Source organism: Heterocephalus glaber, unplaced genomic scaffold (genome assembly GCF_053883595.1).
Source record: "Heterocephalus glaber isolate CG9 unplaced genomic scaffold, H.glaber_assembly_v1.0 deba00001606, whole genome shotgun sequence".
In the NCBI taxonomy this organism is placed as follows: domain Eukaryota; kingdom Metazoa; phylum Chordata; class Mammalia; order Rodentia; family Bathyergidae; genus Heterocephalus; species Heterocephalus glaber.
The window spans coordinates 6,111,950-6,233,845 of NW_028258377.1; the positions used below are offsets into that span (position 1 = coordinate 6,111,950).

The 121,896-nt window shown below is 38.8% G+C and overlaps 3 protein-coding genes and 2 pseudogenes across 6 annotated transcripts; 3 read left to right on the plus strand and 2 right to left on the minus strand.

The window, feature by feature from the left end:
• Nucleotides 1-10,353: 10,353 nt before the first annotated feature.
• On the plus strand, nucleotides 10,354-20,310 carry Tmed7 (transmembrane p24 trafficking protein 7). Of its 2 annotated transcripts, XM_087194692.1 has the most exons (4): nucleotides 10,354-10,824; nucleotides 14,741-14,986; nucleotides 18,781-18,908; nucleotides 19,077-20,310. In XM_087194692.1, the coding sequence occupies exons 1-4, from the start codon at nucleotides 10,642-10,644 to the stop codon at nucleotides 19,081-19,083; spliced, it is 564 nt and encodes a 187-aa protein (XP_087050818.1). In that variant the 5' UTR covers nucleotides 10,354-10,641; the 3' UTR covers nucleotides 19,084-20,310. The 2 variants fall into 2 exon arrangements, with proteins under 2 accessions (XP_087050818.1, XP_004836233.2); XM_004836176.4 differs by having other exon boundaries at nucleotides 10,355-10,824; nucleotides 18,781-20,310.
• A 5,180-nt stretch (nucleotides 20,311-25,490) lies between these two features.
• On the plus strand, nucleotides 25,491-50,675 carry Ticam2 (TIR domain containing adaptor molecule 2). The gene is made up of 2 exons (XM_087194691.1): nucleotides 25,491-26,323; nucleotides 45,419-50,675. Exon 2 carries the CDS (start codon nucleotides 45,472-45,474, stop codon nucleotides 46,216-46,218), a length of 747 nt encoding a protein of 248 aa, XP_087050817.1. The 5' UTR covers nucleotides 25,491-26,323; nucleotides 45,419-45,471; the 3' UTR covers nucleotides 46,219-50,675.
• Nucleotides 50,676-59,457: 8,782 nt separating this feature from the next.
• LOC147822904 (tRNA-splicing endonuclease subunit Sen2-like) lies at nucleotides 59,458-86,454 on the minus strand (annotated as a pseudogene).
• On the plus strand, nucleotides 85,172-117,499 carry Fem1c (fem-1 homolog C). 3 transcript variants are annotated; one of them, XM_087194693.1, is made up of 3 exons: nucleotides 85,172-85,541; nucleotides 86,296-87,000; nucleotides 112,997-117,499. In XM_087194693.1, the coding sequence occupies exons 2-3, from the start codon at nucleotides 86,457-86,459 to the stop codon at nucleotides 114,304-114,306; spliced, it is 1,854 nt and encodes a 617-aa protein (XP_087050819.1). In that variant the 5' UTR covers nucleotides 85,172-85,541; nucleotides 86,296-86,456; the 3' UTR covers nucleotides 114,307-117,499. The 3 variants fall into 3 exon arrangements, with proteins under 3 accessions (XP_087050819.1, XP_087050821.1, XP_087050820.1); XM_087194695.1 differs by having other exon boundaries at nucleotides 85,378-85,424; XM_087194694.1 differs by having other exon boundaries at nucleotides 85,415-85,537.
• On the minus strand, nucleotides 102,896-103,029 carry LOC147822905 (U2 spliceosomal RNA; annotated as a pseudogene).
• Nucleotides 117,500-121,896: the final 4,397 nt, after the last annotated feature.

Sequence of the window (121,896 nt, forward strand, 5' to 3'; positions counted from 1 at the left end):
TAGATAATAATTACTACCAATTTCCCACTTAAACCATAGTTCAGTCTATGGTCAGATTTTACCTTCCTCATGTAAAACTAAGAAGCAGTAATTATGGGAGGTAAGATGGCCTCCTTACCACAGAACCTTTGGACATGATGTTCCTTCAGCAGGGAGTACCTTTGTTTCCATAGAACAACCCATCATCCTCAGCTTAGTTTCCATTTCCTCTGGGACCTTTCTAATGACCCTGATGAGGTCAATACCCACCACCACATTAGGTGCTTTCATAGCACTCTGTACCCCTCATCCTTAGAGCTCATCACAGCTATCATTTTATCTGAGTCTCCTTACCTACTAGAAAGTAAGTTCCTTAGGAACACAGACCTTGACTAAATTTACTCACCATTATACCCCAGAGCCTACCAAAAGCCCTCATTTGTGGTAATATACTAAATATATGATATGTAAATAAATAAGGAAAGTAAATTCTTCCTTTTATAGACAGCTTTTTATAGCAAAATAAGATGTCTACTATAATATCAGTGAAAGCCTGAGGGAATTCATTAAAATAAATACTTTTTTAGTTTTTCCCAGCTAAGACATTCTCATCTACAATTGGACACTCCCTCTTTCTTTATAGCTTCCTGTCTGCCAGTTCATTTTAGTTATGGTCATCAGTCAAGATGAAGAGAATTAGCACGGAAGTAGAAAACCTAAGCTGTAGACCTGAAGGATTGTGTGAAGAAAAAGAGAAGGGCAGGAAGCCTCAGCTTTTCTCTGTAGGTGTTAGCTGAAGGTGTGGTTGACAAATTAAGGTAGGATGCTCATCAATTCATGTCTGGAACACTCAAGGGACAATTATCTACCAGTCTGTCCCACACCAATAGAGACATTTGCCAATCTATTACACAGCTTCATTAGAGAGAGGGAGGGCAGAATTACCTTTCCCCATTTTCTATCAGTTAAACACTGGCAGGACCCTAAGACTGCTACACAACATGGAGGGTATTGGGAAGAAGGCTATGTTGAGAGCCTTCTAACAGACTTCTAACAAACTCACTACCAAATTTAATGAGTACTGCATGTGAGAGGAGATGCTACCGTACTTCAAAAGGTGTGCAGTCAGCTTGTTAGAGTCATATGGCAGAGCCTCAGAGTCCACAGTGCTGGCAACAATGCAGGTGAGGCTGTCTCAGAAAGGGCACCCCAAGCCGTAATCAAACTGGAAGACCTGAAGTGTGTGGAACACAAACTGAGCATTCCAAGCTCCAGGCATCAGCCCCTTATACCTTCAGGATAGGAAGTGATTGGCACTCAGGACATCAATGAAGACAGCCAGGGACACTCCAGAGGACACTGTCTATTCAAGGATTTGTTTCTCCCCCTGAAATACCTTCTTCTATACCCAACATCACTTTAGAGAAGATCGGAGGAAAAGGACAAAGTGCTCAGGAAAGCTGAGCATAACTAAAGAGAATAACAGTTGCATACACACACACACACACACACACACACACACAGCTGTGTGGTCTATTAAGGCAATTTAGACAAAAAGGAGCAGGAATGTCTTTTAATTGGCCTATCTTAGGTACCCTCATGCCTCACAAAAGGTATTTGGAGGAGAGTGGGAACTCAGATGTTAATAGGAAGATCCAAGCAAAACAGTTTCAGAAAATACAGCAATTCTGTACATTTAAGTCCTGCTATATATTCAGTCAATCAAGAATATTCACTGAATACCTTTTGTGTGTCAGACACTGAGTAAGTCCTGGAGATACAATAAATGTACCAGTTAATTTGTTCGTAAATGTAGAAACATTCAGGCTGTTGTGGGTTTACTATCAGGAAGATGTTAGACTGTCATAAGACCAATAAACTGAGAATAATTGATACCATAATTTCGCCTAAGGGCATGTGTTCAAGGCAAAATATCGGGTCATGTGGGGAATGCACAGGGTGCATTCATTCAGTCTCTACTCAGAAGCCTTCTCGCCTTATTGCTGCTAGCTGAAATTCTGAGTAGGTCCCAATCTGAGCACACCTTGCTCCCACCCATCCAGATTCCTGGTTCACTTTTCATCTCTAAAGATTTTCCAAAAGAAAAACTAACAATCTCGTGTCACTTCAGTCAAACCAGATTTATTGCTGCTAAGAAGTCCCTTATGACTACAATGTCATTTGCATCATGCAAAGGTGGGGCTCAACTTTAGAGGCCATTTGAGATTGTCAGGGCCTGTTTGTCTCAGTGGTTACATGGGTGTGGGGGATATAATAGAGTCAGTGGCCCTTTCCTTCTTGAAGCTGCTGGGCAGATCAACTGTCAATCTAGCTGGAGACTCAGGAGGAAGGTCTAAGCAAGGGAACTCAGGCACCAGATATCAGGATCCAGCACATCATATTGTCACAGTCCTTGAGCCAGGGCTTCCCTGTTTCAGTCCCCTTGTTTAAGTCAGGGCTATTTTTGACAGTATTGGAAGGCTGCTGTTAAACATGCCTCTGGCCCAAGTTCATTGGTCTGCTACAGTATGTTATATTAAGCAGGCAAGATGCGTGAGGAGCTGTGGTTATTAGCTAAATTTCTTGCAGCCAGGTAAGAGAGATTGGCTGCCCTTTTGCACCATGTGTAAGGGATTGTGGGAAATAACAGGGAATCAGATTACCAAAGAACTGAAGCGTAGGGCAACAATATCTTTTATCTTGTAAGATAAGTGCCCAGAATTGCTTTGGATTGAACACATGAGAGAAAGAACATGATGGGTGCTCTAATCTGAGCATTTAAAATGGGAAATTAAAGGTTATTACTGTGATTGTGTACATGTGGATTTTGCATACACATGTATGTGGTACATTATAAAGGCTCCAGGAAGCCAAGAACTTACAGGAAATCTTTGGCCTGTGATTCTGTAGTATGTCAATTATAAAACATTCCCTTCCTCACTTTCACAGAGGTGGATGCTTCCAAATTAGCCCTGTTTTATGCTCTGGAGAATTTGAATCCTGAATGGAGATATAGGAATTAAATACCTTTGACTCTGAGACATCCAATGGAGGCATTAGAGAAACATCTGCAAGGATCTCTGGAGCTTCACTCCCTTTGGTTCTTTCTAAGGTCCTACTGTACTGTGATCCATTATCCTTTTAGCATCTACTTATTCAGCTTAAATGAGACAAGGCTGGTCTCTGTTACTTGCAACTAAAGAACTCTGCTTGATTAGGATATCAGTGTCAAAGAGTAAGTATGATGCAATAGTGCCTCAGGAAAGATGGTGTATTTAAAAAGACTGAATTAAAGGGTACTTTTAAAAAGCTACATACTGTATTCCTTTGTATGAAGTTGAGAAAGAAATCCAAAGACTTTCGAGGGTAGCCATGTTGGATAGGATATATTAAACACATCCCTCTCACTCATCCTCTCACTGCTATAGAAACAGCATTAAGTGCTTCTCCCTTCACTCTTTCCAGGATAATTAGATTGATGACAGGATCTCTGGAATCAGGAAAATGTGTTATACTGAATGATCTCAGTACATCAGAAAGGCTAGTGGGAGAATCTGAAGTGAGATAAAGGGCTTGAAAATTTCTGTTCAGATTCTAGGATGTAAAGCCCACAGCCCATGGCTTGGGATGATTAGACAGTTAACCTCCCTTCTCTGCTCATCTCGGAACAATATACAGCGTACTAGGGCAGGAAAATTATTTTTGAAGCTGTTTGCGTTAACTTTCCATCACAATAACAATATACCTCAGACAATCAATTTATAAAGATGAAAAGTTTATTTTGGCTCAGTTGTGCAGGTTCCAGGTTGCACTGATCTGGGCCTGTGGCAAGGAATCATATGATGGCAGAAGCATGTGAATTTGCTTCAAAGGAGCAAATTCATTCACTTCATGGCCAAGAAGCAACATTTAAAAAAAGAAAGAAAAGAAAAGAAAGAAAGAAAAAGAAAGAAAGAAAGAAGGAAAGAAAGAACAAAAGAAAGAAAGAAAAAAGGACTTAAGTCCCACAGCCCCCTTCAAGAAAATATTCCTGATGACCTAAAGACCTCCCACTATGCCACACTTCTTCAAGGTTGTACTGCTTCCCAATGATTTTTCTTTGGGGACCAAGATTTTAATACATAGATCTTTGAGGGACATTCAAACTCCAAAAATATAGCCTTACCAGATGATAAAGTGAAAGAAAGACACAAATTTAAAAATTCTTTCTTCAAAGCCAGTATGAAACTACTAGATATGTCCAGCCTACATCCTGCATTTGGTTTGATCCAAGTCAGCTTGACCCAAAGCCCACTAGATACACAAGATACATTGTTACTTTCTCAGTTTCTGACAATAGTATTGAAATAGCACTAACAATTGATGACAGTTTCAGGTTGGCTTCTTGCCTATGAAGTAAGGAAAATTATGGTAAGAAGTATTAGGTTAAAGTCATTAGAGTTTCTTCTCTCTATCAAAACATTCAATCAAAGAAATACTGAGGAAAACAGGGAAATCAAGGATGATTCCTTGGATTTGGATGAATGAAACAGAATAATATAATGAGGCTACAACACAGAAGGTAACACTCTTCTTGCCATTTAGTATGATTTATATAGCAGTGTAATCTAGAATATTTTGTAGTTGACGTGATGAAACAGGGTGGCCTTTTCAAAGGATACTGTAACAAGGCTGTTTTTAATTTTAATACATTGTCTCTCTCAGTCATCAAGATTATGACTGTTATTTTTCCAGTGCATCTATAAAGCTATAAAAACATTGTTTTATTATTAATCCTTTCCATACAAGTTATGTAAATTGACAATAGAACTTTGCATGTTTTAAGGCCTGTTAGTTAAGCTCAGTACACATTAACTAAGATCCTCTCCAATTGCTTTTTGCCTTGGCCACATTCCTAGAACTATTCTTTTGGAATTGTCAGTGTACTTTTATTTCTAACTAAAATATTCCTATAAATAAAAAATACAATCATATATTCTCTAGGTTACTTTTCTTGTTTTTGAGGCAAAATACCCAACACCCACAAGTGAAGGGAGGAAAGATTTACTTAGTTCACAGTTTGTAGAGGTTTCAGTCCATAATAGGCTGGCTCCAAGGCAGGGAGGCATGGCAGACAGGTATTTCAGAGGAGAAACAGTTTATGGTGGGCACGAGGTAGCAAAACAAGGGATGGCCACAGCTCTTTCTGTCCCTTGTATCTTATCCAGGCTACTTAGGGCAGGTAGCATTCACACCCTTAATCCTAGTGCCCTTGAGCCTAGCATTGCACCATGAATTCATCCCAGTGTCACCCATTCTAGATCCAGCCACTTCTGGAAAAAGCCCCACCTATGACTGCATGAGGCTTTGGGGGGACATCTAGATAGAAGGATAACATATATGATTAAGGACAGTCTAGTAAATATAGTTCTTTGAAAAATGCCATACTGCATTCTAGTATGTGCAAATGTTTAGAATAAGATTAACATATATTTCAATATGAAGGGAAAGCAGGATTCCGAATGGTGCTGTACTTTCATATAATTATTATTTTTATTTTCCATCCTTCCGTCCTTTCAACTAATGTTTGCAGATTACCTATTATGTGCCAAACACAAGATCAAGAAGACAGTTCTGACTTGCAGGGTGATAGGAAACAGATGGAGTTACTGTAAAAATAAGAATGATTGAGTTCTTCCTTCTATTTCAAACACGTAGCACACTGCCTAGAAAGAGGTTCTCATTTATAGAATGGTATTTCAGTTTTCCAAGAAACAGCTGCTCAAGTTCTTCACTGCAAGGATACTCCACTTTCTTTTATGTTAATGGGATTTTTCTGAATTCCTGAGTACCCAGGCCTCATTTATGAAAACCTTTCCTCTACCTCAGGGTCTCTGTCTCCATTGTTCTCCCACAACATTTTTCACAATCACTGCTGGGCAGCATCCCCCAGTACAGGAGGGTCATTATGACACTCCCTGTCTCCAAACCCAGTCCTATCCCAGTAAGTTTCAGCCATCACCAGACAGCTATATTATTTCTGGTCACCACCATGTTTTATTTGGGTTATTGTTAGTCTTTCAATTAGTCTCCTTGTTTCCGTATTTGCACTTCTCTAATCCAGTCATTTTATGGCAGCCAAAATACTCTTTTTTACAATAGAATTCTAATTAGGTTCTATCATGGTTAAAATTCTTCAGTGGTTCTGCGCTGCCATAGGGAAAAGTCCAAATCCTTTAACATGTCTTTCCAAACACAGTTGTTAGTGTGGCTTATATGATCTGTTCACTCACTAACCATTTTTTATTTTCATCTCCCTTTTGCTCTTCTGGTGCCCTTTAGCAAAGTTTTGCTCAAATATTTTAGTTGTACTATGAATCTCAGAGGAAAACAGAACAATGCAGTTGTTTGGCGCTGAGCAGAAAATTTAAACAGTGAGCAGCACCACCTGGTGGCCAGCATGGTGTGGGGCGGGCATGATGGAGAATTGAAAGAAAACCAGGTGGAATGGTTTGGGGGCTATTTGCCCACCTAAAGCTTTTCCCTCCATTGCTCCCTGCATTTTTGGACAGTGCCAAATTGGTTTTCTGGAGGATGATAGTGTGGTTGTTACTGTCTTAAACTTCCATTTTCTAAAACACAAAGGGATTTTTCAAATATGAATTTAAAATATTTTCTAGTAACCTACTCTAAAATGTGGGGAAAATTCTGCAGGGAGGTGACAAGCTGATCTGACTACCACACTTTCTGATGAGCTAAGGTACAAAAGACTGGGTTCCTGGCTTCCAAAGATTCCTTCCATGTTTTCTATGTCACTGGTAAGTGGTTTCTGAAGACTAGTGTCCTTTTGACCTTCTGTTCCTTTCTTGAGACATACATGTGATTTGCATGACTGGCCAACATCAGAGTTTCCTTGTGATTTTATTCTGTATTCAATATCAAGTAGGTTGTCACACTCAGTAAGGTTCTGAAGTGGTCACATCAATTTTAAATTTAAAATTTATTGCCTATTTTGGAAAAATTATATGCAGAACTACTCACTGATTTAGGAATCACAAAATCTCCAAATATGTGCTCTTTGTGTATATCTTTGTATCTAACTCTTTAAAATTAAGGAACTGTGAAGAATTATTAATTAATTGATATATTTTACTTTCTCTTAAATATCAGATATATCAGACAAATTTTTACTAAGGAAAAAAATCATGTAAGAGCTGAGTATCCGCCACTATCTGAATTCTCATCATCTGAAGATTGTAAACAATTTTTTTCTCCAAATCTGTCCTGAATCAAGCCTGTTACAATGAATCCATGAGCATCTGCCAGCTAAAATATGTGTGTTAGCTTAAATACCTAAAAATAAGGATGCAGAGTACACTGCAAATCTATCTCCAATCTTTTCCAGATGAATCTTTGCTCCTACTGTTTAAATCAGTTTTACAATTATATATAAAAATCCTCTACAAAAGGGGGGGACAGGAATGTAGCCAGTGGGCCAGTACCTGCCTGGCAAGCAAGAGGCCTTGAGTTTCACTCTTGATGCTGAAAAAAATCCTCTGCATTATTAAATAAAAATGTCTTCTAGGAAGTTGATCCTAGGTTCTGACTACCAGTGTTTTGCATAAGTGACAAAAGGAAAAAATCACAGATGATGGCATATAGGGAACATATTGAAATGTTCAGTTTAGTGCTCATTGTCAGAAGGGGAAGCAGAGTAAACGTGAAAACTCAATGCCAAATGTGTAAAAAAATTGTGGAATGTGTTCAAAAAATGACTGATGTCATAAAAGGGTGTGACCATAACAGGAGCAGAAGGAACAGTGTAATGGTTAAACTTAGATGTGAAATAGACTTAAGAGCTCCTGAAAAGCTGACTAGACCATGGTGGTGCTGTACTTTTCAGTGGATTAATACACTGACTAATGATGTTCATAAATGAATGTGGTGTTAGGAGGTGTGGTCCAGATGGAGGTGGAATACTGGGGGTCCCTTTGGGGGGCATATTTCTTGCTGGTGCTGTTCCCTTGCTCTGCTTCCTTTAGCCACAAAGTGAGCAACATTCCTCCACCAAGCCCTTCTGCCATAATGTTTTTGTTTTGGAGCCAGCCAGCCATGGATCCTGATTGAAGCCTGTTACATATATCAAGCCTGTTGTATATGTTGGTAATTGGTCCCAGTGACAGGAAAGATGACTAATACAATCACATTCAAAAATGCCTTTATATGCACAATCTTATTAGGAACTATAAAACTGCAAAAAAAGAGAACTTGTATTTTGAAGGATTGCTTTATTTGCAGTTTTGGGTTTTGTTCTGCAGCTTCAGGCAATATTTGTCTGTCACTGACTGAGTGCTGAGTGCCGGGAAGACTATTCCTTGAATTTAGACATGGACAAACTTTGGTTGTCCCCACCCAAGGAACAGCTTTGCACCTCTCTCCTTTTGTACTCCCCACTCCCACCTTCACAAGTCCCTGCCTGACTCTTATCTGCCTCCATTTCCTTCTCATAAACTTCTTTCCTAGCTCTTGGGGGCCATGGACTCACCCCTTGTTGCCTAGAGCCCACCATGGTCATTTATTAGGGAAAAAAAGCTGGGTGCTATGGGGTTTGTCTGTAATTCCAGCTACTCAGGAGGTTGACACAGGTTCAAGGCCACCCATGGCAACTTAGAGAAAGCCAGTCTCAAAATTTTAAAAAGAGCTGGAGATGTAGTTCGGTGGTACAGCACTCCTGTGTGCTGTGGGCTCCTTCTAGAGATTCTTTCCAGGTTCTTGTCTTAAACAAAGAATTGGACAAAACATGTGCAAAGGGTAGCAAGGTTTTACATTTTTTAAAGGTAGGAAAAGAAGTACACTATGCTGAGAGCCAACTGCTAAGAAAGAGAAAGCACAGTGGCCATGAGGTTAATGGCTGACGACTTTTGTCCTCTCCCTCAACCCATTCTCTGGGTCTACCCGGACATTAGATCTAGACTGTCATATCACACACCGGCTTGATTTCGCACCAGAACTGAAGATAGCGCTTTCTTGTTAGTCACAGGTGCAGGGCGTGGGAACTGCTTCTCTGCGCCTGTGTCCTGGATCTCCTTGATTAGCAGGTCACTCCCACTTGCCCAATGGCCTGGCTTGCTCTAATCTCCTGCTCCACGACCACTGACCTACCCAGCTCAGGAAGCACCATTTATGCTGAGACTTGAAGGACAGGGTTCAAGTAGCCAGCAACTGAGTTCTGAAAACAGAGTAAGGAGAGTAGCACAACAGAAACACAGGATCATGAGCAAGGTGCTGTGGGAGGGGCAGCCTGCTGAGTCTGAGGGTGACCGGCACCCAATCAGGAGGGACGTGATAGTCCTGCCTGACCTAGTCCTCCAAATTATCTTGTTTGCATACCTTCATTCTCTAGGCTGAGGTCTGAGCTAAGCTGTCTTATCAAAATCCTTCTTGATTTCCGTCAGAAGAATTGAAGATATCACTTTCTGGATTGGCCCAGGTTCGGGGCGTGGGAACTGCTCTTCTTCGCAAGTGTCCTGGATCTGCCTGATTGACAGGCCACGCCCTACTTGCCTGTCTAGGGGTTAAAAGCGAAAACCTAACGCCCTTTAGAAAACACCACCACTTGCTACTATTATCCACTATTATTTTTAAGCAATCCAACACAAACTAGTGGTGTGATCTTACGCAAGTTACTCAATTTTTTTTGGTCCTTCCGCATCAGTAAGACAAGCGTAGTAAATACTTAATAGTATTTTTTGAAGGGTGGAATGAACTTGATGATAAAGAATGCTCAATAGATATTTATATTTAATAAAAAGCTTATCTAGTGCTTACCATGTGCCAACCACTCTTCTAGGTGCTTTTTTCAAATAATAAAACCTTGTGAAATTCCGTATGATAGGTACTTTCTACAGATGCAAAGGATGAGACAAAGGGTTAGCACCTGGCTCAGTCAGGTGGTCAAGAGGCAGCAGGTCAGGGATCAGAACTCCGGCAGTCTTTTCTCAGAATTTGCACTCTTTGCCAAGCTGCCTCCTCCAAATAGTTATTACGTATTTATTAGAATACCGTCTGAAAACCGCACAGAGTTCTACCACAATTGCATAATTCCCCTGCTGCAAAATGAGGCCATCTTTACTGCCTCGGAGCTTCCCCCAGCACTTAGCTCTTTTGCGGACAAAGGCCATTAAAAATCAGCACTCCCGGAAGCCCGCTAGTCCTCCGCCACGTGCCCCTCCCAGCCAAAGGCAGGCCACACCCCCTCCTGGTCCTGCTCTTCTCCGCCTCATCCCGCCCCTCGTGCCGAATGCGAAGGACGCCTCGCCCGCTTCCACGTACGCACTCCAAAGTCTCCCCAGGAGAATACATCCGGGTCGCTGTGCAGGTGTCTTAGGCCCCGCCCCTTCCTGCCAGCACCACCGCCACTTCCGGCCATCTCTGGCCTTTTCCGTCGCTCCTCTGCCAGCAGTCTCTGTTCCTCAGGTCGTTGCCTATCCGTGGCCGGCCTCTTAGCGCTTCTTCCCGGAATCCTGCGGTTCCTTGTCACCCTGCAGCCCCCTGAGGCTCAGGGCGGCTCTGCCGTTTGCGTCTTCGCGGGCCGCCCCGGGTGAGGCCTGCCGCGCGTGGTGAGTCGGCGCGGACCTGACCCGCGTCCCCGCGAAGCTCTGCTGAGGCCGCCGCGGTCCCGGGATGCCGCGGCCGGAGTCGGCCGCTGCGGGCCGTTGGGGCAGCAGGATGCTCGCGCTCCTGCTGCTGTTGCTGTTGCCCGCGCCTGGCGGCGCCTCCGAGATTACCTTCGAGCTGCCGGACAACGCCAAGCAGTGCTTCTACGAGGACATAACTCAGGGCACCAAGTGCACCCTCGAGTTCCAGGTACCACGGGCCTGGCGGGCCCCAGGGTTGGGGCTGTGATCTTGGGGTGACTCCCTCTGTCGTGTTTCTTCATTCTTTAGCTAATTAAAGAATCACCTCTATGTGATCAGTGCAGGGCATTTGGCTTCCTTTTCTCAGAGGTCAGAGCAAGAGACATGAAAGGTCAGTTAAGATGTATGAATTCTAGAAACGCTTTCACTAGTCATAACATTTCTTTCCATGCTTTGATGGCTTTTATTGTAAGCCGTACTGAGCTTTCTTCCTTGAAAGATTCCTTTTTTAAAAAGGTTACTCCTATTCTAGAACGCCCAGTCCAAGTACTCCCATCCTCCCATAAAATCTCCATTTTAGTTGGATTTGCAATGCTGCCAATATCTGACTCCATTGCTTTTCAGTTTTTCCGGCGGTAGCAAGACTCTTGGTAGTCCCTGTCTTTGGAAATGCTCCGTTAGAGGATGAGCCGCCATCTCCCAAAAGAATTGTGATAAATGCGAGCTCCCTTCCTGTCTTTGGGGTTGTATTTTAAAAGGAGCTTTATTAAACAGGATGTCCTTTATTTAGTTGGTGAGAACGTTATTTACTCTGTCTTTGTTGACAGGCTCATTTAGCAATTGAGCAGCCACTGTGTGCTAGGTGCTGGTGATACAGAAGTGATCAAAACAGATAAAGTCACTGCCGGAGCTGTATTACCCATTCGAATTAGTACATTGGTACTTAGTAATTAGAACCTTAGTACATTCATCAAAACTGTATTTTAATAGCAATAAGTAGGGAATATGTAGTCTGATCTTTCAGAAACTCATTTTAACCTGAACTTTAAAGGGTGAGTTGTAAATACTTTGGTAAAGGAGATGGAGAATATCCTATGGGTAGAGTGAACACTTAAGAATTTGAGCACCATAATGAGATTCAGTAGGTTGAAAATAGGAGTCAGAGGAATGGAGGTAAGTAGGGGCCAGTCTGTCAGAGCCTTGCTGGACATGTTAAGGATTTTAGATCTTCCTTTGAGTATAGGACACCATCAGGAGATTTTAAGTAGTTCAGTGACATGACCAGAATCTTAGTGGCTGCATGGAATTTAACATGAAAGTAGAAAAGGTGGTTAAGATGTTTCAGAATACATGTGGAAGACTGTAGGAGACTCTTGTCAGTTCCAGGCAAGAAATGATAATGGTTTAGACTCTGGCTGTAAAAATGAGGAAGGAGAAAAATCAAAAGGTTTGGAGAGAATGAAGTAAGTTAAAGTCAACAGGAGTTGGTCGTAATTGGCTATGGTGGGTGAGGAAGGGGAGATTAAGGATGACCCTTATGCTTGTTAAATTCATGGATTAGGACTAGGGACCAAAAAGAACATATGTAGCAGGAATATTAATATAAAGTGTAAGCCAGAATTTCCTTTGTTTTTATTTAATAAATATTTCTTGAATTCTTAAATATGTGGATGCTGTGCTGGGTGTCAAGGATACTACACCAGCTTAAAAAAAAATAGCCTGGTTAAGTGTGTATAGTATGCCAGGTGGTTCAGGTATGTTAGGTAAATGTAGCAATAAAAATGTAAACAAGGTAGAATGTTGGGAGAGGACAGAGGAATCTTCAGGAGAAATTTAGCTGAAAGACTGATGTTTAACAGTCTGGCAGGATAAATAGGAATTGCTCTATCGAATAACCAAGGAGGGAGGAATGGCAGCCTAGGCAGGTATGTTTGGAACTTTCCAACAGGCCTCAAAAAAGTCTAAGCCCTTCTGCTATAGTTTGTGCATGGTGCTAAAATATACTGCGTAATAATAGTTTCACTTTTTTTGTGACTATGGATCAGAGGACTTTGGGGGAGGTTTGTACCAGTTTGTCAACCTATTTCTTTTTTCTCGTAACAGTAAGATTGATGATTTGTACCTGGTTTGGGTGTGTGCTCCCCACTTCTACAACACCCCACTGCCACCAAGGACTCTGCTGTTGAAACTGGGTACATAGAAGGAATATGTCTGTATGACCAACAAAATATTTAAAAACCTAGCCAGCATACTTTTTTGAGTGTTCCTTGCACACTTGTGTGAGAGCATGTGTTTGGCCATCGACCTCACAGAGGGAGGACAAAGGAGCCCACATGTGACATCTCTAGACCCTTGTGAAATAGTCTTTGGCAGTGATGATTTAAATTATATTCTTGTTAATGATTTATTTTTCTTTTTTGGGGGGGGTTACCGGGGATTGAACTCAGGACCTTGTGCTTGCCAGGCTGGCGGTGGAACCACTGAGCTAAATCCCCAGCCCTAAATTATATCCTTTTCCTGTAATAAACTAGATTTGTAAGCATTGTCTTTTGGGGTCCTGTGATTCTCCTATAGGAAACAAACGCTATTGAACTGCCATGGTCAGTTCAGATGTAAAGTGAAAACTTGTCCAGAAAACTTGGGACATAGAATAAGCAAAGATATGAATATGAGAGATCCTGAGCCCATTTAATAGGTGGTACAATGAAATGGTATATCACTGTTAATAGGTTTGGATTTTCTGGTAGTCCACAATGAAGTGTCATTGTCAAAAAATTTTAAATGAGTGCTCAGTGAAAGTGGTGAAGAAAGACAGAATGCCCCCTCCACTCACACTCAGTTGGCATGTTGTGGGATTGCTGCTAATAGCAGGTAGTGTGTAGAGACCAGGGTGTTGCACATGGTGCAGTGCACAGTACAACCTACCCCGTGCTACAATTAATTATCCAGCTCAAAATGAGAGTGGTACCAAGGGTGGGAAACCCTGGGTTAGAGGGAGAACAAGTTAAACTGTGCAAAACTTTGTAAGAAATTGTGACAGTAAATTATTGTGGATTAGGAGTGGAAGGACTGGGATGAATTTGAGAGAGATAGTAAGATAAGTTTTTGTGATCATTTGGATAGGTAGGGACATTAAGTTTGGGATGATCCCCAGTTTCAGTCTTAGGTGACCAGACAATTTAAAAGGGTATTGACTCAAATAAGTGAACTTGTTTTAAATAGTTTGATGAGGGTGAGGCAGAGGATTGCAAGTTTAAGCCCAGCCTAGGCAGCTTAGAAACTTAATAAGAAGACCTTTCTCCAAGCAAAAAGGCTGAGGATGTAGCTCAGTGCAAAGGCCCTGGGTTCAATCCCAGTATCATCAAAAAATAAAAATTGATGGAACAAGGATGATGAGTCTACATCCTATCAGTTTATATGTATGTATTTGATAATTCAAAATACAGTGATCAAGTATGAATAACTGGGTATATCAAAACAAAGTCATTATTTTTCTACTGGAAAAACGATGTTTTTTGGGGGATGGGTAAATACCCACTTGAAAAGACCTCTTTTTTTTACATCAAAACATTTTTTGTGTATTAGTATATAAATATTATTTTTACAGTTTCTTAAGTATGTAGTTATATTTCGTTTACCAAAATGATCTTGTAACATAGTTCATTTAGTCATCATCTTTTTGAAGTAATGAAAGCTCACATGAGTAACATCTTTCTTTGAAGTCCAAAGTTTGACTTCTGTTTTATTGATAGAGAATGTCAGTATGTGAACCAAGGGAGTTGAAACTTGAAAATAACAAAACTGCATCATTTAGTCTCATGGTGGTTAGGAACTCTCAAACCTAATGTCTCTTCCTCATCACTTGCTTCTAAATTAAGTGATAGAATATTCCTGTATTAACTAGCACAGTTGCCTGAAATGAATAAAAATTCCTTCTCCATGAGGAAACTTGTCTAGTTTCTGTAAAACTTTGGATGAACTGAAATCTGCCTCCCATTTCAACCATTGGTGAAAATTTTTTTCAATGTAAAATTGCATGTGATAGTGAAAGTTATTGGCCCATAACCTTCTTGCCATTTTAACAAGTAATTGGTTAATTTCTCATCATTGCAGTGATCTCTCTTTTTTTTCTTAATCTCTTTTAGGTGATTACTGGTGGTCACTATGATGTAGACTGTCGATTAGAAGATCCTGATGGTAAAGTGTTATACAAAGAGATGAAGAAACAGTATGATAGTTTTACCTTCACAGCTTCCAGAAATGGGACATACAAATTTTGTTTCAGCAATGAATTTTCTACTTTTACACATAAAACTGTATATTTTGATTTTCAAGTTGGAGAAGACCCACCTTTGTTTCCTAGTGAGAACCGAGTCAGTGCACTTACCCAGGTAAATAAAAAGTTGATAAAATAGTACTAATATAATTATAGCTAAGAAATAAACATAATTTAATATTATGCATTAACTCATCGATGAACATAGGTTTTGAAGATTGAATTAAAGCCTCAGAATTGTCTTAATTTTTCAGTAGATTAAGCATTTCACGGAGAACTTAAGACTTTTGTAGTAAAAAACAATGTTAAAAGATTTAATGTAAAATATTAAGTGTGAAGAAAGCATTCAAATGAAAGGAAGATCACTATTACTTGGTTTTTTATTGCTGTGACAAAATACCTGTAATAATCAGCTTAAAAGCAGCTTGTGGCTTTATGGTTCCAGTCCATGGTTAACTGGTTTCATTGTTTTTGGACCTGTGGCAAGGCAGCAGCAACATCATAGCAAGGAGTGGGAAAGCACCTTACCTCATGCCAGGTAGGAAGCAGGGAGAGAGGCTATGCCCCTATGTCCCCTTCAAGGGCATGCCTCCAGTGACCAAGCCTTATACACTGGCCTTTGAGGGACATTTAAGATTCAATTGGTAACAGTCACTAAGATAGGAATATCAATAGTAAGGGAAATTTAGGAAGGCTAAGCACTACTTCAGTGCTTTTCTGTAACCTGTGAAGGAATGTTGCTACCGTGCCTTAGTAGGTTAGTGTAATTCGGATGAAATGATGCCTAAATTAACATATAAATACACTACACAGTGGTCTTTATACCATAATTAGTGTTATTCAACTGTTGTTACATTAATTTTCTGTAACTTAGGTAAAATACTGAAGATTAATGATGTCATCTAACAAAAATAGTTAATGTAAGCTAAATTGGGGTTTAAATTGAAGAAAGGTTAATAAAAAGCAAAAGAAATTTAAAGTCAGTAAACAGATACTGCTAAGAGAGGCTGTTTGATTTCCTGGTCAAATGCAATATGAGCTTAGGTTGTATCTTAAAGATTGTTTACAAAGCATGAAAAGAAATTATTGTACTGGTACACACCTATAATCCAAGCTAGTCAAAACGCTGAAGCAAGAGAATTGCAATTCTTGAGGTCAGCCTGCACAATTTAGAATACCCTGTCTCAAAATTTACGAAATAAAAGAGCTTATGGTAGAGTGCTTAGCACAAGACTGGGTTCAATCAACAGTACCAATACTACCACACACACACAAAAAAAGGAATTATTTACTATCTACTTGTTAAAACCTTAAACTGATGTTTTCAGTGTTTCCAGGTTCCATTTAGTTTCTCTGCTAACCATCCAGATGATAAGGACAGTTGTAAGAGTATATAACTGCCTTAATTCAAGCTTAGTTTTAGAAATGTTTTCTGTAGGATCCTGTATGAAAGGTACATCCCTTTGTAAAATGATTTTTCTTTGAGACTTTTGTTTATAACTTAATCCGTCCCTCTACTGTAATGGGTTTTAATTTGTGTAAGAAGGCAGCTTACTCTGAAAATGTAAGTGGGCAAATAGAACATGATTGGTAGTAAAGCAGTTAGTACTACTTAGCCTCCTTTCCATATGGCATTTTAAATCTTTTCTTAATGTCAATACTTTCAAAAAGCTAGTAAGTTTCTCATGTAGGAGAAATACTTACAAAGTAGTTATTCATATTTTAAAATGGAAAAAATTACCAGCTAATAAATGGAGAATAAATGAATGAGTTTTACTATCACTGGTTTTTACCCATTACTAAAATAGTGGATCTAGAATAGGAATGATAACTGTTTGGTGAAAAACTGATAAAAAGCTGATGGAAAACTTTATAATGGATGGATCAAACCAGTGTCATCTAAATCTAATGATCATTCACAAATGGACATTATGTGCTTTGTCATAATATGTCATAAGAAGTATACAGCCCTGCTCTGAGGCTTCCCACCCAGAACATCACACCCAAATCCCCTCAAATCTCTAGTTCCAGCCGACAGTTTACAGTGAATACCTAGAACAGAGAACAACATGGGAAAGAGGCAACAAAATCCAGAAAAGCGGGAGACTTCACAAGGTAGAGAACTTGGTTTTTTAAATAAATAGATGGCAAGGAAAAGAGAGAAAAAGAAAGAGAACCTAAAGACTAAAGACTTAAAGCCATACCAGCTGAATGGCTGTGTTGACCTTATTTGGATTCTGATTTGAAAACAACTTGGAGACATCAGGGAAAACCACCATCCTTTTAAAGTGTTATCTTTTAGGAATAAAGTGTAGAAAGTATTTGCAGCTAACCTGAAAATATCTGGAATTTGCTTTAAATACCTAATTGGGAAAAATAGATGAGGATTATAGATGAAACAAGATTAACCATGTGTTAATTATTGACATGGACTTCATTGTCATAGTCTCTGTTCTTTTGAATATATATGAAAATCGCCATTTTAAAAAAGAATACCACACACATCTCAAAATTTGTATGAATCTGTATAATTAAGTTGATTTTTCTCTAACCCACAAGTTCTTAACCCACATTCCTGGACAGGCTCCAAATGGTACTTATTCTGAATTTCTGTCAAATCCTTGCTCTTCTTATGTGTACTTTACAGGCAAAGAACCCGTGGGTCACATGTTATTTTGAAAATACATGGGAAGCAAAGAAATTACAGAAGCAGCTCTTAAACTCCTTAAAAATCATTCATTTTAGCACAATTTTGTCAATGTTTTATTCTTAGAGGCCTCAAAAAAACAAAATCATTTGTGTATTCTAATAGATAAGTTTTGTTAACCTCAATTTCTCAAATTTTAAAAAACACTTTTAACTGAGTATTTTTATAATTATTCCTTTTATACTTTGCTAGAGCCTTATTAAATATTTAAATTATTTCCTAATGCCTGTATACCTTAAAGTTAAAACTTATTTTTTAAAATTATTAATACATGTGTGGTTTGTGAAATAAAATAGTAATACGTCAGTCGAAAAATATTAAACCCTTGTATAAAAAATATTTAGATACAGCTGGGCATGGTGGCACACTCCTGTAATCCCAGCACTCCGGAGAGTGAGGCAGGAGAATCACTGCAAGTTGGAGGCCAGCCTGAACTGCACAGCAAGGCCCTGACTCAATACCCAAAACATTAATTAGTTAATTAATTAGATACAACCTTTCTTAAAGTAAATGGTGTAATGCAGAAGAATAAGGTATTAACAGATAAAGGTTCACAGACTGAATAGTGAAACTGAAACTTGTATCCCGTTGGAAACATGCATTGGTTTATTTACTGGTATAAGGGAGATTTATTTAGCAAATAGATAAATGTAAATAGAGATTCATACTCTGGTCATTTATTTTCAGATTCAAAAATTAGCTAAGGATTTTGATAGTATTATGTCCATATTTAAGATACTCGAAATAACTTTGACTAACTCCATCTGTTTTTATGCCATATTTGGTTGATTTGGGCTTTGACTTGTACTCATTATTGATGAACTTACCTGTCCTCTTTCTCCTAATTTTTCTTTAAAGACCCTGTGCATAAAATTCTGTAGCTGCCAGTGTTACCTGATAAGTATTTCTGTTGGGTTAGCTTAAGTGTCCTATCTTCCACCTTACTAATGCCATGCAGGTGACATCGCAGTTTGGGGAAAACAGCTTCTTTGTGGCCTCTCTAGCTTTACCACTGGTCCTAGGCAAAAGAGCAGAAGAGTTGCATTCCCAGGACAACTGGCATAAATGAATTAATGAATGCGTCCCCATTTACTAAATGTTAGTCCAAGGAGGAATTGAGATCAGACTGAAAGGATAAATATGCTAAATACAGGTTGTATAGAAAGTATTAAACATACTAACTGAAAATCTTTTCTCTTCAGATGGAATCTGCCTGTGTTTCCATTCATGAAGCTCTGAAGTCTGTCATTGACTATCAGACTCATTTCCGATTGAGAGAAGCACAAGGCCGCAGCCGAGCAGAGGATCTAAATACAAGAGTGGCCTATTGGTCAGTAGGAGAAGCCCTCATTCTTCTGGTGGTTAGCATAGGGCAGGTATTTCTTCTGAAAAGCTTTTTCTCAGATAAAAGAACCACCACAACTCGTGTTGGATCATAACTGCGTTATGAGAAGTGATACACCATTGCCACTATAATTTTGTTGTCTTCTAATTTTAGGTACTGAAGAACTTAATATTGGCAACATTTTAAAACCTTGCTCATGTACTTGCTGGGAGAGATGTACAATGCATATCCCCAAACTATGGAAAGGACACCTTTATTTATTTGTAAAGGTGGAAAAACTTTGGGACTTATTTTGGGCTCTTTATGTTAAATATTCAACACCAATGATCTGCTTTTTTCTTGGTTGTTTATATTACTCTTCGCACAATAAACTTTGGTATTTTGATTCATTTTAATCATTTAAAATACTTTTCTTGTAGTTGATATTTTTAAAAACAGATTTAATGTCTACATATGTTATGGAGGAAGAAAATTACTTTTTATTTATGTATAGTGAATAAAGTTATGTTTTTTAGGAAACCAAATGTGATTAACTATAGCCCAAGCCCTATTCTGCACTGCTTAATTATATTGGGGTCTTCCATAGAAATGGTAATTAACATTGATACAATTTTTAGTTGATTGTGATATAATTTATTTCTTGCTGGCTTGGACAATGTTAGATTTTTGTTTTTGAGGGGTTTATTCTATGATTTATAACTTGTTTTTCTACAAAGGCTACCACATAGAAAATGGTATGTATCCATAACATAATAGCGTTTATACAGACTTTAAAAGCCAGACTGTTACAAGAGGTAGAATAATAATTTGGAGGAGGGGTGAATTAAATGGGTAAAATTTTTAGTGAGTTATCTGCACTCTTTACATTTCTAGTGCTTTTACAAAAAAAAGTGATCTGTGTCATTTTAACATTTTAACTGGCTAGATCTTGCTCTTAATACAGCTTCAGTGTCTTCAAGTCCCTCCCAGTTGAAGTTGGCATTTGAAATATTGTATCACATAAATGCCATACATTTCATCCTCTTCATCCTCATGGGTGTGATGTACTGAGTTTTGGGGGGTTTTTTTCTGTTTTTATTTTTGTCTTGTGCTTTTTTTCCTGCAGTATCTGTTTAGCAATTCTAAAATGATTTAAAGGTTTAGAATGCTATGTGTGTTTCCTATTTGCAAATTTTCATTGATTGTACTTCATTTAATGAGTATTAGTACATATTCTGTACATTATAGGGTTTAGATTGTGTTTGTATCTTATAAGTTGTATAGATTGAGCTGACTGAAATAAGATTTTGTTCAAGCATTTCAGACTGAAATACAAGATGATGCAAAATTATATGGACATTTAAATTTAAGACTCTTCTGCTGTTTAAAAAACAAAAATCCAACTACTCTTCTGCCGTGCCTCCCTTTTTTACCCAAAGGTGATGAGTACTGAATAAGACTGTCATATGCCATGGACCTTGATTGAATAGCAATTCAGGCCTCTTAACCACTACTGACTAGAAGTAGCTCAATTCTAAGCTGTTTCAAAATCCACATGCATACACGTACACACACACACACACACACACACACAACTGGATATAAGAACAAAATGAATTCAGATTGCCCTGCTGGCTTTCTTCGATGTCACAGTGTAGTAAGAGATGAAATGTTTTCAGCCCTTTAAGATTCTTAAAGACCAAATAGCTATTCTTTCAACATTTATGAATGGATTAAAAAGTTCAAGACTTTGCAGATTTATCTGAGTTCTTGTGTTGAAGTTGTCCTGCAGCTTTAGAAACATCCCTTCATACTTAGATTTGAAGGTTTCAGGGACTAATATTAATATATTGATAAGAATGGGCATATGTAAAATATCTTTATCTGGTTGCTCATGGACTGTTGTGTTCAGATACGCCACAATTAAAGTCAGGTATAGATTTTGCCACATTTGGCTTAGGTTGTCCAGTCACTTAACCTGTGCCTCTCAAAATTTCATGATACTGCAGGTAGACTATTACCACAAATGGTTTTTCATGAAAACATTAAGATACAGTTTTTTTTAATCACCACTGTTAACCTGTTATTGAAAAGAGTGGCCAGGTATGGTGGTGCATGCCTGTAATCCCAGTGCTTAAGAGGCTGAGGCAGGAGGATCACTGAGTCCGAGGCCAGCATGGGCTACATAGTGAGTTCAAGGCCAGCCTGAACTACATAACAAGACCCTGTCTTACAAAAAAAGAGAGAGAGAGAGTGAGTGGGGGTTTACTTTAGAGTCTGTAGCTCCAAATTTTGATGGCTGTCTACTCAATGGGGGGGGGTGCATATATATATATATATATATATAATTTAGAAAATATGTATCTCCAGACATAAATGCTGAGTAACCTTTTTTCTTCCTCTTACTACATAATTTGTAGCTCATTTTTTTTTTTTTTTTTAGTGTCTTCATAATCTGTTGCAGCAGTTCGAATTTCCCTAATATTTATGTTTGGACAGATAACTCATTACATATTTGGATATCATAGTTGTATATATTTTTAAAGTAGAATAAATAAGGGAAAGTGACTTGATACACAAGTTTATACTGTACTAAAATTTCAACTGGGTGAAGATACATTTTAAGATGTTGCTTTGCTAATCTAATATTTTTTCTATAAAGAAACACGGATTTTTGGTTTACAACTTTCATTTGGGCTTGATGATAACTTTGAAAATACAGTAGATCAAGAAGCAGTTTTATTCTTTGAAGGATTTCATTTAAATCTATATAGCGTCCATTTCTTTGATTTCAGTTTGTAAATGTATAGCATTTATAGTTAAATAGGACAAAGCAGACCGTGTGACTTTTGTTTTCAAAAATTAAATTAATATATAAATAATTTAAAGGGGTTTTTCCATTTACTTTTGCAAAGAAAATTTCTGTAACAAACATTGGTTCCACAGGATTGCACTGATCAATTTCTTTTAAAATAAAAAATCTTTCAGTAAACAGACTTGTTTCTGTTAGGATTTTAGTCTTTCTAATAGCGCCTCATAAATACACAGCATAAAGTACATTTTATTACAAAAGTGTTTGTATGGTGTTTCATTAAGACACATGAGAATATGACGAAGAAGAAGCACCACTGCCTCACTTTTTACCCTCTGTTTGCACCTTTATGAAAGACTGTCTGGGTGCTGATGGGCGTGGAGGTGCACACCATAACCTCAGCACCTGGGAGGCTGAGGAGGGATCCCCATGAGCTCAAGGCCAGCCTGAACTACATCGTAAGACCCTATCTCAAAAAAAGCCCTCTAGAATTTTGGTTGAGATTGCATTGACTATAGATCTTTTGGTGAGTACTTGACATCTTAGCAGTATCAAGTCTTCAATTCCATGAACAAATTATATCTCCATTTTTTTAGGCCTTTATTTTCATTCAACAATAGTTTTGCAGTGTGTAGGTCTTTCACGTAATTCCTCAGTATTTAATATTTTTGATGTTATGAATGATACTTTTTAAATTTCAATTTTAAAAATATTTAATTGACTAAGACTGAATGCATTCGAGGTGTACAACATGAGTTTCTATGCATATACATTACATGATTACCACTGTCGGGTTAAAACATCCATCACCACCCATCCTGTAAACTGGGTCTCCAGAAACTTGCTCATTGACCAACATCTTACCATCTCTCCTCACATCAGCCCTTAGCAACCACCTTTTGAATTCTGATTCTGAGGTTATTAGATTAAATATGTAAGTGAGTTCGTGCAGTATCTGTCTTTTTATGCCTGATTTATTTCATTCAGCATAATGTACTCCAAGTTCACCCATGTTGTCACAAATGGTAGGATTTTATTCTCTTTATGGCTGAATAATATTCTATTGTTACAATGTACCACAATTTCTTTATCTCTTCATTTGCTGATAGACACTTGAGGAAGCTTCCTTCTATTGTTTGCTAGGAGTTTTTTTTTTTAATCAGAAATAGATGTTGGATTTTGTCAAATGCATTTCCATACCTATTAAGTCAATCATACAGTTTTTCTGTTTTAGTTATGTGATAAATTACATTTATAGGCTTGGCATACCATATCTTTTAGTATATTGTTGGAATTCAATTGTTGAAATTTTGTTGGGAATTCTGCATCAGGGATGCACACATAAGGGATGTCTATAGTCTTGTTTTTATTGTAATGTCCTTCTGATTTTGGTATGGTACCAATGGTGGCCTCACAGATTGACTTCAGAATATTCTTCTTCAGCTTGTCTGTTAAGGAATATTCTACTTACACATAAACAGCGTCATCAGCACATTTCCATTGGTTTGTCTTGCCTATGTCTCACCACGGTGATGTGAAGGGGCCCAGGTACACACTGTGCATGTAGTGGTTTTGTGTCACAGCTGAGCAGTAGTGAGGCTGAAGAATCGACTGCTTTTATAGTAGGCAATAAGCTAGTCTAGTTTTCTTGTCCTGGAGGGAATTGCTTACTATAAGCATGAGCCTGAGAAATGGGTGATGTGCAGTAGTCAGGATCTTGCCCAGCAAGACATGCAGGAATACTTGAGACCCACGGAAGACAGCCCATTTCATCTGAATTTATTAGAATTAAGTGGTTTAATGTCCTACATCTTATACATGTAGTGCTGTTTTATTCCTGGTTTATTCTCTCTCAAGTAGTTTAATCAGTAGTGCATTTTACTAGTCTTCAAAGAATCATCTTTTGTTCTTGAGCCTATTTTTTCTGCTTTAATTGCTGGTCTTATTTTTGCTCCATTTTGGATTCATTCCTTTTTTTTTTTTTCCTAATCCCCCTTCCTAATTTCCTGGTGTACATAGGTTATTAGGTTGGCTGAATCTCAGGCTTTGTTTTCTCTCTAGGATTTTAGTTATGTTCCACAAGTTTTGATGTGAAATATTTAAATCAAAATATCCTATGATTTCTATTATGATATATTTTATTTCCAGACTTTTTAGACTTTTTTATTTTTAGACTTTTTTATTTAGACTTTTTAATTTTTATTTCCAGAACTTTTTAGAGCTTTCAGTACAAACAGCCCACTGTGGCATACATACCATAGGTTCGCCACCACTGACTTAGGTGGTCAGAGAACACAGTAAGTTGGGCTTGAAGGCTAATACCCAGGCCTCGGAGGAATAGTACAGATAAAGTTTTTCTCTACTTTGTTATTTTCAAATTTTGTTGTTCAGACTTGCTCTATGGCCAAAATATGGCCTAATTTTGTTAACATTCCACATATACTTGAATATGCATTCTGAAATTGTATTGGGGCCATAATTAATGTATGTCAGATCAAGCTCATCATGTGTAAATAATGTTTGTGTGTATATGTGTGTGTGTGTGTGTGCATGTGTGTGTTTGTTGGATCTAGGTGAAATACCTGGGGAAATTACGGAATAAACTGAAGAGGACAGAGGATTAAGAACTTAGAAAAAAACCAGAATTTAATGGAATAATCTCCAAGGATGTGAAGCCGTAAGAGAAATACTTTACATGTCATGGAAGCTATCTCTTCTCTGTTTCAATTAACATAACTCCCCACTTACTCTACTTTTATTCATTCTTTCATTATGGACACATGGCACCTGAAATTGTCTTGCTTGTTTACATGTCTTTCTGGCTCCCAGGTTAGACTGTAAAATTTCATAAGGACTAGGGCTACCCAGATGCTTAGAGAAGGCATTCTAAATGTTTGTGGCATGATTGGTACTTTTTCTTGAAAACTTGGAGAGAAAATGTTAAGCAGTTAAACTTGGAACCAACTTATAACACAGGAAGAACAGTGCCAATTTTGGAACCATTTTAAAAGGACACTTCATGCAAATTTACCCCATCTTCATGGCTTCCAGCTTATTTATGCACTTAATAAAAATGGTCAGTGGGGAAGTACATGTTTAGTAAATTTGTTATTAGTGCTATTTCAGTGAAAAAGTTAAAAGCACTGATTTGAAGGGTTAGCAGAGGAAGAATAGGCAGAGGAAACTGAAAGAGAAGAACTTTAACAAGCAAGATGACCATAAACAAAAAGTGGCATTGGCAGTATTGAGATGTGTGTCTGAAAGACACATTCGTCAGTTTTGTCAGTTTCCAAAGACTAGCAAGGTAAATGCCAGCAACGAAAGTATCCATTAGATTTAGTAAAAACTAGGGAGACCTGTTTACCTGAAGAATGTACTGGGAGACTTGTTGGGAGATGGTGTAAGGAGAAACAACTGCCAGAGCATAATGAATTGTGTCAACCTCGTGCTTTCTGACTACACAAGAGCATTTCACCAAGTAATTGCTGTCTGGCAGTGCACACCTTTAGTGGTCCATCCACAGTGTTGGCTTAATCTGTAGTATGCCTCTGAAGCCTGGTATGGGCCTTCAAGCCAAATTTACTATCCGAGGGCTCCACTTGGTAACAGCTTCTCCTTTGGGGCTTGGTAACAGCCTCTCTTCTTTGGCAGAGAGTAGGGGTTGCTTGCATATTAAAAAGAGAGGAGAAAATGTTTATGAACTGGGCTCCTAGAGTATGACAAGGATTGAAAGATTTGGCTTTCTAAGGCCTTTTTTTTTTTTTTTTTTTTTTTAACTTCATTGGCTTTTTGTTCTCAATATTCACTGGGCTTCCAACCCATTTCGGTTGTGGAAAAAACTCAGTATGTACTGGCTTGGATAATAGCACTGGTTTCAGGCATCTACTGGAGGTCTTGGAACATAATCCCCACAGGTAAAGGAGTACTGCTGTGCTACAGATGGAGTAGTATTCTGTGTGTAACAGCAGCCCACCCAAGCTTGTGGAAAAGGAGCCTGAGAAGATCTTTCTTGGGGCGGCTTCTGGAATGTAGGGGTTGAGGCCCGGCCAGGGGTGTGGTAAGGCTGGAGTGGTAAGAGAACCCCAAAGCGACAGGAAAAATTAAGGGACTATCTTGAGGGATGACAGTCACACTACCTCTGGAGAATGTAGGGTTTATTTGATGCAGAAGTAAAGACAGGAATTCCTTTCCAGATTTCTCTGGGCCTCGAAGTTGGGACTTTTGGGGGGGATTTTTTTAAAAATAAAAGGAAGCACTGGGAGAGTCCACAGATGCCTTTTCGGTGACAGTTCCCCTAGCGACTTCCCCTCCTCTGCCCTGGCCAGCTTCTTACTCTGAGGTCCCCACCCAGAGCAGAGTCCAGGAGCAGACGCGCCCAGCCAAGGCCTCCCAGGCGGTGGATTCGGTCCGGGGGCGGGGACTGCAGGGCCGGTGCTTCCCTGGCTGAGCTCCTACGAGGAACAGGCGGATCGGTGTTACCGGGAGACTTGGAGCCGTCACTCCAGACGGCCCTCTCAGCAGACACCCGGGGCAGGTCAAACCCCGACTAGGCTTGGCCTTAGGAGAAGAAGCGGTGGAGCCTCGAGCTGCAGCGTGAAGACCCCTCCAGGCAAGTGGGGAGCAAGAGATAGGCGTAGGACGGGCGGCAGGCGAGCTCCTCTTTCCCGGCTTGCCTTACCCTGAAGGGAAGATCTGAGGCCCTGCTTACTTTTCTCCTGTTTCATTTTGACTACAGAACTAATTTTGTAGAACCTCAGAACCATATGAAAACGTCCCAGTCTTAAATGACTTAAAGGCTCTTAGCCTCAGCGAGGCATATGGAGCCAGTGCAGGTTTTGGTTTTGGTTTTATTTGGCTTCTTGTCCAAAGGTAATTTGGATAGAGATACTGTGGTCTGGTAGCTGTGAGCTACTTTTTAGTATTTTGTTAGGACAGTTTTCGAGAGAAGTAAATTTTTAAAAAAGTCTTTAAAAATATGATTCTTAAATTTTAACACTTTAAGTAGTGTGTTGGACATAAATGGAGTTAAGCAGCTCCATTTTATAGCTATTTAAATAAAAAAATAGATGAGCACGTATAATGATTTCCGTTTGAAGCAAGGTAAATGTTACTGATGTGTTCAGTCATTTGTTCCTCACAGGTTTTTTTATTCAGTCATTTAACAAATTTCTGCTGTAAAATCTTGCCTTTAAATAATCCCATTTCTTTTATAAGGAAAGCTCTTTGAAAGACTTGCCTCTAAGTCTCCGTTTCCACTTCTGCTATTTCTATCTACTCCCCTCACTCACTTTCTGGCTCCCTGATCCCCTACTTGCTCTGGGTGTCATCAGTGACCATCTTGTGAAATCCTTTATCACACAAGTCTCATCTACTGTCATCCCTCAGGAGCGTCTGACACAATGAATTACTTCCTCCTCTAAATTTAATATTCTTTCTTTTTCACTAATACTCTTTTTTTTTCCACAGGGCTTTCAAGTCACCACATTCTGCCTTTCCTTATACCTCTTGCTTTTCTGGGCTTCTCAAGCAATAAATGTCAGTGTCTCAGGGCTCAGTTCTTAGACATATTCTCTCTCTAGACGTACTTTCTCCCAAGGTGATTTCTATCCCAAACCATATCCGATGGTTATAAATGACATCTATAACTTGCGACTTCCAAATTTTTGTCTCTAGCTTTACGTCTGAGTTCCAGATGCATACATCCGGCTTCTTACTTGACATCTGCACTTGGAGGTCTGATGGGCATCTAAATTTAGTGTATACAACAGAATTTAGATTCCACATCCACCTAGACTACTTTTTCACTTCCCTCTCACTTATCTTCCTTATTTCAGTATGCATTACTGCCATTCAAGTAGCCTGAAATTCTAGGCAACATTCTTGACTCTTCTTTTTAGCTCAGGTCCTACATTTAAGTAGGGCAGAGTCAGGGGCTGCTCCGAACTGTACCTTGAAAATTGATCTCAAATCTAACCATATCTCCCTTTCTCCCTAAGCTATGGCACAGGAGATTAGGAAGTTCCTGCCTCTGCCCTTGCTCTTCTACATCTTTCTCCAAAAAGCAGTGATTTGTTTTTCAGATATATTAGAACTTTCAATTCTCTTTTCAAAACCTACTACTGGTTTCTCATCAGAATCATAAAAAACAAATTTTAAAATGGCTTTGAAGCCCTGTGTGATCTAGTCTGACTAGTCCTCTGATGTCATCTCCTAACTTCCGTCCGCACAATCCACTGTGGTGACACTGATCTTGCAGTTGTCCCTTTACCTACAGAGGCTCTGTGCTGGACCAATGGGAGACTGTACTTCCTCTCTTTCCTCATTTCCTTGTTCACCGGCTCTCTCAGGAGGTACTGTCCTGTTGTGTGTGACAAGATCCTTTCTGCTACTGGCCCTGTGGGTGGGCTGCTGTTACACACAGAATACTACTCCATCTGTAGCACAGCAGCCCTCCTTTACCTGTGGGGAGTATGTTCCAAGACCTCCATTAGATGCCTGAAGCCAGTGCTATTACCCAACCCAGTACATACTGAATTTTTCCCTATACATCTATACCTAATTTATAAATTAGGGACAGAAAGAGATTAACAATAGTTTTTTTTAAAAGATGTTGACAGTATACAATAATAAAATTGTCGGCCTTATCGACCTTATGCTCTGGGCCCACTTTTATGTAAAATAAGAGTTACTTGAACACAAGTACTGCAAAACCATAACAGTGGATCTGGTATATAGTCAGCTGTGTGAGTAACGGGCAGGTAACATATAAAAAGTAGATATATCGGGCAGAAGATGATTCACGCTCCAAGTGGGGTGGAGTGGGACAGAATGAGATTTAATCACACTTCTCAAGACAGTAAGCAATTTAAAACTCGTGAATTACTCCTGGAATTTTCTATTTAATTTTTTTTCAGTACCAGGACTCAAACTCAGGGCCTTGTGCTTGCCAGGCAGGCGTGGCACCACTGAGCTACATCCCCAACCCTATTTAATATTTTTTGACTGTGGTTGACCACATGTAACTGAAACCATGGAAAGTGAAACATGGATAAGGGGGATTGCTGTATTACATGAAGCTCTGACATTGTTAAAGCATATGTTTGGTGCTGGTGCTCTCTAATATTAAAAATGTATCTTTCTCCTGAGTGTCATTTTGATCACATAAACAATTTTGGATTTACATTCTGTATTTTCATAAACTATCTTCCTGGTTTGGAGAAGATTTTTCCTCTGTACCAGTTCTCAATTTTAAATAAGGAAAATGAAAGAAAGCTATCTTTTTGTTCACTCAGATTACCAAATAGAATATGCAGTACTTGGCAGGGGTGGAGGGCTCTGTAGCTTCCCAGCGGCTGATGGGGTCCTTGAGATGCAAAACCAGGGCGTGGATAAAGATTGGTTTTATAGTTTTGTTTTCTCAATCTGACAGAAGCAGATTTTAAAAAGTAATTAAATATTTACTTGCTTGAGGGCCTGTTTTAGGTGCTATGGAAATGAATGTTTTGCTCTGTAGTTATTTTTTTCAATGTTGTATTTTTACTGGTACAAATTTGCTGTACCTAATGATTACATTTCTCATGAGGAGTTGGTACATGCGCATAACACATCTTCATTCTTTTGCTCAGCCCCTTGCTTTCCCCACTCCTCCCCCTCCCTCCATCTCTTGGTCCCCTTCCCTGTTGCAAAAGGGCTATCTCCTTGTTTCCTCTTATCTATCTTTTATTTTACTCTTTAATAATTTATGCTCTGGATTTCTCATATAAGAGAAACCATGTGCTATTTAAGCTTGTCTGATTTATTTCACTTAACATTATGGTTTCAAGGAGCATACGTTGTCCTGCAAATTACACAAGTTTATCCTTTATTATGGCAGAATAGTACTCCATTGTATATAAATGCCACCATTTTCTTTACCCATTTATTTGTTGGTGGACATATAAGCTGTTTCCAATATTTAGCTGTTATGAGTTGTGCTGCTATAAACATGGGTGTGTAGAATACTGGATAAGATCTGCTTGGTTTAGAGTTAGCAAACTTATGCTCTTGGAAAATTGGTATATATAACAAACAAATGAAATACAGTTAAATCTGCTGGGCATGGAGGCACACGCTTGTAAACTCAACACTCGGGAGGCTGAGGCAGCAGGAGTGTTGCAAGTTCAAGGCCAGCCTGGCCTACATACTGAGTTCAAGACCACCTGAGCTACATAGTGACACCCTGTCTCAGAAAACAACAACAACAAAAGAAAATAGTTAAATCTGAAAATTGGCTAAAGCCTTTGAAATGTGGAGATATGGGTATCTTGACATTAAATTAATATGAACTATATTTAAAAGTACAAGCCTAGAAAACAATTTTTTATTTATTAAAAATCTATTTTTCAGTTTTCATAATCATTGTAGAAAAAGATGTGTTTAGATGTGTATATTTGTGTGTGAATATAGTACATATATATTCTTCATGGATGGGACAGAAAGGCCAGATCATTCAGGGCATTATTTGTCATATTAGTAAATTTTGCTTTATTCTGAATGGTTTGGTCTAGTCTGTTTTCCAGTTCTTGAGACTTCTTATGAGTTCTTTCCTCTGTGAATCTAATCTGATATTAAACCCAACCCATCCATAAAGTTCTTAATTTTGATTATTATATTTTTCAATTCTAGATTTCTTCACCTACCATGCTCTTTGTAAAAAAGTTTCCAGGTATCTATCAAAATTTTCAGTCTTATCTTTCATCCCCTTGAAAATAGCAACCATGGTTATTAACAAAGGTCTTGAGTCTCCCTCCATAGGTTTGTTCCTATTTCACTTGCTTTTGCTAGTTCTCTTTTCTTCTCCCAGAGGGGATTCATCTTTGCTCCTGTCAAGTTACTGGCAGCAATAACAATTGGTTACTGGCAGCAATAACAGTCTGATTTCAGAGATTGAGATTATTTAAAACTATGCTTCTAGCCAGGTGTGGTGGTGCATGCCTGTAATCCTAGCCCTCTTGGAAGCCGAGGCTGGAGAACTGCAAAGTTGAGCCCAGCCCGGGCAATTTAGTGACTTAACAAGAACCTGTCTCAAAATAAAATTTGGCAAATTTTATGTAGCTCCATGAGAAGGCCCTGGGTTCAGTCCCCAGCACTGAGGGAAAATAATAATTTTAAAAGGCTTCAATTTCTGGCAGGATCCATCTATTTCTAGGTCAACCTGTTATCAAGTGTGTAGCCTTCAGGGCCCCAACCATGGCCACCTCTCACTTTGGTTGGCATAGGGTCTCAGTTTAGGCACATTAAACATGAGTAGCCATTTAAAGCATAGCACAACCTTTTCTGGAACTCAAAGTATCCTAGCAGGATAGTAGTCTCTGAGTTACTTACTTTCTTATTTGGGCTCTATAGTTCTCTATGTTAATAGTTCTCTGAAACCTCAAACCTATGTTGTCTATATTTTATCCAACTTTCTACTTGCTCTCAGCAGCAGTATTGGTCCAAATCACCTAGTCATCATTACCAGAAGTGGAAACTACAAATGGACACATTTTGACAGTTGAGGAACATGCCATGAAAGACATTTAGTCAAGAAAACCAAATAGGAAGAGAGAACAAGAGAAAAAGAATGATACAGTTAAATGGATCCTGGAAAGTGGCTTTATGACTTTAAAGCTACAACAGACAGTTATTTCCTTTTTTGATTGAAACCTATATCTTTGAAAGAGAAAACAATGGCTCTAACAGATAGGATGTTAAAAAAAACACAACATACAAGTAAAAGCAGAAGAATAAACATAAAAGAACCTGATAAAAATTAAAGGAAGCTGATTGTAAATAGTTTAGAAATCTACATACAAATTGATATGGAATTGGCAGTAAAATGAACTGGAATTTTTGAGCCAGGTGTGGTGGTGTATGCCTATAATCCCAGCACTTGGGAGGCTGAGCCAGGAGGATCGCCATGAGTTCAGGGTCAACCTGGGCTCTACAGTGACTTCAAAGCCAGCCTGAACTTGAATTTTTTTTTTTTATGATACCAAGGATCGAACTAAGAACCTTGTGCTTGTGAGGCAGGTGGCGAAACCACTGAGCTAAATACCCAGCCCCTGAACTTCAATTTTTGATACAATAATTCCCCCATTAAAAAAAAATACAACCAAAGCAGTATAGAAGTTGTGCAGTAATACTGCTTTTTATCCACAAGGCACCCAACCTTTGTAGAAGTCTCTGAATCCAGGTGTGGGAAGCGCCGCGGAAAGGTTTCTTGTTTCATTTCTTGACATTTGAATGATGGTCCTTTTCTCTATTTGGAATCCTATTTTGTAAATTATCTATAATGAATATACCATATTCTAGTCACAAGATGTTTTAAAAAACATAACAAAATTGCTCATAAAAATCCAGCAAAATATATTTGGACTGGCTAATTATATTAGACTTGTATTTGGAAGTGTCTAATTCATTTATTCAAAAAATACTTGTTTATTGAATGTTGCTGAGCTTCTGGGACTACAATGGTGAACAAGACAGGTTTGGACCTTTTTTGATAGAGTTTACTGTGAAATATAAGAAGCTAATTAGATAATCATACCTGGAATTGTAATATAGTTGTGAATGGTGCCATGAATGGAAAAAACATGATAAGCTTCAATAGCTTCTGTGACTAAGCTTTGTAATCCAAGTGCTGATATCTAAGAATGAGAAATGCAAGCATTAGTTTGCTTTGACTATAAATAAGTACAAACACTTGATAATTAATCTTTATTTAGGCTAGATCTTTGTCATACTTATGGATTCTCTGCAACCACCCCAAAAAAGAAAATGAATGAATAGCAATTATTGATTATTTCAATCTAAGATTGAGATGAGTTCAAATTCTACCCATTCTTTTCCTGAAAGTATTTATACTCTCATTGGGATTTAAAAACATTTCCAATGTGAAAGAGTCTAAGTGTTCTGCATCTGGCTGGCACAGATCTGTCCTGGCATCCTGGAAGAGCTTAGCACTCCCACTCTGGGATTGGCCGTGTTTTCTGTAAAGAGCTAGATAGCAAATACTGTAGACTTCATGGACCACACAGTTTCTGTTGTAACTACTCCATTCTGACTCTACATTAGCTACAGACAATTCACAAATGAGTGAGCACGACTGTCTTCCAAGAAAACTTTACTTACAGTAATAGGTGATGGGCCATGTTTTGCAGCTCATCCTTTCTGTAGTCCCCCGTCCTGTATTTGAATGTTGTGTCCATCACAGTTTAGTCCTGGACAAACAGAATCTACTCTAGTTAGTTTAAGCTGAAAGATACATATTGTAGTGTGTTATGAGATATACAGAAGCATTAGGAAGGTGGAAGAAGGATGCTTAAGTTAGGTTCCTAGACACACCTCTCAAAGCCATATGGCAGAATTGTGTTGTTGGATCTGGGCTTTTGCTACACTCAGGAAGCCTCATGCCACATTACAAATCTGCCTGCTCCTCAATCACATCTACTCTACCAGAATCCTAACCTATAAAATAGGTGCCTCATATTGAGTTTGCACATGTCAGTACACCTCCATACATCTCCAACTGGATTAATTAGTCACCCCCACCCCAGCTCACCCTGCTTCTATTGCACCATCACCCACCGAGTAACACAAGGCACAGGCTTGGGAGGCGTCCCTGACCCTTCCCTCTCTGTCAGCTTCCATATCTCCTAGATATCTTTGACTCCACTGTCACTTCATTAGTTCAGGGGTCTTCTTTCTCACTTACATTATTCCACAACCTCTCAACAGATTATTATCCCCTTCTAGAGCCTTACAGTCTTCTAGTCTACTCTCTTTACTATGAGTATGACAATTTTAATCTGTCTCAAACAAGATCATATCACCCTCCTCCTTACCCACTAGGGGGTCTCTGTCTGCCAGTGTGATTAAGTCCAAAGTCCTGATCATAATATTTTAAGTTCCTTCTTTTTAGTCATCCCATCCTCATCTTTCACCATTACTCTCACACACGTTCTACCCCCATATGCATGAATTTGGACCATGTAAATATCTAGTGAAAAATGATCCTAACATACTTTTCCCACTGGTACCTGAGTGTCTTCAAAAATTCTGCTCCCATTGCCTGAAAAATGTCCCCCCATCTTGCTAATGTGAAGTGCTCCTTGCTGTAGGTGACCCTCCTAGGTGCTTTTATAAAACCTGATATTCCAAATAAAGCTCTAGTGCAGAGAGTCCTAATTGCTATTTAGTAATCCTGGAGGCTATTCCTAAAGCTTATCAGGTCTTGTTGCAGAATAAGTGTCCAACAAAACTTGTGAACAACAAACATTTTTTATAACAAAAAAATTGAACGTGAAGAAAGCATTGATTTTACATGTATCTGCCACAAGATGGTGCTGTTTGGTTAGGAAAAAATTCAGGCTCTCCAGGTTGAAGGAGACAAACGCTAGATTCCATAATTTTAAATGTGTTAAATTTCAAAGGCAGAGATTTAAATAGTAAGCTTTTCCTGTGACAAACACATGAACAATCGAAAAGTTTTATGTAGATATGTAGTTCATTATCAAATTATTAGTGATCATTATTTTACTTATCCTAACCTGAGAATTTCTCTTCTCAAGTGGTCAAAAAGTTTAAAAATATGAATATTAAACTCTTAATTCTGGGACAGCAAACATTCAAGGAATAAGCTCATAGGGTTGTGGATGCTGGCAGGTCTGAAATATGTAGGGCAGAGTGCCAGCCTGGAAATTCAAGCAAGAGGTGATGGATTCTTGAGTCCACATGCCAGGAACTTGGGCAGAATTTCTATGTTGTCCTCTGCAGGAACAATTCTTCTCTTTTGGGAACCTTAGCATTACTCTAGAGGCCTTCAGAGGATTGGATATGGCCCACCTATGTTATAGCTGTTAATCTGCTTTACTCAAAGTCTACTGACTGAAACGCTAAGCACATCTGAAAAAATGCCTTCTCAGTAACATCTAGATTGGTACAGTATTTGGCCAAACAACTATTTGGCTATGGCCTAACCAACTCATCCAAAGGGCTAGGTGAGAAAACTCAACTGAGTATAAAAAAGAAAAAATTCATGTTGATATTTCTGGATTTCATTGTGGGTAGGGTGAGAGGGTTGGCAGCTGGAAGTGGCCCAGAGCCTCCTGGGAGATTTCTGCAGGAAGCGAGGTCCTGTTCCCCGCGCGCTAGCACAGAGGTCTGGGGAGGGGCACATATGAGCTGGAAAGAAGAAAAATCGTGCAGACATGATGACTTCACCCCAACAGGCTCTCTCCTGTTTTATTCATATTTCAAAGTGAGATTGAGGCTTGAGGCCACCCTTAAAAGGGTCTTATTTCCTGTTTTACTGAGAAAAGTGGAACAGTTAGAGAACTTCCACCGAAATCACATCCACTGCCACCCCGCACCCACCTGTCTGCTCGACTCCTCTGATTTGCCTGACTCTTTACCACAGCTGCTCTCTAGGCAGCACTTTCCCTTCAGCTATTACTCCGTTTTCTTCTTTCCTTTGTGACAAAATTTATCAAAATATTTTTCTATCTTTATTTTTTAATTTCCTTTCTTCCTTTTGAGCCCTGTCCAATCACACATCACTTTCCTTCCCCCCAACACTCTGCAAGTCTCCTCTTCTTGCAGTCAGTACTGTCCTCCGCACTGCTGCATCCACTGGCCATTTCTCAGTGTGCATCTTGCTTGAGGGCCAGGCATAAGCACGTGAAGACAAATGCACTCTGAGACTTTCTTCTCTCAACAGCTGGTCATTTTTCTCCTACTTCGCTGATTCTTTCTGTTCTTTTTTTTTTGTTAAATTCTTTTATTGGTACATTTTAGGTATACCACACAGTTACATTTCTCATTGGGAATTTTACCTTTACATAATGCATCTTAGTTCTTATTTTTTCCCCATTCCTAGCCCTCCCTTCACTCCCTCCACCTTTCCCTATTTACAAAAACTTTATTTCCACTTTTTCCATTTCTCATCATTTTTCCTTTCCCTTCTTTCCTTTCCCCTGCCCCTCCCACTACCCTGACCCCTTTGGATCTTTTCTTCCTATTTTGCATTACCGATTATTCATTCTAATCATTGGTACATTTTAGGTATACAATATAATAACATTCATCATTGGAAATTTGCACCTTTACATGATCTCTCTTGGTTCTTATTTTTCACCCTTGCCCAGCCCTCCCTTCAACCCCTCCATTTCTCCCTATTTACAAAGATTTTGTTCCTATTTTTCCATTTTCTCATATTAATCCCATTCCCTTCTGTCCTTTCCCCTGTCCCTCCCACTTCCTTCCCCTGTGCCCCTTTTCTTCCTATTTCACATTACCTATTAGACATTTTAGTCCTTATTTACTCTTTCTCACACCAGAGAAACTATTTGGTATTCATACATGTGTGTCCTATTTATTTCACTTAAGAGTATCGCCTCAATGTGCATCCACTTAGCTATAAATGTCTCTAATTTCTCATTTGTTATGGCTGAGTAGTACTCCATTTTATTTTAAAAAACCACATTTCCTTGATCCAGTCTCCATTTGATGGGCATTTGGGCTGCTTCCAAGTTTTAGCTATCACAAACTGTGCTGCTATGAACATGGGTGCACATATATCACTGTGGTATGATTCTTTTAATTCTTTGGGGAAGATCGCCAGCAGTGGAATAGCAGGGTCAAATGGGACTTCCAGTCCTAGTTCTTTGAGGTATCTCCATACTGATTTCCACAGTGCTTGCACCAGTCTACACTCCCACCAACAGTGGAGCAGGGTTCCTCTTTCCACACAGCCCCACCAGCATTGGTTATTGGTTGATTTCATGATAGCAGCCATTCTTTCTGGAGTGAGGTGGAATCTCAGCGTTGTTTTCATTTGCATCTCTGGAAAGACCAGTGATGTTGAACATTTTTTCATGTATTTATTTGCTATTTCTACTTCCTTGTCTGAGAAATGTCTGTTCATTTCAGATGCCCATTTTCAGATTGGGTCTTTAAATTTGGGAGGTCTGATCTTTTTAAGTTCTTTATAGATTCGAGATAGTAGACCTTTGTCTGAGGAAAAGCAGGTGAAGATTTTTTCCCACATTGTGGGTTGTCTCTTCACACTGCTGGTGGTTTCTCTTGCTGTGCAGAAGCTTTTTAATAAGAAGAGATCCCACTTGTTGATTGTTTGTTCTAGTTCATGGGCAACTGAGGTTTTGTTCATAAAATCTTTTCCTACACCAATGTCTTCAAGAGTTCTACCTAACCTCTGTTCCAACTGGTTCAGAGTTTCTATTTTAATATTTAGATCTTTAATCCATTTCAATTTTAGTTTAGTGCATGGTGAGAGATATAGGTCTAGTTTTAATCTTTGGTAAGCTGAAACCCAATTTTGCCAGCACTGTTTATTAAAGAGGATATCTTTCCTCCAGTGAAGGTGTTTGGTTCCTTTATCAAAGATAAGATGGCTGAGTGTGTCTGGCGTTGTTTCTGCATCTTCTAATCTGTTCCACTGGTCCTCAGGTCTGTTTCTTTGCCAGTACCATGCTGTTTTTATCATAGTAGTTTTGTAGTATAGTTGCAGGTTGGGGATCATGATATCCCCTGCTATGTCTCTGTTACCTAGAATTGCATTTGCTATGCTGGGTCTCTTCTTGTTCCAAATGAATTTTTGGATTGTTTTCTCAAGGTCCATGAAGTATGCTGCTGGGATCTCAATTGGAATTGCATTAAATCTATATAGCAGTTTTGGAAGTATGGCCATTTTCACTATATTAATCCTTCCTACCCAGGAGCAGGGGATGTCTGTCCATTTTCTGATATCATCTTCAATCTCTCTTTTCAGAGTGCTATAGTTTTCAGAGAAGAGGTATTTGATTTCTTTCGGTAGGTTGATTCCTAGGTATTTCAGTTTTTTGGATGCTATTGTGAAAGGAATTATTTGCCCTATTTCTCTCTCAGCGAGTCTGTCATTCGTGTAGAGGAAAGCTATTGATTTTTGTGTGTTGACCTTGTAAAAAGCTACTTGACTGAATTTTGTTTTTAAGTCTAGAAGACTTTTGGTGGGGTTCTTGGGGTCTTCTATATAGAGTATCATGTCATCTGCAAATAATAACAATTTGACTTCTTCATATTCTATCTTTATTCCTTTTATTTCTTTCTCTTGTCTAATTGCCATGGCTAATGTTTCCAGAACTATATTGAACAAGAGTGGTGATAGTGGACATCCTTGTCTTGTTCCTGATTTTAGAGTGAGGATTTCAGTTTTTGACCATTTAGTATGATATTGGCTGTTGGTTTTTCATAGATGGTTTTTATCAGATTGAGGTAAAGACCATTTATTCCAATTTTTTGTAGGGTTTTTTTTTTATCATAAATGCATGTTGGATTTTGTCAAATGCTTTTTCTGCATCTATGGAGATAATCATATGGTTTTTGTCCTTGGCTCTGTTGATATAATGTATTACATTGATTGATTTGCATATGTTGAACCTTCCCTGCATCACTGGTATGAATCCCACTAGATCAGGGTGTATGATCTTCTGGATGATCTTCTGCATTCTATTTGCCAGTATCTTATTAAGGATTTTTGCATCTATGTTCATTAGTGAGATTGGCTGATAGTTCTCCTTTTCAATTGGGTCTTTCTCTGCTTTGTGGATCAAGGTGATGCTTGCTTCCAGGAATGAATTTGAGAGTATTGCTTCCCTTTTAATTTCATTGAAGAGTTTAAAGAGTACTGGCAGCAGTTCCTCTCTAAATGTCTTGTAGAATTCAGCAGTGAAGCCATCAGGGCCCAGGCTTTTCTTAGCTGTTAAGTTTTTAATTACATTTTCAATTTCATTGGTTGATATTGGATTGTTTAGAATTTTTAGGTCTTCTTCATTCAACTTCGGTAATTCATACATATCTAGGAATCTGTCCATGTCTTCTGTGTTTCCCATCTTATTGGCATATACATTCTCGAAGTAGGTATTGATGATCCACTGGATTTCTGCTGGTTGTGTTGTAATTTCATCCTTTCCATTTCTAATTGTATGGGTTTGTGGCTTTTCTTTCCTTTTTCTGATAAGGTTGGCTAAGGTTTTGTCAATTTTGTTTATTCTTTCGAAGAACCAACTCTTGGCTTCATTGATTTTTTGTACCATTCTCTTAGTCTTCATCGCAATGATTTCTACTCTGATCTTCACAATTTCCTCACTTGTATGAGCTTTGGGTTTGTCCTGCTCTTGTTTTTCTAGAAGCTTGTGGTTCAGTGTCAGATGGTTTAATTGGGCTCACTCTGTTTTCCTAATATGAGTATTCACTGCTATGAATTTCCCTTGTAAGACTGCTTTCATTGTGTCCCATAGATTCTGATATGCTGTATTGTCATTGTCATTTAATTGAAGGAACTGTCTGATTTCTTCTTTAGTTTCCTCTGTGACCCATTGGTTATTCAGAAGTGTGCTGTTCAATTTCCACGTGTTTATGACATTTTTTGAGTTTCTTTTGCTATGGATCTCCAATTTCATTGCACTGTGTTCTGATAATATACAGGGGATCACTTCAATTCCTTTGCACTTACTTAAACATGTTCTATGTGTGAGTATGTGGTCTATTTTGGAGAATGACCCATGTGCAGCTGAGAAGAATGTGTATTCTGATTTTGTGGGGTGGAAGACTCTTTAAATATCTGTGAAGTTCAATTGTTCAAGAGTTCGATTGAGTTCTAGTATTTCATTACTTATTTTTAGTCTAGTTGATCTATCTATTTGTGACAGTGGGGTGTTGAGGTCCCCCACTACAATTGTATTAGTGCATATATGACTTTTCATGTCCATTAGTATTTGTTTTATATAGTTGGTTGCACTAGTGTTTGGTGCATAGATATTTATGATTGTCATCTCTTCCTCTTGGATTCTTCCCTTTACAAGGATGTAGTATCCTTCTTCATCTCTCTTAATCAGTGTTGGTTTGAAATCTACTTGATCTGCCAAGAGGATAGCTACTCCTACTTTTTTGGGGGTTCTCGTCACATGGAGTATTGTTTTCCACCCTTTAACTTTCAGTCTATGAGTTTCCTTTTGAATTAAGTGTGTTTCTTGTATGCAGCATATTTTTGGATTTTGCTTCTTGACCAATTCTGCCAGTCTATTTCTTTTGATTGGTGAATTGAGACCATTAACGTTGATGGTTATAACTGAAACGTATTGACTTGTCATTGCCATGACTTTTTCTTTTTGTTGGGTTCTCCCCCTTTACATTTAATTTCTTGTTGTGCCAGATGGGTTCATTCTGCTTTGCTTCCTGGGGTTGTGATCCTCAATGTCTGTTCCTAGGATATTGTGTCAAATTCTTTGGGGTGCTGGTTTGGTATTCACGAAGTTCCTAAGGTGCTCTTTGTCATGAAAGTATCTTATTTCTCCATCCATTTTGAAAGATAGTTTTGCAGGGTACATCAATCTGGGTTAGAGGCTGTTTTCTTTTAGGGCTTGGAATATGTCACTCCAAGCTCTTCTTGCCTTGATGGTTTGTGTTGAGAAGTCTGCTGTGATTCTGATGGGCTTCCCTTTGTATGTGATTTGTTTCTTTTCTCTCACTGCTTGTAGAACTTTGTTCTTTTGCTGAGTTTCTGGAATCTTAACAATTATATGCCTATGTATAGATTTTTTTGATCAAGACTGTTTAGAGTCCTATATGCCTCACTTATCTGTATGTCAAGTTCTTTTCCCCTGCTTAGGAAGTTTTCTGCCATTATTTCTGTGAAGAGTTTTTTTTATGTCATCTGCACTCTCTCCTGTTTCTTCATTGAGCCCAATCAGTCTTATGTTATTCTTCTTTGCATCATCTAGCAGCTGCTGGATTGATTTCTCATGTTCCCTTATAATTTTGAAGCAATTTTTCTTTTCCTGGTCATTAATTGGAATCTTATCTTCTATATCTGAAATTCTGTCCTCACATTGGCTCATTCTGCTGTGTAGACTTTCAGTGGAGTTTTTCTTGTCCTGGAAATCTATTTGCATCTGTTTTATGGATTCCATTTGTTTCCTATGTTGGGATTCCATCATGTTCCTCAGCTCCTCTCTAGATTTATTAATCATGTCTTGCACTAGGAGCACAATCTCTGTTGTTATCTGAGAAATTATTTCTGATTTCATTTTTACCAGATCCCCTTTTGTTGCCAGTTCAGGGAGTCCAGGTGGTTGAGTATCAGAGTGTTCCATCTCATTTCCCATTGGGGTTGCTGTAGGTGATTTGGAAGTCTGGTTTTGAGACTTATTTACGTGTTTTCTCATTTCGACTTGGGGGGGGGCAGGAGTTGCCATTGGCGCCCGCGAGTATCACCTCCTCTGAGCTGGGAGAGGTGGAACAGGGGCTGGGAGCAGTGGTAGGGTAGCCCAGAAGTCCCTTCCTCTGGGCCCGGAACAGCAGGACAGAAGGCACCCCAAAAGCCCTTTCCTCTGGACTGGGGGCAGTGGGAGGGATGGTGGCCAGGAAGCCCTTTCCTCTGGACCAGGAGCAGTGGGACGGTGGCTCAGAAGCCCCTACCTCTGGGCTGGGAGTGAGGGGAGGGATGGTGTCCCAGAAGCCCCTTCCTCTGGGCTAGGAGCAGTGGGAGGGATGGTGGCCAGGAAGCCCCTTCCTCTGGACCAGGAGCCCTGGGAGGGCAGCTCAGAAGCCCCTACCTCTGGGCCGGGAGTGGCGGGACCCAGTACAGTGGTCTGGTGGTATGGTGTCCTCTGCGTCTTTGTAGTGTGGAACCAGGTGGCTGTACAGAGGACCAGGGGGTGGGAGTGTCCAGTGGATTGCTGCCGGGAGCGGGGGCTGATTCGCCATGACTCGAGACCTCGGTAGGGCATCTGCAGACCTGCCTGTCTGCGGCTGGCTGATTCGGCATGTTCCACGCGACTCACGACCTCCGATTCTTTCTGTTCTTGACCTCTGCGATGTTGGAGTGCCCTAGGACTCAGTCCTAGGACCACTTTCTTTTTTCTATCCATATTCCTTCCTTTAATGATCTCATGAAGTCTCTCAATTTAAAATATAGTCTATATAAAGATAAATGCCAGCTGTATGTTTCCTGGCTAGACCTCTCCTGCATAGTTCAGACTCCACATTCGAGGCCTGCTCATTATCAGCAAACCCTCCCCATTTTTCTTTTGAAACACATCTCAAATCCAGCTCCTTGTCACTGCTTCCTCTGCTGCTAACCTCTCCCAGGCCACCATTATTTCCACTGGATTTCTGCCACCGTCCCTAGCTAGTGTTCTCACTTCTGCACTAACTTCCCTTCATTCTGTCCTCAGTGCAGCACCAGAGCGAGCCTGTGAGAGCTAGTCAGATGCTGTTACCCCTCTGCTTCTTCTCCTGCCCATCTCCATTTCTGCCCTTTGCCTGCTGGCAGTTTGATTCAAGAGTACATTGCCTTAGTGAGGCTGAAATTTTTAATTTGTTTTTTGGATGGTATGGTTCTTCTGTCGATTGTTGTGCTTCCTGTAATTTTTTTTAATACTTGCCATAATGGTGTTCTTTTCACTCATCATTTATTTATTTATTTATGTATGTGCTTGCTTGCTACTAGGGATCTAGCTCAAGGCCTTGCCCATGCTAGGCGAGTGCTGTACCACTGATCACCCCTAGCCCTACCATTATTTAAGGTGGGGAGTTGTATTAGGGCCACTTTTTGCCTGGATCTAAAATAGATACTTTCTAGACTCTATTTTCTTTTTATTTCAGAGCTATTGATCTTCCTTCCAGAACTTCAGTCTAAGAGTTCCATCCTGACAGATTATGTTTTCCACATTTTTTTTCTTCTTGAGGGGATGTGGTTAGCTTGGTGGAGCTTTGGTCAACAGTAATTGGTATCTTTGGTCTTAGATCTTTCCTGGGACAAGGAGTAGAGGTGAGCATCATCATATCACACTAAAAGCAAAAATGATGGCTCAGGCCTACAGAGGGTAATTTGGCCACCTTTGTTACTATTAAAAATTAATATAAAATCTCACTGGGGAAATTATTCTACAGATGAACTTGCACATATATGAGATGACTTTTGTACCAAAGTTGTTCACTGTAGACTCATTTGTAATAGTAGTAGTAGGAAAATAAGCTACATACCCAACAACAGGGAACAAGTTATGGTACATCCATATGCTGGGAAATAATGTAGCTGCAAAAAAAGAGTGAGAAATTCCTCTGTGCTGACGTAAAAACTCTGAGGATATAATCTACTGTGCTTGGCATATATATGAATGATGACACTCTTTCTAAAAAGTGAAAGAAAAATAAGAATATATATATAGAGAGAGAAGTCATAAGAAACAATGACTGGACATAGGAGAAACCAAAAATGTAGTCACCAGTAGAAAGTCAGGGAGGTGGGGCCGGGATGGATGGGGAGAGGGTGAGAGTGAGACTTTTCAAAATCTTTTCAATGTCATTATGAGTCTCAACCACTTTTTTAAAAAGTAAATTAAAATGTATACACACACTTTTATCCCTGTGAACAGATCTGGGTGCCGCTCCCCAGTGTCACCCCCTCCCTCCCATTTAGCTCCTGCACTGCTGGTAAAACCTCAGTGTTCAAGCCTGGCTCTGACTGTCCCAGGAGGCAGAGCTGCTCAAGGAGGCTTTCCAGGCTTTCCCGGCTTTTTGCCAACCTCTGTTTCCTTCAGCTCTTCAAGCCTTCCTCCTGCTCTAGTGAAGCCTCACTGATTGGCAGTTGCTGGCTCAGAACAAGCACAATGAGGTCCTCTCCCTTCTTCTAGCCCTGAGAAAAAGGTTGCATCCTAACCATCTCACCAGGCTCGAGCCACAGTCACAGTAGCAGAGGTGGATCTTCAGCACGTAGGCTTCCCTGTCTTTTCCTCTTGGCTGTCTTCTTACTCTCCCTGTTTGAATTAGAAGGTTACAGTGATGTTTTTCAGGCATTATCACTAACTGTTCTCTCTGTTTGGATTAGGTGGTTTGGAAATTGGCACAGCATATCACAGATTTCTGCAACCTTCCCTTTCTTGATTACTGGTATAGTATTTAAGAAAATAAGACAAAGTAATTTTTTTCATTTTTATTTCAAAATAATTTGTGATCTGGCTTGAAACACCATTTTATCTTAGAAATGTTTGATAGATTTCATGAACATCCAGTATATTTGTCTGCACCCACTGGTGATTAAGAATGATGAACTGCTATGGCAAACCTATTTCAAGAATAGATGAAGACCCTTTTCATTGAAATACAGAGACAGATGCACCTGAGGGGTGCAGCAGTTGTCTTCTTATGCAGGGAAATCATCATTTGCAGCTTCATTCGCAGAACCTTTCTTATAGCGCAGTAACAAAAGTCAGCAGTGAATTCTAAACAATGAAGGGGATTCTAATTCACTATTTTGTTATCTGGGGTTATGTACATCACATTTTTAGAATTAGCATGTCTTGGAATACCTCTTGTTAATAATTAGGGCAATATAACATGGACAATATAACTAGGACAATGCAACCTAAAGTACAGACATAGTGAATGGCAGGTGGTGCCCAGAGGTTCCTTCACTAGTCAAAGACAGCAGCAATCTGCCCCATTTCCTTACTTTTCTCCTAACATAACACCTCTCACCACTTCTGTTAAACAGTATCTTCTAAATGTGAATTCTTTAGGTGTATGTGTCTGTGTTACTTACTGTAATTCTTAATATAATTGTAATTGCTTTTTGAACTCTTGTCTTTCCTGATAGACAATAAGTAAAAATGCTCTGGAATATAGCCTTGGCTCATATTTGAAAATATGAAGGCCATATTTATCTAGTCTAAATTTTCTGTGTTTTGATATAAGACCCCCCCCATGGCCTATTTGGGTCATTATTAATGACATTACCAACATTTTCTGAAAAGCTATTTAAATTAGATTTGCATGGCATATTATCTTTCACAGCTGATCTAATTCTTTCACTCTAAACTTAAGAGTTTTTGATGAAACAGTCTAGACTATATCATCTGTTGACTTCACTGGAGAAAATTGAAAGTCTTAGTTTCTAGATTTTTTTGCTTCCAAACCAAGTTATAAATTTGTATCACAGGTAAATAAATATATCTTCTTCAGTATTTCTAGGGTTAGATGGAAAAAGATATTCCCTACTTTTTACGCATCCGAATTATAATTTCTTCTCCACCAGTTCTACCACCACAATAATGCCTGAGCCCAGACCAGACAAAAATCTCTGAGCCAGCAAATCCTGGGCATCATTTCGTTATACATTGCAGATCTTCTCTTCATACTGAGTCAATAGAGCTGCTGTCAGTCATCTTTAGGATATTGCATCCTATTTTGTTTGTGTTTGATACAAAAATAAATTCATCCTTCTATTTGAATATTCTATACCTTTAGATTTTCCTCTTTCTAGTTTATACAGTAATTTGATGAGGGATCTTAGATTTAAACACCATATGGATAGAATGGTGTGTGTGCTTTTCACTAAAATATTGAAGTATTTTATTTTAACCTGGAAGCTTGTGGTATAATATGATACCATTCTGAATCTCTGCATGTCTCATACATTACACTGGACCTTCTGTCTAACTCACCAAGGCTGCCTGTGCAAGCCCTTGTGAAGCTCTCAGAAGGCGAGTAGTTTGGCTTCCCAAATGCCTATTTGTCATTTCTTTCTTAGTATCTGTGTGTTACAGTCTTTGTGAGCTTTTCAAATTAGACAAAACTTTTCATTTTTAATGTTCCAATTAAATTTTCAATATTCTTTTTTTTTTAGATTGGAAAGAAATGCTTAGAAATAAATAAAGCTTTCAGTCTTGGACATATATCATGGGTATTGGGAAGTCTAAAACACACAACTTCCCTCTTTGTTTCTCTTGGGGTAAAAGTCACAGTGTGGATACAAGTCAAGGCCATCTCGAGCCTGAGTCCAGGAAGGCTGAAATTGTCTCCTTGTGCGACGTTGTGGAGCAGAGCAATACTACAGAGAAGCAGACAGGAGAGCAAGAGGGAGCGGAGGTTGGAGAAGAGAGTCCTGAAGGGGAAGCAGAAGAAGAGGTGTTCCTCAAATTTGTGATACTGCACACAGAAGATGATACAGATGAAGCCCTGAGAGTCCAGGAACTGCTACAGAATGACTTTGGTATCAAGCCTGGAATAATCTTTGCCGAAATGCCAGGTGGCAGGCAGCATTTGCAGAATTTGGATGACGCCGTGAATGGGTCTGCATGGACAATCTTATTACTTACTGAAAACTTTTTGAGAGACACTTGGTGTAATTTCCAGTTCTACACATCCCTCATGAATTCTGTGAACAGGCAACACAAATACAACTCTGTTATACCCATGCGGCCCCTGAACAACCCCCTTCCCCGAGAAAGGACTCCCTTCGCTCTGCAAACCATCAATGCCTTAGAAGAGGAAAGTCGTGGCTTTTCTACACAGGTAGAAAGAATTTTTCAGGACTCTGTGTATAAGACACAACAAACTATATGGAAAGAAACAAGAAATAAGGTCCAAAGGCAATTTATTGCCCAAGATGAAGCATACAACACATGGGTGGCTTCTGTTTTGTAAGCTATGTAAATCATTAATCTGGTAAAAAGCAATTTCTAAGAAATGTCCGGATAAAAAGGAGCTCACTCTTATAGAAATTGATGGAGCACAGGAAAGATTCATTTCTGCTGGACAATCTGTAGAACTATGATAATGTGCAGTGTTTCAGTAAACTCGAGGTTGTTGGAGGTTCAACTTTCCTCTCACAGTTTTCCTAGTTCATGGCTATGACAAAGGATGCTCTCACTTTGTGTTCCTTGCACTGAACCTTGAACGAGAATAACAGACTTTTTAAAATGTGATCAATTTTGTTCTCAAAGAAACGAAGAAGAAAATGGCCCGAAGAGGTCTAACCACTCTCACTCTTGAGGCCCCTCTTGTTACTGTTGTAGCAAAGTATTCCAGATACTGTCACCCAGAAATATGCATTGCTAGAATAGAGCATTTAGAAAGCTGATGAAGTGAAATCAGAAGTAGATGTGAGAACGGTGGTGCTTTTTCAAAGAATCCACTCAAATATATTTTCTGCTGGAATTTGCATGTTTGGAAGCAGGTCCTGCTGATTAGCAGCCCTTTGATCCTATGGTAGTTATGAATTCATGGACTGGTGGGACTCGTAGCAGGCAACTAGGGAGGCCACGGAGATGTGCCCCAGTCTGACGCTCTCCATGTTAGGCATCGTCTGTAACCAGGGTTTTATTTTCAGAGCTTCTGAGAAGTGTAGGTTGTGGGTGATTACCCATATGTTCTCCTTTAAAATCAGTAACTTCTCTTACAGCCTTTAAAAAGTTTCCCTCGCACACTGTGCTCTACTCAGGAAATATTTCTCTTCTACTGCCCTACGTGTGTGTGCATGTTATGGATTATCTTTGAAGACTTATGGTAGAAGGAAGAGATGTATTTTATCACCTCCTCTTCTAGTGCCCTAGGCTCATAACAATCCAGACAGGCCCCAAACATATCTATTTCTTTCTCTCACAGCCCTTCTGCCCATCTGAGATTGGGGAAGTGCCATGAAGCACAGATCTGGGACAGGGCAGAGAAGGCATGTCATGTAATGAGAAAAGCACCCGCCAGGGGGCAAGAGACCTGATTCTAGTCCAATCTCTGCCGCGGGGAATGAAGGTGATACTGGGTGAGCTTCTTGCTCTCCTTCATCTGTGAAATTAAAGAGTTGGACTAATGGATCTCTGAAGGCTTTTGTCCTTTTCCAGGATGTGAAAAGCTGGGAAGCAGAAAAGGGAACAATCAAAGAGATAGAATTTTATAAGGTGATATATAATAGTTGCACAAGGCTTTATATATGCTTACAGTGAAAGAATGTTTTTGTGTAAGAACTTGATTTTAATCCTGTCTACTATATTTTTACAGTCATGATAAAGTTTGTACACGTTTACTCAATTTTTTAAAAATATGCTTTTTATAGGGACCTCCAAGAAAAGACACTCTTTATAATTGTTTTTTCATCTTATCCCCACCTTTCTGAGTCCCCTTCTACTACTGGGATCTGCTCATATCTTTTTTCAACTCACATCTTCATAACTGCAAACTAGAATGTTTGTGGTTATGTGTGTGACGCAGACCTCCTGTTCTGTAACACTATTGGAAGAGATTATTTTCATCACCTGGAAACATTTTCTTAACCTTAACATCCTTTTTTGTAATAGTAGCATACTACTCAGATTCATTCTCAGTTTTAGTATTCACTTTTTTGCTGTAATGCTTCCTGTATCTCAAATTTCATGTAATAATAAAACATTAACCACCCATCCTTCATACTTGCCAAACTGAAATTGATGCTGTATGATATTTTTAAATAAATGTTTTTATTCTTTACCCTTGACTACCCTTGATTATTTCTAATGAAGTGAAAATTTTGGAAAAGTGTTTTGAAAAGAAGCATCAATCTGTACTCCTCCAGAGAGCATCATCCAATTTGGAATTCAAATTTTGGGGGGGATAAAGAAAAATGTTAAGTGTTGAATAATTGTTGAAATTAACAGCTGTGGGGCCAGGGATTTAGCTCAGTGGTGCCACACCTGCCTGGCAAGTACAAGGTCCTGTGTTAAATTCCCAGTACCAAAAAAAAAAAGAAAGAGAGAAAGGAATTAACAGTTATTAATAGTTGTGAGAAGGGATTATCAAATAGATAAGCTGAAGTTGAAAAGAGGTAAAGATTTGGACTTTGTCATGATCATGTACTTATGTCCACATACCTACATATAGATAGACACACATGGAGAAATTCTGGGTAATTCTGCCACATGCTGAGGAGTTTCCATTTTGAGTAGTCTGGTAGTGCCTGCTTTGAAACCACTTCAGGGAACAATGGTTTATATGGATTTTCTGTAACATCTGAGTTCAGGTGAGAGGGTTTAATCCATTTAATTTAAATTGTTTATGGGCTCAACAACTCCCAGATTATTCTGCCTCACTTGGGAAGAAGCTAAAGTTTGGCCTGTTCTCCTTGGGCTTGGCAAAAAGGGAAAGAAGCAAAATTTGGATCTGCTTTGGTCCTTCTTTTCCATTTCACTTGCTTTCTACCCTGAATCCAACAGACTGTTTGCTGGGGTTATCCTTGCCAAGGCAATTCAGGCCTTTTTTATACCTCACTGCCTATCCTTCACCTTTGCAAGTCCCAAGGCATTAGTTGGGCCTCAGCAGACCCACACAATCTCTTTACTGTCTAGGGTGTGATGCCACTGATTACTAGAAACAACTTCCTTGGGCTTTGTCACCCACTGCAGCTCATTCCTGAACTCCATTGGCTGCTGAGTGTTGGTGGTGTTCCAAAGCCTGAAAAAGCCCAATGTCTTCATCTTCAGGTAGCTATTACACAATGTTCACACAGTGAGGTTTTGCAAGCCCTCTCTCTGCCCAGCAGAGGATTCTGCAAGAAAGAGATTAAAGTGATGTTCACAGCCACATTGCTGGGGAATTTGAGTTGAGGCCCTGGTGTTGCAGGGTGTTGGATGGCTCAGATTCTTTACCTGTGCAAACTATAGGTTAAAAAATTGTAATCTAGATAAATCTCTGGGTGGATAAAGAAATAATGTCACACTCTTGAGTCAGGCTGTTTCCAATTCTGGGTGAAGTTTGCTGGTCTGTGGTGAAATTCAGCTTCCCTGAGGCTTGTGAGAAGCTGTTGCCATGGCCGTGCCTCTGTGAGGCAGGGTTCAATGTGTCTGCCCTGGCAATCAGCGCTGCCTCAGCAGCTTTCTTCCTTTTCAGTCTTAGGTCACAGTGCATGACTGCACCTTTCCTATTTGTGGGTGGTTGGAAGGGTACAGAGAAAATTTTAGAAAGCTGCCAAGTACCTGATGAAATCAAACTGTAGCAGCTGGAAATTGAGGCCCTTACACTAATGACTAAAAGGCAACCTACGACACCAACATTGTCCGTGAACCTGGTGTTTCTTATGAAATCCAAGTGGAAAGATTGAATGAATTTTAAACATTTAGTGGCTGGGTAAGAACAACATTCATATATAATTTTAAGTTATATTTGGCAGTCTTCACTGTCAACACATTAAGTTTGAATTGGGGTAAGTCATATTTGTTAAGTACCATTAAATAATAAGTTAGAGTATGAAAATTATTTGACAAAACCTCAACACGTTAACTTGGAAAAAATTATAAGATGGTTGCCCTCCCTCTCCTTTGCCAGTGTGCTGGCTTCACAGCTATTTACATCTACATCTGTCCTCCTTCAAACCTCCCATTTCTTCTGGCATGATTAAGAATTGTTCTGGGGAAATCTCTCCTTTATCTGGTGTAGAATTCCTTTCATTCTCTTCAGATAGAGTTCTGAGTCATTTTACTGTGTGGTGAATAAATAGGAATAAAGGTTTTATTAGCAAATAACAGGAACCTGCACTTAAGCAGTTTTATAATCTAATTAGGAATGTTCCTTCCAGCTATCTATTCAAACTTCAGACTTAAAACAAAGAAAACTCTATAAACTTGCTCCTCCTAGGGGATTTCCATGGGTATATTGTAGAGAACACATAACCAGCTTTATTGATTTCTGCATATTTATAACTATAAATAACACTGTCATGAAAATATTCTAAGATTAGGTTGTGGGGATGGTTGCCAAACTCTGCAAACATATTACAAGCCATTGAGTTACATAATAAATTTTATGTTAAATAAACTGTATCTTGATGGAGAACCTAAAAAGGCACACCAGCAAAAACACCAGCAAAAACAACAGCAAAATGCCCCAATGTTGGGAACACAATTGGATAATGACTAGCAATGTTGAAGATGGACCTATCTTATGAAACTTGCAATTCTTCCCTGGATTTGTGCCCTGGAGAAACTCTCCCACGGCTACTCCAAGAAGCACATGAAGCACACATGAGAAGGGTGTCTGTTGCAGTAGTTGCCATAATAGTGAAAAACTGAAAACAATCTAAATTTCCATCAGTAGGAGAACGTAGAAATACATTATGGTAAGTTCCTACAATCAAATGGTATAAAATACTTAAAGTAATGTGCAAAGCTACGTATATGAACATGGGTAAATCTCAAAAAGAGAATCTGGGAGAGGTGAGTTATAAAATGATATGGACGATCTGATACTATTTATAATAAAGTTTAAAAATATGTCAAATAGCATTGTATATTTGGGGGACACTGAAGATTGAACTCAGGGCCTTTGCACTGAGCTGCATCTCCAGCCCTTTTTGTATTTTAATTTTTGAGGCAGGGTCTTGCTAGTTTGCCTCAGTGTGACTCAAACTTGCTATCCTCCTGCCTCAGCCTCTTAAGTGCTGGGATTACAAGTGTGTGTCACCACACCCAGCAAGCACTGTATTGGTGGTGGTATGTTATTTTCTATGCTATTCTGCATGTTTGACACATCTCATAATCATTTTTAAATTAGCACACATTTGTAGTCATGTTAGGGCTTACATATGCAGTGATTTGAAGAATGAAGAAAAAAGAAGATTGTTAACAGATAAATTAGAGAAATACATGCTGGCCATAATAAATCTCCTTTTTTATTACCTACTGTGTCAGGCACTTAACTTACATACTTCAGTACCAAATTATTATGTGGTTAGTCTTATCATATTCAATATTGTTCCCAAGAAGCTGAAGCTGAAGACATAGCTGTGTGCCTATGCTCACAGGCTGGTAAATGATGGAGTCGTGGAAGTATCCAGTGGTCTGGTCCCCAAACCTGCTGGGCCTTAGGCTCTGTAATTCGGCTTCTTCAAGGATCTATCTGCTTTTCTGGTGGTAGAGAATTTTCAAAGAGGCAGTACAGCAGCACAAAGAGAAAGCCATAGCAATTTCTAAGTGGGAACAAGAAACAGAATGGTGAGGTTACCCTCATTGTAGTCTTCTTTGTCTAGGATGAGTGAATTGTGACTGGGAATTAGGAGCTGCATGTCCTCATTCCACTGTGCTGTTACCGAACTAACTCTTCCAGTTTTCCATTTCTTCTCCAGGAGACTCAGTGTTTCAAAAGCTTTCTAGCTGCCTGATTATTTCTGAGCTTTAAAAATGAAGGTCTCTGTGAAGTCTAAAATGTTTTCCTTCTTTTGTTGGGCTTTCTTTGTGTTAGCTTTTGAATAAGCATCATCCAGCACTTTTCTTTCGTGAACTCAGTGATCTTAGAAATAGCTATCTTATTAACAAAGAAACTCAGTTTTCTACCCATGTCTGAGGGAAAAGAGGATGGCAGTGTCATTTATCTGTGAGCAAGAAGCCCATGATACTTGGCATTAGAAGTTGCCTTGCACTTCTATTTTGTTTTACTTTGTTTGCTCATATAAGCTGATATATATGCCAAATGGAACATGGCTTTGTTCTTGAGAGAGGCAGAAAAATGGGGGGAACAAGGTAAGTAGAACTAGTTTATTTCAGGAACTAGTGTTGTGTGGCTCCTTCAGGCCTATAATTATGTGGTGTGTGTGTGTGTGTGTGTGTGTGTGTGTGTGCTTAGAACAGTGGTCAGCAGTATTGGGAACATTAATTAAAGGAAACAAATAGAGATATCCACATTCACTGTGACCCGTGAGTTTTAGAATGAGATACATCTAGCAAAAATTATTTTTCATAATATGATCATAGTATATGTAAAACTAAAATGGCATAGAATGCCATATATTTTGATGAGAGAACAACCTGTTTAGCCACATTATCTGGATTCAATCTAAGTTCTGCCATTTATATGTTGAATAACTTTGGAAAAATTAGTTAACCTGTCCATGCCTCAATTGCCTCATTTGTAAAATGGAAATCCTTGTAACTGTGGTTAAAGTCATGAAGAGTGAGTTATTACAACTAAACCACTTAAGACAGGGGTAATGAGGCATTCTTGGAAGTCACTTGCTATCTAACCTTCCCATTATTCATGGCTGACTGCTAAGAGATTAGCTAAACTGTTAGATACAGATCTTGACAGTTGCTCTATTTTTCTTCTTCAAAGCCAGATGACTATAAGGTTATCTTCCTCATAAATTTGCCTAAAGCCAAAGGACAATCCAACTGCCACTTGAGAGTAAATGTGTTGCTTTTAACTTTTAGAAGAGGAAGAAAGAAAAGATCTCTGTAAAGATGAGTTATACCTTGTGGTGGGCCTCATCTATGCTGCCTCCTAGTCCTACAAGGCTGAGGCACTTAGACGTCAACCAAGAAAGAGGTCAAAGACTGGTGCTGTACAGGATGAGGGCATAAGGATCTGTAACCACTAACCCAATACTGTGGGTGCCAATAGTTGGTTTCACTGAATTTTATATTTGCTAAAGAACCAACAGCCTTCCAGCCATTCAGTCATTGGCCAGTTTAAGTCCCATAGCTAGCAAGCAATACAAAGGAATGGTCAGAAACTCTAGACCTGGTTTCAGATGCCAGGGAAATTCTAGTACTGGTTAGTTCCCTGCTTGATGACTGGCACAGGAAGTAAAAATCCAGACTACCTAACAACAGGAGACTGAAGTGAACAATAGGTACTAGTTATTAACCTCTTGCTGAGCTATTTCTTTTATTCTTCTTTGAACTGCCTTATTATGACTCAAGCTAGGTTTTTTTCATTTTGTTTTGTTGTAATTACAAAGACCTCCCCGTTCAAGTTTAATTAATTCTATTTAAATTTTTTTCCAAAGGCAAAAAATTTTTTTAACACTATGTCTGCTAATTGATAACGAACTGTGCTCAGAAGGGCTGGTTACCCTGACGTGATTACACTATGACTCAGTGATGCATATCATTGTCTTGGGGACATTAAGGAAGAAACCTAACATCCCATGAGTTCTTTCAACACAGATCACAAATATATGCCACTATTTTGATAATTTTTATATCTTTTCTCCTTGAGTAGGGACAGAGCTGATAAATTATTAAGAGAACTGTATTAGGTGTCCCAAGTCACATGTATAAGGAACTGTAAAATAATGAAAATAACAGCCATCATTTCTATAGACATACTATGTCCTAAAGACACTTCCATGTTCAGTTTGTATCCATTTATCATTTTCTTCACATGATGTCTCTAGCACCTGACATGTGACTGTGCAGTTTCCGGATGAGATGACGAGCTGTACTGGAGGCTTCCCAGACCACACTTGTGTTGTGCCCAGATTACGAAGTCCCAAAGACCACCAGGAGGCCGTTTCCGATGTAAGCACACGAGGGTCGTTTATTCAAGCTTAAGCAAGGACTCTCAATTGTCACCGACACAGCAGATTGAGATTGAGAGCCCCGAGTTCCAAATTAGCAGGGTTTTTATTGAGATTACAGCAAGCTTCGGTCATTAGCAGCCATATGATTGGTTAACATTTAGCAAGTATGAAGTGTAGAATTTTGATTGGCTAGGCTCATTGGGGGTTGAAGGGGATTACGTATAGGTTTTTACAAGAAAAATGGGGACAAAGGTTAGTGGTCTACTGTCACGTACTGATGGTCAGCAGACATCTTGACTAATGGTCATGACCACCTTGTGTGGATAGTCAGCACGTTAACAGATTGTCCTATAGATAGTGGGCCCGGGACACTTGTTTCTAGGGCAAACAGATGGCTGAGTAATGAGCTTAGGAATCTTGAGTTACAGATCATGTCTTTTGTCCCAGATTAAGCACATTTAATCATTAATTTGAAAGAACAAAGGAGAGTGCTCCATTTTGGACAAAATGGAGTCATTCTGGTCTCACATTAGCAAAATGGAGTCACTTTTGGTCTCACATTCCCCCCTTCTCATGATGCTATAGAGGGCCAATCATGGGCCTCTGGGGGTTAATTTTATCAGGTTAGTGGGAACTGGCTGGTATTGAGACCTGAGTGCTATCAACTGAACAGTGTTAATTTGTTCTCTGATGAATGAAACTAATCTATTGAGTATACAAGGTCCAAAGGTTAACAGTAGTAACAGAATAAGCAAGGGGCCTAGGAATTAAACCAGGATTCGAACCAATTTTGAGCTTGTTCTCTCTCTCGTTTTCGTTTGGCGATGTCTTTTTTAACTTTGGCCATAGATTCTTTGACCACTTCTGATTGATCTACATAGAAACAACACTCTTCACCTAAGGCGACGCAGACTCCTCCTAATATTGGTGTTAAAAGTACAGTTACCACAATCATGACCGCTGACGACGCAGTTTGAGCTTGAGGGGGTTGTCGTGTTCTTTGGACACCTGCCATGATGAGATGAAGTCTTCTAGGATGGTGTGTGGATCTGCAGGGCGGACATGGGTGTAGTGTACCCACGAGGCAATCCCGTCGACTTTGAGAGCGGTGGGCATGGTCAGGACTGTGACATAGGGTCCTTTCTAACGAGGCTCAAGGTCTTTTTGTCGATGTCTCTGGATGAAGACCCAGTCTCCTGGTCGATAGTGATGGGGCTCAGGAGGTGGTTCAGTCTCGTACAGGGCTTTTAATTTAGGCCAGATGTCCTCCTGTACACATTGGAGGCTTTTAAAGAAAGTAGCAATTTTTGGTCATCAAATTCAACAAGCACATTTGATTGAAGGTTGGGAATAATGGGAGGGGGAATTCCAAACATAATTTCAAAGGGAGTTAGTCCCATCTTATAGGGTGAGTTGCATACCCTATAGAGGGCAAAGGGAAGGAGAACCACCCAGTCACCGCCAGTCTCTAAGGCTAATTTAGTTAAGGTCTCTTTTGGGGTCCTGTTCATTCTCTCTATCTGTCCTGAACTCTGGGGTCTGTATGTATAATGTAATTCCCAATCTGCCCCAGTCCCTGCGCTAAGCTTCGACTCACCTTGAAAATGAAGGCGGGTCCATTGCCTGTCCCTAGCATTACTGGGAAACCATATCTTGGTAGGATGTCTTCTAAAAGCTTTTTGGCCACAGTCTGTGCCGTTTCATGCTTGGTGGGGAAAGCCTCTGTCCAGGCCAAGTCCTCATGCAGGGCTTTGTCAAAAATGGTGGGGGAGTTTTTAAATCCTTGAGGAAGTCGGGTCCAGGTCAGCTGTCTGTTGATGCCCTGCTCAGGGTTGCTTCATTCAAATGTGAAGATGTGTTGGCTTTAGGGTGCCAGCGGAAGGCTCACGGAGGTCCTGCACTGGTCGATAGTCATCCAAGTGGGGTTTCCACACCAGCAACAAGGGGGTGTTCTAGGCTGATTGACAAGGCCTTAGAATTCCCTGAGCAAGCAACCTTCTGATGTGTGGAGTTATTTCCTTATGGGCCTCTAGGGGCATAGGGTATTGGTGGACCCGCACAGGGTCTGCTCCCGGTTTCATCTCTACAAACGCTGGTGCTCTGTGCGCAGCCAGTCCCATTCCCCCGGTTTCCACCCATGCTTGAGGGAACATGGTGAGCCATTGTTCCATGTCAGGATCAGGAGGGGCCCCTTTCTGATGTAGCAGATATTTATCTTTTAAGCTTATGGTTAACACCTGGATGGGCTTTCCCTCCTGATTAAGGACCTCTGTGCCTCCAGGCTGAAAATGCATTTGGGCTCTTAATTTAGTGAGCAAGTCTCTTCCCAATAAGGGATAGGGGCAGTCTGGTATAATCATGAATGAGTGGGCTACCTGGCCCACTCCCAAGTCCACTGTTCTTTGGGTAGTCCATGAATACTTTTTCATGCCTGTGGCTCCTTGAACCCAGGAGGTTTTATCAGAAACATGGCCATATGGTTCAAGTAGGACTGAATGTTGAGCCCCTGTATCCACTAGGAACTCAACAGGTTTCCCCTCCACTTTTAGGGTTACCCTGGGCTTGGGGAGGGGTGCCGAACCCCGTCCCCCCTAGTCACTCAGTTCATCTACAGGCAGGATGGGGGCCTTGGGGTGACCTTCCTGTTGTTTCTTTTTGGGACAATCCTTGGCCCAGTGGCCTTTCTCTTTGCAATGAGCACATTGATTTTTCCCTAACTGGGGATGCTCTCTGCGTCTCCCCTTGCTTTCTCCTTCTACCGCAATCTTTCTTAGTCTACATTCACGTTCCTTTTGTTCACCCGCAGTGGCAGCCAGAAGGATCCGAGCTAAGTTTCAAGTCTGGCGGTCATCAGCTTTTTTCCGTTTCTCCTCTGCAGTTTCTCTATTGTTATACACTTTCTCTGTCACTGTCACTAAGTCCTGAATACTTTTCTCTCCTAACCTGTCTACCTTCTGTAACTTTCTCTTAATGTCTGGTGCTGCCTGGTTGACAAAATGTATTATTACAGCTGCCTTTGTCTCAATTGCTTCTGGGTCCATAGGAGTATACCTACGGAAGGCTTCCTGAATTCTCTCTAAGAAAGCAGCAGGGCTTTCGTCTAGTTTTTGTTGTACATCCTCTACCTTAGCCAAATTGGTGGGCTTCCATGCCACCGCTTTGAGACCTCCCAGCAGAGCCTGGTGATAGACCCAGAGCCTCTCCTTACCTTCTGCTGTGTTGAAGTCCCAAGTGGGCCTGTTCATCAGGGGGTCCAGCCACCCTTAATGGGAGGACAGTGGAATCTGCCGGCCCCACCAGTGAGGCCGCTCAGCGATTACGGGTGTTACGAGTGTTTTGGGCGGGGCTGTCTCCTCCAGTGGCGCCCACTGGGCCAGGCGCCTCCACCTTGGCTGCCACCGGCGCTCTTTCCTCTGTCCCCATGGGTGGGAGTGGAGGAGTGGGGTGTGGGTGGTAGGGAGGGGGAAAGAGGAGATCTTCATCTGTTCCTCCTTGAAGAACTGGGTAAAGCAGCGTGGTCGGCTTGGTCTCAATTTGCTTTTTGTTGTCGCACCCTTTGGGAGTCTTTTCACAGGCTGTCAAGATTACCTTTGGCTGCTGTTTCTGTGGAGGCAAAAAGAGCTTAACCCATGGGGGTGGGTTATAGATTAGACATTCCCAAATGGCAATGTAGGGAACCTGGTCAGGATGAAGGATGGCTTTACGAACTCTGCGTACAACCTGTAAATCAAAAGTTCCCTCGGGGGGCCATCCTACCCTAAGGGGGGGCCATTCTGAGCTACAGAGGGTGATGAACTTAGTCTTTTAATTTCTAAACTTAGGTTATGAGCACGCTCCCTGACTTCTTTGAAATGGTCCTTCATGAGGGAAAGAGAGGTAGTCACAGTCTGTCCCATCGTTTCAGTCCAAGTCAACACAATAAACAGACAAACAAACACAACAGAAAAGCACAAGGCAAGACAAAACCATCCTCCACCTGATCGGAGGCAATGAAAATGGGACGATGGCCTCACGCCGTACAGCAGGAGCGACCCGCACTGTCTCCCCAGGAGTCTCACAGACTCGTACTCATGGGGCACTCCATCCCCACAGGGCACTCCATCCCCACCAGCGGAATCCAGAATGTCTTCCAGGATCCCGGGTCGGCAGCCTTCACAGCACATCTGCCTAGACCATCTGCCGACCTTCCCAGAAAATGGGCCCAGACTTTACAAACACAAAAACACACTTACCAACTGGTGTTGACCCTCCGGTACGGGGATCCTGAGGGTCTTGGGATCCCAGACGAGCCCCCAAATGTTGTGCCCAGATTACGAAGTCCCAAAGACCACCAGGAGGCCATTTCTGATGTAAGCACATGAGGGTCATTTATTCAAGCTTAAGCAGGGACTCTCAATAGTCACCAACACAGCACATTGAGATTGAGAGCCCCGAGTTCCAAATTAGCAGGGTTTTTATTGAGATTACAGCAAGCTTCGGTCATTAGCAGCCATATGATTGGTTAACATTTAGCAAGTATGAAGTGGAGAATTTTGATTGGCTAGGCTCATTGGGGGTTGAAGGGGATTACATATAGGTTTTTACAAGAAAAATGGGGACAAAGGTTAGTGGTCTACTGTCACGTACTGATGGTCAGCAGACATCTTGACTAATGGTCATGACCACCTTGTGTGGATAGCCAGCATGTTAACAGATTGTCCTATAGATAGTGGGCTCAGGACACTTGTTTCTAGGGCAAACAGATGGCTGAGTAATGAGCTTAGGAATCTTGAGTTACAGATCATGTCTTTTGTCCCAGATTAAGCACATTTAATCATTAATTTGAAAGAACAAAGGAGAGTGCTCCATTTTGGACAAAATGGAGTCATTCTGGTCTCACATTAGCAAAATGGAGTCACTTTTGGTCTCACACTTGTACATGGCAGATCAGAGATGTGAATTCCAGCACCCTGAATTTAAGGTCCACACTTAACAAATTCACTGTTAATCATCAAGGATATTTGGTCTCACGATAAAGCAGTCACAGATTGAAGCCACCTCTGAAACAGTATAACTCTGTGTATGCCTCAGTGGTTGAAGTCCTTGGAAAAGCTGAGACATGCTGGTGTATTTTCCATTGGAAGTAATGGGAACACGGGTCTGGTGGTCTCTGATGCCCTCTCTGGAATAGATTAGACATGGGTAGCAAGAGATACCTGTGTACAAAGGTGCTTTAATAGACTGTACAGTGCTGTCTCATCTCCAGGTAAACTTGAGAGCAGACTTTCTTTGTTGAAGGGGAGTCCTCTGTGCAGTCAGGTGGTCACCTCCAATGTCTGGGTCAGGACAGAGGCAGAAAGCTCGGGCTCAATGGGAAGTCTGTGGCTGGCTCAAAGATAGAATCTGTAGTCCCAGCCCAGGCCTCTCTTTTCTCTTCTGTGTAACCCCATCTTTTATTGTTTCAGTATTGGGGATGGAGCCCAGGGCCTTGTGCAGGCTAAGCTCGCACTCTTGAGTTCCACCTCTGACAGCTGTAACTTTGTGTCTTATAATACGGGACTAGTTTTCTGGTGCTGCGATCACTGTCCCCTTTCAAACAATGAATGGGTGATCCCAGCGGAATGACTTTCTACCTCGCCCTGAACCTGGCTGTTGGTGGAAGGGAGGCCCAAGGCTGGGTCACTACAGCTTGTCTTGGTCACTTCTCTTTCAGGAAGACATCCACCGACTGCGAATCATCTCCTGGACCTTGATTCTCCTCAGACATTCTGGGAACTTCATATCTTCATCTGTCATGATGGAGGGTTTAATCAGGTAGCACAGCATAAGTTCCTTGGAGACACTACTGGAAACTCTGCTGAGGGTGGCCAGTGGATTCCAAGTGCAAGGTCTGTGGAGGGGGCCTGCGAAGCCCTTATCTATAAGCTCCATGATGACAGAATAGCTTGCATGGTAGAACGGAGGGCCTTTTCGATATAGCAGCAGATCTGTCCCATACTTGACTTTGGTCTTTGGGCACCCAGCCCTTGCTCCAGAAGTAGTGGTAGGCCCTGTAGGTTGTCCTGAGTGTGGGCTGAATTGCCGTGAACGCTTGCCACAGCCTCATGATCTTCAGAGTTCCTTCTCATAGTAGATACTCAGACACCCCAGCGCATGGGCCAAGAAGAAAGCCTCTTCCAGGCTAAGCTGCAGATACTTGAAGATCCCCTAGGGATTTCTTCTGAGTATTAATCTCTTCCTTTGAACCAACTTTCTGCTCTTCACCTCCTCCACTGCCTGGGTGTCCTCCCCCTGGCTCCTGCAACTCGCTCCCTCCTCCATCAACACAAGCTCAGGGCCAGACCCCCTCTCTCTGGCATGGAGGCTGCTGTCCAGCAGCAGAAGGCCACACTGCAGGCTGAGTGCATCCAGTACACAGCTGGGGACCCGGGATGCAGGTGCTGGGTCCTCTCCTGAGTGCTCCCCAAAGCTGGTAGCAGCCAGTGAGCCAGGCCCAGAGCCTAGGCCAGGCTCTCCTATCTCCTTCATGGTTCCAGAGGCTCCATCCATCCCCAGAAGTCCCCCTGTCCCTGCCGTGAGCCTGGCCTGAGGTCGCCCCTCTACACTGCTCTCTCTGCCCACATGCTCAAGTGGCCTTGTGTACTCCTCGAGGACTTGGCACACCGTGCTCTCACCCTGGCCCTGTCTGCGCAGGAGATCTGCAGCGCACGCCAGATGATGCTGGTACTTCTCCGAAGTGATGATGTGTATGTTTGTCTCCACATCTGTAATGTCAAAGGAGCTCTGTTACTTCCAGACATGTTTCCCTTAAGAGGGAAAAGCACACCCTGAAAATCGAGGACAGGAACAGAGCTCATGGCACAAGGTCACAGCCTGGAAGGTGAGTGCTGACCAGTCAGGGATGGCTTCATGCAACCTCAGGACTGCCCATTGCCCCAGCTCAGTAGGGACAGCGGGTGACACCAGCACAGGGCTCTGAGACCCCACAACCTCCCGTGAGGGGCTGGGAAGTATGCCGGGGGCACTGTGAGTCTGGGGTGGGGATCTAGTTCTATTTAATTTTTAAAACAGATAATGCATTCAAATGCTTCAAAATTCAAAGGATACAATGAAGTGACTCACTTTTCATTCTCAAAGCCAGCTAACACTACCAGCTTCTTGTGTGCGTCCTTCTGAAGAAGGTTTATGTGTTTGCAGTTGGCCCTTCATATCCACACATTCTACATCTGTGGATTCCAACAAACGCATCTGTACTGAGCGTATACAGACTTTTTCTTGTCATTTTTCTTTAAATAATACATAAAGCAAGCATTTATATAGGATTCACATTATATTAGGTATTATGAGTAGTATAGAAATGATATATCAGTAAGATGAAAGTCTAGAAGAGGATTTGCTGAGTTAATGAGCATTTATATATGAAAATTTTATAAATACCCCACAAAACTGCATCAGTTTACATTCTCACTGTCATGAGTGCTTGTTTGCCCAGATTCCTTCAGTAGTATGTCACCAAACTACCTAATCTTTGCTAATAGGCAAAAAATACCATCTCAAAAAATTTTATTCTATTAAAATTTTTTTTTTTTGGTACTGGGAATCAAACTCAGGCCCTTGCACTTGTGAAGCAGGTGGCAGCACCACTGAGCTAAATTCCCAGCCCAGTTCTATTCAAATTTTAAGTGAAGTTGAATCTTTTCATATATTTTATAGCTGTTTTAAGATATCTGTGTATATTCCTTGTCCAAGATGCTATTAAAATATTGGACTTTTCATATCAATTTGTAGAAGCTTTTTATATCTTGGATATTTTAACTTTCATAATTTTTTTCTTTCTTTCTTTCTTTTTAAAACAGAGTCTTGCTATTCAGGCTGGCCTTGAACTCACTGTATAGCCCTTGCTGGCCTCGAACTGGCTGCAATCCTTCTGCCTCAGCCTCCTGTGCACTTTGGTGATTTAAGTTGCAAATGTTTTTCTCAGTTTAGGTTTTGGTGAGGCTCATAGTCAGGTTTAGTTTCTACACAGGTTTTTAAATTTGTAAATAGATTTATGGATTTTTTAAAATCTGGGCTTCTTTCCTGCTACATTGGTTCATGCTCAGAAAGGATTTCCTCTATGAGAAGATTTTCTTAAAAATATCCTAGAGTTTCTTCTCATACTTCTGTGATTTTATTGTTCCCACAAAGTCATTCACTTGTATAGAATTTATTTTAGTGTAAAGTGTGATTTGTGGATCTAAATACTTTAGTAATTTTCTAATACTTTTTTATAATCTCTCCTCACTAATTTAAAATGTTATCTTTATCATCTGTAAATGTTTGTATGTCTATTTTGTACCTAATTCTGATTCTGTAGTCCTTTCTGTTAATATTTCAATCTATTTATGTATAATTATTATGCTGTTTTAATTATGGTAGCTTTATAATATGCATTAATATCTGAGAAAGATAGTCTACCCTTATTACTCTTCACTTTCACAATTTTCTTCTCCTATACTTGCTTGTTTATTATTGAATGAGTATGGACTATTCATGTAATATGTTAATGTTAAAATATTCTTATAGTGCTAAAAATCTTTGTTACTTTTATTAGGACTGCATTACATTCATCACTTGGCTTAAGGAGATGTGATATCACCATAAGTTCAAAGCTACCCTAGGCTACATAATGAGTCCAAGGCCAGCCTGCACTACAAAGCAAGACCCTCTCTCACAAAACCATAAATATATAAACAAACAAATGAACAAATAAATAAATAAGTTTAATGTTTGTTCATTATATGTACTTTGAAAAAAGACAAGAAGACAATAAAGATGTTAATACTAGCCATCTACAAGGGATGGATTGGGAGCCTTAGTTTTCCTTTCTTTTTTGTTATATTTTTAAATTTTTTTCTGTAAGGCATAATGTTATAGCTTATATTCAGACATCCTTCAAGGCCTCATGTGGTCATAGGTGGGGTCTTTTTCAGAGATGGTTGGATCTAGAGTATGTGACACTGGGATTGATTCATGATGCAATGCTAGAGTCAAGGGCACTAGGATTAAAGGTGTGAGTGCTACCCACCCTCAGTAGCCTAGACACAATATAAAAGGGGTAGAAAGATGCTGTTAAGGCCCAAACCTTATTGCTTTTCCTGTCTTCATGCAAGGAACTCTTTCTCTTCATGTGCAATTCTGCCTTGGAGCCAGCCAACTATGAACTGAAACCTCTACAAACAGCTAAATAAACTTTATCCCCTTTCATTTGGGTGTCGGGTATTCTTTCTTAGCAACTAGAGAAAAGTAAGACTGGTAATAAATAATAAAATTCTTAAAAGTTAGCTAGCATAACTGTGTGTGGCTGAAAAATATTTTCTGAATCAAGGCAGCTAAGGGATATCTGAGGTAAGGACATCATAGAACTATGAGGTAGTACATTGTCTTCATTGCTTAACTCACTTTTAGTTGGAGATTCTGCTACACATAAGCATGCCAAACTGAGTTTTAAATGAACTAAATTATATAATTATATAAACCACTTAGTATGTATAATATTGGCACATAGTAAGTGCTCAATAATAGAAATTATAATCTTGGTTCAAGTTATCTAGGCATTTTATTTTGTAGCTTTTGATCATTAGTAAGGTATAAAGGATTTTTTTCTTTCTGTTTAATTAACAATTCCTACATTTCCCAAATTTAAGCATATAATGACAATCTTGTCAACAATGGTGAACATAAGTTATGGTAATACCGTAAGATTATAATGGAGCTGGGGCTGGGGATTTAACTCAGTGGTACTGCCGCCTGTCTCTCAAGTGCAAGGTTGTGGGTTCGATCCTGGGTACAAAAAAAAAGAGATTATAATGGAGCTGAAACATTCCTATTGCCTAGTGACATTGTAGCTGTCATAACATCCTAGCACAAAATATTACTCATGTGTATCCTGTGACATTGATGCAAACAGAATGACTGAGCTGATAGAGCTGACAGTAATATAAAAGTTTAGGGGCTGGGGATTTAGTTTAGTGGCGCCACACCTGCCTTGAAAGCCCAAGGTCCCGAGTTCAATCCCTGGTATAAAAAAAACACAAAAACATATATATATGTTTAGCACTTGCAATTGAGTACCTAATACTTAATAATGATAATAAATGACAGTTACAGATTTTCTATGTATTGCACTATAATTTTTATCATTATTTACAGTATATTCCTCCTACTGACAAAAGGAAAAACTGTAAAATAGTATTCTGTGCTTCTAGCAGTGGCCTCAGATATTTCATGTTCAGTATGATTGCATTAAGAGGCCATGTCAAATGACTCACCTACACTTTAGTAAACACTATGACTTTTGTAGAATAACAAAGTCACCTAACAATACATTTCTCTGAATGTATCCCTGACATTAAGTGATGCATGACTGTCATACGCAAACCAAATAGTTGATGCTGTTTGACCTCCCAAGAAATTAAACATATTGGAAAGTAAAGCTGAATTAGCACAGAATATTGAACTATTAGATGAGCTGCTGAATCAATCATCAATTTGTTTTGTAGATACATGCAAGTTATTCAGGTTTTATAACTTGCATTAAAAAATTATAGATGTTTACATGAAGAATCTCATTTTCAACAATTAAAGTAACATAAAACTGACCACCAAAAATACACGTGTAGTGCAACAAGGTGGATTTATACTCATTGAAGAGTGGAACAATATTTATCAAGGAGATCATGGAGCATCTTAATGAAAGGATGTCAGAAAGAACCTACTGTATGGTTTGGATTTGGGTTGGGTAATTTAGGAATGGGTTTAAGATGGTAAGGATTTGTTCTAGATTGGGTGCTATAATAAAGAACAAATCTATGACTGTGTCTCTCAATAAATCTTAACCATAAGATGAGAAGGTTTATAAGGAGGATATATAACACAACATAGACACAGGAGTGATATCATTATTCACAGGTTTCACTCACACTTGAAGAGGAGATAATTGTATGAGATTGCAAGTCACTCAAGTATAATTTTGACTGGTCCCGATGTCCACAGCTGTCCCACATGTAAAATACATGTTCCCACTCCAAAAGTTTACAAAGGTCTTTTTCTTTCATAGCATCAGTTAAAAGTCCAAAATCTCTTCTAAGTATCATCAGCTCAAGAGTGATTATCTCAATAATGAAGTATGAGGTAAGCAAAGGACTGAGAAAAAGGGACCATCTGGGACTTGAAGCTTAGAACATGCTTCTAATTCTGGTTGGGAGGGAATCTTCAAGATTTCTGAGGAAGTAGAGGGGATAATATTGTTAGAACTGCAAGCCAGAAATAAAATTGACAACAGAGTAAAAATGGACTACTACATACAAGTGAGAAGACAATGAGGAGATAAATTACAGTGATAATGTGGACATTGTGTTCTTCACATGTTAAATAATGGTCCTCACCTTCTGTCAGCCCGAAGTGTTCTCTGAGGCATTCCTGCCTCCCTCGGTGACAGTCATGGGTTTGTGCTACTATAGTAATCATTTTTTGTCCAGTTTCACTGTAAACAAAGGTAAAGATTATAGTAGGTTATTGTTACAATTACTGCAGTGCATAGGGTTATGTGAAAATTCAGTGTATGGAGAAAGAATCATGCAAATTTCACCAACACAGATAGAATAAGAATTTTGGCCTTGTGAGATAATTTAATGGACATCATTTACTGAGTGATTCTTTTAAAGATAGCATGTTTTGTGTTTTGTGAATGCTGTCTCTTTTAGTTCTCAAGGTAATCCTTTGGCAGTAGGAACCTTTGGGTCCATTATTAGTAAGTAAGCATCAGTAGGTTTCTAATGAAATGTCATTTCCTCAGAGCATCCCACCCTGATACAACCTGTTTTACACTCCTCAAAATCATTGTTTCTTCTTCTTAGTGCTTATTTCACTTTGTATGTATTATGTTTATTTGTGTTCTATTTGTCAGGAATCTTTTGATAGCAATGAATGAAAACCAACTCAATTTGACCTAGTAGGGGGAAAAGATGAGGGAAAGACTGAAATGCCTTATATAATTGAGAGGTTGGGACAGGATTAACACCACTCTTAACTCTGGGGAAAGTCATTTTATAATTCTGGCGGTAAGTAGCACAGTCATATTGACTGGGGATATTTGGCTCTTGATATGGCAGGATCCAGGAGTTCAAACAATGTCATCATTCTGTATCTCTTTCATTTTATGTTGAGTTCAGTCTCTAGAAGACTTGATCCCTGCTTTTCAACCTGGAAGCTTCAGGTTTCTATCTTCCCATCTTCAAATCCACTGGGAAAAGATTCTCCTTAGAAAGAAAGCCTACAGAAAGTCTCCAAATTCTTTTCAAAAATAGGAATAGGTTATAGAAATAATTTCTCTGTTAGGTAAAAGAAATCCAGAGTTAAGTAGTATTTAGCTTGTGTATTGCTCCAGTGCCAGGGACTGAAGCTCCCTTAGTTCCTTCTCAGTTCATGGATCTACTTTATGGCCCAATATGGCTGCTACAGTTCCAGCAAGCAGTCAGTATTTCAGCCAGTATGGAAGGAAAAAAGCCACAATCTCTCCCTTTAAAAGCATTTCTCTGAAATTGCACATAAGACTCTGCTTTTGTACCACTGGCTAAAACTTTGTTGCATGGTCACACCTAACTACAAGGAAGAGTGTGCCCAGTACCAAAGTTACTAAGAAAGAAACTGAATATTGGAAGACAACTAACATCTCTGCCATGCAGGCCTATTGCATCAGTTTGTAGATAACCAGTGGACTGGTGGAACAGAGTATCTCTACCCACAAAATGGGATGTTAGTATCCAGAGGAGGAGGGATGTTACCGGGCTTTCAGATTTAAACTCCATACATTAGTTAACTTTCAGAGTTTCAAGCAATGAAAAATTCAACTCACATATTCTTAAAACTTAAAGGAGACTATTGGATTATATAACTGAAAAGTCCAGAGGTAGAGCAAACTTCAAAAGTAGTTGATTTAGCTTCTATAATCTATTGATGGGGTTTACCTTTTTGTGTAAGCTTAATTCTTTTCTGACTTCCTTCATCATGGCAAAATGATAGAAGGATTTCTTTTCACATCTGTACACTACAGTGTACCAGGACTGTGTTGTGCACTAAACTTAGCAGCATGAACCAAATGGGGGTTGCCCATTCTCTTGCCTCTGTGAGATGGGGCTAGTGTTTGACCACTGAAATTGCAAGGCTAATCGGAAATGAGGGGAGGAACATTCCTCATAGTGTAGTCTGTCATTAGAAAGTAAACAGAGGGAAAAATGGATGCTGGTCATTTACCAACCAGTGTTCATTACCAACCCAGCTCCCATGTGAGCAGGGACTAAATCTCTAATAGCTAGCACTGTGCTTGGTGTACAAGTAAATGATCAATAATTATTGATTGAATGGGTAACAATGCTCAGGAAAGGTCATGTACCTCTACCATAATCTCCACCATCTAGCCTCCAGACTTCACTAATGCCATCTTTGTACCTCCTGGGTAAAGTTAAGTGTGCACAAAGGTGTTCCAGATTTACCTCAACCACAGACCAGAACACGACACCTAGGCTCCATACTGGCATAGACATCATCTTGGAGCCCTCTAATAGGGGATAGGGTTCAGAAGCTATGATTTCCTGGAGGAGGTATTTACTTAAAGAAACCATAAATAGCAAAACAAAAGGGGCAAGTGCAAACCATAATTAATAGGGATTATCCATAAATGTTTCAGTAGAACATGGTCACATGTCAGATCCAAAGGGCAAATAAATCTACAAATGGGCAGTCAACCCTAGAATTAACAGTCTAGGAGTCAAGAATGGGTAAAGAAGGCAAATGGGAAGTAAGTTAAGGAAAGAATTCAGGATATAAATGATGAAAAAGATCAAGTGGAGGGCTCTATCCTCACAGGTATATCCCCAGCAGTGGTAGATGTGGGCCTGACAGCCACAAGCTGTGGGGCAAATTCCAGAGAGGTGAGACCTCTTCAAGGAGCTTACCTCAAGAACCTAGGGACCATGGGAGCAGGGAGAATGGCAACTTGGGGAGCAAACACCCATCGCTGAGGAAATACACTGAGGAGACAATGCAGTGCCCAATTCTAGAGTCAGATTGCCTGGATATACATGCCACCCTGTCACTTTCTATCCATGTGATTTTTGTTCAAGTCAATCAATCTCTCTATCCTTCTGCTCCCATCCATGTAAGAGGATGTACATTCTTTGTTATGAAAATGAAATAAAGTAGCAATCCTAAAGCTTTTTTGCATAGGCTGTTGTACACCAAAACACTGAGCTAAGCTCACCAGTACTGTCAACAGCAGTCAATTATAGTACTAATTAGCAATAAAGGCAACAGAGAAACAAATTAGACACTCATGATTAGTTCTGAGCTCTTAGACACTAGCTCTGAATTGCCATGCCCATTTTTGCACAAGAAATTTCAAATGCCTCAAACTCCTTTTCCCTCCTTGACAGCTGGCTAAAATGTCCACAGGTCCTTCAGATCTCAGTTCATACATCCCTTCCTCAAGGCTGGAGCTGCTGCTGTTCTAGAGGTACTGGTCTGATAAAGGACATTTGAATTTTTCTACCCTGAATTTAGCGTGCCCTTGGTCCCCCTGCCTAAGATCCTGCTAGTACCTGACATGGAGACTGAGTTACCACATGTATTAATTCATCTTCACTTAGCAAACATTTGCTAAATACATCCTATATATCAGGCAGTCAGCTGAAATATGGTGATTCAGAATTGAGCATCCAAATATAGCCCTTGACCTCTTGAGCTTTCCCGCTATACAAAGGAAATAGATATTTGATGTACCATGAGGATCTTAAAAGAGGAGCTAAAGGATACAGTGGGAGCCATGGGGCTCAGGGGAAGTAGGAAGGACAACAGCTATAACAAGGAAGATACTGAGGCTGAGAAATTGGCTGAAGCCACCCTGAGTGAGCACTTGCTATGGTTTAGATGAATGTCCCCCTGAGCTGTATATGTTAAGGCTAGCACTATTAGAAGGAAATGAAATCTATAGGAATAAAACTATGTGGGAGATCCTAAGTCATGGGACTGTGCCTTCAAAAGCTAATAATGGGACCCTAGCCCATCCTATCTTTGCTTCCTGGCTGATGAGGTAAATGGTTTTGCTCTACTACACACTGGTGTGTGGTGCTGCCTCACTACAGGCTGAAAGATATTGATCCAATTGATTATAGTGTAAAACCCTCAAAATTGTTAGTCTAAAATAAAACTTTTCCCTTTATAGTTTAATTGTCTATGGTATTTCATTAGAGTAACTCAAGGCTGACTAATGTAACATGTAGAAAAAATTTCCCGAGGAAATAGGACATCAGAAACCTTGAAAGTATATGTTGTGACAGGTTTCCTCTAAAAACAAAATTTTAAAATACATATTAGGGCCTGGGGTTGTTGCTCAGTGGTAGATTATTCTCCCAGCATGTGTGGGGTTTGATCCCCAGCACCACCAGAAAAACAGGAACAACATATATCTCAGAGAATTTATGAATGGAAAATAAAACACAGGACCTGGAAAACAATCAGTTCTCAAAAATGATAGTGATGGTAGTTATCATTATCATAATCATTACCATCAGCATCCTGTTGGTGATGGAAACTAGGTTGAGGCTAGTGACTGCTTCAGCATAAGGAAGGTATAAAAAAGCATATTGTCACTGTTTTCCTTTTTCAGGACACAGAGATAACCAGATTGTAAAGATGGAAAATTTAAAAATCTGGAGATAACCAGATTGTAAAGATGGAAAAGAACCATTAGGGAGACTGTAACTTTCAGCCAAGTATGCTCATGTGATAATAAGGTTTACAAACTCTTTCACCAAAGCAAGACCTTTGACTTCTCGAATGCCATCAAGCCTTATAAACTACTCCAAGAATACAATGCAATCAAATCCAATGTATGAGCAAACAATATTTTAGGCAAAGTCACACTTTCATTGATGTATCCCTCCAGAAAAGGTTTCTGAAAATTAGATCTCTCTTCCTTGCCTCACCACAGAATCAGAGCACTGTTCAAATCATTTTTGCTTTCCCAGCACATGTAACATTTCTTTCAGGGTATTAGCAACTTCATGATTTTACAAGAGCAGTGGGCGAGGACTTCACATTATGGTAACTTGGGGACCCAGGCTTGTAATTTTATGAAAACAAATACATCCTGAGTATTATTGTTCATTCTAATGTTAAGATAAAGGAGAACTACAACAGGTCAGACCCTTATAGTCAGGGAAAGTAGAGGATTTTAGGGCCAGAACCTGCTGGATTACAATTTGGGTGTGTACTTTTTTGTTATTGGTTTTTGAAGGACCCTAGTTAGCAAGACAGACTCCATATTGCTGCTTGACCCACCTGCCTGCCCTTTAGATGAACTCAGAAGGAGGAAGCTTAAAAACCTCCTCCCCTTAGAAAGTCTCTTTAGAAATAACAATTAATCAACTATTGTTTTACAAATGTTCTAACAGCAGGGACATTCTGCTTCTGTACTTTTCACTTGCTTTGCTAGTTCTATCCCATAGTGGGGCCTAGAAACTGTTGGCCTCAAAGGTGGATAAAACATGTTTATCTCCCCCCAGTCGAGGCTCGAGTCCGATGCTTGGCTTGGGTCCTGGCCAGTAATAAACTCCTGTGTGGATTTAATACCAGTCTCTGGTTGGTTCTCTCTCACTGGGTGTAACACTCTTGGAGGCCCCAGTGAGATAGCCAGCTGCTCTAGAGCTTATTATCTTAGAGCCATTGTTTCTTTTTAGGAGAGACTAGAATCGGTCATCAGCAGCGTTTGGCCCCTCTGGACACCGGTCTGTGGAAGGGGAGGCCACCCTGACGGTATTCTGGGGCTTCGGGTAGGCCAGTCCCAGTCGGGCCCTATCGCCAATCAACTGACCCACAGGAGTTTATCAGGAAAGCCTCTAGAGGTAAGAATGGAATGATTCTTAGTGCACTGTGGGTAGGTAGGAGGAAGCTGAACGCAGCACATATTCCCCTACCTAGAGTCTCTTTACAATGGCAAGCAGACTCACTGGGTCAGAGTCATCAGAAGGGCGACTCCCTGGATGGGGTCTGTATCCATTCAGCCCCAGAGGTTTTACTTGGCCAAAATTTGTCTTTGTCTGTTTATTGTCTGTCTGCTTGCTCTGTGTGCCTTTTGCATTTTCACAGGCTAAAATTATGGGTTCCTCACAGTCCACAGAAGGAACTCCACTTGATTGTGTTTTGAATAACTTCAAAAAAATTTATTCCACAGACAGGGAAGATGAATATGGCATGAAATTTTCTAAAGGCAAATTATGAACCCTGTGTCAATTAAAATGGTCCAGTTTCAGAGTCAATTGGCCCCCAGTGGGAATTTATTCTATGCACATTGCTTGCAAGGTTTGGAATGTGGTCACAGGAGTTGGGGCCCCACAGGTCCTGATCGACCTTTGGCACTTGATCCAGACAGGACTAAGGTCCATCAGCCCCATCTTCCTCCTCCCTTTTTCCTTTAAAACAGAGCCTGGGGGAGGATTGATTTATATCCCTTTTACAACTCATGATCTTTATAATTGGAAACATCAAAATCCCCCCCTTCTCTGAAAAACCTCAGGCATTAATCTCTTCTTGAGTCTATTTTTTATACCCATCAGCCGACCTGGGATGATGGCCAGCAGCTTTTACAGATCCTGTTCACCACTGAGGAGCGGGACTGCATTTATCAACAGGTAGTCAAAGAGGCCCTGGGGCCAAATTCCGGCATCACTCCTGGAACCCCAGGGGTATTCAGCCAGGGCTGAAGCAGTGGTTCTGTCATGGTGCCCTGAATGGGACCCCAATGATGATGATGGTAGGAGGAGGCTGGGGACCTACCACAAGCACTTATTAGGGGTACTCTGGGGAGCTGCCAGAAAGCCCACTAATTTGAATAAGGTAAGTGAGGGTCACCAGGGAAAATCAGAGTCTCCAGCTGCGTTTTTAGAGAGACTCTTGGAAGCCTATAGAGTTTTCACTCGTATTGACCCAGAGGCTCCCGAAAATGCAGCAGCTTTAAATTTGGCCTTTGTTTCCCAGTCGGCACCAGACATTAGAAAAAAATTACAAAAATTGGAGGGAATTGAGGGAAAGAATAGGACTGAATGCTTGAGCATAGCCCAAAAAGTTTATGATAACTGTGACGCCCCCCAAGGAAGTCCTAGCCAAAAAACTGGAAAAAGTCACTATTGCTGCACTCCAGGCATAAGAGACAGTCCCTCCGGACAGAAAAGGAGAAAGCTGCCTTTTTGGCTTTAAAGAAAACCTTAGTGTCAGCACCAACCCTGGCCCTACCTGATGTCACCAAGCCCTTTCGGTTGTTTGTGGCTGAATGAGGGGACAGAGCCAAAGGAGTGCTAGCTCAGGCATTAGGGCCTTGGAACAGACCTGTGGCCTACCTGTCTAAAAGATTTGATCGTGTGGCAAGTGGATGGCCTACCTGTTTGAGGGCAGTTGCAGCCACTGCCCTCCTGGTCAAAGAGGCAGATAAGCTCAGCCTGGGACAGGACCTGGTCACCACCACACCCCATGTGGTGGAGACACTGCTGAGAGGAGCCCCAGAACGATGGCTCTCCAACACCTGCCTGACTCAGTACCAGGCCCTCTTGCTGGATGCTCCATGCATCAAATTCGCCTGAGAAACAGCCCTTAATCCTTATTAAGCCACCTTACTCCCAGACTCCAACTCATGTGCACCCCTCCCTGACTGTCTGGACACTCTGACAACTTCCACCACCAACCACACAGACCTGACTTATGTTCCCCTACAATGCCCAGATGAGACCTTCTTCACTGATGGAAACAGCTTCATGGAAGATGGAGTCAGGTACACAGGGGCAGCTGTAGTCAGTCCAGAAGGACAAGTACACAGGGCACAGGCAATAAGCTGGGGGCATTGGCATAGAGGGCTGAATTATAGCCTTAACTCAAGCCCTAAGGTTAGGCTGAGACAAGGCTGTAAACATCTACACTGACAGCCGGTATGCATTCACCACTGCCCATGTGCATGGCAACATCTACAGACAGAGAGGGCTATTGACATCAGAAGGGAAAACTATCAAAAATAAAAAAGAAATTTTGGCCTTATTGGAGGCAATTTGGGAACCCAGGGCATTGGCCATTATCATTGCAAAAGCCACCAAAAAGGAGACAGCTTTGAGGCCCATGGTAACTGAGAGGCTGATGTTGCAGCCCGACAAGTGTCCAGAGAACCAGTGGGGCCAATAGACATTCTGCTCATCCAACCCTTTGGCTACCTGCCAGAAAGACCCACATATACCCCAGAAGAGGAAGAAGAAAACCAAAGGCAAGGGGGTACAAAACTGGACTCAGGATGGTGGAAAGGGACAAATGAACAAATTTGTCTCCCCTGAGCCCCGGGGTGACAACTAGTTCATCAGTTACGTCACTTAACTTACCTGGGAAAATCAAAGTTAAAAAGACTAACGAGCTCTAAGTTTTCAATCCCAGGACTGACCTCTATGGTCCAGGACATCAGTTCCAGGTGTCAGGTGTGTGCACAGGTAAACTCCAAGATGAAACCAAGGAACAAAGGTAATCGACTATGGGGAAGAGAGCCAGGGGAACACGGGGAACTTGATTTCACCAAAATAAAATCCAGCAATAGGTTCAAATATTTACTGGTATTGGCTGACACCTACTCAGGTTGGGTAAAAGCTTTCCCTACTCATGGAGAATCAGCCAACATAGTAAGTAAGGTTTTGCTCCAGGAGATAGTTCCCTGATTTGGCATCCCTCATTACCTGGGGTCCGACAATGGGCCTGCCTTCGTGGCACAGATATCCAAATTGTTGGCAAAGGCACTACATATTGATTGGAAGTTATACTATGCCTATTGTCCACAAAGTTCAAGGCAAGTGAAAGGATGAATAGGACCCTGAAAGAAACCCTGACTAAATATGTTCTAGAAACTGGTGGTAGGTGGCCTGATCTGCTTCCTCTAGCCTTGTTAAGAGTTAGATGTACTCCATATGTTGACAAGTTTACCCCTTTCGAAATCTTGTATGGGAGGCCAACGCCACTCCTCCCTAAGTTAAACCTTGAACAGATAACAGAGAATTCTTGTGTTTCTTTACTTCAGTCTCTTCAAGCCTTACAGATTCTTCAGAGTGAGATCCAGGCTACAATACAACAGGCTTGAGAAAAACCTTTTGTGATGTTCCAGCCCCACGGTATCAAGCCAGGAGACCTAGTCCTGATATTCTTGGTTTGCTTGCACCAAGGGCTTGACTAAATACATTCCCAAATCAGTCTTGGCTACCCAATCTGCCACTTTATTTTGTGTCACTGTGTATGTTGTTCCACAAGTCTTGCATTATATTGGAAAAGGGGACCACGAATATCTGGGATTAACCACTGAGCACTATAGGAGTAAATGGACTGCTCCCATTTTAGTGCCCATTCTGGTGGGATTAGGAATAGCAGGGTCAGTGGCTATTGGAACTTCTTCCCTGATCCTTCAGGAAAGACTCGATCTCCAGATTAAAAAACCAGGTTGATTCCCTAGCTGAGATGGTCCTGCAAAATCAAAGGGGACTTGACCTCCTGTTCATGAAACAAGGAGGGTTATGTGTAGCCCTAGAAAGAAAACCTGTTGCTTCTATGCTAATGGTTAACTACCCTAGTTTCTGCTGTAACAGGCCCCCTAGTTATCTTACTTCTGCTTTTGCTCGTGGGACCCTGCATTATAAATGCTCTGACTAAATATGTTAGACAGAGGGTTGATGCAGTTAAACTGATGGTGTTGAGACAAAATTATGAGATTTTAAAAGACATTTTAGAAAAAAATATCCAAAGAGTAAATACAGAAATCAAAGATTTGATTAAGTTACAAGAACCAGTGGGGAATGAAGGACCCTAGTTAGCAAGACAGACTCCATATTGCTGCTTGACCCACCTGCCTGCCCTTTAGATGAACTCAGAAGGAGGAAGCTTAAAAACCTCCTCCCCTTAGAAAGTCTCTTTAGAAATAACAATTAATCAACTATTGTTCAAGGCTCAAGTCCAATGCTCGGCTCCGGTCCCAGCCGGTTATAAGCTTGTGTGGATTTAATATCGGTCTCTGGTTGGTTCTCTCTCACTGGGTCTAACAGTTTTGTCTTATTTTTATTTTTGAGAGGGAGATGGAACATCAGTAAATTACTTTTTTTTCATGGATCAGAAGTCAGACCTTGATATTTATAAAGACTTGTCTTCAAGGGGCTTGGCTGTGGAACCCACGACTGATTCAAACAGATTTCAGCATTGTTTCTGACCTTCTTTCAGTAAGACCAAAAATTGATTTTTGCTTGGCACCCACACCCAGCAGAAGCTAGCCCTAGCCCAACCCCATTTGCTCAGGTTTGGGTTCTACTTGAAAGTTTTTTTTTTCAAGTTCTTGTATTGGTACATTTTAGGTATACAATTCATTTACATTTATCATTGGGTGCTTGTACCTGTATATGATGTAGTTTGGTTCTTAGTTTTTTCCCATTACCTGTGCACCCTTCACCCCCTCTACCCTTCCCTATTTACACAGACATCATTTCCATTTTTTTTTTTTTCTTTTCTCATAGTTTTTCTTTTCCCTCCTTTCCTTTCCCCTTCCTCTCCCTTCACTACTTGAAAGTTTTATTGCCATGGGGTCAAGTTCAAATAATGACTTCTTAAAATACTCCACTGCCCGTCTCCTTCAGAATGCTGCCTTCATTTCTAACCATTCCTCTGTTGCAAGTTACTTTCTAGCCATGCAGAGCTTCTTTTGGTTCTTCAGCAGCCAGTCCCACACTAGCTTCTGACCATTTCTCTCTGCCTGGAAATTCTTCGTATCTCCTACTCTTTGGTGAAAACCCCTGCTTGCCCTTCAGGGTTTTGATCAGTCATCATCAGCTCTGGAATGCCTTCCTCCCCAATCCCATGCACAACCATGATGAAAGGCCTCATATGCTTCAAGAAGGTATTTACAAAATAGTCTTGCTCATGTACACTGTATTTCCAGGCTTATCACTGGACAGTGCACAGAGTAAGCAATAAACATCTACTGAAAGAATGAGTGACTGAATGAATGGATCAATGAACAGATACCTTGTGTCTACTCTCCATAGGGACTTAAATGGTAAAGAATATTTCTGGTGTCCTTCAACTGGGTGTCTCAGAACAAGAAGTTGAAGTTTGTATAAAGGATATGAGAAAACACTTATGTAAAATGATTTAGCAAAAAAAAAAAGTCCTGGCAAAGTGAGTTTGCCGATCCCATATGGGATGGATATACATTAGTACTCAGCTTCAAGGATACAGCCTCCAGCCTGCTTCTGAGTATTTGATCTATATTTCTCACAAGGAGGACCTTAAGTATGTAATATAGGTCTACCACTAAGGTCAGTCTTAAGATGATTCCTCAGGCTGCTCTATAGGTGTACTGAACTCCTAAAACTAATACTAAGGGACTCAAGTCCTTCAGACTAGGACTCATAATTTAGTATTTGATTGTAAGTATGGCAGGCTACTCTGGATATATGTGGCAGGAAGAGAGGCCAAGACTCGGCGTGAGGCCTATTTACTAATCAAGTGGCAGAGACTAATGTCAGTAGAAGAGGCAGATAGAAGCCACCCTTGTCAAGAGGCACAGCAGCCTCAGTGAAAATCAGGTACCAACATACAGGGAGATTCCAATCAGATGTAGAGGGTGTTTGAAGATGTATTCATGGCTGGCTCCAGAAAGAGGAAGAGGAAGATCCCTTCCATCAGAGTTGAGTTCAGTGCTAAAGTAGGGATAAAACATGTTGTGTAGTTAACACCCCTGCTCAGTTTACTGGCAGGCTATAAGTGGTACAGGCTTCTTGCCTCCCCATAATTCCTCTACATTTTATTAGGAGTTTGACTAAAGTCTAGTGACTCATGTGGGCATGTTGGAGGACATACGGGGGAGTATAGCCCCCCCACCAATGGCTATAGCATAGACCTGAGTCCTGGTCTGTGAAGCTGAGGGCCTTGATTGAGATAACATAACGGCCAAAGACAGTGTGGCTCCAACTAAATTCCTTTCCCTGAATTATGGCCTCCCCCCACTGACCTGATGGGTTACTGGTTAATTAAAACGCTGTTTTGGTCTCCCTTTGTTCCTTCTGCAGGAATGCCCTGTCCTCCTTTTTATGAGGCTTGTGTGCATTAACTGCCACTGCCCAGATGCCTCACAAACTATCACCAAATGTCTCACATACACCCTGTCTTATTTCTTCCCATGCTTGTGTAATCAATAAATACTGGAGGCCTCTGGTGCCTGGTGTCTTTGCTGCCAGCTCAGCTCAGACCATCCCAGATCCCCATTTTCTACTTAAGTCTTGTTTCAGTGTCTTTCTTTTGCCTTACATTGTATCACCTCTCAGGAGATCAAGACTCTCAGCTGGGGTCCTCCATAATACTGGACCTGCAAGTTGGTGCAGAAGAAAGAAGCCAGAAGTGGTAGAATTGAGGTCAGAGAAAGGCACTCTTCTGAAACACTGGCCTTTTCAGAGGGGTCAACTGTGAAAGATGTGGGGCCTGTGTAAGAAAGACCTAAAGAGTACGTGAGAGGTACAGAATCAGTGGACAGTAACCAAATGTTCAGGAAATCAAAGGGATAGGAAATGAGGTAGAGCTTATCCTAGGATAAAATAATTTTATAGAATTCCACACAAGTGTAACCAATTTTCTCTCTGGGCTTTTGTCCCAAGGATGATGAAAGATGAAACAAGTGTAGTTTATTAGACAGAACAAAGAAACACTCTCACTTGGCAAGAGGTGCTCCAACAAAAGATGCCAAGGAGGTGCCCAAGTTCAGGGATTTATGTGCATTTTGTTGGGCTATTTTGGCGGGCATATGAAAATGAGACAAGAAAACCATGCGGTTGCTACTTTTAGCTGGGGTTCTGACATTAGGAGGAGTAGGCCTCCCTTGCACCCTAACTTCTCGGGGCTTATCTCAGTGTACCCAGGCCCTTGCCTTTTGAAGCAATGTTTGTTGCCACTTTTAACCAGGTATCTGACATCAGGAGAACAGATTTCCCCTGCTCCCCTGTCCTCTAGCTTCCTAGTCTCACCAAGACATAGTGGATTCCACTGGGAAGATGAATGGCATGAGAATCCTAGTGCTTTGAGCACCTTCCAAGTGCTGAAGAAGCTTTAGAACTTAGGATAATCATCTTGGCAGAAAACAAAAATCAATAATGGTTCATCCCAATTGTATGATGGGAAGAGGGCCTTCAAACTGAGTGTCCACAGAAGTGACTGGGAGCTGATGTGGGAACAGTATTGGTAGATGTGGGAGGCAGCTTTGAAGTAAAGCCTAGAATTGGAGCAGGGTGCAAATCATTAAGCAGTGAGGTTGTGAAGGCACCTTTTTTTTGCAGACTCTAAAAAAAGTAAAGCACAAAAAGAGTACTCAAGTGTGTAGGGCCTAGCCAACATGGGCTTTTCAGGGATGTCTGAGCCATTGTACGCAGGCTGGAAGAGGGCCTAGGGGTACCCTAGACCAAGGTAGCGGAAGAAATTGAGATCCTCTGTTCTATGCAGGAACTAGGTAGAGATCTCACTCTTTTGTTCTCCAACAGAATGTGGCTCCTATGACTTTGGGGTGGATCTCATATGTGTGTAACTGATAAGAACCTGGCCTCATCTGATATCAGTCTGGGTGGCAATATAGAACTCAAGATAAGAGTTCCTTATTTATGGTATGGCTCCTCAGGCTGCAAACCAGTTGATATAAACTCACTACTTTTGCAGTTCTCACAACATTGGCAAGGTAGTCCATCGGCCTTAAAGACATGTATCTTGAAGAGTGGATGCACATCCAGCTTTTCTGTCCAACATCTACTACTAAACAGCTTTTACTTAATGAGAAGGAGACAATGCAAGGATTCACAGCAGCCAGACAAATGGCAGGGATTCATACATGCAATAGCACCCTATCTTCAGAAATTGGAGGATGTCATGGTTTATATTTAAATGTCCCCCCAAAGCCTTGTCACTCACAGATTAGGCTTTGGGGAGGTAATTGGATCATGGGTGGCAATGATATTTATTAGGTGGCTTAGTCCATTGATGATTTTATAAGTAAATGTGATGTTGGGAGATGAAGCCTGTTCTCAATGAAGTGGGTCACTGGGGACATGGCCTGGAAGGGCCTATCTCCTTCCCTTGATCTTTTTCAGCTTCCTGCCACCATGTCATAAGCAGTTTCTCCTCTGCCATGCCCCAGTGCCATGCCACACTGCCATACTACCCTGCTTCAGAGCCAGCTGACTGTAGACTGGAATCTCTACAAACTATGAGCCAAAATAAAATTGTCCTTCTTCAAATTGTGAGTATTGGGTACGATGTCTCACTAATGAGAAAATAAGTAAAACAGGATGAGGACTATACAGCCATGAGTCTCAAACATAGCAGGTATAAGAGTCATCTTTAGGATTTGTTCAAAGTGCACTCTTGTGCTTCTTCTATCAGAATTAGTGAATCTGAATGTCTGTGAACAGTGTGTCCTAGTAATCTTCATTTTAAACATATTCTAATTTTTTTTTTTTTTGACACAGGGTCTTGCTATGTAGTTCAAGTTGGCCTTAAACTCACTATGTAGCCCAGGCTGGCCTCAAACTCGAAGCAATCCTCCTGGCTCAGCCTTCCAAATCTTTAGATTCCTTCTCATCCATTGCTCTTGGAGAGCTAGAGTTAGAGTACTGACCACTTCAGGAAATAAGAAAACAAATGAAAAAAACATATACTTTTACAATGATGCAAGATTTCTAGCTTGTGACAGTGTGGTGAGTAAAGTGATATCACCATACTGCAGAGGGAGACTGCCAAGAAAACATTGTTAGAATTTGCACATCAAGTTGATGCCTCTTTACCATACCTTGTTTAAGAAAATAGAGGCTGAAATCTCCCTGCTAAAAGACTTCTGCCCTGCATATTTGTGAGATTTTAAGATTAATTTGGGTTTACAAGTTTCCTTTTTAAAATGCTACAACCCCAAGAGAATATTCTTTCATTAAGTAGATAACTTTAATTGGATTGTATTCCTGAAATCTGTGTGACAGCTATAACACTGAGAAAAGGCGAATTCTGATTGAGTGGCAGAAATAAAAAATGGTGTGTGTGGATACACTTTGAGTGAGGGGAGTGGGGACTTTAGTATATTCAGAAGTATCTTAAGGTATCACTATATGGGAAGAAAAGGGAAGGAAGATGAGGCTGTTTCTTTGGTTCTCTTGGCTTCCTGCTTTCTAAATAGTATTTTCTCTTTTCCCCTACTGATTTTTGGCTCGTTTACTCCCACTAATACTCTAAGATTCATTTTAACCAGCGCCTCCTTCTGAGACTTGCCAAATCTGGGTTAGTAGCTTAGGGTCTGGGCTCTGTTTAGATACATATCTTGCTCTAATCTTTTTATAGCTACACATCTCCCACAGACTATCCATTTCTTGAAAGTATGAAAGTATGTTCTTTTCATACTTTTCTAAATTAAACTGTTGTCCAGTTAGTTCCTAAAAACTAGAAGTAGTTCATAAATTTATTCTGACCTTTCCCCAGGGTAGATCAAGTTAACAAAGCTTACCAAAATTGTACAAACAGACTGTTTCACTGAGGCTTTTGTTTTAAATATACACTGGCAAGAACTAAACGAATGAAAATCCTCAGAAGAAATAATGTAGAAGGAATGAATATTCTACTAATTACAAGAGATTACATAGATGAAAAAAATCGAGGCAGTCAGGCAAATTTGGGAAAACTTGTTTTACCATTTTACATGTACTATGCTAGCAAAAAATTTTAAAAATATAAAACATGGAGAGAAGTTTTGTTGACGCTAAAAGTCACTCCCTTGCTGGTGGTATAGCAAAGTGGTCTAACTCTAGGAAGCAGTATACAATATGTATATGAAAAGCCAGATGACTTTGTGACTCAAAGTCAACTTCTGTAAATTTATCCCAAGGCAAGATATGAAAAGAAGAAGCAGTTTATATACCTGAAAATGCTCATTGTTTCAGTAATAAGGGTGCTCCCACTTTTCTGATGCAATCCCTCTTCCCCACCGCTCTTTCATGTATGAGGTAATGTTGCTCCTCTGGACTTTCAGTGAAGTTATGGAAATGGATGTTTAGAAGCCCAGGCTAAGTGAAATCTTTTTTTTCTTTTAATTCTCTTAAAAAGTTTTTAGGTTATAAAAAAAAACAAAACCAAAATGAGAGTGTTAATAGTTAACAAAATAATAATAGAATAACACTAGTTAATACACTGTGTATCATCTTCAAAGTAGCTACTCAGTATAAGACATCAACAAAAAACATTCTTACACAGAAGAAACAAATAGGTATTATCACAAAACTTTCTTTTCAATGGTGATGTCTTTAAATCACAAAAGAAAAATAAAATTTTCTGGGTTTAGCTGGGTTTCTATGTAACAGAAAAAAGAAAAAGAAAAACAGATTAGAAGAACAATTATTGCCACAATCTTTAGAACTGAAAACAATCTCCAATGGAGTATGAATAATAAATCAGTGGTCCTCAAATATTTTTGTCCACATACATAAAGCCTTCCTTCTCCCATATTTTTCAATTAACATCCCCAAATTTTTTATCGTAAGTTAAAGTAGTTGCAAAGGATGCAGTTTCTTACATGCTGTACAATTAACATTTTAAAACAGCTTCACTTTTATAAGTGGGTCCAAATCATAGCATTTATGCCTACTCTCAATCATTAAAAAAAAATAAACTCTAATAGAATATTTTACAAAATTTATTTTTCTCTTCATACTCATAATTTCATATTCACTTCTCTCAAGAGCATATCCCTATTTATATTTTTTGTGTTTGAATTTTTTGACCCACACTATTATATCTTTCTGTGAAAGATATTATATCTTCTGTGAAAACACAGAAATTGAAATTTAAGATTTTTAAATTTCCTATGATTGAAAGAATGTAAGTACTTGAATATTTTCTTCTAGGTTGATTAGTAATAATCAAGCGTTCAAAATATTATGGAAATCTTGGAAAGAAATACACAGAGACACAGAATTTGGATAAAATAATAAAATTTCTTCTCGCGAGCGGGCAGGATGCCAGAAACCAGTCTGGTCAGTATCCGTGCCCCCTTTGTTCAGCTTTTCCCTTTTTATATCCTTTTTAGCCATTATCTCATCCCTAGTGGTCTTTGATGTGTAAATACAATTCCAGTTCCTAGTTACAAGTCACAGACATGAGATAGGCCATATACATTATAAATTCACCCTGGCATGGTAACTTTGTTAGGTTAATGAAGTTACCAGTTAGAGTCAGATAATCCTTACCTTAAACAAGGAGTTATGGGAAAAGCAAATCTTAAAAGAATACATTACTTATTTTGCTTCTACAATTACCTTAATATTCAATCTATTAAGTTATCTAAAACTTTTCCATATCAAAAAAATACAAAATGTTAAAATATTTATAATTAATTTTAATATAATTATGCATAAATTTATTGTTAATACTGCTTCTAAGTAGAATGAGATAGTTCAGCATCCATGTTTCCTCAATTTTTCAATTTTATCAATTCTGAGAAAATTATCACATTAATAAGAAGATAGATCTATAAGGAATTTTGTGTTTTTATCAATGTCACTCAATTCTTTGAATTCTTTCCAATTTATAAACTCAGTGATCTCTAGGTCATACTTTCTTAAAAAGTACTTATTTCGAAATTAGCTGAGAATTTGTTACCTATTTGTTAGAAGTATACACTTTCTCAATACAGCTCAAAATTTTAAATTACTAAGGAACTGACAAAGTTTCCTAAGGTTTTTACTTTCCAGAGTAATGCATCATTTAAACATTCTGAAAATGTGAAAGGTGTACCTTTCTGTTTTGCAAATTGGGAAAGACAAGGTATTGTGAGAAAGCTGGGAAATGTACCAGCAAGACACCTTGACTACATACCTTTCACTAGCAGATGGATTTTAGGAAGGAATACTATAGGAGAAAGCTGAAAATTGAGAAACTAGTAGCCTTAAAACTAAGTCCGTTCAGCCCTTATGAATCCCATGGAGGACATACCCCTCAGTTTGAAGTTCACTGACATAAATTTGTACATCATTTTGTTGAATTAAATGAGAAAGAGAGGTCACCTTGAGTTAGGCCTTTGTTGGAACACTGATTGGTAGCTATATCCTAGGAGTATAGAACAGTGACCTATATATAACTGGAGCTAACAAAGTTGTCTTCTTGGGCTGGGGAGCACCTCTGTAAATCCAACACTCAGAGGCTGGGGCAGAAGAATCACAGAGAGTTTGAGGCCAGCCTGGGATACATAGTGAGTTCAAGGCCAGCTTGAATTACATAGCGAAATCCTGTCTCAAAAACAACAAAGTTGTCATCTTGGCTATTTTATTTATTTAGGCACTGAGGATTGAACCCAGGGCCTTCATACTGAATTATATTTCATCCTTTTTTTCAATTTTTATTTTTATTTTGAGGCAAGTAGTACAGGTAGCACAATTGGGGTTGGGAGACCACGCCTCTCCACCCACTTGACTTTGGGCATCACCACAGGGCTAATCCTTTTTCCTTTGTTCTGTTAGAAGCAGAAAACAAAACAATAAAGATCTGGGAAATCTCCAGTCTAGGGCACTTGCATGTTAGATCTCAAGGCCTGACCTTCAATAATCTTTTCCCCACTTGAACCTCATTAAAAGTTCACATATATGGACTCCATTTCATGTATGCAATTTAATCAGAAGAAACTCTAGGACAAGCCTGTGCGTTGGAAGCTCTTGAGATTCTTGTCAATCATATCCAAAGACCTGATGAGAGCCACCTGGGTTGGGGTATACATCCTGTAGATTCCAAGCCTGATTTATCTGTGTGCTGTGCTTTTTATTTCCCTGTAGCCCTAACACCACATTTCTGTTAGTGCTTGCCCTCAGGACATCTTCACGTAATCTTAAATAAATGTAGTTGCTTTTTCTATTACCATTGGATGTACACTTGCAATTTTTTGCTTCTCATACACAAAAGCCTGGAATTTATCTGTTGGCTCCACCACACCATATCATGAGGTCTTCCTAGGTAACTGAATTGCCCAGGTTGGGCTGAAATTAGAGATCTTCCTATTTCAATCTCCCAGAGTGCTGGGATTACAGGTATGCTCCCACACTCACTGTTTTTGTTGTTGTTGTTGTTTTTATTTTGTTTGTCCCCGCCCCCCCATGCTGGGATTACAGGTGTGCCCCACTGTAAATGGATGGTTTTTAGATTTCCTTGCATTACTAATTTCTTCGTTTATTCTCAGTTCTTTTACATTTCCTTCTTAGTAGTAACCTGCTTCAATTTTGGGGATCTGATGTTGACTGTATGTACAAACTACCTAAGGGAAATATTATGCTACATTTATAAATAATCAAGATTATAAAAACATGAGAAATATTTAGTGTGGCAAGGGAAAAAATGTAAAACATATAGTTGTATGAAAATCGCAAAAATTCACAGACTTTAGACGTTATAAATATAAAAACGAAGCTGTGATTTTTTTAGAAAGTGTCTCTAGTGTTGCATGGCTTCTAACAATGAGAATGGTTACATCGATGATGTAATATACCCTTTTCTCCAGTGGTTCTAAGGAACTATGTTTCCTCAAACGAAGTGTTCAAGAAACTGACGGTCCATTTTAAAAACTATTTTTTCATGATTCGTTACGGGTATTGTTTCCTAAACATAGTTAAACTCTTCTTCAACCTAGTGCAATACGGAACATTCTAGGTCTTAATGTCACGAATTCCAGAAAATTATTTCACACTGTGAGGTGGTAATTCCCTTCATTCATATAAACTCTTAGTTCTTTTCCATTTCTGGCTTTGTTATTCACAATTCAAGAACTCGACTTTGTTGACTTTATACTTAAGTTAAGCTTTACCATTCCTCGTAATTTTTATATTTTTCAGTGACTATACAGTATTTCTGAAGAAATCAGTCATCTGGTAGGTTTCAAAGCAAATCCGATATATGAAGTTTATGTTGTGTGTGTTTCTGTTTTGGCCTTAATTACGCGTTAGGCATTTTCAGGGCCTACCAAAGAACAATGAGGTCGGCTTGAGCGTTGCCACGAGTTGACATTAGTACCACCACTCCCCTAGTGCTTGGGAACTCACCAGCAGTCAAGCCAGGGCCAAGAAAACAGGACGCAGCGAGCCCGCGAGATTTAGGCAGTTACTCGACCTACCATTGGTCGCAGCTGCAGATCCCCGCCCCCTCGCGGCGCCCCGCCCCCCGCCGCACGGCTGCGTGTCCCGGGACGCGCGGCCCCGCCCCTCCCGCGGCGCCTCACCCCGTCCTAGGCGGTTGCCTCGGGAGGCCGCCGCCCTCTCCCGGCCCAGTGGCGCGGCTCCTGCGCCAGTGATGTGAAGTAGTCCTACGGCTGGCCCGCCCCCGGCCCGCAGCCCATTACACCATCCGCCGCGGCAGCCGCTGCAGCCCCAGCTGACTGGGAGGGCGGGAGGCCGCTCGGCGCGGCGTGGCGGGGCGGGGCGAGCGGCGCGGCGCGGCTCATTCCTGTGGGGCGCGGGACATGGAGGTGACGAGTGGCTGCGGGCGGAGCGGGGCGGCCCGGGCGGCGGAGAAGGCGGCTTCCATCTGACCGGGCGGCCTAGCCGAGCGGCCCGCGGCGGCGGGGAGCACCGGCCCCGGGCAGGTAGTGGCGGCGGCGCGGCCGGGACCTCGGCCTGAGGCGCCCGCGGAGGCCTGGGCGGGAAGGGGCCTTGGGGAGGGCTGGCGGGGAGCGGGAAGGGCTCCGGGATCAGAAAAAGGAAGAGGCGAAGGTTGCGTGGGGTGGGGGGGGGCCCTGCTTGGAGAACCCGCGGGTCGGCAGGCGCTGGTGGGGAGCAAAATGGGGCGGGCGAAGTTAGTGACTTAGGCAGCCGGATTTCCTGAGAGCCTCACAGGAATGAAAAGCTCTCGGTGAGGGTTTTGGCCCTATCTGAGGAAGGGTTGGTGTGTCCGACCCTTTTGTTCCTTGTGTGAACCTTCCTGGCCGCGCCGAGGCCTTCCCCGCCTTGCGCCCTTGGCCGGCTCTCCTCTGCAGAGGCGAGAAAGAAACATTTCTGAACCTGCCGCGTCCCTTGCCTCGGTCGGTCGTATTCTCCCTGGGCGTGTGCAGAACAAACTGGAACAAAGCCTGACTGATTAGAGCTGGAGACCAGAAAACCAGATCCGTCTAGTGTTTAAATTTTCCGCACAAGGAGAACACTGCCTCCCAACAAAACACCTGGGTCTCGTGTAAACCTTTTGTATTTTCCTTTTCCACTTTTCGGGGAGGAGGCACAATAGTCCTGAACGTAAGGCATGTTTTTCCTCCGCTTTTCCCCACAGAATTAGAAATTAAGAAAAACTAGTGTTTTTGCCGTTCCCTATGGAAAATTCAAACTGCCATTCTTTTCTTTCTCTAGTTTGGCACTCTGGTTGTCAGATGTTGGAAGGCAATAGGAAAAAACATATCCCTGCGGTTTTACATCCATTCTGGGGTTCAGTGACTTGCCTCCGTCGATAGAGTTAAGCTGGAGCTTTGCTTTGAAGGATAAATAAGGCACAGCCTCTCTACTGGACATAAATGGATCTAAAGACAGCAGTGTTTAACGCAGCGCGGGATGGCAAACTCCGGCTTCTTACCAAGTTGTTGGCAAGCAAATCCAAAGAGGAAGTTTCCTCCTTGATCTCTGAAAAAACAAACGGGGCCACGCCGCTCTTGATGGCTGCCAGGTATGGGCACCTCGACATGGTGGAATTCCTTCTGGAGCAGTGCAGTGCCTCCATAGAAGTTGGGGGCTCAGTCAATTTTGATGGCGAAACCATTGAGGGGGCTCCCCCTTTATGGGCTGCTTCTGCAGCCGGTCATCTGAATGTGGTCCAGTCTTTGTTAAATCATGGAGCATCTGTCAACAACACCACTTTGACCAATTCGACTCCTCTTCGAGCAGCATGTTTCGATGGCCATTTGGAAATCGTGAAGTACCTTGTAGAACACAAAGCTGATTTGGAAGTGTCAAACCGGCACGGACATACGTGCTTGATGATTTCGTGTTACAAAGGACATAAAGAGATTGCTCAGTATTTACTTGAAAAGGGGGCAGATGTTAACAGAAAAAGTGTTAAAGGTGAGTTCAGTATCTTTGTTTTTATTTTTTTAAGTGTCTACCATTTAGGAAGTTTGATACATAATTATAAGCATTGGTATTAAGAACATTGAGAGACCTGTTTTGATTAAGTAACTCTTCCATGTAATCTTGTCAAGTGTTTCTTTAATATTTGATAGTACAATGAACAAGTGTAATAAAAAGATCTGTCACTATATTAAGTAGCATTTTCTCTCTCTTATTGGAGTAACTTCCAATTTTTGGGAATTGGTTCCTTACAGATACTGAGCATGTTAGTGTAGTTTACTTGAGCCTTTAATGTAGTTAGGAATATAGTTAAAAATACATTTTTCTTAAGCTTTTTTTCCTAGAACAACCTTAGAGTAGAAACTACTATATTTAGTAAGTCATCATCTTGTTTGTTTCTCCTTAGGCATTTCATTTGTTACTATGTGGGAATAGGCTAAACAAAACTGACCTGAAGGGCTTAATATCAGTGGAAAAGAAGGGTGTCTATTCACATATTCCATTTTATTTATGGTCAGTAGAAAATCCTTTTATGTAGAACATAAATACTATATAGCAAGAAAGAAAATTGGTTTATTTTTTTTTTTTAAACTGCTTCTATACTGAGCAGACAAAACAAGGACTAGGTTAAACAAATGTAGATTTATTGGCTAGCAACAATGTAAAAGACCTTTGTTCCTAAAGGGTTTAGATTTACAATTGTGTGTAACTTTCACTGATTGTAATAGGCTAAAGAAGCAAATGTAAGAGTCTTTTAAAACTCTTAAAAGCAGTTATTTTCATAGCATGATTTTGACACTTGAAAACCATGTTTTTCTTAAATATCTTTGACAGCAAAGTAATTCACTGCCTAATTTTAAAAAGCTATTACATTTAAAAGGAGCATAAATAGATGTTAAAAAATGTTTAAACAAACGGTATAAATTTGTTCACACTGAAAATAAGTCTTGTTATGCCTGATTTCTAGACCTCCAACCCAGGAGCCACTTCTACAGTTTTTGTCTTTCTAGAGATAGTCTGTGCAAAAGAAAACAAACTTGTTTTTGCTTTCCTGTCCCTTTTCCCTCTCAATGTTGGTTGATACCTACTCTTCTGTCTGTATTTTTTTAACCATAGTTTATCTTGGATGTCATTCACCTCTTAACATACACAGCTGCCACATTCTTGTTTCACACTATACAGTATTTCACTTTGTGATTGTACATAATTTATCTCATCTCTATTGATGGATATGTAGGTCACATTCTTGCTAATTTAAACAATGTTTCTTTGAACCTTCTTGAACAAAAATGTGTCTTTGCACAATTGTGTGAGAGTAGCTGTAGTATAAATACCTGTACTTGGAATTGCTGAACTGAGAAGGTGTGTGCTTATAATTGTGATAGTGTTTGGATTGCCAGCCCAGTTCTCTCGGTTGCCTTTCAGAGGTTATAAACCGCACAACTATGGGACTCTACATATTTAACTGAGCATATTTACTAAAGATATGGTCTTTTAAAAAGGGCTTATTGTAAAAATGACCCAATTTTCTGAATTTTTAAAGAAATTATTCAAAAATTTTCTGAATTTTTTCACAGCTGTTGTAAAAACTTCACAAATTCCCAGCAGAGATAAGCCTTCTAAAGCTATTTCTGAATTTTGCATTTAGATATATATATGTATAATTTTATTTTCCATGCCATATACCTGTTTATATGCCTGTACTATAACCTGTCTTTTTTAGAAAACAAGTCTTATCATTAATGTCAATAATTCTAATTCTTTCAATAGCTGTATTCTTTCCTAATAAGTTTTGCATTGATTCTGATTTTTCAATTTGATAAAAACAATTTTCTGTAAACATTCTTTCTTATAAGTGTTTTTATTTGTTCTTGATTAAATGTAGGTCATGAAACAGCACAGGCACACCTTTTTTTTTCTTTTAAACATTCTTTTGAAGAAAGCTTGTTTAAAGAGCACAAATTACTGTTTAACCATGTTGATAGAAGTCAGATATCAGGCTCCTTGGTTAGACTTGTTAGATTTTTTGGTTTCTTTAAGGCTTTTATTTCTCAGTTTAGTTATATTCAGATTATTGATAAACTTTATGTCAAATTGAGGTATGTTTTACTCATATGTTATTGGAACGATGCATATTGGTACTATTTTGCTTATGCTTTTCAAAGCTGCTTTGTATACTTCTGGAGATGCAATGTATAAAAGATTATAATATAAATGACATTTTTGTTAGCATATTCTCCTAATGAACTGTGAATAATATTTGATTACCTTTGAGCTATTTAAGAAGAATGGTTGCTTTTTTTCACCATTATCATCTTAAGACCTTTTATGTGAGGGTGTGTATGGTGCCTTTTTGCCAAATAGTCCACTAATTCTAAATAATTTTCCCTTTGGTGTCAGTATCTAATATATATGACCTTATTAAAAAACAGTATACCATATACAGTATAACATGAGAAGACAGTTTCATATCTGATGTTAATTTTTTAAAAATTAATTTTATTGGTACATTTTAGATATACAATATAATGAGATTCATCATTGGAAATTTGCACCTTTACATAATCTCTCTTTGTTCTTATTTTTTCCCCATTCCCCTACCCTCCCTTCAACCCATCCACCCCTCCCTATTTACAAAGACTGTGTTTCCATTTTTTCCGTTTTCTCATATTCCATTACCAGAAGTTAATTTTCAGATAGCCTGAATTTTAATAAATACATATATAGAGATTTTATCACTCTGTGTGCAGTACTTATATCTTTTCATGGTGATATTGAATTTCAGCAGTGTTTCTTTATGAATGTTGGAGGCAGATTCAAGTATATATGTGCCCTCAATGCTCATCATGAAACTCATTTCTTGGTACAATTGTATTTTGGGAGTGGGGCCACAGTGAATGGTTAAAAAATAGGAACCACTTGAAACTGAGGCAGGGACACTGGAGAAATAGCTGTTATACATATTTAGCCCCATCCAAGAAGTAAAAAATATGATAAGACTAGGGATAGATCTCTTCTCTTGTTTTTTTTTTTTTGTGTGTATGGTATTGGGGATCAAATTCAGCCTAGTACCCTGCTGGACAAATAAGTGTGCTACCACTGACCTACATCCCCTGCCCAATTTCTTAGAACACTTAATATGAGTTCTATTAGAAATGGTTCTAGGGCTGGGGATTTAGCTCAGTTGGTCCGCTGCCTGCCTTGCAAGAGTGAGGTTCTAAGTTCCATCCCCAGTACCAAAAAAAAAGTTCTAAAGAAAATGTAAATAGACTGCACTTGACCTGCTTAAAAGCACATCTGTAATCACAGCACTCTCATAGGCTGAAGCAGAAGAATTGCCAATTTCAGGCCCAGCCTGGGCTCTCAGCAGTTTATCAGGACCCTGTCTCAAAATAAAAAATAGAAAATGATTGGGGATATAGCTCAGTGTGAAGGCCTTGAATTCAATCCTTAGTACTACCCCCCCCCCCAAGCATGTGACTTCTACATTTCATTACTTTTTAACAGGCAGTTAACATTTGAATGTATTATCTAACCTCTTTCCATTACTTTTTAACAGGTTCTTGGCATTTTAAACATATTTTAACTAAGATGGAATTCATTCACCAATTGAGAGAGCATTTCTTGAGTCCTGAGTGTGCCAGGCTGGTAGACTTAGGATATATAAAGATAATTAAGACATGATATCCCTGCTTTTGAGGTTTGATCCAAAAGACAGGTTAATAAGTAGCTACTTAAACTACAGTGTGGTAAGTGGAATAGTAGTGCTTTTTATTCCAGTAGATACTTAGAAATAGGTTATCTCTAACGATTTATTACTTAAAGGGACATTCCCTCTTTTCCTATAGCATTTCAATGAGGAAGAAAATCTTTAAGACATTAAGGAATATCTCTAGTTTAACACTCAAAGCAACTGAATTTTGAGACAGGAGTTGAATTCCATTTAAAACTAAAGACCCCAAATCAGAAGTGATTAGGTCTAAGCATCAAGATAATTAAGTAAATAGGATAATTAATGTAGCATTTTGTGTAAGCAAGGTACTGTGTTGAATGAACATTTTCAAGGCTGTGAGGTACAGAGTGTATCTTTTTAACTGCTGAAGGAATGACATAAATGAGTTTAGAGGAAGAATGTACTGACTAGGGGTGCTTCATGAGAGTATAAAATTGGCCTTGAAAAGATTGTTGATAGAATCTGTGGAAGGATTTTTTTTTTTTTTTTTGGTACCGGGGATTGAACTCGGGTCCTTGTGCTTGCGAAGCAGGTGGTGAAACCACTGAGCTAAATCCCTGGCCCATGTGGAAGGATTTTGATAAGAGTTTTCCAGACTTAGGAAATGGCATAGGAAAAAGCACATTGGGAAATAATTCTTGGAAGGTTAGGGAACTGGAAAGTAGGCATATGTGGACCAAAAGGAAATTACATTGAGTTCTAGGTGGTTCTGAAGTTTAACTTTGTCATGCGGTGGTAAGCCAACAAATGTTTTCAGCAGAGGAATAACTGAGTTTGATTATTGATTTATCTAGAGAAGCTCATCTAACTTTATTCTACCGGACTGCTACTCTTTGACACTGGAGACCTGGTGCCTTTATCCCATGCATTAGGAAGAGTGGTCCATAGTTGGCAGTTGTAAGTGATCTTGTTGAATGAACAAGTTGCCTTTATGCCAAGTACTGTGCTGTGTAGTCCTTTCTGTAGGGAGGTAAATAGATCCATGACAACCTGAAGTAAAACGTAAGACAGTAATTGTTAAAAATGTAGTAGTACTTGCCGCCTGCCTCCCAAGCGCAAGGACCCGAGTTCGACCCCTGGTACCAAAAAAAAAAAAAAGTAGTAGTACAGGTAAAATTTGTAGGGGTTTAAAAAGAAGAAAATTGTGTAGGTATGTGACAGGTTAGTTAGCATTAAAAAGATTTGAGAGAGCTAATTTAAGTAGAGTTTTTCTTTGTTTTTGTTTTTGGCTTTTTATTGTGGAAATTTACTAACATGTATAAATGGAGGGAATACATTGAACCACTTGGTGATTGTGATTTTTATTTAACAGTTGTTCATGTTTGCCAAAGTTTAAAAAAAAAATATTTCTCTCACCTCTCCGTTTGTTCTCTGAAGTAGCTCAAAGCAAACCTAAGGCATTATATTATTTCTCTCATATGTATAGGTGTTTTAGGGTATGAATGTATTACAGTCAAGGAAATAAATGTTAAAAATAATTCTATTTTCCCACACTGGAGGTGCACAAGAATTTTTTTTTGAGACAGTGTCTGGCAGTGTAGTTCAGGCTGGCCTTTAATGTACTGTGTACCCCAGTCTGGCCTTCAGCTTGCAGTGATCTTCTTACCTCAGCCTCCTGAGTGCTGGGATTTCAAGCTTAGGCCATCATGTCCAGCAAAAATCTCAAGAAAATCTCCCCTATCAATTAAAATCTCCCCTATGTTAAGATAACAGACTAAGATAATGATAGGTGTGAATGTACTTTAGCAGTAGTATCTGAGACTGTTGAAAGCACAAACTCCTTGTTCTTGACTTTGAGAACGCTCAGCTCTTGGTAATCTCAGCATATCTGCTTGTAGAGAAAATTAAAATAAGGAAGGAAGGGACTTAAAATTTCATTGTACTCGATAACATGTTTTTATTTTAATGTTTAGTTTACTAATAATTTGATTTAATGTTTTAATAATTTACAGTAATGTTTAAATAAATAAATTGAATTTATTAACATTTTAATCCCAAATCTTCAAGTTGTTCCATGTTACTTCTTTTCCCTCTTCTATCCCCTGGCACATTTCTCCATTATTCTCAGGATTACTTGGCATGCTAGTTGAATACACCAAATTGTAGATAATGTGTGCATTGAATTCAGTAGGAAAATATTCATGTAGTCCTCTGTCCCTGGAGACAGGGTTTTGAACTGTGACTCCTCACAGAATTGAGCTAGGTGGGTGAGGAGTAGTAATCCTGGAATAGCTACTGCTGTTTGCAAGTTGTTGGTGGCAGCAACAGAAAGAGAGTTGTTTTACTTACTGACTTTTAGATTTGTGTGCTCCCTTCATTGGGTTCCAGTATGTCAAAACTTAATAAGTTAAGTATGTTTGCTTAAAACAAAATTCAGGAAGCCCTTGCATTCTACAAACTTAAGGTCTTAAGGCATATACATATGATGGAAGATGGAGGTAGAAAATTAGGGAGGGATATAGATAAAAAAGCCACATGGTTATAAATCTGATCAAAACATTTTTCTTCCTCCTTTATCTCCTGTTTAAGAAGAACTGTGATTAAATAGGGAACCTGTGAACTAGAATAGCTAGGAAAGGGAATTCTAATGAAGACAATTGATGTTTTAGTCTTTAAATGAACTTATTAAAAATAAGTATTAGTAATTTTTGGTTCTTACCTCTTAGCGTCACTGCATTTAGCCTGAAATTCTATTTTGCATCAAGACTCTTTTTTAAAACCAATTCCTCATCCTGCATCTTACCTCTGTGGATCCAATTATTTTAGCATTTAACTTTATTGTGTGCTCAAGGACCTGAAAGTTTCTGTATTTTTCTAGCTCGGTGCCTCAAAAAGTTAATGAAGCGAGGACATATAATCTTGGCAAATTTTGTCTTTTATTCTTTTTAAGTTCCTTTTTTAAAAAACCCTTTTTAAAAATAAACCCTTGTACTTGAGTATCTCCTATAATAAATACACATGGAGAAGGGAAACATTCAAAGCAGAGAAAGCCAGTATTCCTTTGATAGCCTGAAGTACTTCTATTCTTCTTACCTCCCTCAATCCTCATAAATTAATTATGTAGGGAATAAAGTATTTGGTGTCAGCATTGTTGTGAAGTTGAACTGTACTACCACCCCCATCTTTACTAGGGCATCTCTTCTAGACTTAATTCAGCCCAGCTACAAAGTTGAGGAAGAGTGGGTTAATGCCAAGCATTAGGCCAAAGAGGATAGATGAAAATTATTTCTGTGCATTTCCAGACATAACTATTAAAATATAAGACTTTTTAATTGTTGCTTCTATTAGTCAAAAATATACTTTTACCAGAAACACAAGTATTCTAATTGGGTTTTTGAACAGCTTTATTGAGATATAATTCACAAACTGCTCTCTCATTAAAGTATATAATTCAGCATCACCACAATTTTTTATTACCCCTCTCCCCCCAAAAAAACTCATATCCATTAACCCATCTCCCTCCTTCCGTGGCATCTGTACTAGTCTTAAGCAACCACTCATCTCCTTTCTGTGTATAAACTTGACTGCTCTTGACAGGTGGAATTATAATATGTGGTCTTTTGTGATTTCTTCAACTTAGCATAAAGATTTCAAGGTCCATTCATTTTGTAGCATACTGTATAGGAATACGTTTATTGCTGGATAATATTTCACTATATAGATTCCACTTTTATCCATTCAGCAATTGCTGGACATTTGATTATTTTTACTTTTTACATTTTATGAGTTAATGCTGATAAAAACATTACATACAAATTCTGTAGATGTATGCTTTCATTTCTTTCAGGGACATAGCTACAAGTGGAATTATTAGGTCACGTGGTAACTGTTTAACTTTTTGAGGAAGTGCCAAATTGTTTTCAGAGCAGCTGTACAGTTTGTATTCCTGTCAGCAATGTAGGAAGATACTAATTTCTCCACTTGTTATTAACCTTCTTTTTAAATGTACCCTCTTAGAAAGTATGAAGTGCACCTGATTGTGATTTTGATTCATATTTCTCCATAGAAGGATTGTTTATATTTTTACAAGTCCCTTATCATATATATGATTTTCAAGCATTTGTGTCCCATTCTGTGGATTGTTTTATCACTTTTTAATAGCAATTTAGATTTTTCTTTTACAGAGTGACTTTTTAAAAAAAAAATTATGGATCACTTTTAATATTGACTTCTAAACAATTGTTAAGTATAAACTATAGGGTTTACTGATACCATTTGCTACATAAAAACTTTTCCTTGGGTAGAACTGTGTAACTTAGTTGTAATATACACCATATTCACCTGCTTTGGCATATGTTTAAATTTAGAATAAATAGGAGTGGTGAAATTTGATTTCTATATGATGTAATAGGGCTGTGACTTAAAATTTACCTAAATTGTTATAGCTATTAGGTATGTTGGCTATATAGGAAACAAAAAATAAGATTTCTCCTGTTTTCTTGCTACTTGAGGAATCACCATGAGATCACTTGGAATCACCCAAGATGAATTTAGTTAGAATCTGCATTTTACTGTGATTGTCTGGTGATTTTGTATATTAAAGTTTGAGAAGCACAACTTTGACTTATACTAAAAACACACGTAAGCACAAGTTTAAACTATGTGAAGTTTTTACAGATCACAAAATCTGCTAAGTTGTATATTGCTAGAAAAGCAATTTAAGCTATTACAGACATTGTGTTTGTTAAATAGTTTATAGTTGTTATGAAGAGATTTTTGGTTTATTGAAATGATCAATTAATTCTACCATTGGGATTAATTTAGAAACTGACTTAAATCCTGATCCTGGTGAGTTTTAGTAATCATACCCAAGGTGCAATTCTTACAAAGGCTGTGTTGAAGTTCTTTTATGTTTTAGGTGTGTAACAGTCACTTGCCCTTATTTATCATTCACTCAGACTGAAACATCTGGTTTGGATATAGAGAATCTTTAAGCCTTAGGGTGTTTTGGGGCTACATTGAGAAACATACTGACCCCAGCACTCAGATTTCCGCAGTTGATCAAGAATTATCTCAGCTGGGCGTGGTGGCACATACTTGTAATCTCAGTGCTCTGGAGGCTGAGGCAGGAGGATCACCATGAGTTCGAGGCCATCCAGGGCTACATAGTGAATTCACAGCCAACCTGGGCTACTTAGTGAGTTCAGCCAGCCTGAACTGCATGAGACCCTGTCTGAAAAAACCAAAAGGAAAAAAAAAAAAAGAATTTTCATCTCATAGGCCTCGTATCCAAAGATTACAGGTATAAGCCATGTGTGATGGCTCACATCTGTAATCTCAGCATGTTGGAAGGCTGAGGAAAGATGAGTCTCAAACTAAAAAAAAAATAAAAAAGACCATGGATGTAGCAAGTTAATATCATTGAATTCTGACTTCAGATACTTCTTTAGGAATGTTACTGTATTTTAATGTATGAACACTTCCCATAGCATCCTGCCCTAATATCCATCCCAGAAGCATTTCAAAGAATGTGGCTATTTTTCATTCTTCCAAATTTCTTAGCACTGTTTCTTTAAGTTACATAGTTGAATATTAATGCATTTTCATCACATTATTTTTAGCTTTCTACTTAAATGCTTTTAATTGAATTGATGTGTCATTGGGTTGATTTTGAAGAAACGTCCATTTAATGGACATGTCTTTTGAGAAACTAAAAATTTTTCATTATTAATTTAGTACTGAAAAGAATTTTTCCAGATGAACTTATTCTTGATCAGATATTGAAAATTGTGTAATGTGGGGCCGGGGATTTAGCTCAGTGGTTCCGGCACCTGCCTCACAAGCACGAGGTCCGAGTTTGATCCCCGGTACCAAAAAAAAAAAAAATTATGTAATGTGGTTTTTGTTTTTGCATTTTTTTCTTTAGTTCAAGTTGATTCACTAAACTCCAATGCTGAATATATCCTTTAATTTCATCTGGGATACCTGGTCATTTTATTTTACTTTTTTTTGGTACTGAGGATCAAACTTGGGTCCTTGTGCTGCTTGCGCAGCAGGCAGCGAAACCACTGAGCTAAATTCCCGGCCCTGTTTTACTTTTAATTGTGTTTCTCACTTTGAAAATACAAAGAGAAGACAAAATGAGGTGACTCAAAAATCTTTTGGAATTACTATCATTGTGTTATGGAAATTTTAAGAGGCAAAACCAGGGAAAATGCTTGGCTGAATCAGTAATAATGAGGAAATTTTGTTATGCACGAGAAGTTTTAATCAGTGATGTTACCTGTCAAAAGTTAAAAATGATTTTAGTACTCTTTGGCATGTAATTTAATTTAACACAGATAGTGACAAGAACATAGTAACTCAGTTTTTAAATTTGGGTGTTGTAATAACTTCACAAGAAATTACATTTAATAAAAGCATATCTACATTTTTGAAACAACTTGTAGACCAAAATGTTTACAGTAAACACAACAAGCAATGCTTATATTATAAAGTATGTATAGAAATAAAATAGAAATAGAAATGCCATTTTAAAAAAAGTTTATGGCTGGGTATGATGGCACTAAAGAGACTGAAGCAGAAGCAGGAAGATCTCCACAAGTTCAAGACCAGCCTGGACTACATGATGAGACTTAGTCTCAAAAAACCAAAAAAAAAAAAAAGTTTGTGTATTGACACAAGAGTATGTTCTTTTTATCTAGGAGCAGAAATAATATAAATTGAAAAATTTCAGTGCTGGAAAGAATACTGTAAAACTGGAACTTTAAAAATGTATCCCTTTAAAAGTGAATTGAAGATGTATATGAAGCCATCACATTTGCGATTGTTTTAAACTAGGCATTAATTTTTTGACATTTGTTTATTGAGGTATAATTTACATGCAGTAAAATCCATAATACAGTTCTGTGAGTTTTGACAATAAAAGTAAAGCACTTCATTCGTGCCCCTTTACAGTTAACCTCTGTACTAGACCCCAGCTTTTGACCTCATTGGTCTGGTATCTGTCCTTAATGTTTTTTAGGTACTAATTTTAAGAGTGAGAATTCTAAAGTTATGGAGATTTCCATCTCAAGGAAGCATTTTTGTAAATCATGGCATATCCCCTTAATTTAACTATAAAACCATTAATAAGTACCTATTATCTAGGTAGTTTATAGTGGCTATACAGACTTCAACATGAGAAAATGCTCAAGATGTAGGTAAAAAGCAAGAAGCAGTTGTATACATACTGATTTGAACTTTATGAAAACATAATACATAAAAAGATTGGGAGGCTGGGCACTATGGTGCATACCTGTAATTCCAACACTTGGGAGGCTGAGGCAGGAGGGTCACAGCAAGTTTTAGGCTGACCTGGGTTACATAGTGAGCTCAACACCAATCTGAAGTAAATAGTGGGACCTTATCTCAAAAAAACCAAAAAAGACTGGGGGAAATAACACAAGAATTACAGTTGCTTTAAAATTACACTTTTTTAAAGAAAAATCTTTCTTTTCCAAACGTTAAGTAATGCTCCAGGTTATATTCAAAATCTTCCAGGACATGAAAATTGAAAATATAGTGGTTATATACTTAACCTGTTAGAGTACTTAAGAAGACCCCCCTCGTGATTTTACTTTTTGAACTTAATTTTTCCTCAGAAACTAAGTTTGAATCACTTTTTTATAATATCAAGTATTAAAAATTTGGAATGTTCCTTAGCTTTAGCAATGTACCAGCTTATGGAGGGAGGAATGGTGGGGGAAAGGAAGAGAGTGGGGATGTAAAAAGAATTGAGATGTGTCATATACACGTACCAACTACCCACAATGAACGTGTTCATAATGTACCATAAATATATACTAATAAAACAAAAGAAACAATGCAGGATCTATGTACTTGGGAAATAGGCAGTTTAGATAGAAAACCTATTTGTGGAGTAGTAACATTATAATAAAGTACATAGTACTATGATAGTACTAATATTGACTCTCAAGTTGACCTATACAGTTATTCACCAGGCATTTTCAGTTGACAAATTGATATGGTATAACCAAGAAGGCCTCTTTGACTACCTGAAATTTCTAGTGAAACTTGAAGGACAAGAAGTTAAAAAGGTAAAGAAGAAAGAATGCATTATAGGAGAATCAACAGCAGAGGGATGGAGAGGGAAATGAACTAGTGCTAGGAGAAACACTTCACATGGAGTAATGTGACGCCTAAGCAGAATCTGCTTTATTTTGGGGATAATATCTTTTTGAGCAGGTATTAGCCCTGGATTCAGATCTGGCCCATCCCTGTTCAGTATCTGAGGGCTAAGAAGTGAGTTTTACATTTTTCAGTGGTTTAAAAGAAAACCAAATGGAAACTATGTCAATATGCGAAAATTACAAATCAAATTTCAGAGATTGTAAATAAAGTTTTATTGGAAGACAGTCATATTCATTAATTTAACACTGCCTTTGGATACTTTCCAGCTTGGCAGAGTTTAGTGGTTAGGACGGGTGGGTTAGATTCAGAGTGTCATTCATTCCAGAGATAATGAGAAATGAGGCTGGAGAAGTAAGGTAGGGAAATCTTTTAAAATCCATAATGTATCATTTGTATATGCTTAATAACCAAGGTTAAGATTTACATCACATAACATGCTTTCTAAAACTAAGGATTTCTTGTTACCCTCCTCACACAAACTGGGCTTTGAGAATCATTGCTTTGCTATAGAATTTTGAAACCCATCTTAAAGATTTTCTGCTTTTTCCTTAGAGGAGGCATGAAAGTTTTTGAGTGGGAAAGAAGTGTGATTGGTTGAACATTTATTGTGAGGTTTGGCTTTTATTAGGCTTATTCATTGGAGCTTAGTATGTCTGGTATTTAAAAGCAATACGACTTTAGAAATGATCACTGCACTGAAGTGACATTTGGTGGACATGAGTTTATGTTTTACCACTAACTTCTGTTTTGTTTGTATGTAGAGTAAGTTTACCTTTTGTACCTTACATAGTTATAAATAGAAGTTTAAAAGAGGCAACAGATAATAAGTACAATTTTAAAGAAAAAAATGATATTATGATTATATCTTTTGATAATAGCTCCATTTTATTTCTTCTGCTTTTTTCTAGACTTTATTTACTTTTTTTTCTCATAACTTCTCGAAGTGGAATTTATTTTTTTAACCCTTTTTTCTTTTTGAATAGGTACATTTAAAATCATATATTACCCTCTAAGCACAGTTTTGACCATATTTCTCAAGGCTTATTAAATGGTTTTGTTTTCATCCAGTTAATTTACATTAGGCATTCTTTGATCCATGAGTTATTAGTGTATTTTCCAGTTATCTTTTTTTTAAATCTAACTTCATTGCAGTCTTGACGTCTTTTAAAATAGATTTAATGGCCTATATGGTTAATGTTTATATATTCTGTGTATCTTTGGAGGAAAAACGATTGTCTGTAGTTGTTGAGTCCTTAATAAATGTCAGTTAAAGCAAGTATATTATTTTCTAAGTTTCTTTATCTGAGAAAAGTGTATTCAGTTGTACTGTTTATGGCTGAGTCTGATTTTTCCTTGTAGTTCTGTCAATTTTTGCTTTTAATAATTCAAACTTATGATACTACTGGGTGACAAATTAATGTTATTGTATCTTTGTGCTTTTAATTTTATTATAAAGTGTTTCTCCTTATCTATGCATTTTGCTTTAAACTGTATATGTCCTTTTAATATCAGGCAGCTTTAGTTTTTCTTATAGTGTTTGTTTTTCATCTTTTCACTTTCAGTATTTATCCTTATATGTAAGATTTACCTTGTCTGCAGCATGTCTTAAGTTTTCTGACTTTGTGTTTTCAGTCAATTTTTATCTTTTAATGAGAGCATATAGTTCACTTGCATTTAATATAATTAGTTATGTATTTCGGTTTTAATCTGGCTAGGTTCTTGATACTTGTCATACCTTTATTTCTCTTTTTTTGTCTTCTTTTGGATTATCTTTTCATTTTTCCTCTATATTAGAGAGAATGTAGTAGTTTATGTGTATACCTTTGAAGTATTTATTTTAGTGATTGCTGTAGATATTACTGCTTTAGCTTACCAAAGACTAATAAAAATTTCAAATTTTACTTTCCAACAACTCAGAGATCTTAGAACATTTAACTCCATTTACTCTCCTTTTATTCTATTGTTGTTAAGTATTTTGCTTCCACATATAGTACTTCAAGTCATTATGTATTTAGATTTACCTACTGATGTACCCTTTTTACATATATATGCCCACTTCTGGCTCCCAGGTAGCTTATCTTCCTTCTGTTTTAGGTATTTAGATCTGCTAGTAAATATTTTAGTTTTTTTTTTTTCTCTATTCTGAAGTAGTCTTTATTTCACATTTATTCATAATATAGATGTGGAATTCTAACTTGGCAGTTAGTTTCCCATAGTACTTTTAAGTATCATTGTGTGCTTCCTGGCTTATTTTCCCTGGTGAGAACTTTGCTGTCTATCTAACTACTTTTCTTTTGCAGGTACCCCTCTGTTTTCTGGTTTTCATTTTTTTCTCTTTGTCCTTAATTTTCAGTAGCTCTGTTGCAGTGTGCCGCAATATGGGTTTTTATTTATTTATCACTTCTGGTGTTTGTAAAACATAAAATTTATAGTATAAGCTTTCATCAGCTTCAAAAATTTCTCAGTCTTGACCCAGAAGGAAGCTCCCTGCCTCCATCCTAGGCTCCTAGGGCAGAGAAGCTCAGCCAGTCCCAGCACTTGGAAGGAAGCTCCCCCACCACCTTCCCAGGCTCCTAGGGCAGAGAAGCTCAGCTGGTCCCAGCACCCAGAAGGAAGCTCCCTGCCTCCATCCCAGGCTCCTAGGGCAGAGAGGGTGAGCCGGTCACAGCACCCGGAAGGAAGCTCCCCCACTGCCATCCCAGGCTCCTAGGGCCAAGAAGGTGAGCTGGTCCTAGAACCCGGGAGGAAGGTCCCCGCCTCCATCCCAGGCTCCTAGGGCAGTGAAGCTCAGCTGGTCCCAGCACCCGGAAGGAAGCGCCCCTGCTGCCATCCCAAGCTCCTAGGGCAGAGAAGGTGAGCCACGTGGGCACCAGAAGCACCCCCCCTCCCCTGTGGAAATGAGAAAACACATAAACAAGCCTCAAAAACAGACTTGTGGATCACCTACAGCAACCCCAAAGGGACACGAGATGGAACACTCTGATACTCAACCACCTGGACTCTCTGAACTGGCAACAAAAGAGGATCTGGGAAAAATGAAATCAGAAATAATTACTCAGATAACAGCAAAGATTTTGTTCATGGTGCAAGACATGATTAATACATCTAGAGAGGACACAGGTAAAAAAAAAATAGAGGATCTGAGGAATATGGTGGAATCCCCACATAGGAAACAAATGGAATCCATAAAACAGACGCAAGCAGATTTCCAAGAGATTAAAAACTCCATCGAAAGTCTGCACAGCAGAATGAACCAATGTGAGGATAGAATTTCAGATATAGAAGATAAGATTGCAATTAGTGAGGAGGAAAAGAAAAATTGCTTTAAAATTGTAAGGGAACACGAGAAATCAATCCAGCAGCTGCTAGATGATACAAAGAAGAATAACATAAGACTGATTGGAGTCAATGAAGAAAGAGGAGAGAGTGCAGATGACATAAAAAAAACTCTTCACAGAAGTGATGGCAGAAAACTTCCCAAGGAGGGGAAAAGAACTTGATATACAGATAAGTGAGACATATAGGACTCCAGCTAGCCTTAATCAAAAAAATCTACACATAGGCATATAATAGTTAGGATTCCAGAAATCCAACAGAAGAATAAAATTCTACAAGCAGTGAGAGAAAAGAAACAAATCACATACAAAGGAAAGCCCATGAGAATCACAGTAGACTTCTCAATGCAAACCCTCAAGGCAAGAAGAGCTTGGAGTGATGTATTTCAAGCCTTAAAGGAAAACAGTCTCCAACCCAGATTGATGTACCCTGCAAAACTGTCTTTCAAAATTGATGGAGGAGTAAGATACTTTCATGATAAAGAGCACCTCAGGAACTTCATCAATATCAAACCGGCACTCCAAAAAATATTAGACAATACCCTAGGAAAAGACAATGAGGATCACAACCCCAGGAAACCCAGCAGAATGAATCCATTGGTCATGACAAGTTAAACGCAAAGGGGGAGAATCCAACAAAAAGAAAAAGTCATGACAAGGCTTCTAAAACTTTTGTCTTTGTCTCCCTAATGAGTGTATAATTCAATCTTATTATTGTACAGATTAGTATTTTTCTGATTCTAGAATTGCACACCATTCCTTGTGCTATACTGGCTATTTACCATACTACACTTGATCTTAGCCAAAAGGCCGAGAAGCGATGACTGCCTATTTATCATCTTCTTATGTCTACATTTTAATTGGGTTGTCTATTAATGAGCTCTAAGAATTCTTTATATATTCTGCTCGTAGGTTATATGCATTGTAAATATGGTCTCTTTAAGGACTGCTTTTCATTTTAATGATGTCATTTAAAGTTCTAAATTTTGATGGAATCTCATTTATCAATTTTTTTCTTTTATACATCATGTTTTTTGTATCCTAGGTAGTTCTAGCCTATCCTGAATTCATAAATATTTTCCCTTATAATTTCTTCTTAAAGTTTTATACTTTTAGGCTTTCTTATTTAGGTTCATAGATCCCTTCAAGTTATTTTCATGTATGGAAATAAAGGGTTGAGGTTAATTTTTTATATACGGATACCAGGTGTTCTAGTGCCGTTTGCTGAAGACACTGTCTTTTCCTCGGCTCTTGAATCGAGTTTATAGTCCGTAAAATGCCAGTGTTAAATAATCTTTCATAACTCAGTGGACCATATATGTGCGGTTCTGTTTCTAGATTCTCTGTTTTATTCCAATGATCTATATGTCTTTCCTTACACCAACACTGCCTTGATTACTGTAGCTTTAGAAGAAGTCTTAAAATTGGGTGCTAAACATCTTCCAACACTGTTTTTGCTTTTGGCTTTTCTGAGTCCTTTGTACTCCTACATAACTTTTAAATTTCAATATCCAGTTCTTCATTTATAGCAAGTATACACAGACCTGAATTTTTACATATACCTTGTGTTTTCTAATCCTGCTAAATTCAAGTACAAGATTTAGGGGCTCCTAGAGATTTCTTAGTATTTTCTCTGTAGATGATCATTTCATCTACATATAAAGATTTTGCTTCTGCCATGCCAATCCTATCCTAGTTGTGTCATTTTATTGCCAGACTATTTTGGTGGGGCCTAGGTTTCAAAGTTTAATGGACAGATAAAGAGTAAGCATGTCTGCCCTTGTTCCCCACCTTAAGGAGAAAGCATTATATCTTTTCCATTCATATGAGGCGTTCTTGTTGGAAGTATGGAGTACATGGCTTTAATCTGTCGAGAAGTTTCTGTTCTACTTCTAGTCTCCTGATAGCTTTTACCATGAACAGCTGTAGAATTTGGTCCAATACTTTTTCTCCAACTAGTGACAGGATCATATGGCTTTTTCCTTTCCTCTGTTAAAATGATGACTTTTGGGGGTGGATCTTCCAATGCTGAACCAACACTGCCATCCCTATAACAAAACCACTTTCTACATACTGCCAGATCTGACTTCTAATAGTTGGTTGTGTTAAACAAATTTCTATCTATGTTCATACTTTTTTCTTCTATTATCTTTAACCAATTTTAGGATTAGCACAATGTTGATTTCCTAAAATGAGAGGAGAAGTGTTCCTTCTTTTTTCTGCTTTAAATGTTTGATATAATTTATCAGTTAAAATGCATATGAGCCTGCTGTTGTCATATAGGTAGGTTTTCAAGCTAGGATTATACTTTTCTTTAATAGGTGCTATTCAAATTTTATATTTCCTCCAGAGTTAGTTTCATTAATTTGTCTTCTAAAGTACTTCTTAGAAGTTGTCAAATTTATTTCAAAAAAAGATTTTTGTAATATGCTTTCTATATCCTTTTAAATTCTGTAAAAATCTGTGGTAATGTCTCCTAGATCTTAATATTGTAATTTAAAAAATGTATAACTGATATTGTGTAACAGGAAGAAAAAGTCTAAAAGAGCAGGGGAATTGGGAGGGGTAGTGGAAGGGAAAAAAGGGAAAGGAAAAAATATGAGAAGAGGAAAAAAATGGAAACAAAGTCTTTGCAAATAGGGAAGGGTGGAGGGGGTGGGGTGAAGGGAGGGCAAGGGAAGGGGAAAAAAAATAAGAACCAAAAGACTCATGTAATGGTACAAGATCCCAATGATGAATGTAACTGTATTCTATACCTAAAATGTACCAATAAAGTTAATGGGGAAAAAAAAAAATTTCTCAGTCTTTATTGACTTTTTTGTTTTGTTTTACTTTAAGAACAGGTCTTCATACATGCTAGGCAAGTACTCTACCATTGAAATACATCACGAGCTCATACTTCATCCCTGTAAATGTTGTTATTGGCTCTGTTCCTTTCTCTAGAGTTCTGTATTTAAGTATGTTACCTCTTTTAACATTGTTCCTTCTATCTTGTACAGTCTCCTGTTTTCCATCCATGCCTTTTCTCTATATATTTTCATCTAACTTGTCTTCTAGTTCACAAAATCTCCTTTCAGCAATGAGTAATCCACTTTTGAAGCCAGCCATTGAGTTTTTGAGTTCTAGAATGTCCATTTGATTGTTTTTGTAGCTTATAATTTTTTGTTGAATTGTCAATTAAAAACTCATTGAATATACTAAGCATAATTAATTGAAAATCTATGATAATAGTATCTGAATCTCTGTGCTTTTCTGACAGCTCTTATTTCTCTTGGGTTTTTTGTTCAGATTCTTTATTTTCTCCTGTTATTTTTAATTGAATATATTATTACATACCATCAATATAAACATTCTTTGAACCATAGTGTAACAATATATTCCTCTAAATAGGGTCTATATTTGGATTTGGCTTTTGATTACACATATATCAATACTGGGTTATTTTATTAAATTCAGTTTCATTTCCCGTGATGGCTTATCTATTTGTAGTTCACCTTTAGTCCCTAGGGTGCATCTCCGTAGAGTTATAATCCAGCCTTTACTTCCTAGGTTGCATTCCTATGAAGCTGTAACCAGAGTATAAAGAGTTTCAAAGATCCCTTCTGGGTGAGCTGTAGACTCCAGTTTTTTCCCCTAGCCCTACAAGGCCAACAAAAGTTCTCACTTTGGGGCTGGGGGTGTAGCACAGTGGTAGAGTATCTAACATCACCAGGCCCTAGGTTTACTTTCCAGGATCCAAAACAAAAAAACAAAAGGTCTGAGTTTTTAAGCTGTGTCTTCTAGAATTGAAGTGTAAGGAACCAGGGAAAGGGGACGTTACTAGAACCTCTGTAGAAAGTCCTAGTCTCCTGCAAGGCATGACAGCACAAGGCAGATTAGTTTCTTAGACAGAAAAGGTAGAAAAAATGAGACTTAGAGAAGAAGCCGAGCTTTGGGCCTGATCATTGCTGCTCTGGGCAGCAAAGAGGAAAGCCCTGGAGCTTGCCACACCTTTATCCAGTACATCAGGAGAAATAAATTTAACAGATGACTCAGGGCAGAGAGAGTTCAGTACATTGGGAGAGTAACAAATATAAAAGGTCACTCGGGGCAGCGGTGGCAGTGGCAAAAATCCTAGAACAATGAAGAACTACACAGATGAAGATTTTGTTCCTTCCAGGATGTCTTTGACTAGTGTAGTCTTGTCCTGGAGCATCACAGCATCACTAGACCATTGAGGTTTTAGCTGTGACTGGAGGCCAAAATGGAGTTATGTCTTGACATGCCATAGCTGGCCTGTAGGCAGGTGAAGTAGGCCTAATCATGATTTAATTGTGAAATGATTTTTCCCCAAAATTATGTAGACTTGCTCCTGACATACCTCCCTTTTTGTTTTTTGAAAAGCGAGCACACCCAACAATGGCTTGTCCGTATGTATTGTGAGGACCTATAGTGTGTTTAACTGGCTTAGTTGTCTATAATAAGCTCTTTTTCTAAGGCCTATCCCCAACTGTGGTTAGGGGAGAGGGGGTTTCAAGTTTCATCCAACTGCTTCAAGCTGAGAAGGGTTGATGTAGGGAAGACTACAATCAGGGTCCCCTTTTAGGGAGCTAATTTAACGGGCCTTAAATGAAAATCATGTTATAAATTAGCAATTAAAATCCCTCTTTATAAAGTATATCTGATGGATATTGGTAAAGAAATGTCTAGCATATTTGTTGTTGATATCTGTATGATCACTTGGAGTTTGACAGTCTACAGGCAAGAATGGGCAGAAGAAAACTTAAAAGAGATTACAGCATGTATAGTCAAGGTATAAGCACTAAAATAAAAACTTTATGGGACTAAAATAGTGAATGTAAGTTGTTGACTTGTGGACCCTTCACTAAATGGAGATTATTAATCAGATATATTTATTTTTTAAAATTTCTCAATTTCAGCTGTAAAGAGATTAAAAATCTAATAATTTTTAAAAAACAATTTTAGCTAAAAAATTTAAAACTTTTGTTGAACTTGTATAAATTTTATCTTCAGTTATACTTTTTTTTTTTGGTATTGGGGATCGAACTCGGGTCCTTGCGCTTGCGCAGCAGGTGGCAAAACCACTGAGCTAAATCCCCAGCCCTAGTTATACTTTTCTACTGAGTGTTTAAAACCAAGTTACAGTGAGACTTAAATAAAATTAACCTCTTTCTAACAAGGTCAATTAAGTTGCCTCGGGTACTGTCTTGGAACCACACATAGAGCCTCTTGGCTTCTCCTTAGCTGTCAGGGTATGTCATGGCCTTGCTTGACCATGTTGGTTTCTGTGAAAGCATGGAAGGTTTTTTTCTTCCAAGTGACATTCCTTTGGCACACTTTTTTGTTGGATCTTACTGTTTTGGTATCCAGCAACCTCCTGGCTCAGGAGGTTGGGTGACTCACTGAAGACGCAGAATCTTGGAGAAGGTTCCCTCATGTCCTGGATCTTTTTGTTCTTGTTGACCTTGGAAGGCCAGGGCCAAAATACTGGCTATCTTCTTAGCCCACATACCTTTCTCTTTTTTTTTTTTTTTTTTTTTTCTTTTATTGCTACATTTTAGGTATACAGTACTTTTACATTTATCATTGGGTGCTTGTACCTATACATGATGTATCTTAGTTCTTATTTTTTTCCCCCATTGCCTGTGCGCTCTTCACCCCCTCCACCCTTCCCTATTTACATAAATTTCCTTTTCATTTTTTTCTTTTCTCATAATTTTTCCTTTCCCTTCTTCCCTTTCCCCTTCCCCTCCCACCAGCCTTACACCTTTGGACCTTTTCCAATTTCAAATTATGAATTATTCATTTTAATCCTTATTTACACTTTCAGTTTCTCACATTAGAGAAACTATTCGGTATTTACACATATGTGTCCTATTTATTTCACTTAAGAGTATGGCCTCCATATGCATCCATTTAGCTATAAATGTCTCTAGTTTCTTATTCTTTATGGCTGAGTGTAGTACTCCATTTTATAAAATAAACACATCTTCTTTATCCAGTTTCCAGTTGATGGGCACTTGGGCTGTTTCCAAGTGTTAGCTATTACAAACTGTGCCACTATAAACATGGGTGCACATATATTGCTGTGGTAAGATTCTTTTAATTCTTTGGGGAAGATACTCAGCAAGGGAATAGCTGGGTCAAATGGGACCACTAGCCCTAGTTCTTTGAGGTATCTCCATACGGATTTCCACAGTGGTTGCACCAGTCTCCACTCCCACCAACAATGGAGAAGGGTTCCTTTCTCCCCACACCTCCACCAGCATTTGTTATTGGTTGATTTCTTGGTAGCAGCCATTCTTTGTGGCATGAGGTAGACTCTTAGTGTTGTTTTCATCTGCATCTCTTGAATGACCAGTGATGTTGAACATTTTTTTGTATATTTATTTGCTGCTTTTACTTCTTTGAGAAATGTCTGTTCCTTTCAGATGCCCGTTTTTGAATTGGGTCTTTGAATTTGGGGGGCCTGATTTTTTTCAATTCTTTATATATTCTTGATAGTAGACCTTTGTCTGAGGTACAGCGGCTAAAAAATTTTTCCCACATTGTAGGTTGTCTGTTAGCTCTGTTGGTGGTTCCTCTTGCAGTGCAGAAGCTTTTTAGTAAGATTAAAAGAGATCCTAGTTGTTGATTCTTTGTGCTAGCTCCCGTGCTACTGAGGTTTTGTTCATAAAGTCTTTTCCTATGCCAGTGTCTTAAAGAGTTCTACCTTACTTAGCTTCCAGCAATTTTTATGTTTCTGTCTTAACATTTAGATCTTTAATCCACTTTGATCTTAGTTTAGTGCATGGTGATAGGTATGGGTCTAGTTTGAATCTTTGGCAGGTTGAAATCCAGTTTTTCCAACCCCATTTATTAAAGAGGCTATCTTTCCTCCAGTGAGGGTGGTTGGCTGTCTGGAGTTGTTTCTGCATCTTCTAATCTAGTCTACTGATCCTCAGCTCTGTTTCTTTGTCAGTACCATGCTGTTTTTATCACAGTAGCTTTGTAGTATAGTTTCAAGTTGGGGATTGTGATACCCTGCCATGTCTCTGTTGCCTAGAATTTCTTTCACTATTCTAGGAATCTTTGGGTTCCAAATGAATTTTTGGATTGTTTTCTCTAGTTCTGTGAAGTATATTGTTGGAATTTCAATCAGTATTGCATTAAATCTATATAGTAGTTTTGGAAGTATGGTCATTTTCACTATATTGGTTCTTCCTACCCAGGAACAAGGGATGTCTTTCCATTTTCTTATATCCTCTGTCTCCTTTTTCAGAGTGCTGTAGTTTTCAGTGTAGAGGTCTCTTGCTTCCTTTGTTAGGTTGATTCCTAGATATTTCATTTTTTGGGATGCTACTGTAAAAGGAATTGTTTCCCGAATTTCTCTCTCAATGAGTCTGCTATTTGTGTATAAGGAGGCTATTGTTTTTTGATTGTTGACCTTATATCCAGCTACTCTACTGAATCTGTCAATTAGGTCTGGAAGACGTTTGACTGAGTTTTTTGGGTCTTCTATCTAAAGTATCATATCATCAGCAAATAATGACAGTTTAACTTCATCCAGCCCACATACCTTTCTAGTTCTGGTCTCTAAACTTTGGTTGTTGAACACCAAGAAGAGAAGATCAATAACATTAGTGTTGTAAGAGGAGTAGTGAACTCAACTGTTATAATTTTACCTGGATATTAAGCATTTTGGAATAAAAATATAGTTAAAAGACTTACGGCCAATCATGGTTGTTCTAGTGGTTGAATCCCTGTAGAAGGTTAACAGAAAAGGGCTTTAAAGCAAGAACTATACATAATATTTTAGCATGACAATTGTGATATTATCTTTGTAATATATTTGAATGTGTATCTTAGTATAAAATAGCCATTGTTAAACTCTCTCACCCTCCAAAAAAAATGCATGAAAAAGGCTCTTACCTAAGTAGCTATCTTTTGGACAGGATGTCATCTAAGGAAGATATATCGGCCTACAAATGTACATGTTATCATAAGTGGTTGGAGCATAAGAGAAAGGCAAATATCTGAATCAAAAGGAGGTTATTATCATAAATGATACGTTGGAGGACCCATACAATTAGAGGGCACGAATACATTTTGCACACCAGAAAAGTAGCAGTAATAAGTATCACAATTATATCAAACCTTATGTCCTTCAATGTAGTTTGGTACCAAAAGCATCTTTCTAATAACACCTTTTTGTTTATGCCTCAGAAATTAATCTTTTGAAGATGACCAATGTAGACATCACAATAACATATTTAGAACTTAACCAGTGTAAGCATTTTATAACATATTTAGAGGTTAAACTTCAATGATAACCAGTGTAATCAATTTATAATAACATTGAGACAGTATTTGTTGGGGTGTGTCTCCCACAAGGTTATGAAAATTATTGGGGGTCCCTTTAGTGAATTAAGACCAGAATAATTATTCTCTGGGCAGCCACTTCTTTATTCATCAAATAGTTTATTTACTTTGACAATCAAAAATATATATATATATTTTATTTTTATAACTGCTTATTGCAATTTGCTTATTGCAAGTCAGCGACAATGTGCATTATTAGCTGTGACCAGAAGCCAAAATGGAATTATGTCTCAACCTGCCATAGGTGGACTGTAGGCAGGAGAACTAGGCCTAATCATGATTTAATTGTGAAATGATTTTTCCCCAAAATTATGTAGACGTCCTCCTGATAGTGAAGGCCATTGTGGGAAAGCTGCTTTAAATTCTAGACTTTAGTTTTCTTTCTTCTAGATATTTTCTTTTTGTTATCCCTAAATCCTGTCAAGGAAGTTTTTAAAGTACATTTTTCAACTTTCCTAGTTCTTCGTGGTTTTTTTAGCCTTCTTTATTTTTTCTGTATGTGGGTGTATTCAAAATATACATATTCCAGTTTTTACAGAAATAAAGAAATTTAGTAATTTAAAAACTGGCTTTTGCTGCCTTCTTGATTTTATCACTGAATATAGAATGCCATCTAAGACTTCTCTTTCTATTCAGATTTCTCTTGACTTATAGTGTCTGTTTCTTGGAAAATATGAGAATAGGAAAGATTTTCAGTTCAAAATGGTTATCGGTAAATACATTCAAAATAATAGTAATGTTTAGTTGAAATTATTTCGAACAAATTAACATCAATAGTTATAAATTCTGGGTGCTATCAGTACTTGGTTACTTTACCTATTGTTAAAACATTTCATTGTAGATTAAAATTCTGGGTCAGAGTAAACATAGCCAGAGTAATTATGTAGTCCTTGTAGATATTATGGAAGACTACACACCTACGGAAAGATTAAAAGTCATAATGTATAATAACATGTTTTTTGTAATTCTAGTTATAAAGTTAACTATAAAGTTTGTTATTTGAAGTATTCAGGTTTAAGCCACTTCAGGGTATACATTCTGTGCAGGGTACTCAAAGCCACCCTTGGTGTTCAGAGGTACCTCACTGTGCAATTTTAATCATGGCTAAGATTTATCACAGTGATGTTATTAGACACACGGATCGTAAGAGGAAAAGGAACAGATGAGGTCTAAAGAATGTGTAGGTAGCCATTTCTATCCTCTCTTCCTCTCATGACTGGTCAGCACATTCTTCCCTAAAAATGCAAATACATGTGAGGGAAACATGTGATAGACCAGCGCTGAAGTTCATGTAGTGAACTTTGCCCAGTATACCCAAGAAATCAAGTGATTAATATAAACTCCCTTGCTGTTACAGTTTAGGTACAGTGAGCCACTGTTATCATTTAGGGAAGGTTTTATCCGTGTAGGAAACAACCAGGAAAATTTTCAGATGCCAGACAAGGGTCAACCTTGCAAGTAGGTCTTTCCATGCAGGGCATTCTCAGCCTGTGTTTAACTCTTTTATACAGGCATGCCAAAAGTGATTCACTGTTGAAATTTTTTTCAAACATTGTATGTAAGTGTCAAAGGTTTGCATGGTAATTTCTGTTTCTATGAGTAGTAAAATGTTCAGTATTAGGTAAAATGCCTGATGTTGATAATATCTTAGTATGTTTAGTACGGACTTACTGATGTGTCAGTGCCTGTTGTCACTTTTAATTTGTGTGGGAAGAACAGGACAGTGTTAGAACATTCAGTACCTCTAACAAGAATGTTTAAAAATTAAATTACAATGGGGAGTAATCCATTTTGGACACTTCATATGTCTCCTTTTAAAGTTCTTATTAAATCACCCACTTATTTTTCAGGTTTCAATGGACTTATTTTTCCTATGAGACCTTTTTGGGGAAAGTACTTTGTAACCAAGAATTTTGGCTAAAATAGCTAACTTTGACCTGACTTTCAGAAATTTGAAAAAATAATTTCAGACCACTGTTAGAATCAAGTAGAAGAATTTTAGATACTAAAGACTGGTTTCCTCACTTATAGATGTGGAAGCTGACCCAAAAAATTAAGTGACTGTCAGCAAAATTATGAATAGCTGGTTGTATTTCATGTTTTTAGGCATAAACACTAATGAAAAATACCAATAGGGCATGTATTCATTTGACTTTGGATATCATTTCTTTTTATACCTAATTTAGTCATTCTAATTTACTTATTCTGTAATTTTAGTAAATATTTTCTTTAGCTCCTACTACATATTAGATGATAGTTTTAAATGCTGAGGATAATTATTTTCTCCTTTGTAATCAAAATATATTCTACTTAAGGGTGGCCTAGAGTTGCTTGCTTTTCTTTAGGTTCTAAATTGCATATAAATATTACATTATATCGTGGTTCCTCAAAGTATGTTATTGTTTTTTTTTTTCTTCCCCTCTTTAAGGTAATACAGCATTGCATGATTGTGCAGAATCTGGCAGTTTGGACATCATGAAGATGCTTCTTATGTATTGTGCCAAGATGGAAAAGGATGGTTATGGCATGACTCCCCTTCTCTCAGCAAGCGTGACTGGTCACACAAACATTGTGGATTTTTTGACACACCATGCACAGACCAGCAAGACAGAACGTATCAATGCTCTGGAGCTTCTAGGGGCCACATTTGTAGACAAAAAGAGAGATCTGCTTGGGGCCTTGAAATACTGGAAAAAGGCAATGAACATGAGGTATAGTGATAGGACTAATATAATTAGTAAACCAGTACCACAGACACTAATAATGGCGTATGATTATGCCAAGGAAGTAAATAGCTCGGAAGAGCTGGAAGGTCTTATTGCTGATCCAGATGAAATGAGAATGCAGGCACTATTAATTAGAGAACGTATTCTTGGTCCTTCTCATCCTGATACCTCTTACTATATTAGATATCGTGGAGCTGTCTATGCAGACTCTGGAAATTTCAAACGATGCATCAACCTATGGAAGTACGCTTTGGATATGCAGCAGAATAATTTGGACCCTTTAAGCCCAATGACTGCCAGCAGCTTATTATCTTTTGCAGAACTGTTTTCCTTTATGCTACAGGATAGGGCCAAAGGCCTGTTGGGTACTACTGTTACATTTGATGATCTTATGGGTATACTGTGCAAAAGCGTGCTTGAAATTGAGCGAGCTATCAAACAGACTCAGTGTCCAGCTGACCCATTACAGTTAAATAAGGCTCTTTCTATCATTTTGCATTTAATCTGCTTGTTAGAAAAAGTTCCTTGTACTGTAGAACAGGATCATTTCAAAAAGCAGACTATCTACAGGTTTCTTAAGTTGCATCCAAGAGGAAAGAATAACTTCAGCCCTCTTCATCTTGCTGTGGACAAGAATACTACATGTGTAGGGCGGTACCCAGTTTGCAAATTTCCATCTCTGCAAGTTACTGCAATATTGATAGAATGTGGTGCTGATGTGAACGTCAGAGACTCCGATGACAATAGTCCCCTACATATCGCTGCTCTGAACAACCATCCAGACATCATGAATCTCCTTATTAAATCAGGTGCACATTTTGATGCCACAAACTTGCACAAACAAACTGCTAGTGACTTGCTGGATGAGAAGGAAATAGCTAAAAATTTGATCCAGCCCATAAATCATACCACATTGCAGTGTCTTGCTGCTCGTGTCATCGTGAATCATAGAATATATTATAAAGGGCATATCCCAGAAAAGCTGGAGACCTTTGTTTCACTTCATAGATGATAATTTGACTATGTTTTAACACTGTCAAAGCACGAATTGTTAACAGTTGTTTCATAAACAAGCACTGTTGTGATAACACCAGCATTCATTTAGCTTGATATCATTGTGCTCTCATCGGCTAATGCATTACAACCATCAAACTTACAGGATTGGTTTCCCAGTATTTAATATAAATATAGCATATAATATATTGTTTGTGAATTATTAAGAACTGTAATATCATAACCAAATTTCTAAAATTGTCTGCCAAAGGCTTAATGATTCTGGTTTTGTTTGCTGTTGGGTGTTTGGGACAGAGTTAACTGTTTTTCAGTGGTATCTTTATACTTTACTGGCTTGTGAATTTTATACAATTGAAGATTTTTTTTTTTCTTGCTTCTGCCTTCTCTTCTCCAAGCTTTTCCCAGTTCCCTCCCCACCCCCAACCATTTCTACTACAGTTTTCCCCCTTTACCAACCCATGCTAGGTCTTATAAACCTTATGGACTTGTTACTACCATTTGCAGTTACCATAAGTGCTTTATCTTCTCTATGCACTGGCTTAAACTTGACTGTTGTATGTTAGCATATTTTCTGTGCAGCAGTTGGTTAACTTCAGTTTAAAACAACGTTTTCTTAAGTTTGTTATAGAGTTCATTTTATGCAAATACTCTTGTAGCATGACAATTTTTAGAGCTGCAGGTTAGCTATCTGAGCTCAAGCCTTTTATTTTTTATTGTTTATTTTTCTTTCACATCTGAAGTTTCTTTAATCCACAGAAACTTTTGTGTGCTACATTTGGGAAACAAATCTAACTCATTAACCCAGTTGAAATTTAGGTCTGTCATCTTAATATATCACACAGTAAAAGGAAGACTTTAAAGTGACCCACCTTTCATACTGCTCCAGCATTGTCCTGCTTGTGCTGATAGTGTGACTAGGAGTAGAGAATTTGTTTAAATTTAACCTCAGAGTTTATCACACACACAGCTTAACAAATCACACTGAAATACTCAGTCACTGAACTGCAAATCACTTTTAGTTACAAAAAGAGCTAAAGCATGTCAGTGGCATGTTGCTTGCCAAGCCAGATCTGGGCATCTAGGATAATTAAGGTATTTCAGTATGCAGTTTCCTGCCATAGTATCGAAGGTCAGTAACAGTGTTCTTTCTTTCTTCAAACTTATGTATGCCTTAAAGATAACTTGCATGAATTACTTTGGTCTCAATTATTTGTCACCCTAGTTAAACACAAAAAGTTACAGTACTTCCTGTTCCCACACTGAAAGTTAGCTTTGTTTTCCTTTTTCTTTCTTTCTCTCTTCCTTCCTTTCTTTCTTTTTTTCTTTCTCAGATTTGCTATGCCACAGAAAGGGCTCTTTTAACTTAAGTGAAAAGTACTAAAGAGATTCAGGTAATTATCATTCAGCACTTTATTGTTATTCAGAATAAAATTTATGATGGCATATTTGCCCTGCAAATGTCTTACTAAAATTGTTCTGAATAAAAAGTTCCTTATTGATTTGAGAAAAATTCAGTTTACCTGTGAATTTAATGACCTGGATCACCTACTTGGATTTTGGGGGTGACATTTTATTCTGAGGGTTGATGTGATGCTATTTAAAGAGTCATAGTAGTTTTATCTTCATCTTTATTCAATAAAAACTTGTAATGAAGAGTAGTAAATAGTAAAGAACTTAGACTTTTTGGTTAAATAATTGAGGTTTAACTTTTTAAAACATACCCTTATTTTACTAGTTTGTAAATTAATTTCACCATTTAAAGGAATGGATTAATAGGTACACACCAACTTTTTGATGAAGAGATTTTACTATCCCTTATTTACTATGGGCAAATTTGATGAAATATTTGAACTGCTCCATATAAAAATAATTATGATTTAGTCATATTCTAGAAATATCAAACATTGAGTTCATTTGCCACTAACCCTGTGCTATAAGAATTATATATGCATAAGCTACTTTTAAAAGAAAGAATAAGTTTGCCAGTGTAGTATATATACATTAATTGAACTCAGTTTTGGGGTGAAAAATGACAATTATAATTTTAAGTGATGTACTGTTTTCTCCTTTTCTTGGTAAGGTGGGACTTACATGTTCTTAGAGCAAGGCACATCTGACACTGTTTACAGGGGTACTGGAATCTTGCGACTTTAGTGCAAAATAAGGATTTCTTTAGTGTTTTTCCACCACTAAAAACGGATAGCTTAGAACTAGTCCTCAGTCTTGATAACTGCAATGCTTTATATCAGTTCAGATACAATTCTCTGCAAAGGCCTGTAGGAGCCCTTGAAAAATCAGTGAATAGCTCAAAATTTTATTTTAGGATTGGTTAGTAAATGTGACCTCAAATACTCTTTTAAGACCTTCATCAGAAATTAATCTCAAAATCTTGAGCCATTTAGGCTCTTTAAGTTTGTGTTTTTAAAACCATAGGAACAAATTAAATACTTAGTGAACTAATTGAATTTATGTAAGTCAAGCTTTAAACTGTAGAATGGTGATGTTGGCTGGAGTTAATGTATAAATTTTGATTACATTTCTATAAAAATGACGTTAAAGGCCTTTTGAATTGTAGGCGTTCTGTAAAGAAATGGTCGTTTTACTCAGATAATCAGTCTACTTTCTCAAGACAGATACAGATTTAAAAATAGTCATTTTCTTATCCTTAACGCAGATGGGTGTAAATCTAAATCAGCAGAGGTAATTTGGAGTCCTTTATGATTTTGAAGTTAAATGATTGCTTACTTTTAAAGTTACTACCTTATATTTTAAAGACCCCATTTACTGTGAGTTGGGAAAACTGTTTAGGTTCTATTTGGAAAAGTAGCTCTTTAATATTACTTAGCAAAAACCCTAGACTAAATTTGCAAGTATAATCTTGGAATTATTTTTCTGGGAATTGTAGAGGCTGAATGAGATAACATATTCTTGTACACTGTAACAGCAGCGCTATTGTTTGGAACTTTAATAATTTTAAAATTAGATACTAAGGAAACTAAAACTAATTGGTCGTCTTTCTTTTTATGCCCTTGTGTATCACTAAACAGTTTCTCTTCCCTTTGTCAGTTCCCATTGTGTATTTTTCAAAAAGAAGTACTGTCTTCAGATGCCAGCCTATAAATTGTCACACAGTGGAAAATCATATGCCACCACATTCATTGTAAGGTTTAATAAAAGTAAATTTGCACCAAGTTTAAGTGTACTCTTATTAACTCTTAATACTCAATGGGTATTATTACCTAAAGTATATGATAGTGGACTCCTTTTCCAAAAGGATAATTATGTGAATAATTACATGATAATTTTGTGAACTCAAGAGCTAGAATATATTATTAATACTTCTATGTAAAAAAAGATGATTTATGTGCCATTCTCTTTTTTTCTAGTAAGGACCATAGAAACTAAAAATAATGGGAAGGGTTGTGAAATGTATAGGGTGAGGGCTGCTCTTAATATGTTGTTTTTCATAGGTTTGTTATTAGTACCAGAAGTATATATAGTAATACAATAATATATTACAATGAAGGTAAGTTATATATGTAGCATTTTAAAATCATAAAATCTAAGTAGTCCTTGCCTTTTCCTTATATCTCAGTTATCTAATGCATTTTAATTGATCCAAAGAATATGTTAGCCATAATTTCTGAATTCTTGAGCACAAATTCAAATACAATGTTAACAGGTTTTTCCTTTTGAATCATTAATGTATCTAATCCATGACAAGTATAAGCTTTGTCATCCTTTTGAAAGGGTTGTTTTAAAGTCTTTTTTATCCCTAATTCTGTGGTTCTATAATTGTCTTCACTACCACCACAAATATTTAAGAAATCTTAGCAAATCTATAAGGAAGAGAATTTTAAGGATCTTTTTTTAGTTACTTTTTCTCTTTGCTGAGACAACCCAACACCCCAGATTAAAGAAGGAAAAGTTTATTTAGCTCATAGTTTATAGAGCCTTGGCTGGCTCCAGGGCAGGGTGGCATGGCAGAGAGAAATCGCAGAGGGGAAACAGTCCATAGCTGGCAGAAGGCAGCAAAGCAGCAAAAAAGTAGTGAAAATAGCCCTTTTTCTGTCCCTTATATTCTATCCAGGATACCTGCCCTTAGGGTAGGTAGCACTCACACCCAGGGTGGGGCATCTTCAATCTTAGCATCACACCATGAATTAATCCTAGTGTCATATCTATTCCCAGTATCACACATTCTAGATCCAGCTACCTCAGAAAAGCCCCACCTATGACCACATGAGGCTTTGGGAGACATGTAGATACAAGCTATCAGATCTGAACAAGAAAAAGTCTTAGTATGCTCTCAAAATACTCTATTTCTCTGATGTACTGTATTTTCATTTCTGTACTATTAGGCTGGTCTTTGTTGGGAAGTTTGGGGCTTTAGGAATTAACTGATTCCTAGGTGCCATGTTACCTTATTATATGTTTATTGCAAAAGCACTTTTATTTAAAATAAGATTTTCTCAGAATTACAGCTTTATATAATTGTGTCACTTTAGTTCATTTTCCTAATATGTTTATGTTTGGTTCCAAAAGTGAAGTAATAAAATTCCCTGACTTCAAAAAATTTGAAAAATCAAACTTAGAAAAGAAATATAATTAAGTCATACATTCCCTCTAAAGAATTTGAAAATCAGTAGCTCCACTAGCACAATTAGCTTGTTAACCACTGCATACTTTGGTATAAGTCGATTGATAGATTGGTTTAAAGTACTTGACATTACTGCCAAAACTAAAAATGGAAAGATGATTCAGTCTATTGTAACAGATACTATGACGAATACTTGTGATAATACATAGTTCTAAAATTTGATACCCTGGTTTTTTGGGGTTTTTTTGAGACAGTCTTGATATGTAGTCCAAGCTGGTCTCAAACTCACTATAGATAGTCCAGGCTGACCTTGAACTTGCAGTGATCCTCTTGCCTCAGCCTGCCAAGTGCTGGGATTACAAGTGTGTGCCACCACACACTGCCCCTGATTAATTTTTGAAAGCATTATCACAAGGCCTCAATTGAGAGGTAATTTTTTAAAAAAGAAATAAAATTTAAACCTAAGTTACAGAAACTGAAGAAAGGACTATCTAAGAAAAAAATGATAAAACTCAGAAGCTGGACAAGGTAGGTTAGGAAACTTGCTTTATGCAGGGTTTTCACAGGTTCTTAAAGGCTATAAATTGTCTAACTAGAGCTGAGCAGCATTTGTACTCAAAGTGCTTTCAATATTGGATCCTAACAGGCTCTGGATGGACAGCAGAATGGCCTTGGTGTGATGCCGGGCAGCCCACTTGTCATTCAGGATGTCCTGGAGGATGTTACCTGGGTGTCCCCTGTGACAGTGGGAGGGCATGGAGAGCTTGGCAGATAAAATACAAATTAGATTTCTACAGTATTTCTTTGAATAGTCTGAAACTTTAAAAAATGTTCAAGTAATTTTAGATTTACAGAAAAGTTTCAATGTTAGTACAGTGAGTTCCTATGCACCCTGCATTTAATTTCCCCTAATGCTAACACCTTATGTAATATTTGTCAAAACTAAGACATTAATATGGGTACAATACTATTAGCTAAACTACAGGCTTTATTTGAATTTCACAGTTTTCCCATTAATGTTTTTTCTGTCCCTGGATCCAATCTAAGATACTATACTTCCTTTAGACTCATGTATACTTAACCTAAATTTTTCAGTTTTTCCAGATCTTGACATTTTTAAGTACTGATTAAAAATATTTTGTACAGTGTCACTCAATTCAGGTGTATCTGATATTTTCTCATGACCATGCTGGGATGATAGTTTCCTGGGGGAAAAACACCACAGACATGTAGTATTCTCTTATTACATTGTAGCAGCGTGTGCATGGTGCCACATGACTTATCAGTGCTTGTTACCCTTGATCACTTGGTGAAGATGGTATTGCCAAGTTTGTCCATTGTAAAGTTATACCACAGGAATAAGTCACTACATCCAAACAAATGCCCAAGAGGAGAGGAATTAAGCTCTACTTTTTGGAGAGGACATATTATTTCAAGTTCTATTGTAAAGAAGTTTGTCCCTTCTCATTTCTTCAAACATTTTTCTGTATAGGTTCATGAATATGTGTTGTTACAACCTAGTGCTATAATTATTTTGTTGCAGCTTTGGTCATCATGAACCATTTTCTTCTCCTTAGCCTGTTCTACTTTCTAGCACTGCAAGATGCTCTAGGTTCGGGATGTGGCTCAGTGACAAAACATGCTTAGCATGCATGAGGCCCTGGGTCCAATCCACTTGACCTCCAAAAAGTTCTTCAGGATCATCATATATTTTTTCTGCCCCAATCCTAGAATCAGTCACTTCTCTAAACAGCCCAGGAGAATGGTATTTAGAATCCAAGATTTGGGTGCTGGATGTGCTTATTGTTTTAGGGATTTCACTATTTTTAGAGGAGAGCTAAGAAATAGACGAATGCATACTAACACATGTATACACATCTACAATAACTTCTGTATTTATCTGTATACATACATATGTTTAAAATAAACCTGAGTTTATATTGTTATTTCCAACTAGGGATCCAGCACCATAGGATTTATTCTAGCCTTTGCCTTTTGCTTCTTTGTAACTTCTTTCTCTGTCAGTGACATACTGTATCTCCCATTATCTAAATAGTTATCTTTTCAGCCCCGGTACACATATAAAGTAGCTGCAAAACTGCTAACCTATGCTACTTGTAAAAGATTTACATAGTAGGGTATGGTGTTTATACACATTTCTTTTTGGACTGTGACATTATTTAGTCAAAATATATCACAAAGTTACTTAAGGCAGCACCAACAAAACATTTTTCTTCCAACAAACATTTTTGCCAACATCAGATTAATTTATAAGTCCTTATAAAGCTAATTGTCATACATACAGGTTAACAGACAGCATTTTTTAATGACTTTTTAAGTAGGCCTCAAAGCAAGTTTCAGGTGATGTACAATGAATGGGATTGCCAACTGTAACTCACCTTCAGCAGAAACAGCAAAGTGTATTAAAGATTTAAAGAAGAAACCTATCAGTACTTAAATTTTTTTCTTCCTATCTCAGCTGATTGCCTAACAAATCTAGTATCTTTTTTCTGCTTTTGCTTATTTTCTAGCTTTTTTTTTTTTTTTTACAATTTAAAAGTTGTGATAACTGAAATAGAAACAAAATATTTTTAGTTGGTGAAATTTATCTTTCTGCCATTTTGAATAAGGCCTTAAAAATGAAATGATTAAGCACCTCTACAAGTAGGCAGGAGTAAAATTAAGAGTCAATATTCAAAGAAAACTGTTCTCCAGTTTTAAGTAATGAAAGACCTTAATTTATGCTGAAAGTCAGAGTAAGAGTTGCTGGTAGCCTTCATTACACCTCATAGCACTTTGTATTCAAAGTGTTGGCTTCTTGTTAGGCCTCAGGTACTTTTTTAATCTATATAACACAACATGAAAGAATACTATGGGGTCAGACTGGCAGAACTGAACCCTTCTGACCTGCTAATGCAAAAATACAGGGGAAACAGTCTCAATCTAAGAGAAATTTTGGGAAAATCGATCAAGTAAATTCACAAATTC

Coding starts and splice junctions, on each gene's coding strand:
- Fem1c (XM_087194693.1), top strand. CDS start 86,457: ATGGATCTAAAGACAGCAGTGTTTAACGCAGCGCGGGATGGCAAACTC. Junction 87,001..112,996: donor TAACAGAAAAAGTGTTAAAG/GTGAGTTCAGTA, acceptor CCCCTCTTTAAG/GTAATACAGCATTGCATGAT.
- Ticam2 (XM_087194691.1), top strand. CDS start 45,472: ATGGGTATTGGGAAGTCTAAAACACACAACTTCCCTCTTTGTTTCTCT.
- Tmed7 (XM_004836176.4), top strand. CDS start 10,642: ATGCCGCGGCCGGAGTCGGCCGCTGCGGGCCGTTGGGGCAGCAGGATG. Junction 10,825..14,740: donor AGTGCACCCTCGAGTTCCAG/GTACCACGGGCC, acceptor AATCTCTTTTAG/GTGATTACTGGTGGTCACTA. Junction 14,987..18,780: donor GAGTCAGTGCACTTACCCAG/GTAAATAAAAAG, acceptor TTTTCTCTTCAG/ATGGAATCTGCCTGTGTTTC.